Source organism: Lithobates pipiens, unplaced genomic scaffold (assembly GCF_037356315.1).
Source record: "Lithobates pipiens isolate NorthernLeopardFrog02 unplaced genomic scaffold, aLitPip1_a1.2 Scaffold_13, whole genome shotgun sequence".
Lineage (NCBI taxonomy): Eukaryota > Metazoa > Chordata > Amphibia > Anura > Ranidae > Lithobates > Lithobates pipiens.
In genome coordinates this window covers 247,362,807-247,481,539 of record NW_027507718.1, presented here as the reverse complement: position 1 = coordinate 247,481,539, position 118,733 = coordinate 247,362,807, and the positions used below count along the sequence as shown (strand labels likewise).

Genomic DNA, 118,733 nt, shown 5'->3' with positions numbered 1-118,733 from the left:
TCAGGCTTTAATATTCATAAATAGTAGCAAAAGATGCTTTTCAATGCATTGTATGCTTTCTTAAAAGGATACCTGTCAGATAAATATATAAATATTAAAATCGTTTATCTAGGAACTTACTGACCTTAAAGGTGGCTTCCATATTCCGATCAGCCCCTTGCACCTGCTAGGATTACAAGGAAGAGGTCCTTGTCCTCATCAACTTGGGTACAACAAGGTACCCCCGCCACCCCTTGTTGAGGGCATGGTTCAGAAGGGCGCTGCACTCTCTTCTCCATACTTTTTTTGTCTGGTTGGATAATGGTCTAGTATAAATGTTGGGGGAACCTCATGCTTCCCCCCCAAAAAACAAGGGAGTGGTATGTATTTTTACGGGGAACCCAGCTTCCTTTTCTTTGGTGTAGGGTCCCCCATTAACATCTATATCAGACCCTCATCAAGGATATGTGTCTGGTATGGATGAAGGGAATCCCCAGCCACTTTGTGTACAAAGCTGTCGTTAACTAGTAATTTAACCAGTTGCTGACCGGCTCACATCTATTTACAGGGGCAGAATGGCTCCCCTGAGAGAAAGCCTGTACCAGCAGGCCCGGACTGGCCATAGGGCACACCGGGCATTTGCCCGGTGGGCCGCATGTCACATCTCCCCACTCTGCAGCTGCTTGGCCGGCCCTGCTCATTTGCCGCTGGTCTCTCTGCAACAAGCTCCGCGGCTGGCTCCGCGGTTGACTCCACGGAGACGGCCACATTTTTTTCTGCCAGAGTCCCACCCGGATCCACTCCCCACTATCAAGGCAGCGGGCTGGGCTGCTCCTTGTGCCAGCGCCGCTCACCACAGCCGTCTCCAGGGCCACCTCCACGGCTGTCCGGCCAGCCTTCTATTCAACTTAGGAGGAAATGAAGAGGAAGGACAGGTCATGTGACCGTGAAGGGGGAGGAGTTGGAGGAGACCTCCTCTGCCTGATGTCGTAAAAGGACCTGCGACTGCTAGAATGGTTAGTGACACTATGCCAGCCTGCATATATATATATATATATATATATATATATATATATATAAATATATATATATTTTTTTTTTATGCATCTTGGCTGATAATGTGTGTTTTTTTTTATCATGCCTGCCAATGTATTTTTTTTTATCATGCCTGCCAATGTATTTTTTTTAATCATGCCTGCCAATGTGTTTTTTTTTATCATGCCTGCCAATGTGTTTTTTTTTTTATCATGCCTGCCAATGTGTTTTTTTTTTATCATGCCTGCCAATGTGTTTTTTTTTTATCATGCCTGCCAATGTGTTTTTTTTTTATCATGCCTGCCAATGTGTTTTTTTTTTTATCATGCCTGCCAATGTGTTTTTTTTTTATCATGCCTGCCATGTGTTTTTTTTTTATGCCTGCCAATGTTTTAAACTGATCTTAATAAAAAATAAAAGTGGTCAGTCTCTCTTAGAGACCCATTTCACACTGGTCATCTCCTGTATTAGATCTGCAGACTCTGGTCATCTCCTGTATTAGATCTGCAGTCTCTGGTCATCTCCTTTATAAGATCCACAGTCTCTGGTCATCTCCTGTATTAGATCCTCAGTCTCTGGTCATCTCCTCTATTAGATCCGCAGTCTCTGGTCATCTCCTGTATTAGATCCGCAGTCTCTGGTCATCTCCTGTATTAGATCCACAGTCTCTGGTCATCTCCTTTATAAGATCCACAGTCTCTGCTCATCTCCTCTATTAGATCCGCAGTCTCTGGTCATCTCCTCTATTAGATCCGCAGTCTCGGGACATCTCCTGTATTAGATCCGAAGTCTCTGGTCATCTCCTGTATTAGATCCGCAGTCTCTGGTCATCTCCTGTATTAGATCCGCAGTCTCTGGTCATCTCCTGTATTAGATCCGCAGTCTCTGGTCATCTCCTGTATTAGATCCGCAGTCTCTGGCCATCTCCACTGTTAGATCCGCAGTCTCTGGTCATCTCCTGTATTAGATCCGCAGTGTCTGGTCATCACCTCTATTAGATCCGCAGTCTCTGGTCATCTCCTGTATTAGATCCTCAGTCTCTGGTGTCTCTTCTGTCGTACTTTTCTCAGTGAGCAGTAATAATGTGCAGTATCCTCTATCAATGATTGAAGAAGCAGAAATTATGTGTTGTAACCTTTAACAACCAGTCAGTGATCAGTAATAATATGCTGTATTCTCTGGCAGCCAATTGCAATTGCTGCCTGATCTTCTGCAGTAAACTAATTTTGAGTCTTACTGCTATATGTTAAATGTCTAAGAGCGGTTGGGGGGCCCCAAAATACATTGAGAAACCGGTTTCCATTATTTATAATTAGTTTTTTCTTTTAATGGGCTGCTCAGCTTAGAATGCCCGGGCCTATTTTATGTCACAGTCCAGGCCTGTGTACCGGTACGGGGTTTCTTTTAAGAGCCACCAGAGACCTGATGCTTGTGACTGGCAGTCACGATCATCACCGGCCATGTCTGATCGCATGCACGAGCGCGAGCATGGTGTTTTGTGTGTGTAAAAACACAAATCCCTATGCTGTCAGAGGAGAGGAGACATGTCGTTTGTTCCTAGTAAGTAGGAAAAGCGATATGTCTCCTCTCCTACTCAGTCAATCCCCATACAGTTATAACACACAGTTAACCCCTTGATCACCCCCTAGTGTTAAACCCTTCACTACCAGTGACATTTACATAGTAATCAGTGCATTTTTATAGCACTGATCACTGTATAAATGTCAGTGGTTCCAAAAATGTGCCAAAAGTGTCCGATCTGTCTGTCGCAATGTCACAATACTGCTTCAAATTGCACATCACCGCCATTACTAGTAAGAAAACAAAAAAAAGCCCATAAAAATGGCATAAATCTTTCCCATAGTTTGTAGACTCTATAACTTTTGTGCAAACCATTCAATATACGATTATTGCAATTTATTTTTACCAAAAATATGTATAGGAATATATATTGACCTAAACTGATGAAGAAATTTGTTTTTTTAAAACATTTTTGGGGATATTTGATACAGAAAAATGTAAAAAATATTGTTTTTTTTTTCAAAATTGTCGCTATTTTTGTTTATAGCGCAAAAATTAAAAACACAGAGGTGATCAAATAGCACCAAAAGAAAACTCTATTTGTGGTGAAAAAAACACAAATTTCATTTGGGTACAGCACTGCACAATTACCAGTTAAAACAACGCAGTGCCAAATTGTAAAAAGTGCTCTGGTCGGGAAGGGGGTACAACCTTATGGGGCTGAAGTGGTTAAACAACATTATTTTCATCGTTATTGTCAGTTTTGCTGTAGTAGGTTGTATACATCATCAGATGCTCTACTGCACAGGCAGGTTAAGAGCATCCCCCATGCATGTTATTGAAATTAATTTGGCAATTTTAACATTTTTTTTTTGTTTTTTGCTTGTACAGTTCCTGAAGGCTTGATGTAGAGAAAGCCACACCAGGAGACCTCTAATGTAAGGAGCTGTTGCCTCATTATTTCTTTAGATCTATGCTGTCTCCACTTCTCTTGCTGCTTCCTGGTCAATTTCGCACCCCACAAGGGGACATCTCTAACAGGCGAAAGCAAAACATGTTCCTCTACCGAAATCACAATGTCCACACAGAGATACAGTGCAGAACAATATAGCCAGTATTGGGGAAAAGATCAGCTGCAGAGAGCAATCCTGATGACTAGCCATTTGTCCTCTGCTTCCTATGTTGGGCACAGCTTCTACAATTCAGGTTAATTTTAAAGTAGGCTAAAAGGTGACAATTTGCTCTGTTATAGTGAACATTTAGAATTGGTCATTATGCCCAGATAGTTCCCTGGCAGGTTTACCTTTTGTCTTGAATTCAGAAAAATTGCAGAGCACCCCCTGTCTCTATGCACTCCTATGATATATATTTGAAAATTACTATTATTTAATACACTGCTGCCTCTGACTTCTAGTTTCATGAGATTTATAGGAAGATTTGTTAATGGTTCTACTGTGCTCCTCACTGTACTCACCTACTTATTGGAGAGAATGCTGTACTTTATGACCTACTCTCCCTAAATCTGCCTGCTTCCTCTTGATTCATTCTCCTGGACCTGAGCTTTAGCCTCCCCTGCTCAACCGTCATTAGTGGGGCAGCTTTGGCATAAGGAAGCAAAGACCTGTATGTACAAATATAGCTGTTTTCACACAAAGGTACAGTGCAGAACAAGACATAGTAAGTCAATAATGGGTAAAATATCAGCTGTAGTGGGACAACAGGCAATACTGCTGACTAGAGATGGGCCGAACAACCCCCCCCCCCCCCCGGTTTGGTTCGAGCCAGAACTCTCAAATATCGCAATAGTTTGGACCCAAAGCGCAAACCCCATTGAAGTCTATGAGACCCGGACTTGAAAAATCAAAAGTCCCCATTTTGAAGGCTTATATGGAAGTTATTCACCACAAAAAAGGTATGGGGCCTGGATACTGCCCTGTGGCACATGTACCAATGCAAAAAAAAAAAACTTTTAAAAAAGATTGCTTTTAAAGGAGCAGTGATTTTATGATGCTTAAAGTGAAACAATAAAAATGAAAAATTCCTTTAAATATAATGCCTGGGGTCCCCCTAGTCTGTAAAGTGGCACATCTCTACCATGTATAGAACCTGCTGCAGCAAAACTGACATTTATAAAGAAAAAAAGAATGACATTTAAATTGATTTTCCCTGCAAGCTTTCTTTATTTAGTAAAAAATGGCCTTGGGAGCCAGTCTGTATGATGAGGTCACAATTTAGGGCACTAAAGAGTTGAGATTTTTTGGATAAATTCTGGTGTTCCTTTGCCAGATTTCGGATGGAAATAACAAAGCTCTGCATCACAGTGATTAAGCCTTATGTGAAGAAGCCAAATTATAGTACAATCAGACCAAGATTAGCATTTTTTTTTAGATAAAGTCTGGTGTCTCTTTCTCAGACTTTGGAAAGAAGTAACAGGTGCGAAAAAATTGGGCTTTGGGTGTTGGCACTACCTTAACACTGTAACTCTATAGAGGTACTCTTGATGAAAGCAAGAATTGGCCATGCTGTAAAAAAAAATTATTTGGCGCCCCGGTCAAACAGTTGCAGAAAAATTGGTAACATGACAGCCAAATTGTTTTTTATCAGCGTTCTCCCCTCTCTATAGGCTCCTTACCTCTACTTGAGAACCAACATCAGAATCAAACAATGTCTGTGCATCCTCAGGAAGCAAGTGGCTGACGCTGTGTTCAAATAATTCAGCTGACTCCTCCATGCATGATGCTGGGGCTAGGAGTGGCTGTGGACAAGGAGGCAGAATAAGCCACTCTGGAAGCTGCGGTGGACTGCACTCTAGTGTCAGTTTGGGTCAAAGAGGATGAAGATGTTTTAGTAAGCCATTCCAGCACCTCCTCTGCATGCTGTGGCTTGATAGCATGGGCAACATCACTAAACAGAGAAAAATGTTCCCTGCCTGAGGACAGGCCACGTCCACCCTTGCCTGTGGACACAGACGCTGCTGGTCCCCTCATAGTGGCATGGGAACATCTGCCTCTCCTTGTTGGCCTCCCAGACACCGTTTTTTATCCAAATTTAATAGAAAATTGGAAATGGGTGATTGGATGCATTTTATTGAATGAAAAGTGGTGTCTGGTACACTTTAAATTGAGGACTGATGCTGATAGAAATGTAAAAACTATAAAAATAGTAAAAAAATAAAATGGAGGAAACATCAGTGTCGCAGTTAGAAAAACTGTGGCAAATTAATAAAAAGGGGACAGGCAGGGAAAAAAAAACAAAAAAACACGCAGCAACTAAAAAGATAAAAAAAAGTGTATACAGCACTGTATACAACACTAAATGTTATGTATTGCTATGTTAGTTAAACACTGCACTACACTAACACACTACACTGACACTAAACCATACTGACACACTACACTATACTGACACACTATACGCACACTATACTAACACTACACTAACACTCTACACTCAGAGTCACAATAAGTAAACACACTGACTCGCTAGTAGCAAACTGAGCCCTGCTCTATCTATCTCCACTACAAAAACACACTGCAAAAGCTTCCTATGGGAAGAAACCTTTTATAATGTGGGGTGGGACTACAAGCACTGAGCCATGATTGGACAAAGTATTCATCACTTTGTCCAATCAGGGCTCTGGCAGTGCTCAGGTGCCCTAATTGGCAAAGCCTCATACAATGAGGGCCCTATAATGCAGTGAGCGAACATCCCGCAAATTCGAGTGCTCGCCGAATGGGTGAATAGGCGATGTCTGGACCAAACTTTTGTTTGGCCTGAACCATTCGCCCCACACTATAGGTGACTAATCCTCTGCCATCTGCTTGCTAATTTTTGCACAGCTCCCACAGTTCAGTTGCGCTTTAAGAGCCAATTAGTATCTGAATATAATTAAAAGTGGTTGTAAACTCTCTAAAAAAAGAAAATACTTACCTTAGAATGAAGCTATTGCAGTGGTTCCTGTACACCGATGTGACCGGCAACATGTCTCCCGGAGTTAATTCTGGGTTTGTGGGCTATAGCGTTGTGATTGGCTGGAGCCGAGATGACGTCACTCCCGCTTGTGGGTGCCGCCAGGTACGGCAAAGCTACTGAAGAAACTGCATGAGCGAGCTGTTTCTTCAGTGCGCATGTGCCAATGACGACGGCACATGTGGATATAGTGAATATCTCCTAAACGGTGCAAGTTTAGGAGATATTCACAGTACCTACAGGTAAACCTTATTATAGGCTTAACTGTAGCTAAAAGTGGTAGTAAAAGGTTTACAACCACTTTAACATCACTTATATTTGTTGTAAAGTATGGTTGAATTAAAGGTTTAAACATTAATATGACCATAGGACCTTGGTTTTGACACAGGGCACTATTGCATTTGCTTTGTTACCAAAAAAAACACAATTTTTTTAAACGCTCCTATTAGTTTTATTAAAAAAATAGTCAAAAGTTGAAAACAAGTATTTTATTAAAAAAATGGCAATTGTATGTGAAACACGATGCTTAGCAAACAAAATATATATATACTGTATATAAAATGTATCAACTTAGAGTATTGCTGGGTGTGTGTCTTTGGAGGGACACACAATATAGACACATCCTGTAGGTTTTTAGCTAAAAAAAACACAGGGGAACATTTTATTTTGTTTTATTAACCACTTTCAGACCGGACCATTTTGCTGGTAAATGACCAGAGGTCTTTTTACACTTTGGCACTGCGCTGCTTTAACTGGTAATTGCGCGGTCATGCAATGTTGTACCCAAACAAAATTTGCGTCCTTTTCTTCCCACAAATAGAGCTTTCTTTTGATGGTATTTGATTGCCTCTGCGATTTTTATTTTTTGCGATATAAACGTAAAAAGACCGCAAATTTTGAAAAAAAATGATATTTTCTACTTTTTGTTATTAGAAAAATCCAATAAACTCAATTTTAGTCATACATTTAGGCCAAAATGTATTCAGCCACATGTCTTTGGTAAAAAAAAAGTCAATAATTGTATATTTATTGGTTTGCGCAAAAGTTGTCACATCTACAAACTAAGGTACGTTTTCTGGAATTTACGCAGCTTTTAGTTTACGACTGCCTATCTCATTTCTTGAGGTGCTAAAATGGCAGGGCAGTACAAAACCCCCCCAAATGACCCCATTTTGGAAAGTAGACCCCCTAAGGAAATTGATAAGAGGCATGTTGAGCCCATTGAATATTTTATTTTTTTGCCTCAAGCGATTGAATAATGACAAAAAAAAAATTTTTTTTTTTTTTTTACACAAAGTTGTCACTAAATGATATATTGCTCACACATGCTATGGGCGTATGTGAAATGACACCCCAAAATAAATTCTGCTGCTTCTCCTGAGTACGGGGATACCACATATGTGGGACTTTTTGGGAGCCTAGCCGCGTACGGGGCCCCGAAAACCAAGCACCGCCTTCAGGCTTTCTAAGGGCGTAAATTTTTGAGTTCACTTCTCACTACCTATTACAGTTTTGAAGGCCATAAAATGCCAAGATGGCACAAAACCCCCACAAATGACCCCATTTTAGAAAGTAGACACCCCAAGCTATTTGCTGAGAGGCATGTTGAGTTCATGGAATATTTTATATTTTGCCACAAGTTGCGGGAAAATTACAAACTTTTTTTTTTTTTTTTTTTTTTCACAAAGTTGTCACTAAATGATATATTGCTCACACATGCCATGGGCATATGTGAAATGACACCCCAAAATAAATTCTGCTGCTTCTCCTGAGTACGGGGATACCACATATGTGGGACTTTTTGGGAGCCTAGCCGCGTACGGGGCCCCGAAAACCAAGCACCGCCTTCAGGCTTTCTAAGGGCGTAAATATTTGACTTCACTCCTCACTACCTATTACAGTTTTGAAGGCCATAAAATGCCAAGATGGCACAAAACCCCCACAAATGACCCCATTTTAGAAAGTAGACACCCCAAGCTATTTGCTGAGAGGCATGTTGAGTCCATGGAATATTTTATATTTTGCCACAAGTTGCGGGAAAATTACAAACTTTTTTTTTTTTTTTTTTTTTTTCACAAAGTTGTCACTAAATGATATATTGCTCACGCATGCCATGGGCATATGTGAAATGACACCCCAAAATAAATTCTGCTGCTTCTCCTGAGTACGGGGATACCACATATGTGGGACTTTTTGGGAGCCTAGCCGCGTACGGGGCCCCGAAAACCAAGCACCGCCTTCAGGCTTTCTAAGGGCGTTACAGTTTTGAAGGCCATAAAATGCCAAGATGGCACAAACCCCCCCCAAATGACCCCATTTTGGAAAGTAGACACCCCTAAATTTAGGGGTACACTAGTGAGACTAGGTAATAAATGGCGGGTGCCCTGAAACTATAAAAAAATAACTAACCAACCAGCGTCACCTGTAACAGTTATATGGTGATCACTGGTGAAAGGGTTAACTAGGGGGCAATCAGGGGGCTTTATGCGGTAGTATATGGGGGTCCCTGGCGCTATAAAAAGCTGCGGCGAACCTAAATACCTACTTGCCTAACTAGCGTCACCTGTGACACTAATACAGCGATCAGAAAAACGATCGCTTATTAGGCTGGGTTCACACTGGAGCGATGCGGGAACGCCACGAATGCGCGGCGGGTTCCCGCATCGCATGCCTCCCGGCGGCAGTTCACACTGCCCTATGCGAACTGCTGGGAGTGTCAGTGAAATGTTACTGACACCCCCAGATCAGTTCGCATATCGCAGTGCGATCTGCAAACTCGGATCGCATGGTGTGAACACCCATGCGATCCGATTCTGCTGCGGGCCAAAAAAAGGGTCCCGTGCGAATTTGCGGCGGGTGCGGCGGGTGTGGCGGGTGCGGCGAATGGCTGAACTCGAATCGCACAGAGATCGGATGTGATTTGCACTGCAGTGCGAATCACATCCGTTCTCAAACCGCTGCAATCTGAACCCAGCCTTAGTGACACTGGCGACGGGGGGTGATCACGGGGTTAAACCTTTATTGGGGGGGTTAGGGGGGTACCTTAGAACTAAAGGGGGCTAACCCTAACTGCCCTAACAGTTATTAGTCACAAATGACACCCGCCGGGTGATCAGGGGGTTAAACCTTTATTAGGTAATAAATGGCGGGTGCCCTGAAACTATAAAAAAATAACTAACCAACCAGCGTCACCTGTAACAGTTATATGGTGATCACTGGTGAAAGGGTTAACTAGGGGGCAATCAGGGGGCTTTATGCGGTAGTATATGGGGGTCCCTGGCGCTATAAAAAGCTGCGGCGAACCTAAATACCTACCTGCCTAACTAGCGTCACCTGGGACACTAATACGGCGATCAGAAAAATGATCGCTTATTAGGCTGGGTTCACACTGGAGCGATGCGGAAACGCCGCGAATCCGCGGCGGGTTCCCGCATCGCATGCCTCCCGGCGGCAGTTCACACTGCCCTATGCGAACTGCTGGGAGTGTCAGTGAAATGTTACTGACACCCCCAGATCAGTTCGCATATCGCAGTGCGATCTGCAAACTCGGATCGCATGGTGTGAACACCCATGCGATCCGATTCTGCTGCGGGCCAAAAAAAGGGTCCCGTGCGAATTTGCGGCGGGTGCGGCGGGTGTGGCGGGTGCGGCGGGTGCGGCGAATGGCTGAACTCGAATCGCACAGAGATCGGATGTGATTTGCACTGCAGTGCGGTGCGAATCACATTCGTTCTCATAAACCGCTGCAATGTGAACCCAGCCTTAGTGACACTGGCGACGGGGGGTGATCACGGGGTTAAACCTTTATTGGGGGGGTTAGGGGGGTACATTAGAACTAAAGGGGGCTAACTCTAACTGCCCTAACAGTTATTACAGTCACAAATGACACCAATGCAAAAAAAAAAAAAAAAAATGACATTGGTGTCACTGTGACTGGGGGGCAGGGGTAATTGGGGGGGTGATCGGGGGGTAAAGGGGGGGTGTGAGTGTGCCTGGCATGTTCTACTGTGTGTGGGATGTGTTGGTGCAACTCACTGATCCGCTCTCCTCCGTGTCGGAACGAAAAATACCGACACGGAGGAGAGAATACATCACTTCCTCTCCTGTGTTTACATTACAGGAGAGGAAGTGATGTCACCGGGGATTTCTATTCGTCGGGAGCGATCGCGAGGGGGTGGCCATGAATGAATGGCCGTCCCCTCGTCCGGGATCGCTCCCGAACGAAAACCGACCGCCGCAGGCACCGGGCGGGGGCCCGATCGGGCCCCCGACCCGCGGGAGGCAAATCACGTACATGTACGTGCTTATGCCTGCCCGTGCCATTCTGCCGACGTACATCGGCGTTAGGCGGTCGGCAAGTGGTTAAAAGATGCAACAATTGCACGTTTCAGTACTGCAGCCCTTACGGTATATTTAATTACATCACAAAACTAATTTCTAATATTTATCATAATATAATTAGCATATGTTAGTAGTAATACTCTTTTAGTTATAATGTAATGTTATCAAAGATACAACTACTATTCCATAAAAGTGTTAGTTCACGTTTAGCAAAATGCATGTTTATAGAATTTTTTGTATTAATGTAGAACTATGGCCTCCTATTAAAAAATATTGAAGCACTTAATTATCATAGCATCTATACTTCCATTTTTTCTTCGTCCCCCTGAAAAGTCCTACAAATACCTGTAAATCCTGACAGTAGAGTCCACCAAATGCAGCTTTCTGTGTTGGTATGGCAGCAATGTTGCAATGCTTCTGAATTTTAATTTGCCACTCTCATGTAGGCTGTGCCTGCTGGCACAACAGTGAGATCTGTAGCAATGTCACTGCTGATTTACATACTTGCAGATAGTCAATCACACCTAGTCCTGTTCACTGTATTCTGCATGGACTGCACTCCTTCTGTTGCTGAAGTCCTCCCATTGGAAGCTGCAGTGTCTGGAAGGGAGCGTGTAAGACACTAATGAAGTAGGATTTGTGAAAGTCGGGAAGGGTAAAATATTTTTTTTGTTTATTGTTAAAGGTTTGGGCATCACATAGTAACTGGATTTGGTACTTGTTTAGACTGCTACAAAGGAGCCTTTTTACTTATACTTTATAAGGCCATATGCACAATACATAATGTGAAAAAACTACAGTACTGCATTAATTTAAGAGAATATAATGTTGTTAAAGTGTAAAGCTTTTCTTTTTGCGCTTTGGCTAGAGCGGGGAAGGGTCAGAACCCCTGTCAAGTTCAAGTATTAAGCCTATCTAGGACTAAATTACCTTGTGCATACATGTATCGAAATCTGGCCGGTTCAGCAGGAAATTCTGATCTATGGGTAGACCTGTCCATTCAACAGAAGCTGATTATTAGACTTCTGTTGAACTGCCACGCTGGAAAACCTGCATTCGATCAGCCACTGCAGCGCTGGTCAGTATTCTAACAGGGGAAGGGTCCCTGCTGTCAGAATACAACAGCACAACAGGGGAGATCCATGCATCCACATCCCTTGTGTGGTTGCAGGAATCTGTGAGATTTTTTTTGTTCAACCTGCTTTAAAGTGATTTACCCAATGTTTTGATGTTTTGAGAGAAAACTTACCAACAACAGCCCATGCAGAAACAAACAAAAAACAAGTAGAGAATGTCTAGTCAGATTTTTATTTTTCTCTGTGTAGCTGTTGCAGATTTTTCCTCACTTTCTATCGCATTATCAGCAAGACAAGAAGTAAAGGCAAATCTCTCTAATGAACTCAAACATATAGTAAAGACATAACAGTAGTTTAAATCCATCCTCACTCTGTCAAAAACTAGAAAACGAAATTGAGCTTGACAGACACTTTTGGATTAATGGAAAAGCATGTTTTACCATGACATGATTGTTCAAACACGTCTTCTAAACATATACAGTTGAATGTCACAACATGTGGTAATCTTTATTATCTGCGTATTCCACTTTTTAAATAAGTTTGTCTGTAGTAGTGGCAGTCATGGGTTCTGAGGAATCACTGGAAGTGCTGGAATCACTTGAACTACTGGATTTACTGGAATCACTTTGGTCATTTGATTCACTTGAGCTGCTGTCACTTTGAGACTCACTTGAAAGCCCAGCATCAGCTTTCATGCTGGTATCTCTGGATTCATTAGAGTTCTCGGAAACATCATCTGGGGTTGTAAAAATATTATACTGCATATCAGGTTCACTTGAATCTGATTGGATGGTTATACCATTTAAAACAGATGATCTATTTAACTCATCTGATCCAGCATGAGTCGTTTCCTGTGAATCATAATTGTAGGTGAACTCTTCGGAACTACTCAGTATATTTGATTTATTTGACCCAGTAGGATTGCTGGATTCTGAAGATCCCACAGCATTACTACATTCACTTGAACCTGTATTGTTAGGGTCATTTAAACTATCACTGTCATCATTTTCACTTGTATCATCTGGGGTAACATTCACTGTATCTTGTGAGGAGTCATCTGGGTAAGGAAATGTGGTGGAGTCATTTGGTTCCCTTAAGTACTGATCACTGGAGAATCCAGCACTTCTTTTATGAAAATGCTTTAGACTTTTTAAGGTGGCACTTAAAATTTCAGTTGCAACACCTTTTGTTTTATTAAACATTGTCTCAATAGTTTTGTCTCGGATATCAGTAACATCGTTGGTGGACGGTTCTCTTCTATTGTCTAGTCTTACTTTCGCCACATGTTGTGGCTGGTATTTTTCTTGTCCAGCTTTTACTTTACTATATTTTGTGTAATTATTTTCTAATGTTTCCATGTATCCAGGATCCATAGTCAAATTCATTATCTTCTGGTTTTTCTCGGTCTCCTGAGGTCTTATGGTCTTCGAAAAATCAAAAAAGATTTTGTTTACATATTTAGAAAATAAATTACATTTTAGTTTAACAAATCATCTCCCAACAAGTGCTGTGTGTGCCCCAGGGGATATTTCTGACGGTTTCAAGGGATTATCCCTGCTTATATATGCAGTCTACAGACAAAGGGACTCTGTTATTATTCCAATTCAGGTCAAAGTAGAACAGAATATTGGCAGCCTATGTTTGGATATCAGATACTAGGAATAGGTGTTATGGAAGAATAAAGCATTTGTGATCATTCTGGCAGAGTGGGTAAGGTGTGGGCTAGTAAGAGACTCAGGGCTTGTGAATTGTTGTAAGATCAATGGCAAATTAGTGGGATGTCAATGCACCAAAATGTCTCAAAATTTGTGTTACCTTACTAAGTTGGGGTGCCATTCAAAATGAAGGCATCCCAATACAGTAACATATATAATGTGCACAGAAATGTAAATGGGCCTTCAGTCATTTGTCAAAATGGGCAATAAGGGTAGTTGCTATACATGATCTATCATAATGATGTGCCTAACTTTTCAAGATTATAACACACAGTAAACCTCTCTTTCTATAGAATAATCCAACTGGTTCAACTATAGAATAATGACACAGTAGTATGAATAAACCTAGGGGGAAGCGCATGCGCGAGGTTCCCCAAGATGGCCACACAGCCTAAGAGCTCTGTGCCGCTCCGGCCACACAACCCTAGCCACAGCCAACAGAGCTCTCCAAGAGGCCCTGCAAAGCTGCAGAACAGGGACCAGGGCGAGAACAGTGAGTAACACACTCATGGCCTCATTATCCCTGACTTCTACAGAGTCACTTATAGACAGAACCCTGGGAGATCTGCACAGGACCCCCATGAGAGACTTTCTCACTTCTCCAGACAACTATACAAATGGGTCACAACTGTCACCTCACTCCCCAATAGACTTATCAGCCCTGATGTCTGCCTTCTCTGCTATGCTTTCAAAAGCCTCAGCTCAAACAGCAGCCCAGATTACTTCATCTATACATGCTGACTTGCAACAGCTAGGAGCCAGGATTGAGGTGATTGAAAAGTAATCTGACCAAGCAGCAGGCAGGATTCCTCCCGAAGCGTACAAATACGGCTTATGGGGCACTACTTGGACGGATTCAATATACATAAAGACACAAGACAGGATTGCCCTCTCTCACCACTCATATTCGTAATTGAATCGCTAGCTATTGCCATTAGATCCAACCCGGACATTAAAGGAGTTCTCGGCGGCCCCCCAGGAACACAAGTGTGCGCTATTTGCGGATGATATGCTGCTCTTCATCATGTCCCCCCTAATTTCTACCCCGAATTTATTAAGATCGCTCAAGGACTTCGGTACCCTCTCGGGTCTTACAGTTAATTTATCCAAATCAATAGCTCTTAATATATCTGTCCCAGAACACAGGGTGGACCAAATAAAAAGACATTTCCCCTTCCCCTTGGCTACTGATTCAACACCATACCTGGGTATTACTCCCCAGTAGGGTGGACAGACTCTTTGCCGCAAACTACCCCCAGATGTTCAAAAAACTAGAGGGGGATCTTGGAACCTGGTATAAGTGTGGTCTATCCTGGCCGGGTAGGGTCAACGCAGTCAATATGGCCCTGATGCCGCATATATACTATATCTCTTCCGCTCCCTTACCATCCCCATACCAAAAACTATTCTTAACAAATTCCAGTCTCACATTGTACGCTCTACCTGTGGGAAGCAAGGACACTACTTCTCAAAAGAGGTCCTTTTTCATCTCAGGATGCAGGGAGACTGGGACTCTCAAATTTATGGTGGTACTACCAGGCGGCTCAACTGACCCAACCCCAAACAAAGACCCTCATACTGGCCCCAACCCTCTATCATTTGCTGGCACTTTGTGACACACTCCGCAAGCAGAAATCGCCGGTATCTACCATTAGACCATTAGCCCATATTTTCCATAATCAGAAATTTATACCGGAATTGAACATTTCAACCTTCACGTGGTGGTTGAATAATGTCCTGTTCAGAATAGAACACTTCTTCATGGTGTCAGGCCCACTCACATTGACTGACTGTTCCAACAAATTGGAAATGCCGCATGCAGAGAAATTTAGATTTTCTCAAATTAGAACCTTTTTAAACACCCTATGGACAGACAAACCCATCCCTCCAACACCAACAGCTTATGAACAGTGGTTCAGTGCCATCGTGGATCAGAGTATTTCGTTTATATACGCCTTACTGGTGAGTAAACAAAGCTTACCTCCCTATGCCCAAGCTTGGGAATCAGACCTGGATCTGTCATGGGATCCACATAAAGGGTGTTGCTACTTCCAAAAGTCTTATGAGGGTATTCTAAACACAAGCGTAATAGAGGCAAATGTAAAAATTTTCACAAGATGGTATTATGATCCCTCCAGTCTTGCTAGAACATACCCAGATGCCTCTCCCTTCGGTTTTCGGGACTGTAAGCAGGTGGGTACTATGCACCACATTTGGTGGACCTGCCCACGTATCAGAGGCTTCTGGAATAGGTTCTTCCATCTGGTATGGGAAGTTACAGGAATTGGAATCCCACAAAATGCCACTATTGCATTACTGAACCACAGAATAGACAGCACTCCTAAACACACCCAACACCTAATTTCCTTTATGCTTCTAGGAGCAAAACATACCATAGCAAGGGCTTGGAAAATTAACAAGGTCTCATTAATGGCCGCAAAGTGCAAAATTTCTTGGATTATGACCCAAGAACAAATCGCTGCAAAACTGTTAGACAGGGTGCCCAGGTTTGAAGCAACTTGGGAGCCCTGGGCACATTACATCAAAGTTCCCCTGTACCTTACTTTCCTTCTTTTGCCATACCATAGATTCTCTCTCTCTCTTTTCTTTTATTACCATCTATTATGACTACAAGCTGTCTCTGTAGGGCCTATCTGGTGGAGCACAGTTTACCTACCCCCTGAACGGCTAACTTTAATTAAGTAAAGACCACCCATTTTTTTTTTTTTGTTTAATTGGGTCAAAGTTATCTACTATTGCCTACGACATTTGGGGCACAGATACAAGGCAGTCGCCACATTTTCCTGACAAATGGAAAAGGTTGAGGGGGAGGAGGGCGGGAAGAAAGATCCGGGATAGGCTGGGGGGTGATCGTGCCGGCCACAGCTTAATCCCTTTGGGGTGGTTGGTATGGGTCCCCTGGAGCCAACCGGAACAGAAGTTAAATCTGATCCTCCACCTGCCCAAGCTCAACGTGATTGCACTTCTGCACGCAGAGAGGCTGCTGTAGCTCCAAAGCCCAGATTGGTGGTCTATATTAAGCCTTCAGGGGGGTGGGACTCACCAATGTATGTTATACATTTACTGTTACATTTTGTATTGGTCAAACCCTACCGAAGGGGTATGTTGGCTCTCGGATGGGGATAATTGTTATAATATTGCTTTGTATTATTGACAAAAACTTTTCAATAAAATATTGAATGAGGATAAACCTAGGGGATTGTCTGCCATTGACAATTAATAGACATTTTAAGGGTTAGTTTACCCAAATATGCCTATGCAGGTAAGGGGCACCTCTAGATGCAACATAAACACAAAATGTGAAGCTTTGACTAAAGTTGGATAATGCCCTTGCTATAGGTGTAGGCCATCTATTTACCTCCCAAAGCCTAGCTTAAAAACTCCCAGAGATGGCATCTTCCCATCCTGCTTTATTGCTAGAGCATTAAGACACTTCCAGCTGTTACTGCTCAATCCCACCAATACAGGAGCTAACTCTCAAAACCCCACACATACATTGCCCACTATCTCCTCCATCACAGCATCGCTGAGCTCAGAGCTACTGTGATAGGGAGAGAGCACCAGTGATGTAAGTAACTGAGTTAAAATAAATGCAGTTACTTTAGAGGATAACGAGTAATGTAACGGATTACTCTTCCCCTCATGGTAACTCAGTTCCCATTACTTGGGCGACATTACCTCAATTACATCTACCGCCCGGGAGGCCCCACCGTGGCTGCACTGCCTGGCTGTTCATTCGGCCGCGGGGAGGGGGGCTTTTGCCACTGAGCTGAGAAGAGGCTGAGACTGTCTGGACTGCCCCATCCCGCCCCGCCTATCCAGAGAGAGAATGTAGGGAGGCGGGGTGGACACTGAAAAATTAAGTCAGCTGACCAGCTGACACCAATCGAGTGAAGGGGAGGGTCTCTCTCTCTCCCCACGAGGAAAGGCATCCATAGAGGCATTCAAGTAAGTGACTGATGATTTGAATTGCAGTGCAATCGATCCATCCCAAGTCCTCCACCACTTCTGCTTCTTACTGATCCCATCCCTACCCACCCACCATCACTTCTACAACAGAGGTGATGGGGGGATAGGGTAGTGATGAGATCAGTGGTGGTGGCTGATGGGATCAGTAAGATGCAGAGGTGGTGGTGGGAGAGGATGGCACCACCACCGCTGCCACCCCTCAGTATCGCGCTGCCTGCTACCCCCCCAAGTACACCACCACTGCCACCCCCCAAAGTACCACCACTGCCACCCCCCCAAATACACCACCACCACTGCCACCCCCCAAGTACTACCGTTGCCACCCCCTCAAGTACCACCGCTGCCACTCCCCTCAACATTAGGGTTCAAATAAATACCAAATGTTCTAAAATACTGTATATACTGTTTTTATTCTTCAATCAGTTAATATAAACATCTTTGATATTAAAGATGTTATAGAACGTAATTGCATTATAGAATATTTAAAAAAAAGTCACAGTTATTTTGCTGAGAACTAATTACTTTTCCATTGTAGTAATTGAGTTACTAATGCAATTACTTTTTGAGAGAATTAATTTGTAACTTAACTAATTACTTTTTTAAAGTAAGATGATCAACACTGGAGAGCACATGTGAGGGGGTTTAAATTGGAGAAGGAGCTTGCTCCAGTGATGGTCGAGGTGAACAGTAACAGCAATGTCCTAGCAACAAGGCAAGACAGAGGAATGGCATCTATGGTAGTCTTTCAGCCATGCTTCCGGAGGTATGTAAATATCCTCCACTTATGGGAAAGGCATTATTCAACTTTGACCCAAACTGCACTGTTTGTCTTTATTTACAAGCAGTCTTTACCTGCATAGGCAGTTTTTTGGTAAAGGTGAACTTTACCTTTACCAAAAAACTGCCTATGCAGGTAAGGATTGCCTGCAAATAAAAACAAACAATGCAGCTTAATTACAACTTTTCAAACAGGTTATATGTACATTGCCATGTAAACATCTTGCCAGTATTTTAGCAGTAAGTGGAATTTATTAACATTATGATACAACATTTTTTAACTGAATTAATTAAATAGTTAAAGCATAGCTTTGCAATGTGGCAGATATTTGTAATCACAAGACAGACAGAATAAAATTGCAAGTCATATGGCAAGTAAAACAGTTTACAAATACGGTAAGCAGTTCAACCTAGTATTTAGCTGTTTGAATGGTGTTGTATTTTAGCCAGTGAAGGTGAAGAGATCTTCCAAAGTCTGATTATTTGGTACTCTTTAATTAAATAAAAGTTTAATTCAGTTCATGCTCAAAGTGAATAAATAAGATGTGCAAAACCAGAACTAAAATAGCAGTTTCATTCAGCTGACCCAGTTATTGAAAAAATATCCTTATTTGACCATTAAATAAATTTGTTTACAGATATTTTTATGAGAAAACCTTAAAACATTTTCCCCCCGATAAAAGCATGGCAGCATCTTGATGGATAGCTCTGCCCCTCACTGGACTGATAGGACGGATTGGCCAGGAATAGTAGTCTAATCCTATGCAAAGGCAAAAAAAAATGCTAGTGTGCAGAGGGATTGGCATTACTTTTTGTTAATCTTTTTTCCATTTTAGCCCTTCCCAATTGTTTTTGAGCTCTCCTCCAGGTGGATTCTCTGGGCTCTTCTTCTGAAAATTCCCATTACATGAATAACGGTATTCTTTATGTAAAATAACTGCTCTCTTCCTGGGAAGACATCGCATACCTGTCCTGCAACCTGGTTATTTTATGAATCCTTCATGGAGCTTTACAGGATTGGTCAGCATAGTTGCTAAGAGGTTAGCACTTCCGCTTCGCAGCAATAGGGTCGTCAATTTGAATCCCAACCATGACACTACCTGCCTGGAGTTTTCATGTTTTCCCTGTGCCTGAGTGGGTCTTCCCCGGGTTCTCTGGTTTCCTCTCACACTCCAAAGACATGCTGATAGGCTACTAAATTGGCCCTGGTGTATGTATGTATTAATGTGAGTTAGGAAACTTAGAGTGTAAGCTCCTTGAGGGCAGGGATGATGTGAATGTACATGTAAAAGTGCTGTGTAAATTGACGGTGCTATGTAAGTACCTGTAATAAATAAATACATTTGGCCATTCGGTCTTCTGATTTGACAATTATAATTTTACCTGTATCAACCCACCCTTGCTTGCTAGTTGCTATGTCCCATCAGTATACAAGCTATGTGTCAGAAAACCAGAAAACAGAACATTATATATTTACCTATTGGTAATTTTCCTTTCCTGACATGTATGCATGGCAGCATAGGTTTCCCTCCCTATTGGTTTTATTTTTAAATAACTGCTGGCTGGCTAGACTATTAAGAATGCTATGGAGAGTGATAAGAGAGGAGATCCTAAGAATCGGGCTTGTGGAGAGTTACATTTGAGCAAGAAAAGATCTATATGGTCAATGCCTCTTGTGAATTATTAGGGTGGACAGTGGAGAAGTCACAGGGGTGTTTTTGCACTTTGGAGCAAGATTATCCTTGTGATTAAGGATTTGCTTGCACTTGTGAATTGGAAATTTTGGACACTCTTTACATCACTGGACACTTTGAATTTATATGATATTTAAACACTGGATGTTTTTCATTATATATTATTGGGTATTATATTTTTCAAAAATATTTTATAAATACACATATCTATACTCTATGGCTTGTCATATGATCTAATTTTAAATGTTTGTACCTATTAGATTGCACATGATACAAGTGTAAATTGAATAGATTTAATAAATGATTGCAGTTTTTAACAAGTTCCTGACCAGCGCATGCCGATGTATGTCAGCAGAATGGCACGGGCAGGCAAATGTGCATACCTAGAAAGAAAAGGGGGGAAAACACCGCGCTATGCTGAACCAACACAAAAAAATGCAAAAACAGCTGCCAACACTTCAAACAAACAAAGTTCAACAAATATAAAACAACAAATAGTGTAGCGCTGAATTGGATAACAAATCTATATAGAAAGATAATGTAGTTGTGAAAGAGCAAAATATTAATATACAAAAAATCGTGAATACTGAAAACCCAAAAAATAGGTAAAACACAGTAAAAAAAAGTCCACTTGTATAAACTAGTGCACAAATGTTGTGGTGGGTCTTCCTCACAAAGGAATCAGGAGTTTCACTGATCAAGTGCAACCAGATATATCAACTTGTCTGAAGTGATCTAAAAGGTAGGTAGAGTACTCTTACCAGAGAAGGTGGACTCATCAGTCTTACGACAGTTGAGTCAAAAATGCTTGGGATCCAAACATGGAACCAGATAATGGATTGTAGATAGTCAAACCGGATGCTGGGGAGACTTCAAACGATGGGAGCCCATGAAGGACGTCTCTCGGAGTATTCCTCAGGTTGTCCGGATCGGATATGGCCCGTTTGGGGTTCCAGCCCCAAATATAGGAGAGGGTTCACAAAAATATAATAAAGAAAAAAGAAAGCTCCAAATGGTGCAGGTCAAAAAGTAACCATTTAGGTTTTATTTAAAAGGTCATAAAAATGGACAAAAGTTATGACATGTGATCACAAAAAACAGAATAAAAGCAATGTGGGGTGCCAGATGCAAGCCCAACGCATTTCGTCAAAGTATGTCTTCAACAGGGGCCCTTGTTGAAGACATACTTTGTCGAAACGTGTCGGGCTTGCATCTGGCACCCCACATTGCTTTTATTCTGTTTTTTGTGATCACATGTCATAACTTTTGTCCATTTTTATGACCTTTTAAATAAAACCTAAATGGTTACTTTTTGACCTGCACCATTTGGAGCTTTTTTTTTTCTTTATTATATTTTTGTGAACCCTCTTCTATATTTGGGGCTGGAACCCCAAACGGGCCATATCCGATCCGGACAACCTGAGGAATACTCCGAGAGACGTCCTTCATGGGCTCCCATCGTTTGAAGTCTCCCCAGCATCCAGTTTGACTATCTACAATCCATTATCTGGTTCCATGTTTGGATCCCAAGCGTTTTTGACTCAACTGTCGTAAGACTGATGAGTCCACCTTCTCTGGTAAGAGTACTCTACCTACCTTTTAGATCACTTCAGACAAGTTGATATATCTGGTTGCACTTGATCAGTGAAACTCCTGATTCCTTTGTGAGGAAGACCCACCACAGCATTTGTACACTAGTTTATACAAGTGGACTTTTTTTACTGTGTTTTACCTATTTTTTGGGTTTTCAGTATTCACGATTTTTTGTATATTAATATTTTGCTCTTTCACAACTACATTATCTTTCTATATCGATTTATTATTCAATTCAGCGCTACACTATTTGTTGTTTTATAAATGTGCATACCTGTACGTCACTTTAAATTTGCTGCCCTGCCAGCGGTGCGCTCCCGTGCTGGTCGGGACCCCCCGTGAGTCCGGTCGCGGGACCTGCGGACTCGATCGCCTCACGGGGTGGCCGAATGAAGAAATGCCGTTGTAAACAGCATTTCTCCATTCTGCCTAGCAACTAGTGGCGCTGATCTCTGCTCCATGTGATTGGAGCAGAGATCAGTGTTCACTAAATGAAAGCCCAGCCCCCAACAGTTAGTAACACACCCCTAGAAACACTTAACCCCTACACTGCCACCCACTGGTTAACCCCTTCACTGCCAGTGTCATTTACACAGGAATCACTGCATTTATATTGCAGTGATTGCGGTATAAATGACAATGGTCCCAAAAATGTGTCAAAAATGTCCGATGTGTCCGCCATAATGTCGCAGTCACAATAAAAATCGCTGATCGCTGCCATTACTAGTAAAAAAAAAAATATTAATAAAAATGCCATAAAACTATCCCCTATTTTGTAAACGCTATAACTTTTGTGCAAACCAATCAATAATCGCTTATTGCGATTTTTTTTTACCAAAAATATGTAGAAGAATACGTATCGGCCTAAACTGAGGGAAAAAAATGTTTTTGTATATATTTTTGGGGGATATTTATTATAACAAAAAGTTAAAAATAATGCGTTTTTTTCAAAATTGTCGATCTATTTTTGTTTATAGCGCAAAAAATAAAAACCGCAGAGGTGATCAAATACCACCAAAAGAGAGCTCTATTTGTGGGAAAAAAGGACGTCAATTTTGTTTGGGAGCCACGTCGCACGACCGCGCAATTGTTAGTTAAGGCGACGCAGTGCCGAATCGCAAAAAGTGGTCTGGTCTTTGACCAGCAAAATGGTCCGGTCTGTAAGTGGTTAAGGTGGTAGAGCTGCTACACATTTATCAGCATTTATAAAAGCATTGATGATACTTTTTAAAGCAGCAGCTGTGCATTTAAGATTGGATACTACATATGTGGCGCAGACATATATACTTTGAATTACATATGTGTCTGATCAGTCAACAGTTTTTTGCATGGGTGACGCTACCAAGTGGGAAGTAGCAGGAAACAAAAAAGTCTGGTTCCCAGATTTGATGGTAAATATAGTTACATTGCTAAAAATCATTATTTCTACTTACTGGAGATGCAAGGGTTAACATAAAACCAAAAAGAACAAGGCGCCCCATGATTCAGGCAGGGATCTGTAGGATATATAAAAAATAAAAAATAAATACACACAAGAACTACTGCTGCTGCTATAACTGCTACTTATACTGCTAATCAAATGAACCTTTCTTTCTCCCATTCATTAAAACTTCTCAGTTTCTATGTGGAAGTACAAGTCTAATAAAAATGTATTGAAGTAAAAGGTTATGGAGGGGATGATGATCGGAATATGTTCACTTTATGAAGTGAATTTTCACTAAGTTTAGTGAATGAGGTGAAACAAAATAACCTTTACTTTGCAAGGAATACCCTATCTTGGGCAGGGATGTGGGAAGCCGGTTGTTACTTCCTGACACTTCACAGTCAGATTTCCACTGCGCATGCGTGACTAGCTATTGCTGCACCCATACCTACACACAAACCTGGAGTCTCCAATTTTGTACCATATTATTCTGCTTGCTATATTTCTTTTTTAATAATAGAAGGATACACAATTAAATATATCTGATAAATGCAAAATAGAGGTGTAAACAGATATTTTAAAATGCATCAATATATTCAAGAAAAGGGTACATTTATTCATAATTGATTTAGTTGCCTATATTCACAAATTGTCTATATTTACAATAACAGCTGCTATATTTTTGCTATACTTCTATCTTAAGCCCTGTACACACGATTGGATTTTCTGATGGGAAATGTTGGATGTTGGCGGAAAATCCGACCGTGTTTATGCTCCATCGGACAATTGTTGTTGGACTTTCCGCCAACAAATGTTGGCTAGCATGTTCTCAAATTTTCCGCCAACAAATGTGTGTTTTCGGATTTTCCGATCATGTATACACAAGTCCGTCGGACAAAAGTCCAAAGTACAAACACGCATGCTCCGAAGCAGAAGCAGTCGTTCTTGTAAACTAGTGCTTGTAATGGAGAATTAACATTCATCACGTTGCAAATTATGAAATCTCCAAATGCAGCGCACAATTCTCTTCTTCTTTACTGGGATAATAATGAAGTTGCTTTGCTGGTGATACTGATGGAGTTATTGCAAACAAATTTTCAAAGGCTTTTTTTTCTAGTGATATCAAGAATAATATTATTATTTTTTTATTTTTATATTTGTGCAAGTTACCACAACACCATTATCCTGTAGTTTTTAAGATCAAAGATAAAACTATATTGGTATCCCTTGTCAATTTTAAACTGTATTTTTTAAAATGTAGTTGCCTACTCTCAAACTGTCATTTGAAGTAAAACACAAGCCAAGTATTATTCTATGCAATTGTTTTTATTGTGCATTAAAAAAAAAAAAAATTAGACATGCTTTCTGCCAATATAACGTAACCAAAAAGTGCATTCTATGCATCCAAAAATATAGAAAATATACCAAATCAAATCATTATTCAACCCATAAAAAATGTCAAAGCAGTGACTCCAAGGCCAATAATAAATGACACATTATCTCTTCCGATTCTGCAACATGCCTGGTTGACGAACCGCCGTTCAGAAACGAACTGAAAATCACTAAATGAGAAATACAAAAAGAAAAGCGCAAATCAATACTCAAACTTCTGCTAACACGAAATTAGCAGGAGCCCAAAGGGTGATATTAAAGAGCTGAAAAAACACTTAGTACATCTAGTACACCACTACATTCGGAATTGTTGGCCAACATTTGTGTGACTGTGTGTATGCAAGACAAGTTTGAGCCAACACCCTTCAGACAAAATTCCACGGTTTTGTTGGCGGAAAGTCCGATCCTGTGTACGAGGCATTGGTGTCGTAGCACAAAATAACTGACTGACTGCAGATATTTATTATGGCACATAAGGAAAAAAAATAATCATGCTAACTATAGAAAAAAATTAAGATATCCTGGCAAAAAAAGCTTCCCTCAAAATTCCAGCTCTGTCGAAGTTTTTGCTCATATTTGGCTAAATTTTTTCTTCATTTCTCGTTATAGCCCAGCAATGAGCCATGAAATTCAATGGAATACATCTGTATAAAGAGTAACTTGGGCTATAGACATAATACTAGTTTTGGGTCCATTGCATCACTACCATAAAGGTTTCTATGTTTTCACAAGTACATTTGCAAACTACATCCTATTAATTTTAATAAGTATTGTGATTTCTAGTAAGTCTGGAATGCATATTAGACCTAGTCCAACCCTTTTTAGGTGTCATTGATGACATATAATAACTGCATGGCAGGAACACTGAGTGTATCTCTACTCTGACAGTGGTCCTTCCACCAGATGACAGCTGTCCTACCCCCAATGATTTGAATAGATTGTTAAAAAACAGTTCTTATCTTTAACTTTAAGTTTTTTACCAATTATAATTCAGTTCACCTAAACTTACTGCCTTTCTGTGAATTATATATTTATATTATATTATAAAAAAAAGATGTGCAACTTGCAATGCTTAAGATAAAATGTAATGACAAGAACATTTATTGCACACAAATAAAATGTATTAAGTAAGAAAAAAAGAAACATACCCAACCATATACCCAAAAAGATTTGGATGTTGCCTGTTGATACTGATAGTAGACTATATTGTGACAGATGAGCTGAACATTTAAACTCCTTAAATACAGAAATGCAGCCAATCCAATGTCACTGCTGTAATCACTGTTATAATCCAGCAAAAGAGCCATATTGTGTGTACTAATCATACCAATTGTTTTCTTCCAGGTATACCATTACTCACTAGGCAGCCTTTCAAAGACTCAATGAGTAGACTGTAGCTGCCAGTCCAATAAGACTGTTGTAATCATTAATTTAATCCAGCAAGAGCGCCACATTTTATAATCATTCTAATTGTTTGCTTCTAGGTATACTATTACTCACTAGGCTGCCTTCCAGAACACTCCAGCCTATAATAAAGTGATTTAGTATATTTACCAGCTTGTAAGGCTACTTTTTGCTGGCAAAATAAACAACAATTCAAGTTAAAACTGAAGATATATATGAAAGCACAAATTTATGCAGCACTATATTTATTGATACATCATTATATGTATTTTTTAATGCAAACAGTGAAAGTACCTGAATTTGACCTGATATCAGCCTCTTTCAGTTCCTGTACATCAGGATTCAATGGTAAGAGAAAGAAGCAGCACAAGAAACCAATTAGTTAATGTGCTGACAAGGAGCAGAAGGCAGAAGGAGAGAGCAAAGTGATAGCGAGATGAGCTCATTAATTGGCTGCTCTTTTTACTGTCCAGTAACAGAAGGTGATAGTCATGACAGGCTCAGAGGAGTGCTGAATGATCCTGGCCACCAGACTGAGGAGATCTATTGGCAGAAAGGGCTGAAGGGGATAGCTCAGGATTGAATGTGAATGTATTATCTTTTTTTATGTGGTTCATTCTTTATGGCATGTAGGGTAGGGGGGGCAGGCAGATGGTACCTCCTTCATGATCTCTCCTCATTGGGCGGCAAGTGTGGGTGCTGCCCTACCCTGGGGTTTAGTTCTTCTGGTCTGCGCTAGGCACGTTGGAAAGGGTAACTACCTATCACATTAGGTATCTTTTCTTGAACAGACAACTAAACTCTAGCAAACTGACTTGATGTTAAAGTGGTTGTAAACCCTTACAAACCATTTTGACCTACCGGTAAGCCTAGATTAAGGCTTACCCGTAGGTCCAAGAAATATCTCCTAAACCTATACGGTTTAGGAGATATTTACAAAAAGACAGGCAAAGCTGTCTACAGCGCATGCGCCGTAGACATCGGCGTGCAGGCACACTGAGCAGGCTGCAGATCACGGCAAAATGCCGCTCGTTTCGGCTCCCATGCGCATGCGTAGGAGTGACGTCATCGCGGCTCCGGTGAATCACAGCGCCAGAGCAGGGAGACCCGGAAGTCACTCCGGGATACATGGCAGCGGTGAAGATGAAGACGGAGGACCGCTACGGGGGCTTCGTTCTCAGATAAGTTATTCATAATGAGCTAGTATGCTATGCATACCAGCTCATTATGCCTTTGCCTTGCAGATTGCATTTTTTTTTTTTAAATAGCCTTTACTTCCTCTTTAATATATACCACCACAGTCACTAATGCATTTAGGAGGGACAACCAGAACTGATGCCCTCTCCACTTGTTCAGTGTTTCTCCGCTACCTCACTCCCAGTAACAGAATGGGGTCCCTCCCTGCACCTGGCACAGTGTCCATGCGTGCAATGACTTAAATCTTCCTCTTCTGTACCTGTGCACAGGCTGGGGACCTCTGCAGTGCTGATCAACTCACGGAGAGAGGGCCAATAAGAGGCTCTCCCACCTTTCACACCTTCATTAACCTTGGTAACCACTTGCTGTTTTCTGTACCACATTAACTCTTGTACTGCTATCTTCATACCCCAATGTGTTTAACTGACCCGAGTTGTAGACTATGTGTGCCAGTTACATGCATTACATCCCTTGAGTAACTTTAGACCACACAAAGGCAAAGTTTGAAAAGCTTCACTCAAATAATGTGGCATAACAGTAGAACAAAGGCAACAATTTTTCCCTAAATGAATCCCTAACTCAGGCTTGTGGGTGCCCCAGCATACCTGCACAGGAACAAGTCCATTGTAACACCCTCTAGTGTGCTACTAGAATAGTGCAGACACATTTATGACTCATGGTAAAATGAGTCTGAATCTGTGTCAGGGTTTACTGCAGGTCAGGCTAGATGACTCACAGAGGCAGGTCTCTGGTGCCTCCCCCTGGCTCTGGAAAGTTTGGAGAAATTTCTAGAATTTAACGGGCAGATGTCAGGATATCTGAATATTTGGGGGTACCTAGCCAATCCCCAGGTGTACTGTCCTGGCAGTATACTAAAACAGCCCTAAATATGGATGAATCATGCTAGCAGGAAAGTCGAGTGGAAGATGGAGTGCCAAAGAGGCTGTTTGTGGCCAAGGAGGGGTCTCCTAGGTCTACGGGAGACCCCAGCTCCAGGCTGAGCTTGGGCTGGCTCAGGAGGATCCATTCAGCAGAGCAGTTTGATTTGGAATCTTGCCTGAGAAGCAGTGGGAGCAAGGAGGACAGAATGAGTACATCAGCACACCCAGGGATTTTCAAGGGGAGAGACTGCCACATTTAGCAAGCTTTATAAAGGACAGTGCTGTGCTTAACTCTTCTATCCTTGCCCTGGGAGATCTTCACAGCAGCCAGGAGGGTTTGTAGTGCCTGCAAGTGGTGTTGCTGGGAGCAGTTCTACACAAGGAGAGTATATACTCCTGCATACAGTTTGCCTCAATTTTTGTGCTATTTCTAAGAAGGGCTGAGAGCTCATAGTCTGTAATGGACTTTTGATAGTAATCTACTAAAGACTGTATGAGGAAAGCATGTCTTTGGGCATTTTTTAGCTCTCAGTGGTCCCGTACTCTGTAGAGGTTCTTCATCGTGAATTGGCAGAAAGCTGTGGAGAGAGGCCCTGGTAGCGGCAACGTGAACTTGCACACCTACTCACTCAGCTCCCAAAGTCAGAATCATGTCCATTTTATATAGTTAAGTAGCAGTGGGTCGGACTCAAGAAAGCCTGCCAATCAATAATGGGCCAACATAATAACACTAACATTCTCGGCTGGGGCAGCATAAAACTCAACATGCCTGCAGGCATTCTGATTAAAAGTCTAGCAAAAAGTGAGCTGTAAACCAAATAAACTTTGTCTTAAATTTAGAAAGTGCACCTGATTCCCCATAGATCACATATTATATAGTTCCCTAATTGCTAAATTTAGTCGTGTAGTTAGATGGTCTGTATTTTCACTAATAAATAAGGTATGGTTGGTGTGACAGAACTTCTCTGGCGCCCAAGAGGTCTAACAAGAATTCCATCAGGTCAACACTCAACAGAAAGAGATACATAAAAGAGCCAGATGGCTATCATGTAGGAATTACATAGTAGAATGAGGAAAATAAATTGGTGTATTTCAGCATGTTTGCATTGTCTTTCCTTGCCAAGTTGGGCGGAAGATGAGAAAGAAGTTTTGGTGCTCCGGAAAAGCGAACACATATGAGCAGCTGTCTTACTGCATGTCACTCTTGTTGAGGCACCTAGCCCTATGCAAAAAAAGACTTGCACAAAGTCAGTATTTGCATAAAATTCAGAACATAGTTCATATTTACTGTAGCTGCACGCTGAACTATGTTAGGTTATAGAAGCTAAGTAAATCTGTTTATTTTCATTAAAATAAACACAGGTTGATAGAGCTGTTATAAAACATTTTTAGTGACTCATTTTCCAGAATAAGTTTAATATAAGTCAGCATTTGAGTAATCACACACGACATTCAAATATAATCAATTTTTTTATTATTATTAGCACAACGTGTCAAAATGCTCAGCCAAGAGTAAGATCACTCATGGATGATGAATTTTCCAATCCATTTTACATTATTAATGACCTGATTTTAATTAAAAAGAAATCAGAAATACAATTGTTTTATGAACAAATGTTTCATTAGAACCGGTAATGATGTTCTTTCAAGATTCATTTCTACATAAATATCAGTTTATGTTGTCTTAGACTGCTTCCATGAACATACATGATGAATGAGTGGCTATGACAACTTATATACACAAACAATAACAAAGTGTAAAAAAATAAAAATAGCAACCAGAAAATTATATATAACTATGATATTTTAACAAAGTATAATTTACTAATACATTAAGTTACTTAGCTTTATTCATTTTTCTTTATTACATTTTTTTTTACAAAAGGACAGTGGCATCAGATATACAAAATTCAGTTAAGTCAGATACTATACAAACATCTGTAATTATTTACTTTCTAAATTAGTAACAGGTTTTATTGATAAGCTCCTTTAAAATACTCTTTACGTTACTAAGGTAGGTGCAAGTTCCCTTAAAGCGGACCTTCAGTCATTTTTCATCTTTCCATCTATTAAATCTTCTGCCCTTGTTGTTTTAACTTTGGATAGTAAAACATTATTTTTCTGCCAGTAAATACCTTATACAGCCCACTTCCTGTTTCCTGTCTGGTAATTTTCCTAGGCTAATAGTATCATGCACAGCCCTCTCTCTTTCTCATTCTCTTGAGAACTGGGCAGCAAGGGGGGGGGGGGGGCAGGAGAGTGGAGGAGGAATAAGTCATAGGAGAGCCAAAGAGAGCTGCAGAGCTGGAGGGGGCTGGGTGAGGGCGGAGATAGGAGGAGACCCAAGTGTATTCATCGAGGGGAGAAATGTGCAGGCAAGCAGAGGTGTGAGTGTGTCTGTCTGTATATGTGTGTGTCTGTGCAATATATATATATATATATATGTGTGTGTGTGTGTGTGTGTGTGCATCTGTGTCTGTGTAAATCCAGGAAGTGAACAGGCAGAAGCTTCAGCTGCCCACAGTTAAAATGGCTGCAGCCAGACTCAGTGAAGGGAGATTTATGCAGCATATTTGGCAAGTACAGAGTCAAGGTATATATAAAATAATATGGTTGAGGGAAGCTTTAAAATGGCAGGGGTGTTTTTATTACAAATTATGTGAGCAGACTGTAGTTCCTCTGTGAAGTGTATCCAAACTCCAAAACAAAAAATATATTTAAGTGGTGTTGCAAAAAAACAAAAACAAATGGGCTGTGGTGGTTTTAGCGGTAGCGGTGGACATGACTGTGCTGTCAGACACATGTAATGCTTATGATGTCACACTTTTTTTATCAGGCTCTATATTCTTATCCATTCACCAATGCTTGTCTTTTATGTTGGTCTTATTTAGTTTATGGCATTGCATCTGGTGGACTTCATACCCATTGCTGACCCCAAACGTTTTATGGTACTACTGTAACTTCTAATTCTATCACTATTGTCACCAGGTAAACCAGCCTGGGAGTTGTAACCTCCTAATTTCCACACAGCCCATTATGCTACTGTTAAAGCTTAACTCCTTTCCTGCACTTGTTCCATGTTTCCCCTTTAGGTGTTGAATACTGATTGTGCTCCATGTTTGTCTTGCAATGTGATAGTCACAGAAATATTACATTTGGGCAGATCAAGTCCTTAAATGTATTTAATATAATATTCTAAGGCTGGAAACGTATGTTTTTAATTTTGGATGAAGTGGGAACGTTTTTTTTTTGTCATTTGTGTCCCATTTGGGATATTTCATTAATGCATATAAGAAAGTTAAAGGAAGTCACCAAAGCAAGAACAATCCCCTCTTAGATAACTAATAACCCACAGCAAGAATTGGGTCCCTGGTTTATACTCTGCTCAGGACACGATCTGCATGGGGCTTGCATGGGTTTCCTGTCAAACTACAAAAACGTGCTAGAAGGTTAATTTCCTCCTTTCCAAACTGGATTTAGTATCTATGCATGTGAGATAGGGACCTAGATTGTAAGCTTCTTGTAATTGTATAGTATGTAAAAAGGCTGTGTTAAAGTGTTGCTAAACCCAGGACCCTGCATTCACTATATCTGGTCTCCGGTCTCCCACAGTACACAGGGCATGGAAATGCAATTATTTTAGCAAATATAAACTGCTAAATACATTTTCTCTTTAGCAGTATATAGCATTCATGTGATTTCTATCAGTGTCTGGTTAAAGCTTGTAGGAGGAGTTTGCATACCGCACTGGCTGCCCTATCAGGCAGCAGGACCCCCGACCCTCTGTCTGGCCCTGTGCTGATCACTTGCACTCTCCCAAGAAAAAAAAAAAATCTTTAGCAATACACACAAACTGAGCGTGTGCAGCCTGACTCCAGTTAAGGCCCATACACACGATCAGACTTTTTGACAACAAACATGCAAATTAGCTGTTTTGGAGCAACATCCGACTGTGTGTATGCTCCATCGGACAAACTTTTTTGGTTTTCATCTGACTTTTGTTGGCTGTGCGAACGGACAAACTTTCTGGCAACAAAAGTCCGATGGAGCAAAGTCTGATCGTGTGTACAGAAAACCATAGGACCTTTGTACAAAGTACAAACAGGCATGCTCAGAACCAATGCAAAAGATCAGACAACAATACAGAAGTTGACCAAAGGTGGCGGTAAAGAGCAGAAAAACCACATGATTTGGTGAAAGTTGGCTGAAAAAGTCCTGCTGTGTGTATGCAATACAAGTTCAGGGCCGACGCCCTTTGTACAAAAATCCAAGGGAAAGTTTGTACAAAGTCCTATCGTGTGTATGAGGCTTTACTCTGTCTTATCTGGACATTTTTTGGAGACAATGCAAGAAGGGTAGGATCTGTGTATATAGGATCAAACAGCCTTTTTACACAATGCAGAGTATTATGTTCCACAGTGAGTATAACAAGAATGCTTTACTGCATATACAGAATACATTTACTGTTGTGGGTTTAGTAACACTTTAATTGTGCCCGCTATATTGATGCCTATAATGAATAAATACAATTTCCCCTGTATTTCTGTTCAGCATACAACTCAACATTTTGGATTTCTTATCATATTCTGTCCTGGTGACAGTGGTCACAAGGACAAAGGGGGTAAACCAACCCTACAAGGACAGAAACAGCAATTAAAACCTTTCAGGGTTTATAACCCTTCTCAACTATATCCAACACCTAAAAAAAAAGTTTTAGGATACACTTTATAATTTCATGGTTGTATTTGGGAACATGTTAAATCTCTTGCATTAAAAATATACATCATTTCACTTTTTGTTTTAGAATGGCTAGATAAGTAGTTAAGATCTGTCTGAAGAACTGCACTTTTCAATATTTATTTACAATACTAGAACATATTTGAAAAGTATTATGTTATGTTTTGCCTTTATTCTGTAAATGTACCGATTCTCATGACTGAAGATCGGTGTTGGTAATTTTTTTGACTGGTGCCCCAGACATGCCACATCATAGACTACAGCAAGTTTATCACATCTGTGTGTACTGTGCTGTCTGTACTGTACTACTAAACATCAAATAATTTTTGTACATAAGCATGCTTAAAAGCTTGCAAACATACCATATATAAACACCCAAATATACCTACCCATACATTTACATGTATGCACAATTACATGTCTATTTAGGAACTCTTTGTGCAAAAAAAAAAAAAAAAAAGACCTAGTATGCCTCCTATTAAGTTGCACTACACATTACAACATTTTTATAAACTTTGTATAACAACCGTTTTTGCACACACTGGAAATGTGTTTAAATGAACTGGGCTCATCTTTTGTACCATAAACGGGATTGACAGCAGAGAAAAAAAAAAACCTGTCTCTTATTTACCAATGTCTCTACAGAAAGAAATTTCCCTTAGCAATCAAAATATACTCAGTTTTATTCTCTCAGTGCAGTATTCTGGAATTTTAGAAGAATCAAATTTGTTACTGTGGACATCATATGCTGTCTGAGACAATTCCACATGCAAATACTTTGATAAATGGGGTCCATTGCCAGTCAACTGGAATGGCTTGACAGATACGGTACGTGTATGCGTTCATAAGTTTCTAATTGGAATATACAAATTTTTTCAATAGCACCACGTACACGAACTGCCAATTGCTCTGCCTTTAAAACGATGCCTGAAAATGCTATAAAGAGGTGTTTGTGATAATGGGGATGCATTTATTACTAGATACCTAAAAAACAATGCAGGCAGCTTTTTTTTTTAGATTAAAACTATGTAGCATTTGGCCAATATTTCAAAACTCTCCAGTGTGTTGTAGGTTTTAGGAAAAAAATTAGAGGTATAGTTCTAAAAAATCATTGAACTGACGTATGTTGATTTTAATTCATCCTTTCATAGGGATGACTTATGGCTTTACTTAAATTGTGATGCATTTTATAACCGGTGCCTTCACCCTATTTTAATACTTGATTGTCCAATACTTGAAGACAAACGCTACATTCACATCAGTGGGCAGTTTATGTCTTCTAGTGGAAGTAGTCACCCGATCAAATTAATTGTCAGTAACTGTGAGTTTTAATTCTTCTTTATGCTAATAACCATCTTGACAGTCATTATCATTACCAATGGCTTTTCTGTTGTAAAAACCAAACATGAACCTCCTGTTATCAATTTCAGAACTTATTGATGCTCTACTGATATCTTCCTCTGACTCACTAGAGTCGCTTCTATGTCTTACTTCAATTGACTCATCATTACTTTCTTTGGATTGACTTTCTTGGCTATCATCACTCTCAGATGTTGTGGTGTCTTTGCTATCCTGGTCTGCTGAGTCTGACTCATGGTCCTCTTCCGTTTCCTCTTTGGAAACACTGGTATGTTCTGCTGATTTACTGGAAGATTTACTGTCAGACAATGTATTATTTCCTAGCACCATGGACCTTAGTTCAAAAGATTTATTGGAATTACTGGCCTCTTTTGACTCACTGCTTCCCACTTGCTCTAATGTGGTATCAGAGTCATCCAATTTGCTGTCATTTTCTGTCACATCATCTGAGTTTTCTTTGCTCTTTGTATCTTCCCTTGATTCACTTTTAGCTTCTGTTGATTTGTCCTGAGTATCATCTTCCTCTGATTTGCTTTTGCTTCCCTTTTCTGTTGCCTTATTGTCTGTTTTCATTAGCAGTGTTTCTTTGGACTCACTATGGCTAAGTTCACTAATGATTTCTTTTGATTTACTAACATTGTCTTCTGAATCAGTGATATCTTCTACTGACTTAGTAACATCTTCTTTTGATTCTTTGGACTGGGTAACATCCTCATTTGAGGGACTAGATTGTTCTTCTGACAAACTAGTGCCTGCCTTTGACTGTTTATCACCTGATTTTAAATGCACATCTTCCTTTGAGTGAGTATCCTCTGGTAAGTTAATGTCTTCTGGTGAGTGTGTATCTTCTGCTGAGTGAGTGTCCTTTAGTGAGTTGGCATCCTCTTGTGAGTGAGTGTCCTCTGGTGAGTCAGGGTCTTCTGGTGAGTCAGGGTCTTCTGGTGAGTCAGGGTCCTCTGGTGAGTCAGGGTCCTCTGGTGAGTCATGATCTTCTGGTGAGTTAAGTTCCTCTTTTAAATCAATATCTTCATTTGAGTGGCTATCGTGTATGTTTGAGTGCTCATGTTCACTATGGAACTCTGTATCCAAGCCACCAGTTTTTTTAGAATCTCTGTTCTCTAAGCCCCCATGTTTTGCTGACACTTGCTTTTCCTCACCAAATTTGCTGTTGTGCATGTCAGAATCATCCAGACTTTCAATTTTGCTGTCCTTGCCTTTCAAACCTTTGGAATTTTTAGACGTCTTCTGCTTTCCTTTTTTCACATTCCTTGTAACTTCTTTGCTTTTTTCTAAGGAGGTACTGGTAACATCCTTTTTAATATTGAGGTCACTGTTAGAGCTCAGTAATGTATTTGAATCATCACTTTGCATGTTGTCTGCTTTGGATTCATAGCTATACTCATGGCTGATAAAGTTATTTTGAAGTTTTTTATCCTTGTTGCTTTCATGATTGTCATTACCGCAGTCTTCATTGGTCTCTTTGCTATTCCCTACTTTGATGTTTACATTATCTTCATAATCATCATCCTCAGCATCTTTACCATCATCAGTATCTATTTCAGGATCTTCATCATCGCTGTCATTGACTTTATCTTCATCATCCTTATATTTATTATCAAAATCAGTGTGGTCCCCAGGTTCACCTGCTTTACTGAGGTCATGTTCTAACTGACTCCCCTCACTTGAAGGTTTGTTGTCCTCTGAAACATCCTATATGATAAAAGAACAATATCATATTCCATCACAAAACAAATTAAAAAAATGTTTATAAATAGTTTAGTAAACATTGAGGAACAATCAATATTACTGCCATTTCAACATTGTAGAAAAACACATTATTCTAACAGTTTAACCAGGTTGCATTGGTTTTTTTTTATAGAAGATTTGGAAACAAAGTATATGGTGATAAACACTCTTTCAAGACAATTTGTTATTTGAATTATTTAGTAAGCTCTTCAGATAATTCTTAAAGCGGGAGTCCGCCGGGAGTTCAGCCGTTTTTTTGTTTTTTTTTAAAGCCAGCAGCTACAAATACTGCAGCTGCTGACTTTTAAAATAAGGACACTTACCCGCCCAGCGCGCCTGCGTTGTCGGCACCCAAAGCCGATCTCTCGATCGTCTCTAGGGTGCTGCCGCCACCATCTTGGGTATGGGAATCAGGAAGTGGAGCCTTTCGGCTCCATTTCCCGGTTCCCTACTGCGCATGCGCGAGTCGCGCTGCGCAATAAGGATGGTCCCGCTGCCTCTGAGATCCGTGTGTTTCCCAGCAGGCAGCGGGGGACTTTCGGAAAGGGGCGTAATCTACGCCCCTTTCCGCAGATAGCTATGCCGGAAGTGGGTGCAGATACCTGTACTGTACAGGTACCTGCACCCCCCTCCCCCCTGAAAGGTGCCAATTGAGGCGCCGGAGGGGGGGAGGATTCCAATGGGCGGAAGGTCCACTTTAGGGTGGACCTCCGCTTTAAGCCTCTTACACACGATAGGACTTTGTACAAACTTTCCCTCGGAGGGCGTCGGCCCTGAACTTGTATTGCATACACACAGCAGGACTTTTTCAGCCAACTTTCACCAAATCATGTGGTTTTTCTGCTCTTTACCGCTACCTTTGGTCAACTTCTGTATTGTTGTCTGATCTTTTGCATTGGTTCTAAACATGCCTGTTTGTACTTTGTACAAAAGTCCTATGGTTTTCTGTACACACGATCAGACTTTGCTCCATCAGACTTTTGTTGCCAGAAAGTTTGTCCCTTCGCACAGCCAACAAAAGTCCGATGAAAACCAAAAAAGTTTGTCCGATGGAGCGTACACACGGTCAGATGTTGCTCCAAAACAGCTAATTTGCCTGTTTGTTGTCAAACAGTCTGATCGTGTGTATGGGCCTTTAGAGTGGACCTTAACTCCCCGAAGAGGGCTGGTTTTGCTTTTACCCCCTCCCCTTTTTTTCTATTAAATTTTTTCCCTTTTTAAAAAAATGTTTTAGTTCCACCTCCACCACCAAATGCCAGAATGAAGTGTTACCTTGTCCTGCAGTCTTCTGGGATATTTATATGACATCTCCCAGGAGGTTGCATGATCAGCACACAGAGCGGACAGGGCGCAGTCTGGAGGACAAGTCTGGTGCATCGCCAGAGCTGGCTGCCTGCACCCAAAGAGACAGCCAGATGAAGAGGACCAAGATGGTGGCATGGGACCTGCTGTGTCATGCCAGAACAGCAGATTGCAGTAGGACAATTCTGGATTCATTGTGTGGATGAGTTTGTGCTTTGCAGAGAACTACAGCACTGTAGGTAAGTGGGAAAAAATATGGGGGGGGGGGGGGGAGGGGAGGGTATTTGAGTACTGCTTTAAAATATGGTTAACAAAAGCATAGACTTACAGTTGTGACAGTGTCTAGTGTGTCTTCAAGGCTGCCAGATTCATCATCCTCATCATCAGCATCTCCTCCATCAACATGATCAGTGGATTCTCTCTCCTTATCGTCTTCATGGCTGCTCTGTAATTCACCAGAATGAGTAGGTTTAACGTCTTCTTGGTTACCTCCGTCACTGATGCCTGTCAGCTGCTCCTCAATGTCAATGCTGTCAATAGGAGCTGAAATAAAATCTTGGTCTACAGTGCTTTCATGTAGTCCACCACTAATTTCATCTGTTTGTTGATCAACAGCTGTTTCCTCGCTTGAGTCATACTAAATTATTTATTAAAATATAAAAAAGAATAGCTGTAAGAAAAATATTCATCAGCTTGAAATACATACATGACAGCAATAAAAAGTGCATCTTTCTCCCATATGCAAAATGACAAAGTACTATTATTTTAACTCAGATTTTCGTGTATAACCTATTGAAAAACTATTTCACATGACAACAAACTGAATTCCTGGTGATCTTACATCTGTGATAACAGGCACCTACCATAGAGAAGGAGATGATTTTTTATATTAATTTTAAAATCTTCCTAAACAAAGTATCTGACCGCTAACAGTGCTAGTTACCTCTGCTCAAAAGAAAAGAAATGACCCAATCATCCAAAATAATGCTCTGATTTATAGTATTGACAAATGTAAAACTATCTTGGGATAGTCATTCATAGCACTGAAGCTTGCCACATGTTACAATATGATTAAACAATTTCCTTCAGATTGTAGATGTAGTGTGACAGCCTACTTGATCAGATATAAATTGAATTTGTTGTATAAATGAAGTCCCATACCACATACTGTAGTTGTTGGTAAATAGAAGAGATATAAATACATATTTTAAATCCATATCGCAATGTGTAATATGTATAGATACATATAGTTTAGATACAACAATGAAAGACTTGACATAGTAGACTAAGGGGTAGTATTTTTCTAATTATCTATTTTTTTTACCCTGCATACACAATTGTACTAGTGCACAGGGGAGGACATGGCAACTAACCCGATCACATGTGCTTTGGGAGGGGATGTTCTTTTCTGGGCACCCATCTTGAAACTCATTACTCTAAAATTGAAGGACACAAAGGCTAGAATCGACATGGATGAGGTCCACATTAACATCTTTTTTCCTTGCCACACCTACGCAGAAGAGACTCCTATAGGGTCATCTCTTGTTACAGGAAGTGTTTGGGAGACCATCCCCAGAGATGTCTTTATGGTTCCACTGCTCAGGCAAGGCAAGACAAATTAAGATTTTTAAACATATACTTAGAAGTTATATATAGTAGTGACTTTTTGAACAGAAAAAAAAAATGTTCAGCATGAGTTTCTTAATATTTCTATGGGCAGCAGCATGGGCATCCGCAGGTAGGGGCAAGGGGGGTCAAGTGCCCCCCCTGGAATTGCTGATCAAATCTTAAATTCAGCACAGTTGTGTCGCTATCGGGGCTTCCTGACCACTCCATTCCTTCCCTATTGGCCATAACTGAGGGCCAATCAAAGGAGACTAGGATAGGAGAGCATCGTGGGACATGTAGTCCCAAGGATTGGCAGACCCATTTTCCACAGGGAGGAGGCTACAGCTCGATCAAGAGAGAGATTGAGAGACTCCAGCCTGGAAAAAAGGTGAGGGAGAGAGTTCTACAGGACAAAGAATGAGGAGTGTGCCAGGTGGAAGCCAGAGAAACCAGGGTACGAACATGCTACACTACTGACCAGAGTCGCCCCCGGGGGACCCACAATGATTGATCGTCCAGCCAGAGGGATCACTGCTGTAGTTTCGCTGGATCTGGTAAAAGGGCCTGTTGGTCATTATCCATTACTTATCTTAGGAACTGTACTACGTATCTGACCATGATAATTTGATAATGACATTGTCGAAAAGGGGCGGGGCATGGGTGACCGTAAAATGATGCCCCCCCCCCCCCCCCGAAAAGTTCTGCGGACGCGCATGGGCAGCAGTTGTCCGATCTAGTGAAATATGCATCTAGGACAGGGCAGGGGGATTCATTTAAATCAGAGGGCAGGGAGAAAAGGATAACCTGACTTTCTATGAAAGTACAGTAATCCTTTAACTAGGCAAGATCATTTCTGTGTAACCACTCAAAATTTGCTTTTGTTTTGAAGAAGTTCTATGAATATGCAGATATTGTGCTAATTATTTATAAACAATTCCTGCATATAGAGTGGCCTGATAAGAGGGGTGCCATCAGAAATTAATTACCTTAGGCTAGGCTCACACTTATGCAGTCGCAGGAATGCACGTAAATCGCTAGTGTTCCCTCACCCACAATCGCAAAGCAATGTGTTTTCAGCTGAATGAAAACACATGGTGCTTTTCCCTTTGGCTGCAGTTTTGAAAAGATACAGGGATCTTTTTGTTGCTTTTTCCACAGGCACAGAAGCCCATTCAAATAAATAGGCCGCTGTGCTCACGCAAAAGCAGCAAGCAGGGGACGCATAGATATGAACCTAGCCTTAGGCCACAAAGACAGTTACGTCCCTAACAAGCACATACTTCTGTTAAAGGGTAACTCCACCTTCGTGGGGAAAAAATTAGCAAATAAAGAAAAAATTGTGTGTACTGACCACACCTCAGTAACATCATTTCCTGCTTGTGTAATTGGCTCACCAACTTTCCCAGAAGTCTCCCTAAGATATAAGTCAGATTTCAGGCATACCTTCCAACAAAAATGTCATTATTGGTGAGCTATTCCCTGTTGGAACAAGTCTAAAGGGCTGCAGGTCAAGTAGATTTTCTCATTAGTGCTATGCAGGTGCACAGCTGATAGATAATTATGAAACCACTCCCATTAGACCCACTTAGCCCAGAGGCACAGAAGAACAAACAGTGATTTCTTCATAATAACAAAAGGTAGGAATCTGCAACAACAATTGTTATAACCCTTGCAATGTACATAGATCACCCAAAGGGGAAGGTTTTTTTTCTCAACAAAAGTGGAGTTACACTTTACGTGTTCATGAATGTGTAGCAGAATGAAGATGTCTTTATTCTTAAAACTGTATGCCAATAAATTATAAATGTCTACTTTATTATGATGATGTACATAATACCACCTCCTTAAATATAATTGCTTCAGATCATGTGAAAATTAAATATTCTTTATTGTGTACTGTTATATAAGTAATTAAAAATCTTGAATTGTTACCTACCTGCTGTTCTGAGCTCCTTAAGCTGGATTCTGAAGACCTACTGTCACCCTGTATAAATTAGAAAATAGTATGTGATAATTTAATATATGCTTTTAAATAATATTTACAGTTAATACTTTCCCAGATGTCTTCTTTGCCAGTGACTCCAGTGCTGGGAGACCCAGACAAAAGAGAATAATCATCTTAAATGCATAAGGGACATGGGCAAATTTAGACTCCTACATTTTTTAGCTCTTAAAGGTTGGGTAACCCAAAAAAGAGATTCAAACCATGACTTCCCCGCCTATGGATGTATGGGTTGTGTACCAACTTGGGCATTTTTTCAGGGCTTTCCCTGAATGTGACAAGTTTTCTAAGCACTACACCTTCTTGAAGACCTATTTGAAAGGAAACTTCTTTGTTCCCTATTTTTATCCCACCTCTGCAGTCTTGTCAACACTTGGTGGTATCTGTTCAATCATATACTGTATACATTAAGTATCATTTAACCCTATTGCAAATTGATAGAGCTTTACCCATACTACTTTAAAGAAGCCTTTTTTGCAGCTATTCCACCCTAGACCTTGGATGCCTTCCATGCTGAGTTTTGCTTAAGATGTATTGCTGACAAGCTGCTATCTAACTATATGTACTTCATTGATGTTTGGATTCTTACGCTTGGACTTTAATCCATGGTATATACCACATGCATCTATCTAAGGGCAAGCTGGATCTGTTTTCTTGGCCGTTTAGTTAAGCTATTTTTACGTCTCCCCTCTTTCTTTTTTCTTTTGTCTTTGGTTTATATAAATACATTTATTCCCCTTACTGTTTTTAGCTCGAGGATAGTTGGTCTTCTAGTCCAGGCATTCTAAATTCATCCTGAGTATCATCTTTTCCTCTTGCCAACAATATATATTGCCAATGGCTCCCACTGTTGCCAAAGCCAGTCAGGAGAGCGAGTCAAGGCTCTCCTGGACATCGCTGGATCAGGAGGGAGCTCAGGTAAGTATTGGTGGGGGCATGAAGAATGCATGAAGGTAAAAAACCTTGTCCCTTTACAAAACTTTGACAAAAAAAAAAAAACAACTGGAAGCTGATAGATACTATGCAGAGATGCACCAGATTTTGCACTCTCCAGCCATACCACGTTTCCCGAAAATAAGACCTAGCGGGATTGTCGGTGATGGCTGAAATATAAGCCCTACCCTGTTTCCCCGAAAATAAGACTTTAACTAGGGCTTATTTGGGGGGTAAGGCTTATATTGCAGCCATCACCGACAATCACGCTAGGTCTTATTTTCGGGGAACCAGGGTAGTAAACCAACCCCAAAGGGTGGAACTTGTTCAAATAAGCTTCATTATTTAGGTGTGCCAAGGGCAGGGCAATGTCTGAATACTGCCCAGCACATAATCCTACCCATAGTTGTTATCATCAATTAAGGCTAGCATGTTAAGGAAAGCAGTAGTCAAGAGTGATAGTTAAATTCAAACTGGTACCAGCAAGGGATAAGAGCTTGGAAATAAAGAAAAGGCTAATTTATTTCATAACCATTAATAAATCCCTTTATATAGTCCTGTAAATGGCAACTTACCTCAACATTTTGTGAGCTGTCAGAATGAGAGTCAGGAACCTGTACAGAAATATTTGAGTTAAATATAGTTTGTGCAGAAAGAATACAGATATACTTATTTACATTGTATTTATAGATTCAACTTACTGGATAGCCTAAGACAAGGCTAGTGAAGCAAATACATAAAATGATTTTCTTCATTGATATGTGATGTGCCTGAAAGGAAAAGAAGTACAAATTTTCAGTTTATGTTGTGATAGCATGTTTTTGTTTTTTTTTGCATTATTAAAAAATTAAATATGTTTCATTTTGATTACTAGTGCAAATGAGAAGATCCAGCCTGTGGACCCAGCCATTGGCTTTGATGTTTTACATATGTGGCTATGCATACTCATTGCCGGAGTTTCAATTTGCTATGCTCTTGGTTTTGAAAACAACATTGCTTGCAAAAAGCAAGAAGCAGTTGTACTATAACCACACACTGCCAAATGTGGACAACTAGAGCAATTTTCATTAATTGTCTTTATTATTTGACCAAAGGAGGAGATGGTAGGGGTTATTTACTAAAGCTGAAGAGTGCAAAATCTAGTGCAGCTCTGCAGAGAAACAAATCAACTTCCAGGTTTTATTGACAAAACTTAATTGAACAAGCTGAAGTTAGAAGCTAATTGGCTACCATGCACAGCTGCACCAGATTCTGAGTACTCCAGTATTAGTAAATCTCCCTTGTATGACTGATGTAAGGTGTATAGGCTTGGGATATACTACTGCCCAACCTGTGACCTGTCACATTGTATGACAAGTCACTCCAATGCGAACAAGGGCTCTAGGCAAAACTTTTTGAGTGAAGAGTGATTTGAACACCTATCAGATGTGTATTGGTGTGTGTGCCACACATGTCAGGCTTTTATTGCTGTGTGTACCCCACCTGTTAGTTTTTTATTGCTGTTTGTGCCCCATTAGGGAGATTTTTTGTCCCGTTAATTATCACCAAGAGTTAAAATGAAAGAAAACTATACATTTTGAGTTGTCCCCACAACAGGAATAGATGGGAAGTCTTAAAATAGCATACTAGTTCTGGTGAGAGATTTCCTGTAACTTTCTGTTTTTGCTATGGGACAGGTTGTAATCCTGCCTTAATCTATCCAACATGAAAAACAAAATGTTTTGCCTCAAATATTAGTTTTAGACAACAAGTGAAATCCATAGGGGATTTACTAATAATACACTGGAAGCACTGCAATTGCTTTAAAAATCAAACTGGGACCATTTTTTTTAAAGACAATAATTGCTCAATTTCTCTCTAAAGTTGTCCATGTCCACTACCCTCCGTAAAGGCATACCGAAAGACATTCTTTCTCATCTGGGCCTCTTAATAATTTGTTAGAAACCCAAGTGAGTGTTTTATCATTGTGCGCTCTTGTAATTTATGCAGTAGTTGGGATAACTTGCCACTGGAGTTCCCAAGACATATAAAAAGGCAACATTGGTTTGGACTTGCTAGCAACTATACAAAATAGAAATAACAGTGATGTTTGAAGTTGACCTTTGATTCTTTGTCACAATGGGGTTTATTTACTAACGGAAAGTCCACTTTGCACTGAAAGTGCACTTGGAAGTAAAAAACTTCAAAACTTATACTTTATTCAAAAGAGTGAACTTTGAGCTAGAGACACTAGAACTAGAGACACTTTAAATGTTTCTCAAGAATCAAACGTGTTGCCTAGAAAACATCTATGCATGAGTAGACACTGGGGGTTATTTACGAAAGGCAAATCCACTTTGCACTGCAAGTGCAGTCGCTCTCAATCTAAGAGGTAGATCTGAAATGAGGGGAAGCTCTGCTTTATCATCCAATCACGTGCAAGCTAAAATTTATTTATTTATTTTCCTTGCATGCCCCCCTCGGATCTACATCAGTTTTATCAAGCTTGATAAAGGAGCGCAGCCGTCCTGTCATACACGGTCTTGCCAGCTCAGGAAACGCGTTGCATGCCCTGTGACGTTATCTCCCGTCGCCCGGAGTTCCTTGTGCGTTCCACGCCTCGGACTAACGCTCACGGCTCTACATCGGCCGGCTCTGCACATCTAATACAGCCCCCAGGAGCAGACACACGCCAACAGGACTCCCCTAGCGCAAGGGATACAAATGACACATCGAGGGTCTCCCTCCGGTTTGGAATCTTTACATTGCCTGTTAATGTACTACTTAATGTGAGTGTTTTTAACCACCTGTGCATTAAATAAGAATTTTACAGTCTACACTCAGAGGCGCCTCTCTCTCTTATCTTTACAGAGGTTTAATCTCCCCAGTGGACACAGACATCAGGTTCCTTCCTAAAGTCTGTACAAAACTTAAAAAATGTTTTGTCTAGAGGTACACTTTATAATACTTTATAAAACAAAACACAATCTCCAGCATGACCTACAACACATTTAAACTTGATTTTTTATAATAATAGAAAATATATTTTTGAAGGCAGTGCATACAAAGCTATAACATTTTCCCTCTATAAGAAAAGGTAAATCTTTACATCATAAATTTCCTATCTCATGATAAATTTAAATTGTATGATTGAGGAAAGTTTGGCTTTAATTGTAATGCATGTGGGTAAGTATAATGCGGTATGCCACCATAGTGCAGTGCAGTAGAATTTTACCAGCGGTATACTGTATTTGGATTCATCACACAATGTTCTTAATACCAGTACTATTTTAACTGCGTGTGACTTTAAAAATTACACGTTTTCTTTGAAAGCATGGAGGTTTCCATCACCACTTAGCATGTAACGTGCTTTTAAAATAAGAACCTAGTTGTTAAGTGTTCTGAGAAATTGGCTTTTATTTTTTTTTCTCTCTTTGTTGCAGCCAGCTAATTGTTTGCGTGCTGTAATTTGTGGTTTAGGCTGCATTCTTTTCTTAGTGCTGTTTATGTTTACTATATTTAATCGAGACAACGGCAGCAACCACTGTCACGAGTCGCTTTGTTACACAAAACATAATAATCATCTAAGAAGAAAGGCAGAGATTTAAATAGCAATTTAACACTACGAAAAGTAATATAGATCCATTAGACAGATTCTCCTTTTGAAAAGAATAACATTTTCTTAATTAATGCAGTAGAGAGAAGAGTCAGTCATGAGACTTTGACAGGCCATATGCGCATTCTCTTCTTTAATGTCACTCCATTGACTTCAGAGTTCCGAAACTGATTGGGCGCTAAGCACATCTATAAAGTGTATCACTGTGCTTTGTAAATGTGCGATCATCTTTTTTTTTTTTAAGCAGTGGCATGGCTTTAAAAAAGTGTGTTAAAGCAGTGTGTTTCATAAACAATTGCCAAGTATTTTATTTTATTTTTTCATGAGCTATACCCTTTTATCATCCCATTTTATATCTCATTGCTGCTGATCTCCTCCAGCCTCTTCCAGCCAGTTCCTGTTTATATACACTCCCTACAGCTACACACCACTACATAGGTGCAAATCATTACTCTGGACCAGCTTCCTGATGATGACAAAGTTGGACCATGCCTGCCCAATGTTTGTCAACATGTCTGCCTGTATTCTTCACCAGGTGCATAAAATAGTGACAGTGCAGTAGGACACTTGGGAGACAATTGTCACCCTATAACAGGAAATTTTCTTTAAAAATTTACAGTAACATCTTAAAACTAGCATCCATTCTGTTCTGCTCAGATTCAGCAGGGAATCCATCCTTTTCAGCATGACATCCATCCTTTTCTGCTCAGATTAAGCAGGGAATCTGTTCATGGATCACCTGCTGAATGAAGTAGAGTGCCTATGTGTGAAATGACCCTAAATGTGGTAGGATTTTCTTCCCTGTTTGATAAAATCAATTTTTTTTTTGATCCAATTTTAGTGCAATCTATTTTTGAAAAATGCATCTCTTTCATTGCCATTATCATTTCATTTCCATGTGACAAGCATTCAATCGTACAGTGACACGATCAGCTTTGGAAATATTGTATATAACCTCTTTTCTTGCATATAATATTCTAAGTTACCTCAGATGAAAATTAATCAAATAGTGCTCCAATGTAACATAGTCACTAAAGATTATTAGATCTTTGCATATTGAGAGCACACTGTTAACATACTATAGCTGTATCCACAGTTCAACATAAGTGCATTCAGTACACACAGCTGTATCTACAGTTTCCCATGAGTGCATTCATATCTATAAGTCCCCACGAGGACATTCTGTACACACAGATGTAGCCACAGGTTCCAATGAGCACATTCTGTACACACAGATGTATTGCTGTATCTACAGGTCAGCATGAATGTCTTTTGCATAAATAGCTGTATCAATAGGTCTCAGTAAGTCCCAGAATTCTGTATACATAACTGTATCTACAGGTTCCCATGAACCCATTCTGTACACACAATTATATCTACAGGTCCCCCTGATTGCATTCTGTATACACAGCTGTATCTATGGGTTCTGATGACCATATTCTGTACACACAGCTTTATCAACAATTTCCCATGAGCGCATTCTGTACACAGAGCTGTATCTACAGGTCCCCATGAGTTCATTTTGTATACATAACGGTATGTATAGGACCCATGAGTGCATTATGCATGCACAGCTGTATCTACTGATCCCCATGATCCCATTCTGTACATATAGCTATATCTACAGGCCCACATCAGTGTATTCTGTACACACAGCTGTATCTACAGGTCTCCATGATCCCATTCTGTATACACAGCTGTATCTACAGGTCCCCATGAGCACATTCTGTAAACACAGCTGTATCCTACAGCTCCCCATTGGAACATTCTATACACACAGCTGTATCTACAGGTCCCCATGAGCACATTCTGTACACACAGCTGTATCTACAGGTCCCCATGATCCCATTCTGTATACACAGCTGTATCTACAGGTCCCCATGAGCACATTCTGTAAACACAGCTGTATCCTACAGCTCCCCATTGGAACATTCTATACACACAGCTGTATCTACAGGTCCCCATGAGCACATTCTGTACACACAGCTGTATCTACAGGTTTCCATGAGCAAATTCTGTCCACACAATTGTATTTACAGGTCCCCATGAGTGCATTCTGTAAATTCAGCTGCAAATGTAATGCTAGGTGACAAAGAGCATCATTTTAACATCTTCGGTGAACAAAGATGTATGACTCCAAAAAGCTATGAAAGCAAAAGAAAACAACATTTGTAATAAGTAATATCCACAGTTATGATTGATTAAGTGTATTGTCATAAAATACAAATTGCAAGGTTAAATCTCTATTTCTATGAAGATTTGTATAAAAGTTTCCCTCGTTATTTCTATAACATGTATCTATTGAGAAAAATCTGCTTGTTAGGCAAATATATTTAACATAAATGATTACCTGGGCCATTTATCCCAATACTTGTTGGTCCACAGTCAGCTGTGTGATCTGGATATTTTTGCTTGCTATTGTGAATAAATCCTTTTCTGAAAGTAGTGAATTTAAACAGTATACAGCAAACATTTCATCCAATCATCTTTTAGGAAGCCTTGTGTGACGCCACAAGGTGTCTCCACTATTACACCCACACTTCCACCAGTTTAAGAGGTGAACATCCGCTTTCAAACTTGTGGTTTTCAAATAACTGTTCTAGCTTCCACTTAATTAGATGACCAGTCTGAGCTTTATTTGGAGGATTGCTTCTGTCTGACTGTCCACATTCCGTATGTTAGAGAAAACACTGCAGACCCACGCATAAGTTCTGTCACACACAAAACACACGTCACAGCTATTTCCTGCTCAATGCATAGCACAGGTCAACTCAGGATATTATATCACTATCCTGTTTTACATAAACTATAGATGCATATAAAGAAAAATCATACATAAACAAAATTTATAGAAAACTTGTCTATGAAAAACATGCAGGGCGCCATTGATGATGTTTTCTTTTGAGAAATTATATTTTTCTTGTATATGTTGGTCTGTTTCTGGTTGCTGGATTCATTACTTTTAGTCACTTACCTGTAGCAAATACACGTTCTATATTTACTTACTGCATGCTTGTTCCACGTCATTGACAATTTCAGAGGGGGTCAGTAGCAAAAAAACATGGAATTTCTCTTGGTCAATTTTCCCTTCACATTGGAGAATATATTTTAAAATAATATATTACTATATGTATATAAATATAATAACAACCACTATTATTATAATAATAATAATACAAATTTAAAACTATATTAATAGCACCATTCAAACTCTACATTGTTTATATTTTATATGCATGTAGTTATCTGGAAATTTAAGTGAACATATTAAGGTAAATTTGCCTTTGGTTAAAGGTTTTAAGCTCAAGCCCTGGTACACATGATGAAATTATCGGACAAATGATTGTTCCTATTTTTTTGCATGCTAATCTCATATCGAAAATAAAAATTCAGAAGTGATATCATATATTGTATTATATTTTCGGATGACAACTGTACTGTTTAACGCCCCTGGCGGTATTCCCGAGTGTGGCTCGGGGTGAAAATCCAGAACCAAAAGCGGTAACCCAGAGCCAGACTCAGGATCACATCGCTGGATCCAGGATGAGTTTACCTACCTTGTCCCTGGATCCACTGTGAGCGGCTCGTCCTCTGCTCAATGTATCACATCGCCGTGGCTCTGGTCCCTGCGAGCGCTGCGACGGACAGGGACGGAGAACGGCGCCAAATTCAAAAAGTAAAACACACAGTCTACATACAGTATAATGTAATCTTACAGATTACATTGCTGTATGTAATTATTTCACATCCCCTTTGTCCCTGTGGTCTGCCCAGTGCCCTGCATGCAGCTTTATATTATAAAAACTGTTCTTTATGCCTGGAAACTGGAGATTGTCCATAGCAACCAAAACTGTCCCTTTACATCAAAAATGGTTTTAGACCAGCTAGAAAACAGCGATAATAAATTAGAATCACTCACAGAAATGAGTGATAGTGATTTGTGGGGAGATCCGTCATCAAATACTGAAAAGTAATGAAAGTGACAATTCTGCAACTGAGCAAATTTCTGTGTTTTTGATTTGATTACCTTATTGAATCATTTTTATTATTATTATATTATTATTTGGTATAATTATTTATAATTATTTATTATATTATAATTTATGATTTCATTTTTCAAACTTTATCATACCCGGGATGTCTACTAGACTCTGGTTTGGACATATTTAACCACTTGCCGACCGCCTAACGCCGATGTACGTCGGCAGAATGGCACGGGCAGGCATAAGCACGTACATGTACGTGATTTGCCTCCCGCGGGTCGGGGGCCCGATCGGGCCCCCGCCCGGTGCCTGCGGCGGTCGGTTTTCGTTCGGGAGCGATCCCGGACGAGGGGACGGCCATTCATTCATGGCCACCCCCTCGCGATCGCTCCCGACGAATAGAAATCCCCGGTGACATCACTTCCTCTCCTGTAATGTAAACACAGGAGAGGAAGTGATGTATTCTCTCCTCCGTGTCGGTATTTTTCGTTCCGACACGGAGGAGAGCGGATCAGTGAGTTGCACCAACACATCCCACACACAGTAGAACATGCCAGGCACACTCACACCCCCCCTTTACCCCCCGATCACCCCCCCAATTACCCCTGCCCCCCAGTCACAGTGACACCAATGTCATTTTTTTTTTTTTTTTTTTTTTTTTTGCATTGGTGTCATTTGTGACTGTAATAACTGTTAGGGCAGTTAGAGTTAGCCCCCTTTAGTTCTAATGTACCCCCCTAACCCCCCCAATAAAGGTTTAACCCCGTGATCACCCCCCGTCGCCAGTGTCACTAAGGCTGGGTTCACATTGCAGCGGTTTATGAGAACGAATGTGATTCGCACCGCACTGCAGTGCAAATCACATCCGATCTCTGTGCGATTCGAGTTCAGCCATTCGCCGCACCCGCCGCACCCGCCACACCCGCCGCACCCGCCGCAAATTCGCACGGGACCCTTTTTTTGGCCCGCAGCAGAATCGGATCGCATGGGTGTTCACACCATGCGATCCGAGTTTGCAGATCGCACTGCGATATGCGAACTGATCTGGGGGTGTCAGTAACATTTCACTGACACTCCCAGCAGTTCGCATAGGGCAGTGTGAACTGCCGCCGGGAGGCATGCGATGCGGGAACCCGCCGCGGATTCGCGGCGTTTCCGCATCGCTCCAGTGTGAACCCAGCCTAATAAGCGATCATTTTTCTGATCGCCGTATTAGTGTCCCAGGTGACGCTAGTTAGGCAGGTAGGTATTTAGGTTCGCCGCAGCTTTTTATAGCGCCAGGGACCCCCATATACTACCGCATAAAGCCCCCTGATTGCCCCCTAGTTAACCCTTTCACCAGTGATCACCATATAACTGTTACAGGTGACGCTGGTTGGTTAGTTATTTTTTTATAGTTTCAGGGCACCCGCCATTTATTACCTAATAAAGGTTTAACCCCCTGATCACCCGGCGGGTGTCATTTGTGACTAATAACTGTTAGGGCAGTTAGGGTTAGCCCCCTTTAGTTCTAAGGTACCCCCCTAACCCCCCCAATAAAGGTTTAACCCCGTGATCACCCCCCGTCGCCAGTGTCACTAAGGCTGGGTTCAGATTGCAGCGGTTTGAGAACGGATGTGATTCGCACTGCAGTGCAAATCACATCCGATCTCTGTGCGATTCGAGTTCAGCCATTCGCCGCACCCGCCACACCCGCCGCACCCGCCGCAAATTCGCACGGGACCCTTTTTTTGGCCCGCAGCAGAATCGGATCGCATGGGTGTTCACACCATGCGATCCGAGTTTGCAGATCGCACTGCGATATGCGAACTGATCTGGGGGTGTCAGTAACATTTCACTGACACTCCCAGCAGTTCGCATAGGGCAGTGTGAACTGCCGCCGGGAGGCATGCGATGCGGGAACCCGCCGCGCATTCGTGGCGTTCCCGCATCGCTCCAGTGTGAACCCAGCCTAATAAGCGATCGTTTTTCTGATCGCTGTATTAGTGTCACAGGTGACGCTAGTTAGGCAAGTAGGTATTTAGGTTCGCCGCAGCTTTTTATAGCGCCAGGGACCCCCATATACTACCGCATAAAGCCCCCTGATTGCCCCCTAGTTAACCCTTTCACCAGTGATCACCATATAACTGTTACAGGTGACGCTGGTTGGTTAGTTATTTTTTTATAGTTTCAGGGCACCCGCCATTTATTACCTAGTCTCACTAGTGTACCCCTAAATTTAGGGGTGTCTACTTTCCAAAATGGGGTCATTTGGGGGGGGTTTGTGCCATCTTGGCATTTTATGGCCTTCAAAACTGTAACGCCCTTAGAAAGCCTGAAGGCGGTGCTTGGTTTTCGGGGCCCCGTACGCGGCTAGGCTCCCAAAAAGTCCCACATATGTGGTATCCCCGTACTCAGGAGAAGCAGCAGAATTTATTTTGGGGTGTCATTTCACATATGCCCATGGCATGCGTGAGCAATATATCATTTAGTGACAACTTTGTGAAAAAAAAAAAAAAAAAAAAAAAGTTTGTAATTTTCCCGCAACTTGTGGCAAAATATAAAATATTCCATGGACTCAACATGCCTCTCAGCAAATAGCTTGGGGTGTCTACTTTCTAAAATGGGGTCATTTGTGGGGGTTTTGTGCCATCTTGGCATTTTATGGCCTTCAAAACTGTAATAGGTAGTGAGGAGTGAAGTCAAATATTTACGCCCTTAGAAAGCCTGAAGGCGGTGCTTGGTTTTCGGGGCCCCGTACGCGGCTAGGCTCCCAAAAAGTCCCACATATGTGGTATCCCCGTACTCAGGAGAAGCAGCAGAATTTATTTTGGGGTGTCATTTCACATATGCCCATGGCATGTGTGAGCAATATATCATTTAGTGACAACTTTGTGAAAAAAAAAAAAAAAAAAAAAAAGTTTGTAATTTTCCCGCAACTTGTGGCAAAATATAAAATATTCCATGAACTCAACATGCCTCTCAGCAAATAGCTTGGGGTGTCTACTTTCTAAAATGGGGTCATTTGTGGGGGTTTTGTGCCATCTTGGCATTTTATGGCCTTCAAAACTGTAATAGGTAGTGAGAAGTGAACTCAAAAATTTACGCCCTTAGAAAGCCTGAAGGCGGTGCTTGGTTTTCGGGGCCCCGTACGCGGCTAGGCTCCCAAAAAGTCCCACATATGTGGTATCCCCGTACTCAGGAGAAGCAGCAGAATTTATTTTGGGGTGTCATTTCACATACGCCCATAGCATGTGTGAGCAATATATCATTTAGTGACAACTTTGTGTAAAAAAAAAAAAAAAATTTTTTTTTTGTCATTATTCAATCGCTTGAGGCAAAAAAATAAAATATTCAATGGGCTCAACATGCCTCTTATCAATTTCCTTAGGGGGTCTACTTTCCAAAATGGGGTCATTTGGGGGGGTTTTGTACTGCCCTGCCATTTTAGCACCTCAAGAAATGAGATAGGCAGTCGTAAACTAAAAGCTGCGTAAATTCCAGAAAACGTACCTTAGTTTGTAGATGTGACAACTTTTGCGCAAACCAATAAATATACAATTATTGACTTTTTTTTTACCAAAGACATGTGGCTGAATACATTTTGGCCTAAATGTATGACTAAAATTGAGTTTATTGGATTTTTCTAATAACAAAAAGTAGAAAATATCATTTTTTTTCAAAATTTGCGGTCTTTTTACGTTTATATCGCAAAAAATAAAAATCGCAGAGGCAATCAAATACCATCAAAAGAAAGCTCTATTTGTGGGAAGAAAAGGACGCAAATTTTGTTTGGGTACAACATTGCATGACCGCGCAATTACCAGTTAAAGCAGCGCAGTGCCAAAGTGTAAAAAGACCTCTGGTCATTTACCAGCAAAATGGTCCGGTCTGAAAGTGGTTAAGTGAGTTATTCCTAAGAATTACAGGACTACAATATAAAACGCCAAATTTCCATGCAAAATAATGGTACCGCTTTCAGCACCTAAAATGTGAAATAATTATACCGCCAGGGAGGTTAAATGAAAATAGTAAGATCTGGTATCTTACGAGGAACATTTTCATGCTTGTCCCATCGGATAAGTTTGCAATGTGATAGGCTCTCAAAAGTTGTGTACTAACCATCAGATCATTGTACAATCACTCTGAAAGTGGTCTTTTTCATACTTTTTTTGATTGTGTGTACAGGCCTTTAGTGTTGTCACCCGTGGGTAGCCAACTCATACCCAGTCTAATGCGCACAGCATGCTCTCCCTATTTGTACTTTTTATTTGGTGAATTAGCATAGCAGTGTTGCATTGTGGACAGGGTAGTCTTAAGCCTTGTACACATGATTGGATTTTCCGCAGAAAAAACCTTCGACTTTTGTCCGAAGGCGTGTGCCTGTATTTTGTCTTGCATACAAACACCAAGGAATTATTGGCCAACAAACATGAACATTTTGCGCTTTTCATTTAATGCTTTTCAGTTCGCGCTTTTCATTTCTTGCTTTCAGTTTGTTTCTGAACGGCCGTTCGTCAACCAGACATGTTGTGGAATTGGAGGAGATAACGTGTTATTTATCATTGGCCTTGGAGTTATTGCTTTGACCCATTCCAGTCCAGGAACAGGAGGAGGAGGAGTTCTTGGACCAAATATTGGATGCTTTATTAATCGTGACTGTCAGAAACCATGAAACAGACTGAGACAGAAGTACAATCAAATCACACTTGTTTATTAATAAAAATAAAAGGTAAATAGAAAAAAGCGTAGTCAAGCATAGCCAGAGTCCAGTAGCCAGATCGGGTAGTCAGCCAGTCCAAAGTTCATTAACCAGATCAGGTAATCAGCCAGGCCGGAAGTCAGGGATCCAAGGAGAGCAACCGCAACCAGGATAAGAAGCCAGGTGGGATGTCAGCAAGCCAGTCTTGAAACAAACAGCAGGAGATGGTTCCTTGTGATGTGACCAATGTGAAGGCAAGGAAAGAGTGAGCTGGAAGGCTTTAAATAGGCAGGTCAGATGAGCATCATCGGGAACAGCTGGTAACTGTGGAAAGAGCTGGCAATTAGCCAACAGCTGAGCGGCCAGCCCAGAGGAGGAAGGGCTAAGCCAGCCCTGACAGTGACCAATTATATCATATGCCTTTGCTGTGGGAGCTCCAGGAGAATAATCCAGCTGATTTTAGGAATTATCTCCTGATGACGGACCCCTGCTTTCACCAACTCTTGGCCCCCTATATTAATAAGCAGGACACGTGCATGAGGCTTTTATTAAATTTTTTGTTTGAATAATAATGATTTGATTTGCTATATTTTCTATATTTTTGGATGCATAGAAGGCATTTTTTTGGTTAAGTTCTATTGGCAGATAGCATGCCTAATTTTCTTTTTTTTCTTTTTTTAATGCACAATAAAAAAATTGTGGAGAATATTACTTGGTTATGTGTTTTACTTGAAATTACAGTTTGGGAGTAGGCAGTTACATTAAAAAAAATATAATGTAAAATTGGCAAGGGACACCAACATAGTTGTATCTTTGATCTTACAAACGGCGGGAAAATGGGGATGTGGTATCTTGCCCAAAAAAAAGATACACAATAATATTATTCATGATATCACTAGGAAAAAAAAAACCTTTGAAAATTTGTTTGCAATAACTGCATCAATATCATCAGCAAAGCAGCTTTATTATATTATCCCATTAAAGAAGAAGAGAATGTGCGCTGCATTTTCGAAATTTCATAATTTACCACGTCATGAATGTTAATTCTCAATTACGAGCGCTAGTTTACAGGACTGACTGCTTCTGGCTCGTCCTTGCTTCCGAGCATGCGTGTTTGTACTTTTCACTTTTGTCCAATGGACTTGTGTACACGCGTTTGGAAAATCCGACAATAGACATTTGTCCGCGGGAAAACCAACAATTGTCCGATGAAGTGTACAAACGGTCAGATTTTCTGCCAACAGCTTGTCATCACACATTTCCACTCTGAAAAATACGATCGTGTGTACGCAGCTTAAGATGGAAATATAGTTTTAAATGGACTTCAGGTAATATACAAATACTTTTAAGTTAATTTCCAGTTAATACTTTTTAAGCAATTACAGCAACATATATTTTTTCCTAAGCATCAAAATTAGTGGAAAACATAGAGAAATGCATTTACTGTCCCCATTAGTGTTGGGTGAATGGTTCGAGCAGAGCAAACGTTCGGCCTGATCATTGCCTGTTCACCCGTTTGAGCCGAGTGCCCCACAATGCACTGCATGCTTCACAGTGCATTCTAGGGCCCTAATTGAATAAAGCCTTGCATCTGACCGCTTTGACAGTTAGGGCACAGTGCACTGTCAGAGCCCTGATTGATGATGACTTTCTCCAATCATGGCTCAGTACTCATAGTCCCACTCCACACACTATAAAATGTAACTTCAAATAGGAAGCTTTGTGTTGGAGTGGAGATACAGTGGGGAGAAGAAGTATTTTATACACTGACGATTTTGCAGGTTTTCCTATTTACAAAGCATGTAGAGGTCTATAATTTTTATCATAGTTACTATTCAACTGTGAGAGATGGAATCTCAAAAATCCAGAAAATCAGATTGTATGATTTTTTTTTAATTAATTAGCATTTTATTGCATGACATAAGTATTTGATCACCTACCAACCAGTAAGAATTCTGGTTGTCGCAGACCTGTTATTTTTTCTTTAAGAAGCCCTCCTGTTCTTCACTCATTACCTGTATTAACTGCACCTGTTTGAACTCATTACCTGTATAAAAGACTCCAACCTCTCCAAAATGGCCAAGACCAGAGAGCTGTGTAAGGACATCAGGGATAAAATTGTAGACCTGCACAAGCCTGGACGGGCTACAGGACAATAGGCAAGCAGCTTGGAGAGAAGGCAACAACTGTTGGCGCAATTATTAGAAAATGAAAGAAGTTCAAGGTGACGGTCAGTCTCCCTCGGTCTGGGTGTCCATGCAAGATCTCATCTCATGGTGCATCAATAAAGGAGAGTTGGGACTTTGGATGAAGCAATTGAATAGTGGAGGTAAAAATCAATATAAAATAGTTTTATTGAATGAATAGTGGAGGTAAAAATCAATATAACATAGTTTTATTGATACCATGGACATAAAAACAACGGAAGAATAATTTCATATATACACATAAAGCGTGCACAAGGCATGAACATGATAGATAAATGGGTACATACATAACAACAAATGATCATAACAAAATGGTAATTAATATAGATATATACAAGAGCCGACATCAACATGCTCGATACCGGCATCTGTGCCTACATGATATGTGTGCATCCACTGAATGGTATAATATAGTGCATAGTATAGTGCAGTGTTTAACCTCCCTGGTGGTAATCCCGAGTGTGGCTCAGGGTGAATTTTCATTATTAAAATCGGTAACCGCGAGCCACACTCGGGATTGCATCGCAGTATCCTGGGAAAGTTACTTACCTTGTCCCCAGGATCCTGTGATTTCCTCCCGCTGTGTCTGCAGGCTGTGTACCCTGCTTGATTCATCACTGTGTCAGGCTCCGTTCCCTGCGGGTGCCACAACGCATGGGGACGGAGCCCGGCGCCAAATTCAAAAAGTGCAAAAAATAAAACACATACAGTATACTGTAATCTTACAGATTATATTACTGTATTAAATCATTTCACATCCCTTTTTTGTCCCTAATGCTTTGTCCAATGCCCTGCATGCAGTTGTATATTATATATATACTGTTCTTTCTGCCTGAAAACTTTGAGATTGTCCATGGCAACTAAAAAGTGCCCCTTTATGTCAAAAACGGTATTAGACCAGCTAGAAAACAGAAATAGTAAATATAGAATCACTTGCAGAACTGACCAATAGAGATTCGTGGGGAAATTTGTCATCAAACACTGAAAGTAACGACAGCGACAATTCTGCAACTAAGCTACTTTCAGTGTTTTTGATTTGATTACATTATTGAATAAATTTTATTATTATTCTATTGTTATTTGTTATAATTATTTATAGTTATTTATTATATTATAATTTATGATTTAGTGTTTTTAAACTTTATCATGTCTACTAGACTTTTGTTTGAACAGTTTTTCCTAAGAATTACAGGCCTACAATATAAAACGCCAAATTTCCATGCAAAACAATGTAGCGCTTTAGGCTGCAAAAATCGGACATAATCATAGCACCAGGGAAGTTAACACAGCTTTACATAACATTTGACCCTGAGTGTAGAATATCAGTGCAGTGTTAGTGTATTGTGTGAGTATAGTGTGTCAATGTAGTGTGTTAGTGTAGTGCAGTGTTTAACACAGCATTACATAACATTTAGTGCTGTATACAGTGCTGTATACCCCATTTTTTTGGTTGCCACGTGTTTTTATTTTGTACCCTGCCTGCCCCCTTTTTTTTAACTGTCAGTTTTAGTTTTTACATTCCTGTCAGCATAAGTCCTCAATTTAAAGTGCACCAAACACCATTTTTCATTCAAAAAAGTGCATTCAATCACACATTTACCAGTTTCTATTTAATTTGTATAATAAGCTCCCCCCCCCCCCCCCAATGTCTGGGAGGCCAACAAGGATAGGAAGACTTTCCAATGCCAATATGAGGGGGTCAGCAGCATCTGTGTCCACAGGCAAAGGTGAACGTGGTCCATTCTCAGGACCACGTTCACCAATTGTCTATGTTTAGTGATGTTGCCCATGCTATCCAGTCACAGCATGCAGAGGAGGTGATGGACTGGCTTACTAAACTATCCTCATCCTCCTCTATGACCCAAGCTGACACTAGTGCGCAGTCCACCACATCTGCCAGAGTGGAATGTTCTGCCTCCTTGTCCACAGCTACTCCTGCCATAGCCCCAGCATCACACATGGAGGAGTCAGCTGAATTATTTTAACGCAGAATCAGCCACTTGCTTCTTGAGGGTGCACTGACATTACTTGATTCTGATGTTGGTTCTGAGGTAGAGGGAGGGAGTAACATGAGCCAACAGAGAGGGGAGAACACTGAAAAACAACAATTTGGCAGTCATCTTCCCCCAGCAAAAGCGTATTGCCAAGTTGGCTCCAGTGACGATGAGGCTGTAGGGGATGATGACGCGACTTGGGTCCCGGATAAAGCAGAGAAGAAATGTGAGGGGGTGAAACAACCCAAACAAGGCAGGATTTACTCCAGAGGCAGCTATCACAGAAGAATAGAAAGAAGCCACCCTATTCTATCACATTGTGGAGCTCCCGGCCCACTTCCCCCAGCTCAGCTGCATGGGCCTTTTTTTAACACATGTGCAGCCAATCTCACTATTGCAATTTACAATCTCTGCTACAAGCAGATCAAGCGTGGCAAAAACGTCAGCCATTTGGGTACCACATGCTTGACAAGACATTTAACCTCCCACCACTCAGCCCGTGGCAAGAGCACCTGAAAGCCACACACAAAGGGAAACAATTGTTCTCCTCTCCACTCCCCACCTTTCGTGTCTACCCCTGCTATATCTCATGACCTCTTAGAAGCCTCCATTGATAGGGATAATTGTATAGAAATGGGTGTCACAGGTCATTGCAACATGTCTGCCAGCAGAACACCACCAGCTGTAGTGTATATCAGGCAAATTTCTCTGCCCCAGCTGCTGCAGTAAAAAAAAAAAAAAATACATTCCCTGCCACCCACATGCCCAGCGTCTAAATTCCAGCTTGTCCAAATTGCTAGCTTTACAACTGCTTCCTATCTGTCTGGTGGATTCTGCCCCTTCCATGAATTTGCAGAATGGGCCGTACCACAATGGCAGGTTCCCAGTCGCTAGTTGTAAGGCCATTTCCAGCTCTGTACCATCACGTGGAAAGCACTGTTTTGACATTGTTGGGCAAGGCAGTCAGCCGCAAGATCCACATTACTGCCTAATTGTGGTCCAGCAAGCATGGTCAGGGACGATATATTTAGTTCACAGCACACTAGGTAACTCTGCTTCCAACTAGGAAGGATGCAAGACAGGACTTGGTGCTGGAGCTTGTTTTGCCACCATGTCTCCAAACAGCTGGTGGTGATGATGTGAGATCTGTTAGCTTCATCAGCTCCTCCTCCATGCCCTCCTCTGCTGGATTGTCATATGAACCACTAGTACCCCCTAAGTGTTCTAAGGGCCATGCAACGAGTCAGGCTAAAAGATGCCATGCAGTGCTTCAGCTGGTCTGTCTAGGGGACAGGAGTCACACCGGAGCATAGGTTGTTTCAGCTCTGCAGGGGCAGGCCCAGAGGTGGTTCATGCTATGGACGCTTGAACTAGGAATGGAGGTGTGCGATAAAGGCACTAACCTTCTGCCATTCCTTGCACATATGCCATGCCTGGCACTTGTCCTCGATTTGGTGGTACAGCATTTATTTAACAGGTACATAGGTTTGCAAGATCTTCTAAAGCAGGCCAGAAGAGTCTGTAGCCATTTCAGCCGGTCATGCACAGCCAGTGTTCGATTGACTGAAATTCAGCAGGAATTCCACCTGCCCGTAAACCACCTGATTTGTGTCATGCCCACCAGGATGAACTCAACTTTGGCAATGCTGCAGTGGCAATGCAGCAGAGTACCTGTGTAAGTATGGCAAAAAGACAGGCTCGGGGCAGCTTTGCTTTTTTTCCCCACGCCAATGGCTGCTTGAGGAGGTGGCAAGTTTGGTGTGCCATCATTGACACAATCCCACTTGTGTTCCTGCTGGAACATACTCTGTGTGGCATTATGGACAGGGCACATGAGGTAGAGCATCGGGAGGAAGAGGAGGACTTCTTTTTCTCTTAAGGCATTTTTTATGCAGACACCCTTCTTGGGACGCCAACACAAAAGAGGAGAGGGAGGAGGAGGATTCTGGCAGTTTTGGAGGCACAGAAGAAAAGGAAAACACACACTATAGTGTCAAACGTTTTGGGATGCCAGCATTTACACGCACATGAACTTTAATGCCATCTCAGTCTTAGTCCATATGGTTCAATATTGAGTTGGCCCACTCTTTGCAGCTATAACAGGTTTAGGAGTGTGTCCTCCAGAAGCACATTTGTGAGGTCAGACACTGATGCTTGATGGGAAGGCCTGGTTCACAGTCTTCACTCTAATTCATCCCAAAGGTGTTCTGTCGGGTTGAGGTCAGGACTCTGTGCAGGCCAGTCAAGTTCCTCCACCCCAAACTCACTCATCCATGTCTTTATAGACCTTGCCTTTCCAGACTCTGGTAGGTTACAGTCTCATGGAAAGGTTGTTTTGAGGCTTCTGTGGTCAAAGGAGGAGCAATGGAGAAGGGGGCCATCTCAGTGATGCGTTTGAATTTTTTTTTAGTCCTTGGCACCCAGGGGTGGAAGCTTCAAGATCCCATTGGCAGCATCTGCATCATATGGTGGAAGATTATCTAGGGGAAAAAACAGACATTGGGAGCTTTACAGTAGACGATCCACTGGGTTTCGAGGTCATAAGAATAGACCATTGGCCAGAACTTGCCCAGTATGAAATTGAGCTGCTGGGCTGCCCTGCATCCAGCATACTTTCCAAACAGGCATTCGGTGCTGCTTAAGGTTTTGTGACAGGTAAAAGAGCTGGTCTGTCCACAGACTTTGTTGACCGGCTGACATTTGTAAAAATTAATGAGCCCTGGATTAGTAGCAGCTATCAAGCCCCTGATGCCAATGTCACTGAATAAGTGTTATTAGGAGCTGTAATCTCTGCAAGACTGTTGAAGCTGCCCAGCTTTGTGGGTGTTGAATTCATTTTGTGGTATAGGTTTCATGGGCACAGTTAACACCCAAGGACCCAGTTTTCTACACCTGTTTGACAGGTGCATCAAATACATTTTTTTACAGCCAGGCTAATTCTTGCTTTCATTAGGAGTACTTCTAGAAGGTTATGGGATGAAGGCACCACCAACATCCAAAGACCATTTTTTCCACAACTGTTTGACAGAGGCATCAAATTATTTTTTTTTACAGCAAGTCTAATTTTTGCTTTCATCAAGAGTACCTCTGTAGGGTTACGGTGTGAAGGCACCACCAACACCCAAAGACCAATCTTTCCACAACTGTTTGACAGGGGCATCAAATTTAAATTTTATTACAGCAAGACCAATTCTTTCTTTCATCAAGAGTACCTCTATAGAGTTATGGTGTGTTCCGTGTTCTGCACCTCGACTCAAATAACTCTCTCAGTCCCTCTGACACAAATAGCACAATAGAAATCAACTCGATGAAATACAGTGGTGTGAAAAAGTGTTTGCCCCCTTCCTCATTTCCTGTTCCTTTGCATGTTTGTCACACTTAAGTGTTTCGGAACATCAAACCAATTTAAACAATAGTCAAGGACAACACAAGTAAACACAAAATGCAATTTGTAAATGAAGGTGTTTATTATTAAAGGTGAAAAAAAATCCAAACCATCATGGCCCTGTGTGAAAAAGTGATTGCCCCCCTTGTTAAAACATACTATAACTGTGGTTGTCCACACCTGAGTTCAATTTCTATAGCCACACCCAGGCCTGATTATTGCCACACCTGTTCACAATCAAGGCATCACTTAAATAGGAGCTGCTTGACACAGTAAGGTCCACCAGAAGATCCTTAAAAGCTACACATCATGCCGAGACCCAAAGAAATTCAGGAACAATTGAGAAAGAAAGTAATTGAGATCTATCAGTCTGGAAAGGGTTATAAAGCCATTTCCAAAGCTTTGGGAATCCAGCGAACCACAGTGAGAGCCAGTATCCACAAATGGCGAAGACATGGAACAGTGGTGAACCTTCCCAGGAGTGGCCGGCCGCCCAAAATTACCCCAAGAGCGCAGCGACGACTCATCCAAGAGGTCACAAAAGACCCCACAACAACGTCCAAGGAACTGCAGGCCTCACTTGCCTCAGTTAAGGTCAGCGTTCATGCCTCCACCATCAGGAAAAGACTGGGCAAAAATGGCCTGCATGGCAGAGTTCCAAGGAGAAAACCACTGCTGAGCAAAAAGAACATCAAAGCTCGTCTCAATTTCTCCACAACACATCTTGATGATCCCCAAGACTTTTGGGACAACATTCTGTGGACCGATGAGACAAAAGTGGAACTCTTTGGAAGGTGTGTGTCCAAGTATATCTGGCGTAGAAGGAACACTGCATTTCATAAAAAGAACAGTAAAATATGGTGGTGGTAGTGTGATGGTCTGGGGCTGTTTTGCTGCTTCAGGACCTGGAAGACTTGCCGTGATAAAAGGAACTATGAATTCTGCTGTCTACCAAGAGATCCTGAAGGAGAATGTCCGACCATCTGTTCGTGTACTCAAGCTGAAACGAACTTGAGTTCTGCAGCAGGACAATGATCCTAAACACACCAGCAAGTCCACCACCGAATGGCTGAAGAAAAACAAAATGAAGACTTTGGAGTGGCCTAGCCAAAGTCCTGACCTGAATCCTATTGAGATGTTGTGGTATGACCTTAAAAAGGCCGTTCATGCTCGAAAACCCTCTAATGTAACTGAATTAGGACAATTTTGCAAAGATGAGTGGGCCAAAATTCCTCCAGGACGCTGTAAAAGCCTCATTGCACGTTATCGCAAACGCTTGGTTGCAGTTGTTGCTGCTAAGGGTGGCCCAACCAGTTATTAGGTTTAGGGGGCAATCACTTTTTCACACATGGCCATGATGGTTTGGATTTTTTTTCACCTTTAATAATAAACACCTTCATTTACAAATTGCATTTTGTGTTTACTTGTGTTGTCCTTGACTATTGTTTAAATTGGTTTGATGTTCCGAAACACTTAAGTGTGACAAACATGCAAAGGAACAGGAAATGAGGAAGGGGGCAAACACTTTTTCACACCACTGTAATTGTTGTAAGGATACCCTTGACTTGATAGCAAATTAATGCCAGGAAATGGACACAAGAATGTCTAGTGGAAAGGAACTCAATGTAATAGGCTGAATTGTAGAGGGTTGAGCGTCAGTGAACATGGAGAAGGGTGGGATTTAAACACAGTCTGCTATACAGTAGAATCATTATGCCAGACCTGCTTGAAATACAATTCTGTACCACCAGACTGGTGTTAGCTTATGAATCAGGAAAATCAGTAATAAGCAGAGAACATGTACATCAACTGTGAGAAAAATAGGAATATTTTAGCTCCTTAGGGTGCAAACAAAGGTATGGTTCAAATCTCCATGTAGTACCCCCTGTGTGTAACTCTGAACTAAGCAGATATAGCAACATTCTCTAGGTATTAACTGTAAATTGTCTGTCTTTTATCCCAAATATTTAGCTGGCTATTGCTGGGGCCTAATTATACCACTGGAGCATATGAGAACAGTTACAGCAAGGCCTGCAGGCAGTAATGGGCTATGGGACAGTAGTGTGGTTAGTTACTAAAGACTCCATCTCTATAGTGTCAATAGATAATGGCCTCAAGGCCTTCTCATCAGATCAGAATGTCAACTCAGAAACTTGATGCTTGAAGAGGGATCCTTTGCTCCTGTTCAAAATGCTTGAAGAGGGATCCTTTGCTCCTGTTCAGTATGGCTCTGTGCTCACCCAGCAGTACAGCTTTATGGGACTGCAGTGTGGAACTTTCAGTGGTGATGGTACCATATTTCTACGTTTTCTTTGGTAAAATTAACCCAAATCAATCCTGATGCACTGACTAACTCATCTCATTTCTTGGGGCCCTAAAATACCAGGACAGTATAAATACCCCACAAATTACTCTTTTTTGGAAAGTAAACAGTCCAAGGTGTTTAGTAAGCCCTTGTACATACCTGCCATTTTGAGATCTAGCTGCAACTGTGGCTAACTGCACCACACATGTTCGGGTGGCATTAATTTTCATCGGCACCTAAACCCAGTGAGGTTCTGCCATGATTGTCTTGGCATAAATCGTGCTACAATTGCAGCATCCACATTATGAGAAGCTTGTCGCCCAAAAAAAGCTTCTGCTACTTTTAGGATGGCAAGCTTTGCACAAAGCGATTTGCTGCGATTGCAGTGCAATGTATCTGGCAGCAGAACCGCACTGCATTTAGGTTCCATTTAGATGTTCCCATTCAGAGCAGGTCAGATGTTGCCCCATACCGAGAAGTGCTAGGTATTCTCACAGGCTTTGATGGAGAAAGGAGCTGAAAGGGAATGCAGAAAGACACTGGTCGGATTTTCTCTGACGGATTTTGGCCCAAACTTGTCTAGCATACATACAGTCGCACAAAGTTGTCGGAAAATCCGATTGTTCTGAACGTGGTGATGTAGAACACGTACGACGGGACTATAAATAGGCCAGGAGCCAATAGCTTTAGTCTCGTAATTTATTCTGAGCATGCATGGCACTTTGTTCGTCGGAATTGTCTACACACGATCGGAATTTAAACGATCGGATTTTGTTGTCGGAAAATTTTAGATCCAGCTCTCAAACTTTGTGTGTCAGAAACTCCAATGGAAAAAGTCAGATGGGGCCCACACACGATCGGATTTTCCGACAACACGATCCGATCACACATTTTCCATCGGAAAGTCCGACGGTGTGTATGGGGCATTACACTGAAAAGGCAAGGTGACAATGGGGTTGATTTACTAAAGGCAAATCTACTGTGTACTACAGGTGCACTGCAAGCGCATATGGAAGTGCAGTCACTGTAGATCTGAGGGGAAGGTCTGAAAAGGGGAAGCTCTGCTGATTTCTATCATGTGCAAGCAAAAATGCTGCTTTTTTTACCTTGCATGTTCCCCTCAGATCTACACCGATTGCATTTCCAAGCGCACTTGTAGTGCATAGTGGATTTGCCTTTAGTAAATAAACCCCAATGTCTTTTTAATTTGGGCCTGAATTAAAAAGATTTAATCATAATTATAGTTTAGATAACATACAAAGATATGGGCACTTGGGCAGCCCTAACGAGTAGGGATGGGCGAATGGTTTGGCCAGAGCATAAGTTCGGGTCGAACTTTGTTTGTTCGTATGTTCTGCAGAACACTGAACAATATGCAGTGTTTGGGGCAAATTGGAAAGCTGCCCAAACACCGTTAAAGTCTACAGGACATTAACATGAAAAATCAAAAGTGCTCATTTTAAAGGCTTATATGAAAGTTATTGTCACAAAAAGTGTTGGGGACCCGGGTCCTGCCCCGGGAGACATGTATCAATGCAAAAAAAAGTTTTAAAAATTTAAATTTTTTCGGGAGCAGAGATTTTAATAATGCTTAAAGTGAAACAATAAAAGTGAAATATTCCTTTAAATTTCGTACCTGGCAGGGTGTCTATAGTATGCCTGTAAAGTGGCACATTTTTCCCGTGTTTAGAACAGTCCCTGTACAAAATGACATTTCTAAAAGAAAAAAAGTAATTTAAAAGTACTTGCGGCTATAATGAATTGTTGGTCCTGGCAATACAGATAAAATAAGTCATTGACAAAAACGGCATAGTATGCCCCCAGCCTATTACTAGGCCCTTTGGGTCTTGTATGAATATTAAAGGGAACCCAGAACCAAAATTTAAAAAAATTGCATGGGGGGTCAGGAGCGCCCCCCTCCTGAACCGTACCAGGCCACATGCCCTCAACATGGGGAGGGTGCTTTGGGGTAGCCAAGGGCCTCATCCCCACAACCATTCCCCGGTGGTTGTGGGGGTCTGTGGGCAGGGGGCTTATCGGAATCTGGAAACCCCCTTTAACGAGGGGGCCCCCAGATCCCGGCCTTCCCCGTGTGAAATGGTAACGGGGTTCAAATGTACCCCTACCATTTCACTAAAAAGTGTCAAAATGGTACAAAAGACAAGACACAGCTTGGGACAAGTCCTTTATTAAATAATTAAAAAAAAAATGTCCCACGAGGTCCATTCATCTTCTCTCGCTCTGCTGACGGACTGAAAAAGAAAAAAAAAACCAAAGCCCGGACCGACCCGCCTCCATGGGAGGCACCCGCGTATAACGCGTCTTTGCTTTGACACTTCTTATATAACTAAGGGTGGGGCCACACGGTGACGTTCCCAGGTGACCCCGTCCCCCTCTGACGCACGGGGACTGGTAATGGAATGTGGGGATCCCATGCCATTTTTTTCAATTACTTCTTTTATCTGTATTGCCAGGACTGACAATTCATTATAGCCGCGGGTACTTTTAAATGATTTTTTTTCCTTTAGATATGTCATTTTGTGCAGGGACTGTTCTAAACACAGGAAAAATGTGCCACTTTACAGGCATACTATAGCTGCCCCCCAGGTATGAAATTTAAAGGAATATTTCAATTTTATTGTTTCACTTTAAGCATTATTAAAATCATTGCAGTTTTTAAAACTTTTTGTTGCATTGATACATGTCCCCTAGGGCAGGACCCAGGTCTCCAAACACCTTTTATGACAATAACTTGCATATAAGCCTTTAAAATTAGCACTTTTGATTATTCATGTTCATGTCCCATAGACTTTAACGGTTCGTGTGTTCTGCTGAATTTTTTGCCTGTTCGGTATGCTCTGGTGCAAACCGAACCAGAGGGTGTTCGGCCCATCCCTACTAAGGAGTACTTTCAGAACATAAATACTTACCTTTTATCTTGAAATCTTCCTGAAAAACAGCAGCTGCTTCCTGATATCTGAAGGTACCTAGGCACTGCTGTTCTGTAGCCTCATAGCTATAGTATATTTGCAGTATGTATTCTGAAGCACTGCTACCTCTGACTGCTAGTATCAGGAAATTTGGGGCAAAATTTGGTGATGTTAGTACTGTGCTGCTCAGTGTTCTCCTTTCTGGAGTTAAACCTCAGAAAAAGCACTCGGTTTCATTAATTGCATACAGTATATCTGTCCTTACTCCACTTCTTCTGCTGTTTGTTGATAATTAAAGCAGTATTAAACCCAAAAGCAAACATTTATTATGTTACAGCTTACCAATTCGTAGATGTGATCACTGTATTCGTTTAATTTCTTCTATTTGCATCTAGTGATCCAGCCACACCAAGTCTGTTATTTTTCAAATCACAAGTTCTCCAGCAGAATGTACCAGTTTACAAGGATGAGACAAACCACTTACCACTGGCAGGGGTTATTAAAATGATCATGTTTTATTTGTTATTGCAAAACTGTTAGAAATTCTGTATTTAGCCCTAAAGAACAGTGTACAGTCCACATGGGCCTTGCTGCTTAACTGCAGACAGGAAACAGAAATTTTATTCAGGGAAAAAGACAAAGAACATACCATAGATGCAGCTACAAAGTTATAAACACTGCCATCTACTGGTTGAAAAATATATCTCTACTAAATACTGATGTACAGTAGTTGCGTCAGGGCTGGGCTCAGCCCTTCCTACTCTGAGCTGGCTGCTCAGCTGTCGGGTAATTGCCAGCTCCCATCTCTCTCCACAGTTACCCAGCTGTTGTTGATTCTGCTCGTCAGTCCTGCCTACTTAAAGCTGTCCAGCTCAATTGATCTCTGCCTTCACCTTGGTCACATCACAAGAAACCATCTCCTCTGTTCCTGTTTAAAGAATGGCTTTGCTGACATCCCTTCTGGCTCCTTATGCTGCTTGCTGTTCCTCTACTTGGATCCTTGACTTCTGGCCTGGCTGATTACCTGATCTGGTTACTGAACTCTGGATTTGCTGATTACCCGATCTGGTTACTGAACTCTGGATTGGCTGACTATCTGATCCGGTTACTAGACTCTGGCTATGCTTTGACTAAGCTTACTCTATTTACCTTTTTATTTTTATTAATAAATAATAAGTGTGATTTTACTCTACTTCTGTCTCGGGCTGGTTCATGGTTTCTGACAGTAGGCAAAGGCCATGAATTCAGAATATACAGTCAATCCACTTGTTGGTAATATTTTTTCCAAATTGGATGAGCAAGATCACTGGATCAGTTTGTCATGGCATTACAAACGCTCTTGAGTTGCACAGCTCACCTGGAATCCCCCACGATGTCTGCTCCGGTACAACCTGAGTCGCAGGCCATCCCTGCTGCTGCGCCAGTCTCTGTGCAGGCACCTGCCTTGAGTATTACCTCTATAAGAGGTATGTCTGGTTCCGCCCCGCTTCCCCAGTGATTTGGGGGAGATCCAGTTCAATGCAGAGGGTTTCTCAAGCAAGTTGAGATATACTTTGAGATGCTGCCCTAGGCGTTTCCCACGGATAGAAGCAAAGGAGGGTTTGTGATATCTTTGCTTTCTGAGAGAGACTTGGTCTGGGCTAACCCTCTATGGGAGACACAAAAACCTGTTGTCTTGAGTTACCCTGAGTTTGTGGCCTCCTTTAAAAGGGCATTTGACGTTCCCGCATGCTCCGCTGCTGCTGCCAAGTGCCTCATGTCCATCAAACTGAGTATGAGAACTGTTGTCCACTACGCCATTGAGTTCTGTACTCTGGCAGCAGAGGTTGTTTGGAACAATGAGACACACTTGGCTGCTTTTTCTCATGGTCTCTCGGATTCCATCAAGGATGTGATAGCAGCCCGTGATATACCCACTGAGCTGGAGAGCTTGATCTTGTTTGCAATCCTCATTGACTCCAGACTCCAAAGAAAGACTTTCTTTTAAGGAGCTCTTGCAGAAGCCTCCTGTACATTTGCCTCCGAGCTTTGCAGTCCCACCCATGCCTCCCTCACCTCTCATGCCTCCTGGTACCGAGTCGGTCACTGAAGATGAACCCACACACTTGGGCTTCACGCCTCTGTCTGCGGAGGAGACAGCTTTTAGGAGGAGGGAGAGATTGTGTCTTTATTGTGGCCAGGCAGGTCACTTTTTGAAGTCTTGTCCTACCTGTCCTGAACACCCGAACCTTGAGGTCCTGTCAGATGCCCCAGTAGAAGTCCGATTTGGAGGAAACGCATCTTGCCAGGTACTCCCCATTTTGCTTTTAGTTTCAAAGTGATCACTTTTTTATTTTTGTATGTTGGTTTTTATCAATTAAAACCTACCTTTTTTGACCTGCACCATTGGAGCCCCTATTTTCCTTTCTTTTTCATGCTCTGTGGATGAAAGTGTTTTTAGGTTCCAGTATTAGGCCAATCACCCTTATAAGGGTTTGCCTGCATTACCATCCATTTGTCCTCTATGAATTTCCTGTTCGATGCCTTTGGCGGTTTGAACTATCTCCAAGATTGTGACATCTGTAAGAGACCGGCTGCAGCAGTTCAGTTGTCCTGTTTATGGTCGACACCCTCTGAAGAAGAGCTGGGAGCACCCCAAATCTTCCGGGATACCAGCTGTCCAGCCATTGCCCTCCTGTCTTATGGGATTGTTCATGCCAGGCAGACTTGTTGTCATATGACAGTCGGGTCCAACAGTTCCGGTAAGCGTGCATAAACCATATCATCTATTCTGAAGAAATTTACAGTGTGATGGTCCTTATGGTTGTGTGACATCCCTTCTGTGATTCACCTGTTTATAATCGACACTTTTATTTCACTATATAATTGCCGTTTATGTGGATGTTTTTTTATGAGCAGTTGTCACTTGTCACCCTTGTTGGGTCATAACAGTTAGTGATTCTTAAATGCATCACTGTTTGGATCACTTAGCGCTACACATTTACCCCCACCACTGTTTGAATTTTGTCACATTCAGTGTAGCTGCTTTTCCTTTGTATATTTTAGGGAAGGCGCATTAATTATTTTCACTTCATCCTGTCATGGACAGACCTTAGGTGGCGTTGTGTCATCTCCAGTTATCCAGAAGGCTAAGCTCCTGGTTTCGGTCACCCTTTCTTGGGCTAAGTCGTCTATCGAGATACAGGCTCTAATCGACTCTGGGACTGCAGGCCTGTTCATTGATGCTGCCTTTGTATCAAAACACTCGATTCCACTGCAGCTGTGTTACACTCCACTTGCCATTGAGGCTCTTGACGGGAGACCTCTACAGCCTGCCAATGTTACTCATGAGACAGTTCCGTTGTCCATGGCCATAGGGGCTCTTCACCATGAGATAATCCAATTCCAAGTGATTTCCCAACAATTCTAGTGGCCTAGTCTATGTGCTGATGTAACTGCCTTTGTAGCTGCCTGTTCCATGTGTGCTCAGAGTAAGACTCCATGACACCTTCCAGTGGGCCTCCTACAACCCATACCCAATGGAGAGAGGCCCTGGACCCACCTGTCTGTGGATTTCATTGTGGAGTTGCCCAACTCCCAAGGCAACACAGTTATCCTTATTGTGGTTGACCAGTTCTCAAAAATGTGTCATTATATTCCACTTAAGAAGTTGCCCACTTCTAAGGAACTGGCTTCCATTTTTGCTCAGGAGATCTTTCGCTTACATGGGCTACCCAAGGTGATGGTCTTGGACAGCGGTAGTCAGTTTGTGTCCCGGTTCTGGCGAGCCTTTTGTGCACAGCTGGGAATTCAGTTTGCTTTCTCCTCTGCGTATCACCCACAGTCTAATGGGGCCGCAGAACGAGCCAATCAGTCCTTGGAGCAATTCCAACGTTGCTATATTTCTGACCATCACAACAACTGGTCAGACTTATTACCATGGGCAGAGTTTTCTCACAACAGTGCCCTGAATTCTGCTTCCCGATTGTCTCCATTTATGGCGAATTATGGTTTCCAACCTTCCATGTTGCCTGACTCGTTTGTTCTGCAGAGTATTCCTGCGCTAGAGGAGCATCTCCGTGGTCTTCGTTCCACTTGGGCACAAGTCCAGGAGGCTCTGCGTCATGCTAATGATAGGTACAGACTCCATGCTGACCACAGACGCCTGCCTGCGCCTTCCTACCAGGTTAGGGACAGGGTCTGGCTGTCATCTTGCAACCTCTGACTTCGTGTCCCCTCACTGAAGTTCGCACCTTGGTTTATTGGGCCTTTGCGTATCCTTCGCAGGATTAACCCAGTGACCTTCCTCCTAGTATGCGCATTTCAATATTTTTCATGTCTCTTTATTGAAACCTTTGGTCTGCAAACGATTTACCACCTTAGTGCCATGTCCTCACCCTATACAGGTTGAGAACCATGAGGAGTATGAAGTACAATCCATTGATGACTCTAGGTTCCGTGGGTGCATACAGTACTTGGTGCATTGGAAGGGGTACGGTCCGGAGGAACGCTCTTGGGTCTCATCCTCAGACATACATGCCCCTGTCCTCCTCCGCGATTTCCATAGACCTTTTTCCCTCAAGCCTGGTGGTCCTCCAAGGGGGAGGGGTCATTGAGGAGGGGGTACTGTCAGGGCTGGTCTCAGCGATTCCTTCTCTGAGCTGGCCGCTCAGCTGATGGCTAATTGCCAGCTCCCATCTCTTGCCACAGTTACCCAGCTGTTGTTGATTCTGCTCGTCAGTCCTGCCTACTTAAAGCTGTCCAGCTCACTTGATCTCCGCCTTCGCCTTGTTCACATCACAAGAAACCATCTCCTACATTCCTGTTTAAAGACTGGCTTTGCTGACATCCCTTCTGGCTTCTTATCCTGCTTGCTGTTCCTCTACTTGGATCCCTGACTTCTGGCCTGGCTGATACCGGATCTGGTTACTGAACTCTGGCTTGGCTGATTGCCATATCTGGTTACTGAACTCTTGCTTGGCAGACTACCCGATCTGGTTACTGGACTCTGGCTATGCTTTGACTATGCTTACTCTATTTACCTTTTTATTTTTATTAATAAACAAGTGTGATTTTACTGTACTTCTGTCTCGGTCTGGTTCATGGTTTCTAACAAGTTGTTGCGCAAAATACATTTCTGTATTCCAACAAAAACCTTTATCCCAAAAGCAAAAAAAATAAAACTGTTTGCTTTAACTGTGTGAGTGTGAGCTGGAGTTTAGCTTAAATCTGTTAGGGTATCTAAATCTGCTAATACATTTACCATTAGCCACCCCCATACTGACAATACTGCTGTCTGCTGTGCCTCCTGTGCAAAACAGAAAAAGAGGGAAAAATTGGTAGGCTATAGTATATTATATTTTTGTTTTTGAGTTTAATACTGCTTTAACCCACAGTCATCACATCACCAGTTATACAGAGGACAGCTTTGAAGCAAAGCCCTGCACGTTTATCACCTTCACACAGAGACACGGGGGTGGGGTGTTCTATTTAGCTTCCAGGATTTATTGCCAAAGCTTAACTGAGCAAGGTGAAGTTAGAAGCTGATTGGCTACCATGTACAACTGCACCAGATTCTGAGTGCACCATTTTTAGTAAATATCCCCCCCACAGTGTAGAAGAAGGCAAGGTATGTCAATAATGAGAAGAGGATGAGTTGTCATGAGCCTTACAGCCTAACTAGCCCTTTGCCCTCTGCTTCCCTCTTATGGGCACAGCTTCCAAGGAATAAGTTCTCTATAAACATAATGTATAGCTTTTGTATGGCCTGACCAGCAGTTGGTAAAGGCTTAAGGTTGATCATTACAGTATCTTTTCCTAAAATCAGCAAACATAGAAAACATAGAAAAGGTAGGTCGCATTATCTTCAGAACATGAGCATATATAAATCTAATATAAAGTTTTCCTCAATCCTTGCAGTATGCATAACAATATCAAAAAAAGATGCAGCGCTAATTACAAACTCATAAATATATATATGGTACTTGTGAATATATATATATAAAAGATTGAAAAAGAATATACCAAAAATAAAAAAGTCCCATCAAAGAAAAAATCCATAGTTCCTTAAAAAATAGTGTCCATCCAAATAAGCAGAAATAAGTTTGTAGAAAAGATAACTGTGAAAAAATCTTCAAAGCAAAAGAAGTGCATCCAAATCACCACCCAAAGTGTATGAATAACCTGCTTACCAGAAAGCGATGACTGCAGCAGCAGTCTCGCCCAGCCTAGGGAAGTAAGGTCTCTCTCAACCCTTATGCAAAATCCGGAACTCCCGCTGTTTACTATGAGTACTCAGAGACATAAAGCAAAAAAGGCTTCCATAGTGTAGTACGTTGTTGTATTAAAAGATAAGATTGTACTTACAAAAAAGAAGTCACCTATCAGCGAACAAACAATGTGGGTTATGCCAAATATGCCAAAGTTGCAGTATCACTATTAGTCTCTCACTACTTCCTATTTTGCGTGCCCATTCACCATCTCGAAAGAACTAACGTGATGATGTGACTGGCAAGGCTCCACCCTACGCATTTCGTCAGCAAAAGGACGTCGTCTGGGGATTTTATATATATTCACAATTAAATATATTTATGAGTTTGTAATTAGCGCTGCATCTTTTTTTGATATTGCACTTTATTTGGAGTTTTTGTACTGGAGTTTTTGATGTTAGCAGCTTATTTATATTATTATTTCACAAATCACTTTTTTTTACTATAGCGCAGCGTCAGCCTTAGGGCTTTACACTTTTTAATATGCATAACAGAACCGGCTTCATTTAACGTTATTTTAGAAAAAGAAGATATTATCTAGAATCTGGAAAAAATAAGTGGATAATTCAACCTGCTAGCAATCTAAAACCCCACTGTTGGTTTTGGGTAGATTGACCCTTTCAGTCACAATGAAATGTAAAAAGTGGGAAATACAAGCTGGTTTAGCTTTGGTAATAAATTCAGTACATTTCCAATGTACAGAAAATTTTCAATTCTACCATATATTCATATTATTCACAGTTTTAGTGAATCTGTAATTTGTCCATACAGGGCAGGGGGCCAATAAAATGGAAGGAAGTCCTTATTTGGTGTATGTAGGAATTGAATCACTCCTCCACGTAGGAGCTTTCATCGGAAAAGTTATTTCTGCATGTATTCCTGCTTGTTTTGTAAGATTGTAACCACAGGGCGCAACTACCAATTATCCGGGGAATCAATGTAGACAGTTATGTGTGTATAGATATTTTACATATAATGGGAGATCATAATTCTGAGAAAACTGAAAATAACATAACTGTATAGTTGCTGTAGATTAATGTTTTTATGTTAAGTAATAGGCAACAAGCTTTTATTTGTGGTTTTCATTTGATGATTTGCGTGTATGTGCAGGCTGATAATTGCAGCCTTTTCCATGGCATTGTGTAATTGAGAATACCAAAAACGGTAATAGGTGTTTAATGTTGGCAGAAGTAAAGGTTGAGCTATGGAACAAAGGAAGTAGAGCTTTAAACAAAATGTGATGTTATTTTGTATATATACATGTTTAATTGGAAGCTTACAAAGTAAACAATGCTTTTTTTTCTCTTTAGTAAAATGTACAACCTGCAGTGTTGAAATGTTCTCCAAATGTGTCTCTAAACACCACTGGGGGTTCCTCAAAGTGAAATTAAAGCGGAGTTCAGCCTTGGGGAAAAAATTAAATGTCAACAGCTACAAATACCATAGCTGCTGACTTTTACTATATGGACACTTACCTGTCCAGGGAGCCCGCGATGTCGGGACACCCCAGCCGATCTTCGGATCGACTGTTGGGTGCAGCCGCCGCCATTCCAGGTAAGGGGACTAGGCAGTGAAGCCTACTATGCATGCGCGAAGCATCCCCCCCCCCCCCCCGAAAGGTGTCAAATGTGACATGGTGACACCGAGGAGGAAGCAATTAAGTGGAAGTTGCACTTTTGGGTGGAACTACCCTTTAAACTCTGGTTTAAAGAACTATGTTATATTTGTATATGTATTATTTTTGGAACACTCTGCTTGTTTTGTCCAGGGGAGAGGAGAAAGCCTTTTACTCCCCTGATCCTCCGCCCCCTGGCAAACAGCACTCCCCCACCAGGGCCGGACTGAGATTAAAAACCAGCCCTGGAAAAAAATTCATACCAGCCCCATAGCATTTTTATACCAGCCCAACAGCACAACGTCATTATTTTCTGGTTCATTAAAGGGAAAACCATGCATTTTAAAGCACATTTGAAGAGTGTATTATATGAGGAGGAAAGAGGGACATTGCTCCATATCAGGGACAGTTGGGAGCTATGCAGGTAGGAGTGGTTTACTAATATAGGGGGAAACCTTTATATCAGTGCCCCCTTACATTGTAGTATTCACTCTCCCCTTACATCAGTCACCCCCCCACTCAGACTGGCCTGGCGGTGCTGTCACTGACCTTCTCTCAGGTGCACCGTGCAGGGCTCAGTCAGTTGGCTCCAGCTCAGTGGCTCTGGTTTTATCCTATAGTCTCCTTTTCCACAGTCCACACAAGTCTGACTTCTCCCACGACCCCCATCCTGGAAGCTCTCCCTCTCTTGACTCCTCTCCGGTTTCCTTTAGAGACTGCAGACAGGATATGAGATGGTTAGTGGTTGCGGATATCATACAAGAGATGGTCAGAGACTGCAGACATGGTACAAGAGATGGTCAGAGACTGCAGACATGGTACAAGAGATTAGTAATCTATAAAAATGGGGTATTGGCGCTACCTAATATTAGAGAGGAAGACCACAGTTGTCTCCGACAAAACAGGTGTCACCTCAATTCAATAGATTTATTAGTATACGTAAACCTTCTGTATCAGTTATGTGGGTTCCAATTATCACATCTCAAAAATTATAAAATTAATAAATTGTGAAAAATATCCATGAAAAGTGCTTGAGTGCAAAAAAATGTAAAGTATAATACTTAATGCGACTGACATTTAAAATCGCATAGATACTCTTATGTGTTGGATTTTTCCAAAACAGCCACCAATCAACTAATCAAAATAAAGTGCAAACATATGAAAAAACAACAGTATGGCTTTAGAATCTATAACCATATACCCCAAACCTCCTGTATATAATCGTGCATGAAACAGCATCCCATATGAATATATATACGTGGGATATATATCAGAAAAAAAGTTATTTATCATAAACAAAAAATATCAACACTTCTGTGTATAAAAGTAATGAAAAAATAAAAATAAAAAGTAAATAAAAATAAAACTAAATTAGAGAAAAAGCAAAACGTCGTTAGTGTCTTAGTGTCCACAAAAAATAGAAAAAATGAAAAAAGATCCTTAGTTGTGCAAATCCAGCAGAAAAAAGGTGGCTTTAGTGCTTGAAAGATATTCTTCAGGTGACAGCGTGCTCCCCCACAAGGTTCCCCACTCACCAGAAAGATACACCCCTACAGGGGTACTGTGCCTTTAAATCAACCTTTATACGACTCCAATGCTCAGGCCCATATGCAATATTGTTCTTCGTATTCAGAAAAGATCCGATTCAATCCAGAGAGATATACTCCTACAGGGGTACTAAACCCTTGAATCAGCCTTCATGTGATTCCAGCTCTCAGGCTCATAAGTCATATCCAGAAAAAATCCAGTTTATTCCTAGTGTTGCTGATATAGGCATAGAAGCCAGCGATATCTGGTTCAGACTGCACAGGAAGTGTATCAGACAGAGGACATGGATATTTTTCACAATTTATTTTTCACAATTTATTAATTTTATAATTTTTGGGATGTGATAATTGGAACCCACATAACTGATACAGAAGGTTTACGTATCCTAATAAATCTATTAAATTGAGGCGACACCTGGTTTGTCGGAGACAACGGTGGTCTTCCTTTCTAATATTAGGTAGCGCCAATACCCCATTTTTATAGATTACTAATTACTTGTGAAAACCCCCTGTGGGGATTTCTGGGCTGGGGGGGCTGCAACCTATATACATATATTTACACATCTTTTACATTTTTATTTTCTATTCCCTGTACTACATAAGCGCGGCTTTGTCCAATATTAATATGGTACAAGAGATGGCCAGAGACTGCAGATATGGTACAAGAGATGGTCAGAGAATGCAGAAATGGCACAAGGGATGGTCAGAGACTACAGACATGGTACAAGAGGTGGTCAGAGACTGCAGACATGGTACAAGGGATGGTCAGAGACTGCAGACATGGTACAAGGGATGGTCAGAGAATGCAGAAATGGTACAAGGGATGGTCAGAGACTACAGACATGGTACAAGAGATGGCCAGAGACTGCAGACATGGTACAAGGGATGGTCAGCGAATGCAGAAATGCTACAGGGGATGGTCAGAGACTACAGACATGGTACAAGAATGGTCAGAGACTGCAAACATGGTACAAGAGATGGTCAGAGACTGCAGACATGGTACAAGAGATGGTCAGAGAATGCAGAAATGGTACAAGGGATGGTCAGAGACTACAGACATGGTACAAGACATGGTCAGAGGCTGCAGACATGGTACAAGAGATGGTCAGAGACTGCAGACATGGTACAAGAGATGGCCAGAGACTGCAGATATGGTACAAGGGATGGTCAGCGAATGCAGAAATGGTACAGGGGATGGTCAGAGACTACAGACATGGTACAAGAGATGGTCAGAGACTGCAGACATGGTACAAGAGATGGTCAGAGACTGCAGACATGGTACAAGAGATGGTCAGAGACTGCAGACATGGTACAAGGGATGGCCAGAGACTGCAGACATGGTACAAGGGATGGTCAGAGACTGCAGACATGGCACAAGAGATTGCCAGAGACTGCAGACATGGTACAAGAGATGGTCAGCAAATGCAGAAATGGTACAGGGGATGGTCAGAGACTACAAACATGGTACAAGAGATGGTCAGAGACTGCAGACATGGTACAAGAGATGGTCAGAGACTGCAGACATGGTACAAGGGATGGTCAGTGAATGCAGAAATGTTACAAGGGATGGCCAGAGACTACAGACATGGTACAAGAGATGGTCAGAGACTGCAGACATGGTACAAGGGATGGTCAGAGAATGCAGACAAGGTACAAGGGAAGGTCAGAGACTGCAGACATGGTACAAGGGATGGTCAGAGACTGCAAGCATGGTACAAGGGATGGTCAGAGACTGCAGACATGGTACAAGGGATGGTCAGAGACTGCAGACATGGTACAAGGGAAGGTCAGAGACTGCAGACATGGTACAAGGGAAGGTCAGAGACTGCAGACATACAAGGGAAGGTCAGAGACTGCAGACATGGTACAATGGATGGTCAGAGACTGCAGACATGGTACAAGGGATGGTCAGAGACTGCAGGCATGGTACAAGGGATGGCCAGAGACTGCAGACGTGATACAAGGGATGGCCAGAGACTGCAGACGTGATACAAGGGATGGTCAGAGACTGCAGACGTGATACAAGGGATGGTCAGAGACTGCAGACGTGATACAAGGGATGGTCAGAGACTGCAGACATGGTACAAGGGATGGTCAGAGACTGCAGGCATGGTACAAGGGATGGTCAGAGAATGCAGACATGGTACAAGGGATGGCCAGAGAATGCAGACATGGTACAAGGGATGGTCAGAGACTGCAGACATGGTACAAGGGATGGTCAGAGAATGCAGACATGATACAAGGGATGGTCAGAGAATTCAGACATGATACAGGAGATGATCAGAGAATGCAGACATGGTACAAGGGATGGTCAGAGAATGCAGACATGATACAAGGGATGGTCAGAGAATGCAGACATGATACAGGAGATGATCAGAGACTGCAGACATGGTACAAGATAAATGTAGCCTCACTGTGCATCAAATACAGCATTACTGTGCCCGTGAAAGCAGCCTCACTGTGCATATACATGCAGCCCACTGTACATATGAATACAGCCCCATTATGCATATGAATACAGCCCCACTGTACATATTACAGCCCCACTGTACATATTACAGCCCCACTGTGCATATGAACAGGGCCGGACTGGCCTACCGGATTCCGGGAAATTTCCAGATAGGCCACCTGCCCTGGGGCCGCTTTAATCTGTGGCTGACTGTAGCGATCGCCTCCCTCACTCTCTTTCTCATAGTGTCACACACACAGCGGCATCTCTCGAGGTATGTGTCATGTAGCTGGGTCTGTGTTCGGCTGTGCTGTAGCAAGGTCCCGCCCCCCTAGGCCAGCTCGTGTGATAGTAGATAGAACACTCATTGAATCAGTGTTTCGCCTATCACAGGAGCCGGTCTAGGGGGGCGGGACCTTGCTACAGTACAGCTGAACACAGACCCAGCTCCTGTTTGTTCTGTGACACACACTGCGGGAGATACCTGCTGTGTGTAAACGAGGCAATGCCATGGTGAGTGTTATGCACAGTGGGGCTGTATTCATATGTACAGTGGGCTGTATTCATATGTACAGTGGGGCTGTATTCATATGCACAATGGGGCTGTAATATGTACAGTGGGGCTGTATTCATATGTACAGTGGGGCTGTATTCATATGCACAATGGGGCTGTAATATGTACAGTGGGGCTGTATTCATATGCACAGTGTGGCTGTAATATGCACAGTGGGGCTGTAATCATATGTACAGTGGGGCTGTAATATGTACAGTGGGGCTGTATTCATATGCAGGGCTGGACTGGGACAAAAATTTGGCTCTGGACTTTATCCCGACCAGCCCACTTTAATTTTGCAAACACACACAAAAACAGTATATAAACTATACACAATTGCGCAATATGAATACGGATATGGATTGAGTTTGGGATCTGGGAATTTGGGAAGCGGTGAAGCCTGTTTATGGGGCATCAGAGCGGCCAAGGGAGAAAATTGCCACCCTGCCCCCCAGTAGGATGACCACATTTCCAAAATGACATTCAGAGACAATTTTGCCAGGGACTGGGGGGGAATGTAGTCTCAGACTTGATGGGAAATTCAGCGGTGGGGGTGATTTGTCAGGTGAATGGCTGGTGCTAGCACTGAAATCATTCCGACACCATGCTTAATAAGGTCTCAGGATGATCAAATCACACTATTTATATTACTTTATTGTAATATATAATGATATAGTTCAACTCCCCATAATGCAGAAACAGTGGGAACCCTGAGCTTGTCACTTGCCACCAGATGCAGCTTGTCACTTGCCACTGTCTCCTGCCACCAGATGCAGCTTGCCACTTGCCACCAGATGCAGTGTGTCACCATTGCCTGTGACCAGATGCAGCATGTAATTTCCCACGCCGCCAGCCACCAGATGCAGCTTGTCACTTTCCACCATCGCCTGCCACTAGATACTTTGTGTCACTTGCCACGTCATCTGCCAACAGATGCAGCGTGTCACTTGCCACTGTCGACTGCCACCAGATGCAGCATGTCACTTGTCACCATCGCCTGCTGCCAGAGAGAGGGCAAGGATTGAGGGGGCAGAAAGAGAGGTACACGGAGAGAGAGGGGCGACAGGGAGAGTGAGAGGGGGAGGGGGCAGAGAGAGGGGGACAGGGAGAGAGAGGGGGGATATGGGGGAGAGAGAGGGGGAACAGGGAGAGAGAGAGGGGGAGGGGCAGAGAGAGGGGGCAGAGAGAGGGGGCAAAGAGAGGGGGAAATGGAGAGGGGGCAGAGAGAGGAGGGCAGAGAGAGGGGTCAGAGTCTGGTCAGGAATGGTGTTCAGCTCACTCGCTTGGATGGTCTAGGGGGGGGGCTCACAGTCAGCAGCTTTAATGTGGCTGTTGGCTGCTTGTTTAATCTTCCCATTCCCTCTTCCTCTTCATAGCTGCAGCACACAGGCAGGGAGAGATGGGAGGGTGAAGCAGTGTGTGTCACAAGCTGACTCAGGCATGCTGGACAGAGCAGTGTGAGGATCCCCTCTTCTAGGGCAGCTGCACTGAGTTGGCTGTCACCCACTATCCACACACTGACATCAGGGATCCGGAGGATGGAGCATCAGCGACCGGTGGAGGACTTCTGTCCCTGCCCACCAGCATGAGCTTTCAGACACCTATCACAGTGGCAGAGTCAAAGGAAGTGCTCCAAAAGCCTGTCAGCTCTGTGCTACAGGTGGTGGGTGGGCTGGCAATGATAAGAAGCACTGAAAGACTGAAGCTTCCAGCATGCTCCCACCATCCCAGCCCAGTTCATCCCTGAATTGCCACCTGGGTCCCCAGGTAGGGCCAACCCTGGGCGGTACAGCGGTGCTCAAATTAATGGCTGCTCGAGCCGCATAGCCATTACTTTGACAGGCTGTCTGTCACTGAAAGCAGCCCACTGAGCCATCGGCCCACCGGGAAACTGCCGGTAGTCCTGATGGCCAGTACATGCCTGTTATGAGTAGAGGTAAATCTTTCAGTTACCTGCATTTGAGACATAATATGCTCTGAAAGTGCTTGGTATTGAAGTGGTTTAACATTGTTTGGCCTGTCAGATTTAATATGTACTGTACTTCATTAAATGTCCATCAGGTTGCTGAGGTGAGTGTTTTTGACAGAGAATATTACCTTTACTAAAATAGTAGAACAACAGTGAGGGCAAGGTGGGCAGCACAGTGGTATAGTGGTTAGCACTCTCACCTAGCAGTAAGAAGGGTCACTGGTTCAAATCCCAACCATGACACTACCTGCTTGGAGTTTGCATGTTCTCCCTGTGCCTGCGTGGGTTTCCTCCGGGTACTCCGGTTTCCTCCCACAATCCAAAGACATGCAGGTAGGTTAATTGGCTTCTATCTAAAATTGTCCCTAGTATATGAATGGGGACCTTGGATTGTGGGCTCCTTGAGGGTAGGGACCGATGTGAGTGTGCAATGTACAGGGATAGGGGCAATTGTAGACACTCACTCAGGTTGAACTGGATGGACTGGTGTCTTTATTCAACCTAACAAACTATGAAACTATGAAGGTAAGGATGGCACATGCGAGTGTTATAGTGTCAACAAAATTTAAAAGACATAGGGGTCAATTCAGTAAGAAGCAAGAGCTACAGAAGCAGAATGCAATAAAGCACTGGTGGAAGCAGAGAGAGGATGGAGAGAGCAGAGATTTAAGCTTTGGAGCAGCTCTATAGCTGCTCCACAGCTGCAACCCAACATGGCAATCAACTCTGAGTCAGTGTTGTGTATGAATCCCTTCGCAGCACCATTCCTCCCAAAGTTGCTCAATCTCAGCCAATGTACAGCCAATGTAACTGACCGTGTTCATGCAGCTGTGCAAAGTCCGAAAACACAGACATGTCATAGTTTGCAAAATAAATCCTTTGCAAAGTGTTAACCAAGAAAGGTCTCACTGAGTTCCATGACAAACCTGAAAACTGTAGAGGCAGGAAATCTACCTTAAAAGCCACAATCAGCTGCTAGATGTCATAACTATAGAAGAACTGTATTTACTTATAAGGTGACTAGGCCCTCAATCTGCTAAATGTATCAAAAAGGCTCAAAGCTGTTCTCAATGACAACCTTACTGCAGGTCTAGGCCTCATGCACACGAGACGCAGTTAAACGCGTGTTCAGATGCAGTTGGACACTTTTTTCAACTGCCCCTGAACTCATTCAATGTTATCCTATGTGTCCATGCACACAGTCTCGTTTTTTGCCGTTTTTATGCAGTTGCGTTTAACCTCGTTTTTCCAGAAGCAAAAAAATGGGTTTAGACGCAAAAATATCCACGTTTCAGACGCAAAGCGCGGCTAAACGCGGCACCCGCGTTTGCGTTTATATGCGTTTTTAAAGGAACCCAATTTTTTGGATCTGAAAACTCAGAAATATGATCTGAGAATTACATTTTGTGACCAGACTTTGGGGGCCAAATATCTTGAGGCCACTTATTTCCAGGAACCCCATTTGGTATGCAGACACTGTGGATCTAGCACTACAACATATCAAAATTTGAGGTTCCTATCACCAAGTGACCCCGAGATAGGGGGCCCCAAAGTCGGGTCGCAAAATGTCATGCACTTTTCTGCATCAGAGAATGACATTTTGCGACCCGATTTTGGGGGCCCATATCTTGGGGCCAATTATTGCCAGGAACCCCAAATTCGGTATGCAAACACAGTGGAACTAGCACTACAACATATCCAAATGAGGTTCCTATCACCAAGTGACCCCGAGATAGGGGGCCCCAAAGTTGACTAAGTTGTCGAAAAATCCGATCTTTCAGAACGTGATGACGTAATTTTGTTATGATGGGACTAGATTCAGGCTAGTAGCCAATAGCTTGGATGTAGGAATTTGATCTGAGCATGCGTGGCACTTGGTCCGATCAAAATTCGCTACACATGATCGGATTACATCCGACCGTCCCAGTTGGTCGGGAAATATTTCCAACATGTTGGAAAATTGGGTACGACGGAGATTCGGATGGAATCAGTCCGATGCATACCACACACAGTCGGATTATCCGACGACACAGTCCGATAAGACGCATTCCGACGGATTCTCCGACCATGTGTACACGGCATTAGAGCAGATCAAATGTGACAATGGACATCCGGCTAAAATAAAAAACTTGTTGGGGTAGGTACGCAGCTGCACATACATGTTTGTGAAATATCCAATGGACATTCGCTGTCCCATCAATGGATGGGTCCAATATTGACGAGCTCTGACTCTGGACCTCTCACGAAATTTGTGACGACGTTGCTGTCTCATCAAGAGCAACATCAGGAGCATTTCCTGACATATATTCAATATGGGATCTATTTCAAAATATATACCACAGAAAGAGAGGCAAATGCAAGTGTACAACTGCTCTCTATGCTGCTGCTGCTCACTCTGATCAAAATAGCAGAAATAGTTAAAAAAAAAACATGCTTTGAGAGCTTGGGGAGGGTCTACATGATGTTATCTTTATAAATGCTTATAAACTCAAACGCTGCTAAACGCGTCTAAGCGCGGCATGCAAACGCGCATTTCTGCTTTTTTTGAGCAGAGTTTTCACCTGCGTCTCGTGTGCATAAAGCTGTTCAGGACAAGCTTGAACATAGCTTCACCAGCACAGAAATCCATTGAGGATAATTTATTTAAAGGGTTGCAAACCTTTCCAAAAAATATCTAGCAGAGACAATCTAAAGTTTCAAGAGCTCAGAGGTTCAGTGTCTGTGAAAAGGATTGATATTCTATCCATACCTGCTACAGCCCCTAAAATACTGATCTGAACAAGAAAAAAAACAAAAAAAACAAAAAACAAATTGCCAATGCAACAGTGATGATCGTGTACAAGTGCTTCATCCATTTCAAGACCGTTCCACTCTGTTTACAGGTATTCCTTCTATGACAATGCATACTAAACAGTGCCTCATACTCTAGATGTCTGTGGAGAAGGACTCTGTGACAAATCCTGTGACAAAATATGCTTAGCTTGTGTATATCCAAAGGGTCAACTTGGAAAGGTTGTAAGACTGTATACTATTCTAGATAATTAGATTGACAGGTCTCTTGCAAGATCAATACTTTTTGACTTGTTAAACATAACAGGAGACACCTTACCATACACCCTAGGTACCTGTGCTGGCATCACAAAAGATTCAGGCAGGAGAGCCACTGATCTTGTAATAGCTCCCCGGAATGGCAGCATAGAAATACCATTGTCTACTCTCATCAAGTGCAACCAGATTCCAACCAACAGAGAGCAGATCCCTACTCCTGCTACATTCATGCCTATATTCTCCTGCTTCTTGGCAGAGATATTCCAAGGGTACACAAGGCTTGCTGACAAATATTTGGGCACATGATGCACCATATTCTCAAAGCCTAGACCAAGGCTGGGTCATCATAGGTAACGTCTGTCTGGGTAATTTCAGAAGGTCTTTGACCAAGTCAAAGAAAGTATTTGCAGTAAAAGCAAACAACAATTCTTCACACAAGCTGATAACAAGGCCCTTCATTTCTGGGATGATAATGTCAGCACCATAGTATTTAATTTAACAACTAAAAACGATGAAATGGCTGCCATTGAAGACAATGAGTTCCTAAAAAGTATGCGTAAAGCCTGGTACACATGGGTTTTGCTTCTCGTTCAACCCAGCGGGTTGAACAAAAAAAAAAAATTAGACATTGCCAGACTAACACAAGCGAAGTTAGTGCAGCGATCTCCCCCACTGTGCTATTGTGTTCTGATAGGAGGACTGCCCCCCTACCTCAACACACTAATTAGCACTTGCAGTCATCAGTGGCCTGCTCTGATTGGATGCTGGTTTTCCAGCATGCCCATTCAAGAGAAGCTGGTCGTTAGACTGGCTTCTGTCAAACAGGTGATGTACACACTGGCCAAATGTCAGCTGTTTCTGTTAAATATTCGGCCTGTGTGTACCAGCCTTAAGGAGTTCTATCAGGACAATTACAACAGCTGAGTGCCACAACTACCATTTCATATCTCAAGAAATAAGCTACTAAATAATATTCAATATGCAGAAGCACAAATTATTACCTTACAACACACCCTGAACAGAACAACTAAGTTGAAAAAAACAGCCTGCACCACCTCTCAAGGAGGAATGTAGGTATCTCCCATGCTTTGGCAGGTATCATCCTTGAAAGCCAGATCAGATCAGTGTGGTCCTTGACTCAATCTAAAGGTATTTCCCTCAGTGATGTCCTTCTCACCAGTCCTAATCTGAACAATATCCTTATAGGAGGTTTGCTCTACTTCAGAAAGGAACCAGTTGCTTTTATGGCTGACATTTAGCAAATAATCCAAGTTTTCATCATTTGGGAAGACAACATAAACTTTTTCAGGTTCTGATTGCAACAACTATGTCAGTGATGAAGTCCTAGAGTACCGAATTAAAGTACATGTTTCGGTAACAGCCCTTTTCCTACTTTAGCAATTTATGGGCTAAGAAGAACAGTTCAAGAATGTGAAAAATAATTCAGATCTCATGCACATGAGTTTGTGGGAAAAAAATTCTACATAGATGATGGGCTCAAACCTCTCCCTACTGATGAAGAAGCAATTGATCTTCTCAATATGCTTGCCATTGCCAATGATTCTATCATCCTCTGGGTTTCATAGCACCCTTTACCATTCAGGGTAAGATACTTCTAAGATAACTTACTTCTGAAAACACAGATTGGGATACTCCATTACCCAGAGAGAAACGACAGGAATCATGGAAACAGCTCCTGAAATCACTAGAAAAACTTCCAATACCACACTCTTACATTTCTGCATCATTAATAAATGTCATCAGAAGAGAGCTCCATGTTTTCTCTGATGTTTCCTTTGAAACAATAGCTGCAGTAGCCTACCTCAAAGTTATAGATCCAAGAAACGAGTAAGGCCAAGCTGACTCCAAAACCAGCACATACCATTCCAAGGTTTGAGCTCTGTGCAGCTGTATTGGCTGTTGAAAATGCTGAGCTTATAAAATGTGAAATAAACTTTGAAAGAGACTCTTTTCACTTTTACTCAGGCAGCAATATAGTTTTGGGATACATACACAACCAAACAAAACAGTTCCATGTGTATGTCAGTATCAGAGTAGAATGTTCTCCAGTGCTGATCAATTGCACTATATGCCTAAAAACCTCAGCCGCTGCATTTCTGGATATTTCTTGGTCATCCCCACCTTACTTCCTAGGGAAGTAGGGAATTCATCTTCTAAACCAACAACTTGATTCAAAGGTAGGTAAGAAGGACTGGTGCAAGTTTCTGCCTTCCCTTCTGAAGATAGAATCCTGGATTGTCTTCTGTGCCATTTTACAGCCACAAGTAATGACCTTGCAGGTTTTACGGTATGCTAATGTTTTCATTATTATTCTCTTGTTCTCCCATTTCTTCTGAGTCTTCACTTAGGCTGGGTTCACACTATTGCGAATTGGATGTGGTAAGAGTCCTGGCGTCTTTTTGTCTGTTTCAGGTCCGAATTCAGCCAAAAAGCAGGCTGATATCAGACTAGAACCGATGAATGGAGACGCACCAGAATCCCGGCTTTGAGGCGTTCCGTGCTCTGGTGTGAACCCAGCCTCAATATTTGGTCTTTGATTCTCAATTTTTTTATATTTGAAATCATAGCTTTTGACCAGGAGTATCATGTTACACATGCATTGTTGTTTATTTGCCTCTAAATAACTTTTCTTTCCTCATTCAGTTGCTAGGGGATGCTCTATGTCACAGGTGGCAAACACAAAAAAAAAGGCCCGAATCCGGCTGACCAGGCCATGTCACGCCAGCCTCCACCTCATGTTCTCACAGCCGCCATCAGCTGTCACAAACAGGTCTTCTTGGCAACCAGAGTAAACACTTCCTCCGCTCTCCTCATCAGTCTCCCCAGTGACGCCGCCAGTTTGTAGCTGAGTGCATGCGCTGTCCATCTGGCATAGCCTGTCATTGGCAGAGGTACCTGACGGCAGGGGTCAGAACCCAGGAGAAGAGGTGGAAGTGAGATGTTGCACATTGGGCAGGGTGCACCCTTGAACCCTGTCCTCTGTATGTCGCACACCCCTGAACCCTGCCCTGTGCATGTCACACACCCCTGAACCCTGCCCCCTGTGTACGTAGAGCATCACAGAACCCTGCCCTCTGTATGTAGCGCACCCATAAATCCCTGCCCTCTGTATGTAATGCACCCCTAAATTCCTGCCCTCTGTACATAGCACACCTTTGAGTCCCTGTCCTTTTTACATATCACACCCCTGAATCCATGCCCTCTATACGTAGCGCACCCCTGAATCCCTGTCCTCTGTACGTAGCGCAACACTCACTCCCTGCACTCTGTATGTAGTGCACCCTTAAAACCCCTGCACTCTGTAGGTAGCGCACCCCTGAATCCCTGCACTGTGTACATAGCATACCCTTGAATTCCTGTACTCTGTATGTAGCACACCCCTGAATTCCTGCACTCTGTATGTAGCCCACCCCTGAATTCCTGCACTCTGTACATAGTGCACCCCTGAATCCCTACCCTCTGTTCTTAGTGCACTGCTGAACCCTGCACGTAGCATAATCCTGACGTAATCTTTAACTCTGCACTCTCTATGTAGTGCGACTCAGATACAACTAGCCCTTTGAGGACAGCCACACTGCTGATATCGGCTCCTCGATGAAATTGAGTTTGACACCCCTGCTCTATTTAGTTAGTCTTACCCTTCTTCTTCATGTTTGGTCTCCAGTGTTTTCATGTCCTTTTTTCTGCTGGGGCTAGACACACTATGATTTTTGATCTCATGTTCATCTGGTATGAACTTCACGAGTTTTTGGGTTAAAGCCTTCTGTGATCTGGATGAATTCATTTGGATTGAGTCACTGGCTTCCAAGCTACTAGACTGTAAGTTAAGTTTTCTCCCCACAACTGGATCAGTTATAGAGACCGCACTTTCAGTGTTTAGTTTGCTGAAGCAGAACAAGAAGAATTAAAGCCATTAAAGGGAATGCATTAGGGTAAAAAAAAAAAAAAAAAGATTTTAGAACAACATTAAGTTTGCTCCTCCAGTTTTTCATTGGGCACTTTGCAAATGTAACTGCTCACCCCTGTGTCGGAGGGTGGCTACACTTGTTTTCCATGTTCCCACTATAGGTGGGGATGCTGCCACCTATCTCTTGCTTGTTCCTGAGATGTAATACTTAATATTGATTATAAACTATGGGATTTGTAGTGTGTATAGGGCAATACATATGGCCACAACTAATGTGCACTGCTCGTTCCAAACAAACACAATTCAGAGAGCACGAAAGAGGTTCAGAAGCTAACAGAGGATTTTACAAGGAGGCAGAAATGCAGTAAGAAATAATTTCATGAAAGAAAGATTGCATGGCCATGAAGTGGATGTAAAAATAAAAATAAGTAAAAGATTGCGCTAAATAATTAATGAATGGAAAAAATATATATATACTTAATAGATTGGTGCAAATAACATAAAATCTTTAAATATATATATATATTGGAAATACACTTACTTGGTAAGTGAACAAGAAATCAGAAAAATGTTAATAATCTGAAAGTGCAAATGCAAAAGTGTCCAAAGTAGTGATGTGATAAAAAAAAATCTATCTATTTGGGGTCATGATCCATCCTCCATCACCAAACCAATGTGAATCCACCTCCAGCTGTATGAACTGCTTACCAGCTCCTATTTACCCCTTGTTAGAGGGGGTCAATGTAAGCCTGTGGCTTAACAACCAGCCAGGGCCTTTCTCCATGTCTTGGCACTGCTCTGCACTTACGGTGTCACCCATCAGATAGGTATGGAGTAGGGTACCAAAAAAAGAGACAGAGAGGCTCCACATAGCGTAAAATCCTTTTGGAGGTTTGTGATATAAAATTTATAGCTCACAGCATAAATATGAAGTAAAACGCCTAAAGTCTGGTGTGCCAGCCATACACACCAAAGACAGCTGTCTGTCTGTAGTGGTGGTGATGTCAGCACATCACTTCTTCCCTACATGTTTTGTTACAACTGACGATGTCCTGGGGCACCTTAAAGTGGATGTGTATGAATTATTTTTGGAGAATAAGGGCATTGTTTAGTATCACTATAAGAATGAGTTTATGCTGCTGTGAAGGGTTACATTAAAGCAGTCTAAATAAATAAAAACAAATATAGAATCCACTTGTCATAGGTTGCAAATGGCAACAATAGTATTAATTATTACTGGTTCGGGATACTTCTTAAGCTCAAAAAAATCAATTAAAAAAATTGATGGTGGTGGACCAAAGAGATGTCCCAAAAGGAGCAAAAATGGAGGCTCAATCAAGGAAAATATAATTGAAAAATTGCTTTATTAAAGTTATGTACCTTTAATAAAGGAATTTTTAAATTAGATATTCTGTGATCGATCCTCCATTTTTACTCCTTTTGGGACATCTCTTTGTTCCACCACCATCAATTTTTTATGTAGCACTGACCCCCGAAGGAGCTGCTGAATTTGTTTGGGCCTGTACTTTGCTAGTGAACCCCCACTGACTTGGCTCAGTCCTCTTGACACAGCTGTGGTGCAATGTTGGTGTAGAACTAATGGGGAAGGATAACCCCACAATATGCAATATAATAACAGTACACCTTTGTTATTACCTGGGTATCCGATGGCTCCACCTGCTGCTGAAAAAGGAACAACAATCCACACCAAAGTACCTAACCAGAAACATATTTTTACTGGAACTTGTATTAAGTAATGTAAAATGGTAATTACAACATTTGCACTGTCACATAAACATAATGTAACAGCACAGTAGGTATACACAACAGTATGCACATGTACAGTTGTCTTGGATGACCTCTTAGGGTGTGGCTCCAATTGGGACTGGCGCTCAGAGGGACTACACCTTACTCTGGGCACCTTCCCACTTCCAGCATGCTCTGGTGAACACAAAAATGCAAAGTCAATAATGAAGTATAACACCACTACAAGGGAGCTCCCCTTACTTTTATAGGATGTAAGGCCTTGCAATGAGAAGTACAGTCTTTTTAGTCTTCAGTCTTCTGCTAGCTATTTGCATTTGTAACAATTGTAATCCAACAGTATTCCCTTTGGTGTAATTGCTTTAGAATAACACAGTGCTTATAATGTTGTGATGAATAGGCTTTAGGCCTGTTTAAACTCAGTCTTTACTTTGGTTCTCCTTTGTGAGACTACAGGTCCCAGCAACACCGTGTCAAAGTCTAGGTGTGTAACAAAGTGCGTTAGGAAACTGTGGGCAACAGCCCTCTCACCAAACTGGGTCTGTAGAATAAAACAGCTCCACTCCGTCATGCTGTTCCGCTTCACAAGGACACCAGGAGCTCTCAGTTACCTCTGTCATGGTGCCTCTGGATCCTTCCCGAACTGATCACACTGCTATCCCAGCACGCTGTGGCGTGAAGTCCTCCTCTGGCTTTAGATTGCTGCTCCACACCGAGCAGGCCGCAGTTCTCTGGAGACCTCCTCACAGGTCCTCACAGGATGCCCACACGTCCAGAAGAGAAAGAATGCCCGTGCGTGTCCTTTTATAGCCTACCCAGAATGCAGTTCAATACAGGGTGATCATGGGTAGGTCACCTAGCAATAGGGATTCACCCGGACAGTTCGGGTTTGGAATCATGCGTTCGGGTTTCAGACCACCTGAAACCCGGACACAATATTTAGACCAGACTATGGCTTCACATGCAGGGTTGCGGGCTGCAGTCGGGTAAGCTGAGAGTGCCTGTTACACTTTCTCACACTGCCCAAAGCCAGCGCTAACAATCCCCCCTCCTCCCCCACACACAGCCAGGAGAGGAGAGAGGGCTCGATCTGCTCCTCTTCCTCTTGCCCCTACCCCTTTGTGTCTGCCCACACTCCAATCCCCAGCACTGTGCCTCAGAAAAGGAAAGTTGGGGCTGGGAATTTGAATTCCAGTAGCCTCAGATACATCTGGATGAGAGGTGATGACTGCCAAGGGGTGAGTGAGCTCACCATCCATCCCTGTCTGTGACTGAAGTCTCCCCCCTTCTCTCTCCTGCCTCTGAGTGAGTACACTAAGGTAAATCAGGGTTCTCAGAGCACCCCTTACATCAGAGTCCTCTCCGTACATCAGAGTTCCACCTTCGATCAGGGTTCCCAGAGCATCCCTTATGTTAGAGTCCCCATAGTTCTCCCTTACATCAGAGACACCCCCGCCCCCTCCCAATGCAGTTTTAGGGGAACTCTGTGGACTCTGATTTAAAGGGGAACTCTTGTGCTTAACTTAATTTGATTAGAAATGTTATTTAATTGCAAAATATATGTATAGTTTATATAAAAAAAAAAAGATTGCTGTGCGCCGCTAAAGTGTTCGGGTTAGACTTGAAGAAAAGGTGGCAACCCTACCTAGCAATCTGGCTAAGTAGGTCACAGTAAAATGTAAACAGAACAGTCACTTCCTGTTATCTTTCTAGTCCTTGGAAAAGGAAAATAATTGAAGTCCATTTCCTGGTTTTGGTCACTAGATGGTGCCAAATACTAAAGAATAACACTGTCCATAGACTTACATTGCATTAACATTAACATTGCATTAGTAGGCAAAAATGTCAGCGCTAAATTTACATTTACATTAAAGTAGTATTAAATCCAAAAGCAAACATTTATTATATTGCAGCTTACAAATTCTTAGATGTGATAGCTGTATTCGTTTTCTTTTTTAGGCTTTCTTTCTTCTATTTTCATCTGGTGATTCAGTCAGCAAGTCTGTTGTGTTTCAAGCCACTTAACACTGGCAGAGGTAAATAAATAATCAGCTTTTATTTATTCATGCAAAACCTTTATCCCAAATGGGAAAAAAAAGTTAGCTGTAACTGGTTAGAAAATGTGAGCAGGGGTTTGGCTTCATTTGTTAGTGTATCTAAATCTACTAATACATTAAACACGACCCTTCTGTGTCTCCTGTTCTCATTCCTGCAGAGTTCTGTCTCAATAATGCACAAAGTTTATTACTGGCCAGATCCCCAGGTGGAAACAGAGGGAAATAAAAGAAAAGAAAAGAAGACTGATGCAGCCACCACATCTAAGGATTGGTAAGCTGCAATTGAATACATTTTTGATTTTGGGTTTAAAACTGCTTTAACCACTTCAGCCTCGGAAGATTTGGCTGCTGAATGACTGAGCCATTTTTTTGCGATTCGGCACTGCGTCGCTTTAATTGACAATTGCACGGTCATGCAACCTAGTACCCAAGAAAAATTATGTCCTTTTTTTTCACAAATAGAGCTTTCTTTTGGTGGTATTTGATCACCTCTTCAGTTTTTATTTTTTGAGCTATAAACCAGAAAAGAGCGACAATTTTGAAAAAAACACAAGATGTTTTACCTTTTGTTATAATAAATATCCCCCAAAAATATATAAAAAAATATTTTTTCCTCAGTTTAGGCCGATATTTATTCTTCTACATATTTTTGGTAAAAAAAAAAAAAAAAAAATCACAATAAGCCTATATTGATTGGTTTATGCAAAAGTTATAGTGTCTACTAAATAGGGGATAGTTTTATGGCATTTTTATTATAAATTGTTTTTATTAGTAATAGAGGTGATCTGCGATTTTTATTGTGCCTGCGACATTACAGATCAGACACTTTTAACACTATTTTGGGACCATTGTCATTTATACAGCGATCAGTGCTATAAAAATACAATGCTTACTGTGTAAATGACACTGGCAGGAAAGGGGTTAACCACTAGGGGGCGATGAAAGGGTTAAATGTGTCCTAGGGAGTGATTCTATCTGTAGGGGGCTGGGCTACAAGTGACACAACCGTGATCACTGCTCCCGATCACAGGGAACAGTAGATCTCTGTCCTGTCACAAGGCAGAATGGGGAATGCCTTGTTTACATAGGCATCTCTCCATTCTGCCTCTCCGTGAAACGATTGCAAGGAGACCGGCGGACATCGAGTCTTCGGGACCAGTGGGCGCAATTACGGAGTGCGCTTGTGCCAGCGGCAGCAAATTCAAAGGGACATACAGGCACACCCATTTGCGTAGCCCTGCCATTCTGCCGACGTAAATGTACATGCGGTTAAGGCAACTTTTTATTCTCATTATGTCTGCAATCTAGAGTGATAAACATTACAATGTAAATATCAGCTATACGTTTTACTCAATGGGTTGATTTATTAAAGATAAATAGACTATTCTCTTTACAAGAGAAGTTTCACTTTGCAAGAGAACTTTCCCCAGAGCTTAATGAATGAGGTCAAGCTCTGCTGACTTCCATCATCCATTTATGTGCAAGTAAAAATTCTGTTTATTTATTTTTTTCCTTGCACATGATTGGCTATTCTTTACAAAGTGAAAATTTACCATATTCACTTAGCTCAATCGCAACATGAACAGCCTATTTGCATTTAGTAAATCGACCCTTTAAATCTTGGCTGTACTTGGTCTTTTTATTTTTTGTGTTTTTTTACAGATAATCAGAGATCTAAACTGTTGCCCATCTAATAAATAAAAATAATTTAGAGCAGAGGAGAGGAGAGGAGACATGCAGAATGATTATTGTATCCAAGTGTAGACCAAGTCTTAATCCAAAAATATATCCACCAAGTCTGTCTAGTACAAGTATAAACATAGGCCAGTAGGCCACCCTCAGTCTGAAAGTAAAAATAACTTTTGATGCAGCTGACCGTTGAATGGTTATTTTTCTTACGGCTGTGAGATGCAGGATATACCAACGTAACCTCAACAGCAAACATCCATATCTACCTTCATATAATTGGATAATGTTTTTACATACAGCCTTCTGATTGAATTGCAATACATTTAATCTCATCACAAATAATTAGGAAAATTATTTTTGAGACAGTGGATTAAACAATAAAAAAACATTTGCTTTTTTTCTGAATATATATTCTATGCATTTTTCTGAAAAAAGATACATGTGTTTAATGGAAATTCATATTCAAGGCTAAACATATCCAGACGTCAAAAGTAAAGAAGTACCATGCAATCCGGTTGCAGTGCTTTTCCAAAAGTAATACATGCACTACTTTTGGTTCGGTGTAGTGCCATCAAAATGAATGGGCTCAAATGGCACTGCATTGAACCACGTGTGAATTGCCCACATAGGCCCACAGCATGTTCCTGTGCAATCTCTAGTCTGAACCAGCACACAAAACAGAATTGTGATTTTTTGCTTATAATACAAAACGTTGCACAATTGTTGTTCCCTTCCAGGGCACGTGCCTTATTATTCTCACAATATGGTCCCCCTTTTTATCAGTGCTTTTTCCTTGACTAAATTGAAGTTGTGTGGTCATGTGACTGTATTTTATCTCCTTTCTTATCTCTCTCATTGTCAGGTTGTGTTGCCACTTTCTTTAGCCACTGTAAAATAGCTTGACACTCTCTTTCCTGCAAAAGAAAAAAAAAGTCAGTACATGGAAAATAAATTAAGTTCTGTTTTTTGCTATGAGAGGTGCTGTAATATTTTCAGAAAACTATGTACAGAACCCTGCTGGTCCCTCCCACCAGCCGTGGTCTGCATAGAGAAGTACAGAGGGCCAGTGATGATGTCACTGGGTCTAAAAAAAGTGATGAAAACAAAATATGTAATGAAAACGGAAACTTTTTTTTTTTTTTTTTTTTTTATTAAAAAAATGTCATCAACATTGTTCTGCCCTGACTATGTGTTTGAAATACAAGGCTTGGCAGACAGCTAACAGCTTCCCAATAAAGACATGGGAGGAAGGGATAACAGTTGTAATCTTTACTGGAATTTAGTTTTTTAAAACTACAAAAAACTAATTATAAAAATACACATTAGCAATAGCATTTAACATTACATTACAACTCAAATAGTGACAGACATGCTACATTACTGTTAAGGTGTTTGTAAACCCATACTTACCACTTTTACCTATAATAAGGATTACCTGTAGGTACTGGAAATATCTCCTAAACCTGCACAGTTTAGGAGATATTTACCATATACGCTTGCGCCAACTTCATGTGCACTGAAGAAAGGGCGCGATCAGGCCCTTTTTAAAGGGTCCCGTGCCGTGACCGTCGCCTCCCACAGAGCCGGAGTCCATGGCCACAGAAGGAAGAGGGGTGAAGATGTACACAGCCACCAACAGGGGCAGCGGATACATTGATGTTGCAGGCTTCGTTTGCAGGTAAGTGGCACATAATGCCATTTATACTAGCCCATTATGCTTTTACTTTGCAGGGAACAAAAGAGGAAGTAAAACCCATCAGAGTTTACTTCCTCTTTCAGGCTGGATTCACATCAATGCATTTTTTGTGCTTTTTGCATTTTGCAGATTTGCACTACAGTCCATTTAACATGGTTTTCTATGGAACACGTTCTTTAGTACAAATCTGCAAAATGCAAAAAGCACATAGGTGTGAATCAGGCCTAAGGGGACATACTAAACTGCATATTGGGATGATGGGATGATTGGCTTATTGGCTGCAATACTCAGAACTCTCACTAGATGTCAGTGTACTTTATCCACAAATATATGGTGAAGACTCTGTTGTTGCTCAAAAGATGTTATACCTTCCTGCAGTACTTGATACAATGTTGCAAGATCAGTTGCTAATGTTTAACTGTTCACTTGTTGATATATATGCAGCTGTACAACAGGATCATAGTAAATTATACAGAAGTAATGGAAACAACTACAATTACAATTGACCTGTTTTTGATGGGAATATGGGTAGAATTATTGTTTTCAATGGGGATTATGGGTGGAATAACACCTAACACAGAACATTTTTAACCTATTTTGGATAAGAATATGCATATAATTATTTACATTGGGATTTTGGGTGGAATTTCATAGTTTTTTTTTTTTCAATCAAGTAACTTTTATTCAGAAAAAAGTTTCATACATCTTTCACATCCACATTTAAACCTCCTCCCCGACATTTAAGATACAAAATTTATTTATACGAAACACTACAGTTAATTTTTCCCTGTCTATCAAGATAATATCCTATTTTTATTTATCTACTAAATCATTCCATACTTAAAAAAAAAAGAGAGAGAGAGAGAGAGAACATTCCTGGAATCTAAGAGAGAGAGAAGGCCCTATCAGCCTTAGTTTTATCTGTATTCATACATCACACCCTACCCTTATCTATGAGTCCAGAATTCCCATATTTTTTTGAACATCTGGAATTTCCCTTTTTGTTGTACACAAATTTTTCCTTTCTAATTGTTTCATTAACCTTGTACTCCCATTCTGCACATGTTGGTGGATTTAGTGCCAGCCACTTCCTCGCTATCAATTTCCGCACCAAGAAAAGTAATTTAATTATTTCTGTTCGTCTACCCCATATATTATTATCCTCTTCCATATAACCTAGTATACAAATCTTGGGGTCTAAATAAAAAGATGTCAGTGTCACACTCTCCTGCCCTTAACGATGCTCACTCTAGTTACCTTGTATTGATGTTTCTCAATGTTGATTTATGTTTTATTATAGATGTACATTGTCTTCCATAAGGAACCACCCCTGATGAAAGGATAAGTTCCTGAAACGCGTTGGGCGTAATTTCCATCCAGTAGACAATATTTACTTATATTCATTGTAATTCTTGTACAATCTGATATTGTTCTTAAATAGTCAATTGCAGAATAGTTGATGCAGATATGCGGTGGCATGACCGGATGAGGAAGTGAGAGGACATGCATGGCAGCTCTCCCTCTCTTTCTCAGTTACGGACTTTGAGACACTGATGAGGGTGGTGGAGGCTGGCTGGTGATATGTGAGAGCTGCCGGGCTGAGCCATCACTGTCTCCTCGCTTCATAGCACTGGAGCCCTCAGATTAACAGCCTGGTCTGCCTAAGTAGAGACGCTAGTGTGAGAGGCTCCCGTCACGCTTATCAGTGGGAAGAACAGCTCCAGTGGCAGCGTGAGTGTCTGGCAGGGAGCCAAGAGCAGTGAGTAGAGAGGCGTGACCCAGAAAGTTAACTCCCATGGCACAGAGTGAAGTGAAAGTCCTCTTCTCTTAGCTCTGTCTTTCTTGTACCAGTGCTGGTTTGGCTGAGTGTCGGTGGAGGGTGAGAGGCATCCACTGTACACACCAAATACTGGAGACCTGAAAGATTAATCCCTGCAGCACCGTGTGGCAACTGAAGGTCCTATTTTTTCTTTTCCCTTCCTCTTTGATTCAGTGCTGGCTTGGCAGTGGATGGGTGAGAGGCATCTGCTGCATACATTCAATATAGAGAGGCTGGCAGGGAGCTGAAAAATTGGAGCTGAAGTTGAAAAGAGCAATTCATTTTTAAAAGGAGTATCACGTACCTGATCGGAGGCTGAAATGCTGGGAGGGCTTCCCTTGTGACTAAGTGCAGAGCGCCCCCTGAAGGTGACACAGGAAGAGCTAAACTCAAAGCAGCTGGGGTCGCTGGCTGTGGCAAGCTGAGGTGGAGAAGAAAAGTCCACTGGTAGGCAGCTGATGAGCAGGGTAGACCGCTGGGCAGGGGTACCTTGGAAGTACCAGATGAGATTGTGCAGCAGGAGGAGCCAGAAGCCATGTCAGGAGACAAGCCGGAGTTCATGCACAGGACAGCAAGCAGCAACAAAGTCAATGGAACAAGCCGGGGTCATACACGGAGCAGCGGGTCAAGAGGGTAAACAGGAATGAGCCAGGGGTCAAGCCGGGGTCAACACAGATCAGACGGGTCAAGGCAAGCCGGGTTGTTAACAGGTATCCAAGACAACAGGAACAGGAACTCAGGAACACACAGAAGCTGCAGATCATGCAGCAGTAGGTCACTTCTGCAGCAGGCTTTAAATAGGATACTGGCGTCTCTCACGTATTGTGTGTGCATTGGCGCACACGTGTGAACATTGGCGCATGGGTGTGCGCATTGGCGCACGGGTGTGCGCACTGGCGCGCATTGGCACACGCGTGCACACTGGCGAACATGTTGTCCTGGCCCTGCGTGTGTGCATGCGCATTGGGGAATTAGCATTTGCAGGTCTGCGATTCTGCTAGCCATTGATGCCAGTTCTCCTGCGGGTAGGTCCCTGTCAAGGAGTCGTGGAGACAGTGACATTGACAATGGCCTGCAAGAGGAGGGGAAAGCAGATCAGGGGAGGCTGAAGGGCTGCTTATTCTTTTTGGTGACCTGATAAACCCCCCTGTAATTGATACCCTGGGGACATTCTCCTTTTTCTATTGTCATTTCGATGTTCTACTTAAATTAACTTGACATTTATATCAGTAATATCAGCAATAGAAAATATGACAACAGAAGATTGATATAGGAACAGAAGTAGCAGTGATAACGGAAAATCCAATGTTGTCCCCGGAAGCAGGCATTGTAGGTAGGGAACAACCCTCTTTGAAGAAAGTACTACATGCGGTGAATTCTTGTAAATCCTCCTTATTTGAAATGACTGAGCAAGTTAGATGGATAAGAGAAGAGATTAATTTTCTAAGACATGATATACAGGAAGTTCGGGAATGGACAACTGCTTTGAAAGGGAGGATGAGTTCGGTGGAGGATGATTTGAATCCATTACAGCAGGAAATGAGACTAATTAGTGAACAGGTTAACACAGGGGTGTCCAAACTTTTTTCAAAGAGGGCCAGATTCAATGAAGTGAACATGTGTGAGGGCCGACCATTTTGCCTGACATTCTTTGAACCATTAAAATTCGGTCATTCGAGCACTCATACCTGGCCCAACAAAAATTCTTGTGCCTTTGTCGCGCTCGTTTGCCCGACACACAGACGCATGCTCTGTTCTTTAGGGGTACCGTTAAGTCTTAATGGTACCCCACACATTGGAAACATGGGGTGCTTTTGGTGCAGCGCAATAAAAAAAAAAAAAAAGCTCTGGGACTTCTTTCCCTGCATTTTTGTGGGTATGGAAGCCCATTGAAATGCATGGGCTGCCCTACACACAGCATGCAGCCATGCAGATGTGAGCCAAGGGCTTATTGGAGGGGCAGTAAAACTACATGGTTGAGCTGTTTTTACCACCCCCAACTTCTCCCCCTTTAGCTGCAGAGGGAGCAGCTGGGGGTGTACACATGCTGTGGCTGCAGCTGGAGGTATGCTCAGGGTGAATGGGCCTGCACTGCAACTACCCCGCAAATGTGTGGACTGCACAGTTGCGGTATAGTGATGCTACATTTACGGGCTTAAAACAGGTGGTGAGGAGGCAACATAATGCCTCTTTACCACCTTTCAAATGCCTCTAAAAAGCGATCTGTATATGGATTGCTTTTCAGAGGAGCAGCAATCCTGGCTGCTATCACACACACAAGCACCACAAAAGCAGTTCTGATGGTACAAGAATGGGGGGGGGGGGGTCTGGATTAAAAGTAACACACATGCATACACATACACACAGACATACACACATACAGACACATGCATATACTTACATACATACAGACACATGCACACACACACATACAGACACATGCACACACGTACATACATACATACAGGCACATACATACATACAGACATACACGCACATACATACACACACACACACACACACACATACATGCACACAGATACATACAGACACACATACAGACACACATACATGCACACACATACAGACAGACATACACGCACATACAGACACACATGCACATACGCATACATACAGACATACATGGACACACACACACATGCAATCATACATGCACAGACACACACACACATGCACACACACACACACACACAGACACACATGCACATACAGACACACATACACACACACACATACATACAGACAGACATGCGCACACACACACACATATAGACACACATGCACACACATACATACAGACATGCACACACATGCACAGACACACATACATACAGACACACATACATACAGATACACATGCACACACACACATACATACATACATACAGACACACATGCGCACACATGCATACAAACATGCACACACATACATACATACAGACATGCACACACACACATACAGACAGACATGCACACACACACATACAGACAGACATGCACACACACATACAGACACACATGCACACATACAGACACACATGCACATACATACAGACACACATGCACATACATACAGACACACATGCACATACATACAGACACACATGCACATACATACAGACAGACATGCACACATATACATACAGACACACATGCACACATACAGACACACATGCACACACATACATACATACAGACACACATGCACACATACAGACACACATGCACACACATACATACATACATACAGACACACATGCACACATACAGACACACATGAACACATACAGACACACATGCACATACATACATACATACAGACACACATGCACATACAGACACACATGCACACATACAGACACACATGCACACACATACATACATACAGACACACATGCACACATACAGACACACATGCACACATACAGACACACATGCACACATACAGACACACATGCACATACATACAGACACACATGCACATACATACAGACACACATGCACATACATACAGACAGATATGCACACATATACATACAGACACACATGCACACATACAGACACACATGCACATACATACAGACACACATGCACATACATACAGACACACATGCACATACATACAGACAGACATGCACACATATACATACAGACACACATGCACACATACAGACACACATGCACACACATACATACATACAGACACACATGCACACATACAGACACACATGCACACACATACATACATACAGACACACATGCACACATACAGACACACATGCACATACATACATACATACAGACACACATGCACACACATACATACATACATACAGACACACATGCATACATACAGACACACATGCACACATACAGACATACATGCACACACATACATACATACAGACACACATGCACACATACAGACACACATGCACACACATACATACATACAGACACACATGCACACATACAGACACACATGCACACATACAGACACACATGCACATACATACAGACACACATGCACATACATACAGACACACATGCACATACATACAGACACACATGCACATACATACAGACAGACATGCACACATATACATACAGACACACATGCACACATACAGACACACATGCACACACATACATACATACAGACACACATACATACATACAGACACACATACATACATACAGACACACATGCACACACACACACACATAAATGAAGCCTTTTTAAAACGAATCTAGCTTGTAGTACAGTACCTTTCCATTCCATTTCCTTATTCAGCCGGGTACTGCACTGTAGGGGGAAGCAGAGAGCACAGCACACTCCTCTGCACTTTACTTTCACTTTTGAAGCCGACGGAGCTTCACACAGTGCCTGGGATCGGCTCATCTGACAGCCCTGATCCCGCAGCACACCAGGCGGGCCGTTCAAAACCGGTCTGCGGGCCGCGATTGGCCCGCGGGCCGGACTTTGGACATGCCTGGGTTAACACATATGATTTTAAAATGGATGACATGAACAATAGATTTTGGGACTTCCCGAACGCTGTGAGGGTTCTAACCCTGTGGGATTCATGGAGAAATGGCTAGAGAGTGCACATAGAGTGCCATATAGAGTGCCACTGCCAGGGGGTCAGCCTAAATGATTTCTAGTGAAATTGCTTTACTTTAAGGATAAAGATACCATACTTCAGAAGGCAAGGGAGAAGAGGGACATATATTATAATGGAGTTAAAGTTTTATTTTTTTCGGATTTCTACCCACAACTGCAGAAGAAAAGAGCCAATATTGAGATTAAGAACTGCAGCAATTAAAAATCACATATGCTATGCTGTATCCCTCATGGCTATGAGTAATATCACTTGGTGAAACACACTTTTTCAACATTCCAAACAAAGCACTTTCATGGTTGGTGAAAAACAAAAAAAAGATATGAAACAATCAAATGGAATTTCATAGTTAAACATACCTAGGAACATATTTAACCTGTTTCTTAGTAGAGTATGCACATAATTATAGTTCTTCTTGGGGATTATGGGTAGAATATCATAGACACACATCCTACGTTTGACCGTTTCACCTGTTTTTGATGGGAATATGGGTAGAATTATTGCTTTTCATGGGGATTATGGGTGGAATATGTTTACACCTAACAATGAACATATTTAACCTATTTCAGATAATAATATACCGTATATGCCGGTGTATAAGACGACCGGGCATATAAGACGACCCCCTAATCTTACTGTTGTTTAAGCATTTTTTTCTTGTACTTACCGTATAAGACGACCCCCTTCCAAGGCTTCCGACGCTTGATATTCCGTCCTTCTTGCTGGAGCAGGAGCTGGCGCCATATCCTTCTTCCTTCTTTTGCTGGAACCAATCACGGCGAGCGATGTATTCTATTAATGAATACAAAGCCTGCTTGGATTGGCAGAGGCTGTATCATCATCAGCCCGCGCCTCTCTGACTCTCAAAGCCAATCCGAGCAGGCTACAGAGGTTGTTACTCCAATTCTTCATTTGAATACAGCGCTCGCTGGGATTGGCTCAGCGGTATATACTGTATGTAGCCGAAGCTACATACAGTATTACCGAACCCTCAGCAGGCATCGGAGGGGCTGATCCGGCATATAAGACGACCCCCGATTTTCGGCCAGTTTTTTTAAGTGTAAAAGGTCGTCTTATACGCCGGCAAATACGGTATGTAAAATTATTGTTCTACATGGGGATTATGGGTGGAATATCATAGTTAACCACTTCCCATCCAGTAGTTCTGTTATCCTGACTCATAGGACATCTTTCTGGATAACATGCCAGCGCACGCCCGCGGGGGCAGGCAGTGCGGCGATCGTGGTACTGTGTGTTACTCTGACACACTGAATCTCCAATCATGGAGGCTCCTTACCACGTGATCACCTGTGATCAGTCACAGCTAATCACAGTGCTGGTAAAAGGCTTTCCTCAGTTTGCGCTGACAGGGAGAGCCGATCAGTGGCTCTCCCTGTCAGAGGGGGGTCTGCACTGGTAATCAGCACATTGATCATCAGCGCAGCCCCCATGAGAGGTGCCCATCAGCTGCCAATCAGTGCCCATCAGCTGCCAGTCTGTGCCCCATCACTAACGCCTGTCAGTGCCCATCAAAGTGCCAATTAGTAATGCCTGTCAGTAGCTCTTCATCAATGCTGCCTATCCAGTGCCATCTATCAGCTCCCATCAGTGCTACCTATCAGTGCCCATCAGTGTCGCCTATCAGTTCCCATCAGTGCCGCCTATCAGTGCCACATTTTAGTGCCCATCAGTGCTGCCGATCAGTGCTGCATATCAGTGTAGCCTATTGGTGCCCACCAGTGCTTCATATTAGTGCCACCTATTAGTACCCATCAGATCTACATATCAGTGCCTCCTCATCAGTGCCCATCAGAGCCACCTTATCAGTGCCCCCTCATCAGTGTCCATTAGTGCAGCCTCATCAGTGGTGATCAAATACCACCAAAAGAAAGCTCTATTTGTGGGAAGAAAATGATAAAATTTTGTTTGGGTAGAGTGTTTTATGACAGTTGTCAATTGTCATTCAAATTGCGAGAGCACTGAAAGCTGAAAATTGTCCTGGGAAGGAAGGGGGCAAAGTGCCCAGTATTGCAGTGGTTAAACATACCTAGGAACATATGTAACCTTATTCTGATAAGAATATGCATATAATTATTTTTCTACATGGGGATTATGGGTGGAATACCATGTTTACACCTAACACTGAACATTTAACCTATTTCTGATAAGAACATTGGTATAATTATTTTTCTATGTGGGGATTATGGGTGGAATATCATAATTAAACATACATAGGAACATATTTAACCTATTTCTGATAAGAATATGGGTATAATTATTTTTCACTATGGGGATTATGGGTGGAATATCATGTTTGCACCTAACACAACATATTTAACCTCTTTCTGATAAGAACATGGGTATAATTATTTTTCTATGTGGGGATTATGGGTGGTCTATCATAGTTAAGCATACATGGGAACATATTTAACCTATTTCTGATAGGAATATGGGTATGATTATTTTTTCTGCATAGGGATTATGGGTGGAATATCACAGTTAAACATACATAGGAACATATTTAACCTAATTATGATAAGAATATTGCTACAATTATTTTTCCCTATGGGGATTATGGGTGGAATATCATGTTTACACCTAACACAGAAAATATTTAACCTATTTCTGATAAGAATATACACATAGTTATTTTTCTACATGGGGATTATGGGTGGCATATTATTGTTAAACATACGTAGGAACATATTTATCCTATTTCTGATAGGAAAATGGATGTAATTATTTTTCTAAATGGGGATTATGGGTGGAATATTATAGTTAAACATACCTAGGAACATACGTAACCTATTTCTGATAAGAATGTGGGTATATTTTTTTTCTACATGGGGTTTATGGGTGGAATATGATAGTTAAACATATCTAGGAACATATTTAACCTATTTCTGATAAGAATTTGGGTATAATTATTTTTATACATGGGGATTGGGGTGGAATATTATAGTTCAACATACACAGGAACATATGTAACCTATTTCTAATATGAATATGCATATAATTATTTTCTACATGGGGATTATGGGTGGAATATCATGTTTACATGTAACACGGAACATATTTAGCCTATTTCTGATAAGAATTTTCACATAATTATTTTTCTACATGGGGATTATGGGAGAAATATCAAATGTAAACATACAATGGAACCTATTTAACCTATTTCTGATTATGGGTTTAATTATTTTTCTGCATGGGGATTATGGGTGGAATATCACAGTTAAACATACCTAGAAACATATGTAACCTATTTTTAATAAGAATATGCATATAATTATTTTTCTGCATGGGGATTATGGGTGGAATATCATAGTTAAACATATGTAGAAGCATATTTAAACTATTTCTGATAAGAATATGGGTATAATTATTGTTCTACATAGGGATTATGGTTGGAATATCATAGTTAAACATAAAGTAGCTCACATAAGTGAGTACACCCCTCACATTTGTGTAAATTTGCTGTCCCCTCAAAATAACTCAACACACAGCCATTAATGTCTAAACCGCTGGCAACAAAAGTGAGTACACCCCTAAGTGAAAATATCCAATTGGACCCAATTAGTCATTTTCCATCCCTGGTCCCATGTGACTCGTTAGTGTTACAAGGTCTCAGGTGTGAATGGGGAGCAGATGTGTTAAATTTGGTGTTATTGCTCTCACTCTCTCATACTGGTCACCGAAAGTTCAATGTGGCAACTCATGGCACAGAACTCTCTGCGGATCTGAAAAGAAGAAGATTGCCAAGACCCTGAAACTGAGCTGCAGCACGGTGGCCAAGACCATAGACCAGTTTAACAGAACAGGTTCCACTCAGAACAGACCTCGCCACTGTTGATCAAAGAAGTTAATTGCACATGCTCAGAGCCATATCCAGAGGTTGTGTTTGGGAAACAGACGTATGAGTGCTGCCAGCATTGCGTCAGAGGTTGAAAGGGTGGGGGGTCAGCCTGTTGGTGCTCAGACCAGACGCCGCACACTGCATCAAATTTGTATGCATTCCAGAAGGAAGCCAAACAATTTGCTGAAGACAAGCAGACTAAGGACATGGATTACTGGAACTATGTCCTGTGGTCTGATGAGACCAAGATAAACTTATTTGGTTCAGATGGTGTCAAGCGTGTATGGCAGCAACCAGGTTAAGAGTACAAAGACAAGTGTGTCTTGCCTACAGTCGAGCATGGTGGTGGGAGTGTCATGGTCTGGGGCTGCATGAGTGCTGCCAGCACTGGGTAGCTACAATTCATTAGGGGAACCATGAATGCCAACATGTACTGTGACATACTGAAGCAGAGCATGATCCACTCCCTTCGGAGACTGGGCTTCAGGGCAGTATTCCAACATGATAATGACCCCAAACACACCTGCAAGACGTCCACTGCCTTTCTAAAGAAGCTGAGGGTAAAGGTGATGAACTGGCCAAGCATGTCTCCAGACCTAAACCCTATTGAGCATCTGTGGGGCATCCTCAAACGTAAAGTGGAGGAGCGCAAGGTGTCAGGATGTGGGACCTCTTCGGGGGCCGGCGTTGACTCATCTTACTGAGCTGTCTGGGATGCTGGACAATATTTTTCTACCACTCGAGATCGACCCTTGGCTTGTTCCTTGACTACTTGACTGCCTGATGCCAACCTGCAACTACTCATTACCGACCTTTTGGCTAGTTTACTGACCACTCTGTTGTTTGATCCTTATTTTCTCATCCACTTCTGGATCCCAGCTGCCTTACACCCTTGTGGGGCAAACCTGAGAACCGTGACCTGGTACTAGCACGCAGCTAAATCCATCTCCACCATCAGGAGCTCTGGTGAACACTGGTTAGTACTTAGACCCCGCACCTCAGTTGAGCCTGTGTCATCTGCCAGGGTGACTGCCTGTGTACCTATCCTGCTAGTCCGTGGTAGTACTGCAACTGCTATAGCAACTGGTCTTCAAGCCTGATGCCTGATTGTGACACAAGGTCTCTAACATCCACCAGCTCCGTGATGTCATTATGGAGAAGCGGAAGAGGTCTCCAGTGGCAACTCCATGCCCAAGAGGGTTAAGGCAGTGCTGGAAAATAATGGTGGCCACACAAAATATTGACACTTTGGGCCCAATTTGGGCATTTTCACTTAGGGGTGTACTCACTGTTGTTGCCAGCGGTTTAGACATTAATGGCTGTGTGTTGAGTTATTTTGAGGGGACAGCAAATTTACACTGTTATACAAGCTGTACACTCCTTTACATTATAGCAAGGTGTCATTTCTTCAGTGCTGTCACATGAAAAGATATAATAAAATATTTACAAAAATGTGAGGGGTATACTCACTTTTGTGAGATATTGTATATCTTAATAAACATATACCATACATAAACTATACATTTCCAGTACAACAAATATAACGTGGTTCCTTAAAGTGGTTGTAAACCCTTACAAACCACTTTGACCTACAGGTAAGCCTAGATTAAGGCTTACCTGTAGGTCCAAGCAATATCTCCTAAACCTATATGGTTTAGGAGATATTTGCCCGAAAATGGGCACCGCTGTCTACGGCGCATGCCTCAATGAGCGCGCCATTTCCAAGAATGGAGCTGCCGCGCGTGTCGACTCCCGTGCGCATGCACGGGAGTGACGCCATCGCGGCTTCGCCGAATGACAGCGGCGGAGCTGCGAGACGCCACCAGCAAGATGGATGCGGCGGACTACAGGGGACAGCGGCGACTTCGCTGGCTCCTGTGTCAGGTAAGTGACACATAATGGTCCATTATGCTTTGCCTTTGCAGGGAATGAAAGAGGAAGAAAACTCATCAGGGTTTACTTCCTCTTTAAATAGCCAGATAATGCTGTTGCAGAAAAGGGTCTATAGCACGCTATTGAGCCTGTTTCAGGTGACAACTTGCCAGCAAGTGCAACAGGATAGTTATGAGACTTTTGGAAGAAATTGTATTTTACAAGAAACTGTAAAAGTCTAAATGCTCCCCATAATAACATATATGTCTTTTTTATTTCAGAATACGCATTAATGGATTTTGCATTAGCACATCTTCATTTGTGATGAAGATATAAGTGACAAGATATAAATGATGAAAAACTAAGGGGTGTTACAACAGTGACCTCTTGAGGTCATTTATGTGTACTTGAGCAATACACTTTTGTCTTGAGGGATACATTGAGACTGCTATTATTGAGCTTGCCTGAAAATATTAAGTGCCTTGTTGTCATGCTGGCCTTCTTGCTTCAATACTGGGAGTCACTATTCCAGAACAAGTATGCAAATATGGATATAATAGGGACTTACATTCTAATCTGCACATTTGTTCCAGGTCAGGCCTCAGAAAGAAATGAACCCAGAAGCTCAGCATAACATCCAGTGAAACACCTGTCATTAGATAAAATTGGAAGCTGCCATTACAGGCCTCATTCTGAAAATGCTGGCTGCCTAGTTTCCTCAGTCTTTAATATTTGCTCAGTCACTGACCTACACAGTACAAGCTTGCATGACTCAGCTAGGCACATAGATACTTCTTTAACTTTTCCCACAAAAAATGTAAAAAAAATCGTAATTCTTGGCTATGATAAAGGCTTTAAAAAATTGTGTATCTGTTGCAGACATTTGAAAAGAAAATTATTGTTTGGGACTTTATATGAGGTAGAGACCAGTCATATCTCCATTCCTATCTATTGAAAATTTTGGGAAAAGAGGGGGACAGTTGGAACAGATGGGGCTTTATATGAAGCATGCAGTCTAAGGGACAACCAGCTGTAAATGGTATAATTGCTAATGTAGGTATAGTAGGACCATAATTGGCAAATAGTGATAGTGGTGGTGTAAAATCTGGATACAATCTACTGCATATATACCTATGCATGTATAAAATATACAGTCTCAGGGATAGCCAACTATCAATAGTAAAAATAGAACTGTTTATTAAGATACAATAGGACTATGATTGATAAGATGAAAGCAATAATTAAGAGTGTTAGTATATCCCTTAATATCTTCTATATACACATACATGTTTATTGTAAACGTATATCAGAATGGTAATTGCAATAATGAAAATGACCTCCAAACTTACTAATCTGCCAGATGTATTAGGAAAGAGACCCTAATTATGGTATTTAGATCCTAAACCAAAATAAGTATAAAATGTAAAACACATAAAAGTATAAAAAATATTGTAATATAAAGGTCCAGACACGGCTTCAACTAGCTTGATGTTTTTGTGGTTTGGTATTACCACTCATCAGGAACAAGCACGTGATAATGATCTAAAACTAAATATATAATTGTCCAATTGTTGGCATATATCTGAAGAAATTATATACATAATGGGATGGAACCGGTTCCATAGTATTACTTATAAACAGGTCTGCTGTGTATAGGAGGTATAGTAAGGTGTTGGATACTGAAGGCTCACCGGTGATGTCAGGCACGGGAACTGAGGGATCGTATTAAGGGAACTGACCAAAACCACAACCCCACCCAAAGTGGACAGGTATCCATGGACAACAAATCCGTTCAGGGCTGGGGATAAGTGTAAATAACAGTGCCGAGGGCAATATAAACAACAACAATTGTAAAAGCCTCCATAAAATCAGTGTGTCATATTGATAATGAGAATGAGGAATAGTGGTGTACTAATAGATGTGATAAAACCTTCATAACAAAAGATTTGGAAGTGGGTGAGTAAATTTATAATTGCAATAGCATGTAAAAAAAGGTGGAGGAAAAAAAATTGTTCAAATAAATAGTAAAATATGACCTAAAGTAAGGGATAGTACCTCAAGTGGGGAGTGAAAAGGACCAAGTACAATGTGTATAAATGAATCTCGCCAGGACAAGAGGCCAGTGGGGAGAGGGTTATATAGGCACAACCAAGATATGCCCCCAACGTCACGCGACGTGCATGTGGGGGAGGGGGGCGACGCCACCCAGGCGTCGAAGGACACCCGGCGATTGGCGCAAAACCATCCTCTCATGTTCTACGCTGTTGGATAGAAGCTGCATGTGTGATGGCGACCTAGATAGGACGAGCACACATGGGAAAAGGGGTGTGACTTCGACGCGTAGTGCGAGGTACCCGCCTGCCCCACGTGGGAGGGGAGGGAGGGTGACCAGCAGTGCACATCGCAGTTCCCAGCACAGATAAAAAACCCAGAAGGGCCAATGGTCTAGAACACCCAACCTCCAAAAACACAGCCATAATAGATGACAAGGGGGTCTGCAAGAAGGAACAAGTCAACACAGCCCAAATGAAATCATACCTCTGATATATGAAAGCAGAGAAGGGAGGAAGGAGGATACACATTCATGTAGAAAAAACATTTGAAACAAAGACCATCAGGAAACATGATAATTGTGCTGGTAATAAGTAGCGTAACATAACAAGACTGCATACTCCCATCCCTAAATTAAATTGAAAAGAAAACGATTATTTGGGACTTTATATGAGGCAGAGACCAATTAGATCATATATCTCCATCCCTATCTATCAAAAATTGGAACAGATGGGACTTTATATAAAGCATCCAGTCTAAGGGACACCCAGCTATAAATGGTATAATTGCTAATATAGGTATAATAGGACCGGTGGGCCTCCCGTATCCATCGCCTTACTATACCTCCTATACATAGCAAACCGGTTTGTAAGTACTACTATGGGACCGGTTCCATCCCATTATGTATAGATTTCTTCTGATATATGCCAAGCATTGGACAATTATCTATTTAGTTTCAGATCATTATCACGTGCTTGCTCCTGATGAGCACGTTTGGAGGTCATTTTCATTATTGCAATTACCGTTCTGATATGTTTACAATAAACATGTATGTGTATATAGATGATATTATGGGTTATACTACCACTATTAATTATTGCTTTCATCTTATCAATCATGGTCCTATTGTATCTTAATAAACAGATCTATTTTCACTATTGATAGTTAGCTATCCCTGAGACTGTATATTTTATACATGTGTACGTGTATATAGATCGTATCCAGGTGTTACATCACCACTATCACTTATTGATCTTATTTTCCCACTTATGGTCCTATTATACCTATATTAGCAATTATACCATTTATAGTTGGTCGTCCCTTAGACTGCATTTAAAGTCCCATCTATTCCAACTGTCTTCCCCTTTTCCCAAAATGTTGCAGACATTTGTAAAAAAAAAAATGAAAAAAAAAGTATAATTATTTTAGACATTTATTGATTGTTTGAGGTCAGTTTACCCTTTCACTAGGACCAATTTTAGTGTAGTAAATGTCACGTAGTAAATGTGTTCTTAAACAAGCTCTTACTGAGTTCTGTAGCTGCAGGCACCATGGAGCAATTCATACTCAATTTTAGCAGCAGAATAATGGTAGTAGTTCTTTCGGTAACTTAACTCTCTCTGTCCCCCCCACCAGGGGCGGATCCAGAGTCTAGTCTCGGGAGGGGCACTGCCAGAAAATACGTTTTTTTTTTGCGGGCAATTTATCGGGGACATGGCTGGTGCTAGCGTTTCAATCATGACGGCACCATGGTTAATATGGTGTCAGGATGTTGGAAGCGCATTATTTTTATTATTACATTGTTATATAGAATGTTATATAAAATGAAATGGTTCAACTCACCATAATGCAGAATCAGTGAGAGCCCAGAGTGTGTCACCTGCCACCAGTTGCAGATCGTCACTTGCCATGCCACACGTTGCGGACTGTCACTTGCCACGCCACCTGCCACCAGATGCGGATTGTCACTTGCCACGTCACCTGCCACACGTTGCAGATTGTCACTTGCCACCAGATACGGATTTCCATGTCACCTGCCACACATTGCGGACTGTCACTTGCCACGTTACCTGTCACACGTTGCAGATTGTCACTTGGCACGTCACCTGCCACACGTTGCAGATTGTCACTTGCCACACCATCTGCCACCAGATACAGATTTCCACGTCACCTGCCACATGTTGCGGACTGTCACTTGCCACGTCACCTGCCACATGTTGCAGATTGTCACTTGCCATGTCACCTGCCACACTTTGCAGATTGTCACTTGCCACGTCATCTGCCACCAGATACGGATTGCCACTTGCCATGTCACCTGCCACACATTGCAGACTGCCACATCATCTGCCACATGTTGCAGATTGTCACTTTCCACGTCATCTGCCACCAGATACGGATTTCCACATCACCTGCCACACATTGCGGACTGTCACTTGCCACGTTACCTGCCACATGTTGCAGATTGCCACGTCACCTGCTACACGTTGCGGATTGTCACTTGCCACGTCACCTGCCACCAGATACAGATTGCCACTTGCCATGTCACCTGTCATTTGTTGCCAATTGTCACTTGCCACGTCACTTCCCTGCTGTCGGGGCGGAGGGAGTGATTGTGATGAGTATGGACAAGATGGAGGGATGAGGTGATGCAGGTAGGAGGGGCCAGCACACTCAACAAACTCAGGGGCGGACGCATAAAGGGAAGATTGCTGGCGCTCTGCCTCTGTCACACAGTGCCCCTATAGTGTCATATTTTGCTCCCCATCACAGAATGCTCCGGAAGTGATGTTGCAGCCAGAAATTTAGCACTGCGCATGCACGATGCGTTCCAAACACTTGCGCCATGCGTTTCAAATGATTTGCAACAATGCAGACCAGTGAAACAGTCAGATAATGTCAGAGAAGTGAGGGGAGGTAATCCCCTCCCTGAGCCACAGTTACCTGCTCTCTCTTCGCCGCTCTGTCTAAAGTTAATGTCACGATTACCTCCCCTCACTTCCGTGACATTATCTGACGGTTTCACTGACCTACATTGTCGGAAACCCTCTGAAACGCATGTGCAAGCATTTGGAACGCATCGCGCATGCGCAGTGCTAAATTTCTGGCCGCAACGTCACTTCGGGAGCATTCTATGATGGGGAGCAAAATATGACACTACACCGCTCCTCCAGGCAGCTCCTGTCACGTGACGTCGGCTCTGAGTCTGAGACTCCGAGTCTGACGTGAGTCACGTGACTGTCTCAATGACATCACTCGTTGCTAGACGCCAGGCGGGCAGGCGCTAGCAACGAGTGCAGGGTTGCCAAGCCAACAGCTCAGCTCCACCCACCTCCTAGCTCCTCCTGGTCCAGTCCCGCTGTGTAATACACCAGAGTCTCTCTCTCTCTCTGCGCCGCTGATCGCTGATGAGACAGAGAGAGAGACTTGGGCATAGCAGCGCTGCAGCCTGCAAGTCAGTCGGTGACAGTGTGATATTTTCGGGGGGGGCAATTGTCCTGTTGCCCCCCCCCTGGATCCGCCCCTGCCCCCCACCCACTCTGTAGTGGTTCTACAGCTTTCCAGCCCCATAATCTCTAATTGAAACACATTGCAGGTGCACTGGGAGGACGGGGAAGCAAGGTGAGCTAAGCTGCTGAGAGAATGATTAAAAGTGGTTGTAAACCCTCACCTATACCACCTATACCCAGTGAAGTGAAAAGCCTCAGATGATACACGGAGATAAAACAAATCCTCCTACATAGGTTTTACTTGTTTATCTGCGGTCTTCTTTCTCCTACACCCCTTTAAAAGGGCAGAAAAGTCCTTCTCCATCTGTCAGGAGCACAGAGGAGGGGGTGGAGAGTCTGCAGTGACAGTCTGTGAGAGCTGATTGAAGGAAAGGCACACACTCCCCTTCACACAGCAAAGAACTGTGTTCTGAATAGACAAGCTGTCTGCCGAGCTCCCCCCCCCCCCAAATATATCTCATGTGTCGGGAAAACTTTTAAGAAGTGACTCATGCTGTGGAACGTAACATCAGAGAAAAATGGCACTTAGAGCTTTGGAGAGAAACAAGTAAACATTACATATATATATATATAGGCTTTGCTCAGATTCCATGACTGAGGTTTTACAACCTCTTTAATTTACTTCAGTGTTTCTGCTGTGAACTTTGAGGATGAATTACAGTGCATGGATCTACAGAAATTAGTGTGGGCTTTTTTAAAGCTAATTTAGTGCTTGTTTAGCAGAGGATCAACCTGGATTAAAGAAGAGATAATGAGGATAAAGGCTAAGTAAGTCATTTAGTATATGACATATTTGACAGGAACCATGAAACAAACAGAGACAGAAAATTCAGTAAAAATCACACCTTTAATAAAATGGTAAAAGTGGCACAACTGGTAAACGTAGTCAAAAGGGTTATAGCTAGGGATGAGCTGAACACCCCCCGCTTTGAGTTCGCACCAGAACTTTCGAATGGACTGAAAATTCGTACGAACTTTAGAACCCCATTGAAGTCTATGGGACGCGAACGTTTGAAATAAAAAGTGCTAATTTTAATGGCTAATATGCAAGATATTGTCCTAAAAAGGATTTGGGGATCTGGCTCCTGCCCCAGGGAACATGGATCAATGCCATTTTTTTTTTTAAATGGCAGTTTTTTCGGGAGCACTGATTTTAATGACGATTAAAGTGAAAAAAAAGTGAAATATTCCTTTAAATATCGTGCCTGGGGAGTGTCTATAGTATGCCTGTGAAGTGGCACGTGTTTCCCGTGTTTAGAACAGTCCCTGCACAAAATGAAATTTAACGGAAAAAAAGTCATTTAAAACTGCTTGCTACTTTAATGTAATGTCTGGTTCCGGCCATACGGATAAAAATCATTGAGAAAAAAATGGCATGGGTAGCCCCCCCTGCCCATTATCAGCCCCTTTGGGTCTTGTATGGATATTAACCACTTGCCGACCGCCTCACGCCGATGTACGTCGGCAGAATGGCACGGGCAGGCATAAGCACGTACATGTACGTGATTTGCCTCCCGCGGGTCGGGGGCCCGATCGGGCCCCCGCCCGGTGCCTGCGGCGGTCGGTTTTCGTTCGGGAGCGATCCCGGACGAGGGGACGGCCATTCATTCATGGCCACCCCCTCGCGATCGCTCCCGACGAATGGAAATCCCCGGTGACATCACTTCCTCTCCTGTAATGTAAACACAGGAGAGGAAGTGATGTATTCTCTCCTCCGTGTCGGTATTTTTCGTTCCGACACGGAGGAGAGCGGATCAGTGAGTTGCACCAACACATCCCACACACAGTAGAACATGCCAGGCACACTCACACCCCCCCTTTACCCCCCGATCACCCCCCCAATTACCCCTGCCCCCCCAGTCACAGTGACACCAATGTCATTTTTTTTTTTTTTTTTTTTTTTTTGCATTGGTGTCATTTGTGACTGTAATAACTGTTAGGGCAGTTAGGGTTAGCCCCCTTTAGTTCTAATGTACCCCCCTAACCCCCCCAATAAAGGTTTAACCCCGTGATCACCCCCCGTCGCCAGTGTCACTAAGGCTGGGTTCACATTGCAGCGGTTTATGAGAACGAATGTGATTCGCACCGCACTGCAGTGCAAATCACATCCGATCTCTGTGCGATTCGAGTTCAGCCATTCGCCGCACCCGCCGCACCCGCCACACCCGCCGCACCCGCCGCAAATTCGCACGGGACCCTTTTTTTTTTTTTTTTTTTTTTTTTTTTTTAAATTCTGTTTATTGATTTTGCACATAACAAATAAAACAACTTACAGCCTATCGGGCATACCCAGGCTGATTATTATTACACACCCTGAACAGTCAGGGAACAAACAAACCCCCCCCCCCTCCCCCCCAACATAAACAACCAAAAAATCCACCGTACACTCTAGCACCACCACTCAGTACTCAGGACAGTGTGCAAACTCGATCATGCTATACTGCAGACTACAGACAACCACAGGATGAACTATGCGAAGGACCCAGGGCTACATAAATGTCAGTACCCTAGATATTCCCACCTACTCACAAAGGAACCCCGTCAGTCATCATTCGAGTCAGCGTTAGTGTCGCATGACTCCGTCCAGATGTCCCAAATTTTATGAAACTTGGCCTCGCAGCCGCGAGAAAGATAGGTGGTCTTATATAGTGGAAGAGCCGCGTTTACTAAATTCTTCCAGTAATTAATAGAGGGAGCTAGCGGAGCCTTCCATTTAAGAACAATAGATTTACGAGCATAATATAGCAATAAGCCGAGGAGTGTGCGGAGCGCCCGGCGTGGAGCCAGCGATCCGACCAACCCCAACAGGCATATCTCTACTGACAGCGGTACATTTACGGTGGTCACAGTCAGAATAAAATTAGTCACCTCCACCCAAAAACTAACTATATGAGGACAGCTCCAGAACATGTGGAGAAAATCTGCTGAGAGCGAGTTACATCTCCAACAGGAGGCAGAGACAGAAGGGTAAATTCTGTGAAGACGTTGTGGAGTGTAATAAACCCTATGCACTATTTTAAATTGTACCAGTCTATCCCTGGCTGCCACTAATTGTAAGAATGGATATTCCCAGACATCTTCCCAGTCCTCAGTGTCCAATGAGGAAGAGTCCACCTCCCACTTTGCCCTCAGGGCTTCCAGGCCCGTATGAACATTTGGGAGCAACACCTTATATATAGCAGACAGAGGTTTAGACAGATCCCCGTCCCTAAGCAGAGTCTCCAGCTTCGAGGTATAGAACGCCACTGGGGCATTTTCAAACTGTGTTCGAAAAGCATGGCTAAGTTGCAGAAACCGGAATAAATGTGAGTTAGGCAAGGCATACTGTTGCTTCAGCCCATCAAAGGTCCGTAGTTTACCCTCAACACAGAGATGCTCAATATACTTGATACCTCTGCTGGCCCATACATTAGGATCAGGAATTGAGCCAAATTCCGGAAGATTCGGGTTAAACCAAAGAGGACTGTGGGGAGATATGCATCCCGAAGGCATGGGGCGCACAGAATTAGCCACGCTCCATGCCCTTACAACCGCCCTCATTGCTACAGTAAGTGGGAAAGGGGCCCGAAGACCACGATACAGTAAATTCTTTAGCGCCTCATATGACCCCAACCACGCCGCCTCCAAAACCACCGCCGCGCTGGACTCATCGGAAATCAGCCAGTTGTGAGCATGGGACAGAAGGGCCGCAACATAGTAGGAGTATAAATCCGGGCAAGCTAAACCACCCTCTCCCCAAGGCCTCTGCAACACCGACAGCTTAAACCTCGGCTGTCCAGCGCCCCAGAGAAAAGATACCAGAAGAGAGTTGATCATGCGGAAAAATTTTTTTGGAATCCAGAGTGGGGCATGTCTGAGAACATAGAGGAAAGCAGGCAAGAGCTTCATCTTAAATAAATTAATCCTCCCAATCAATGTGAGAGGGAGATGCGACCACGCCTTCAGTCTAGTCCTCATCTTCCGTACCAGTGGATCCAAATTAAGGACACAAAAATCCGAGGTAGAGGAGGAAATGTGAATCCCCAAGTACTTAATTGTGTCTGTCCACATTAGTGGCAGATTAGGATCCGCTGCCGCTTTAGCCCCTTTATCAATGGACATAATTTGAGACTTGTCCCAATTTACCTTTAGCCCCGAGCAATCTGTGAAATGGGAAAGAATACGTAACGTCTCCCGGAGAGACTGGGCAGGGTCACTTAAAAAGAGTATGAGATCGTCAGCATATAAAGCTACCTTCTCCTGTATGGAACCCACCCGTATCCCATGAACCCCCTCTGCCTTCCGGAGGGCCGATGCAAGTGGCTCCATTGCCAGGGCAAAAAGAGCCGGTGACAACGGGCAACCCTGTCTCGTTCCTCTCTGAACAGCGAAAGGCGCTGACAAGGCTCCACCTAACTTGATCTGTGCCGAAGGCTCTTTATATAAAATATGAATCCATTTACGAAATTCGACTCCAAAGCCCATAACCTCCAGTACTAGGGACATAAATTGCCATGCCACTGAATCGAAAGCTTTCTCGATATCCAAGGTCACTATAACCCTCGTAGAAGACTCAGTGGCTGGTAACTGCAAATGAGTAAATACCCTTCGTAGATTTATGTCTGTGGACTTCCCTGGCATGAATCCGGTCTGATCAATATCTATCAGGGATGGGAGGACTGTTCGTAACCTTATGGCCAGAAGTTTTGTCAAAATCTTCAGGTCATAATTTAGTAGGGAAATCGGTCTATAGGAAGCACAAAGGGAAATATCCTTGCCAGGCTTAGGAAGCAGTACTATGTGTGCTCGATACATGGACGGAGGGAGCGCCATCTGAGATTTACACTCGGAGAATACTGTTAACAACTTGGGAGCGACCAGAGAAGCGTACATCCTGTACCACTCCCCAGGCAGGCCATCGGGTCCAGGAGTCTTCCCGCCAGGAAAAGAGCGGATTGCTTCTTCTATTTCCTCTAAAGTAAAGTCCTTGTCTAGAAATGCGCAATCTTCCTGTGAGAGAGTGGGAAAATCCAGAGAGGCTAGAAACCCCCTCTGCTCCTCCACCGACCCCCCTGGAACTTCAGCATACAGTGTTTCATAGAAGGCTCTAAATTCCTCAAGTATCAGATCAGGTGCAGACACCACCTGACCATCAGACCCTCGGATCTCCGAAACCACCGTCTGCATTTTAGTGTCAGCCACTAAATTCGCTAGAAGCTTACTGTTTTTGTCCCCATATTCAAAGATTTTCCCCACCATAGACTTCAAATCCAAGTGAGTAGCTTCCGCAAGATGAAGGGACAAGGCCCGTCGTGTCTCAGCCAGTCGAGTGAAGCGTTCCGAGGTCGGCGAGCTGGAAAAAGCCTCAGCCGCCTCAGTCTCACTCCCCTCGAGCGTCCGGATCTGGGATGACATATCAGAGCGGATTGCCTTAATAGCCGAGATATATTCTCCTCTGGTGTTGGCCTTAAAGGCATCCCATACCATCTGTGCCGAGGTAGAACCCTCATTCAGCTCCCAGTATTGTTGTAGTTTAGGAGTGACCTCCTCCCCCACCCGCAAGTTCTGCAACCATTTGGGCGCTAGGCGCCAACAAGAATTACCCCTGGCACTCGACAACTGTAAACTGACCTCTAAAGGAGCATGGTCAGAGAGACCTGCGGGTAAATACAGTGCCCCCCTCACCAAC

At 42.2% G+C, this 118,733-nt stretch overlaps 2 protein-coding genes across 2 annotated transcripts; both read right to left on the bottom strand.

The window, feature by feature from the left end:
• Positions 1-10,866: 10,866 nt before the first annotated feature.
• Positions 10,867-25,788, bottom strand: LOC143974762 (uncharacterized). Its single transcript, XM_077476476.1, has 3 exons — positions 25,654-25,788; positions 23,124-23,186; positions 10,867-13,345 (listed from the first exon to the last, which is right to left on the bottom strand). Exons 2-3 carry the CDS (start codon positions 23,169-23,171, stop codon positions 12,452-12,454), a joined length of 942 nt encoding a protein of 313 aa, XP_077332602.1. The 5' UTR covers positions 23,172-23,186; positions 25,654-25,788; the 3' UTR covers positions 10,867-12,451.
• Positions 25,789-33,350: 7,562 nt separating this feature from the next.
• Positions 33,351-118,531, bottom strand: LOC143975881 (uncharacterized). The gene is made up of 8 exons (XM_077478432.1): positions 117,945-118,531; positions 87,843-88,088; positions 86,066-86,117; positions 42,376-42,444; positions 42,250-42,288; positions 40,676-40,723; positions 37,460-37,768; positions 33,351-35,793 (listed from the first exon to the last, which is right to left on the bottom strand). Exons 1-8 carry the CDS (start codon positions 118,529-118,531, stop codon positions 34,069-34,071), a joined length of 3,075 nt encoding a protein of 1,024 aa, XP_077334558.1. The 3' UTR covers positions 33,351-34,068.
• Between the last annotated feature and the right edge of the window lie 202 nt (positions 118,532-118,733).

What these genes read in the sequence shown, in the direction of transcription:
- LOC143975881 (XM_077478432.1), bottom strand. Translation starts at nt 118,531, where the DNA reads ATGGTATGGGATGCCTTTAAGGCCAACACCAGAGGAGAATATATCTCG. An exon ending in TAAGGAGCTCAGAACAGCAG is followed by an intron (nt 37,769 to 40,675) that starts GTAGGTAACAAT and finishes TAAATAATTTAG; the next exon opens with TATGACTCAAGCGAGGAAAC. An exon ending in CACTAGACACTGTCACAACT is followed by an intron (nt 35,794 to 37,459) that starts GTAAGTCTATGC and finishes TTTATCATATAG; the next exon opens with GATGTTTCAGAGGACAACAA.
- LOC143974762 (XM_077476476.1), bottom strand. Translation starts at nt 23,171, where the DNA reads ATGGGGCGCCTTGTTCTTTTTGGTTTTATGTTAACCCTTGCATCTCCA. An exon ending in TGTTAACCCTTGCATCTCCA is followed by an intron (nt 13,346 to 23,123) that starts GTAAGTAGAAAT and finishes GATTTTTCGAAG; the next exon opens with ACCATAAGACCTCAGGAGAC.